General features: G+C 32.5%; 14 protein-coding genes and 1 long non-coding RNA gene across 44 annotated transcripts; 10 read left to right on the plus strand and 5 right to left on the minus strand.

Annotated features, from left to right (window-relative positions):
• Positions 1-2,690: 2,690 nt before the first annotated feature.
• LOC103488199 (la protein 1) lies at positions 2,691-8,593 on the plus strand. Its single transcript, XM_008446814.3, has 10 exons — positions 2,691-2,850; positions 2,926-3,004; positions 3,171-3,323; positions 3,997-4,139; positions 5,285-5,433; positions 6,053-6,157; positions 6,253-6,667; positions 7,058-7,205; positions 7,708-7,789; positions 8,094-8,593. The coding sequence occupies exons 1-10, from the start codon at positions 2,800-2,802 to the stop codon at positions 8,182-8,184; spliced, it is 1,416 nt and encodes a 471-aa protein (XP_008445036.1). The 5' UTR covers positions 2,691-2,799; the 3' UTR covers positions 8,185-8,593.
• A 1,771-nt stretch (positions 8,594-10,364) lies between these two features.
• Positions 10,365-19,878, plus strand: LOC103488197 (transcription factor MYB3R-1). Of its 2 annotated transcripts, none has more exons than XM_051082251.1 (12): positions 10,365-10,382; positions 11,174-11,386; positions 11,605-11,662; positions 11,803-11,860; positions 12,343-12,437; positions 12,555-12,658; positions 12,837-12,965; positions 13,184-14,921; positions 15,010-15,272; positions 15,531-15,645; positions 16,710-16,937; positions 19,542-19,878. In XM_051082251.1, exons 2-12 carry the CDS (start codon positions 11,310-11,312, stop codon positions 19,671-19,673), a joined length of 2,997 nt encoding a protein of 998 aa, XP_050938208.1. In that variant the 5' UTR covers positions 10,365-10,382; positions 11,174-11,309; the 3' UTR covers positions 19,674-19,878. The 2 variants fall into 2 exon arrangements, with proteins under 2 accessions (XP_050938208.1, XP_008445034.2); XM_008446812.3 differs by lacking the exon at positions 10,365-10,382 and adding an exon at positions 10,412-10,676.
• LOC103488198 (uncharacterized) lies at positions 13,154-23,323 on the minus strand. Of its 11 annotated transcripts, XR_007819496.1 has the most exons (6): positions 23,150-23,323; positions 22,661-22,728; positions 22,054-22,146; positions 21,159-21,260; positions 19,515-19,593; positions 13,154-15,628 (listed from the first exon to the last, which is right to left on the minus strand). It is a non-coding gene; the product is annotated as an uncharacterized LOC103488198 (long non-coding RNA). The 11 variants fall into 11 exon arrangements; XR_007819494.1 differs by lacking the exon at positions 13,154-15,628 and having other exon boundaries at positions 16,631-19,593; positions 21,159-21,257; positions 23,150-23,322; XR_007819497.1 differs by lacking the exon at positions 13,154-15,628 and having other exon boundaries at positions 16,631-19,647; positions 21,159-21,257; positions 23,150-23,322.
• Positions 23,324-24,941: 1,618 nt separating this feature from the next.
• Positions 24,942-28,805, minus strand: LOC103488196 (uncharacterized). The gene is made up of 3 exons (XM_008446811.3): positions 27,794-28,805; positions 26,208-26,288; positions 24,942-25,777 (listed from the first exon to the last, which is right to left on the minus strand). The coding sequence occupies exons 1-3, from the start codon at positions 28,170-28,172 to the stop codon at positions 25,353-25,355; spliced, it is 885 nt and encodes a 294-aa protein (XP_008445033.1). The 5' UTR covers positions 28,173-28,805; the 3' UTR covers positions 24,942-25,352.
• A 3,872-nt stretch (positions 28,806-32,677) lies between these two features.
• Positions 32,678-39,171, plus strand: LOC103488195 (TOM1-like protein 9). The gene is made up of 10 exons (XM_008446810.3): positions 32,678-33,019; positions 33,572-33,650; positions 34,846-34,944; positions 35,037-35,150; positions 35,358-35,521; positions 35,629-35,710; positions 35,844-35,929; positions 37,201-37,389; positions 37,573-38,078; positions 38,284-39,171. Exons 1-10 carry the CDS (start codon positions 32,919-32,921, stop codon positions 38,919-38,921), a joined length of 2,058 nt encoding a protein of 685 aa, XP_008445032.1. The 5' UTR covers positions 32,678-32,918; the 3' UTR covers positions 38,922-39,171.
• Positions 39,172-40,329: 1,158 nt separating this feature from the next.
• Positions 40,330-44,668, plus strand: LOC103488194 (protein PEROXIN-4). The gene is made up of 6 exons (XM_017044600.2): positions 40,330-40,566; positions 40,816-40,919; positions 42,153-42,272; positions 42,356-42,484; positions 43,357-43,486; positions 44,334-44,668. The coding sequence occupies exons 2-6, from the start codon at positions 40,914-40,916 to the stop codon at positions 44,420-44,422; spliced, it is 474 nt and encodes a 157-aa protein (XP_016900089.1). The 5' UTR covers positions 40,330-40,566; positions 40,816-40,913; the 3' UTR covers positions 44,423-44,668.
• A 4,498-nt stretch (positions 44,669-49,166) lies between these two features.
• On the plus strand, positions 49,167-56,035 carry LOC103488193 (protein EMBRYONIC FLOWER 1-like). Of its 4 annotated transcripts, none has more exons than XM_008446806.3 (6): positions 49,167-49,461; positions 49,995-50,188; positions 50,763-51,121; positions 51,569-52,980; positions 53,742-55,468; positions 55,571-56,035. In XM_008446806.3, the coding sequence occupies exons 2-5, from the start codon at positions 50,034-50,036 to the stop codon at positions 55,404-55,406; spliced, it is 3,591 nt and encodes a 1,196-aa protein (XP_008445028.2). In that variant the 5' UTR covers positions 49,167-49,461; positions 49,995-50,033; the 3' UTR covers positions 55,407-55,468; positions 55,571-56,035. The 4 variants fall into 4 exon arrangements, with proteins under 4 accessions (XP_008445028.2, XP_050938209.1, XP_050938210.1 ...); XM_051082252.1 differs by having other exon boundaries at positions 49,235-49,461; positions 50,791-51,121; XM_051082253.1 differs by lacking the exons at positions 49,167-49,461; positions 49,995-50,188 and having other exon boundaries at positions 50,973-51,121; positions 51,546-52,980.
• Positions 56,036-57,279: 1,244 nt separating this feature from the next.
• On the plus strand, positions 57,280-64,996 carry LOC103488192 (uncharacterized). Of its 2 annotated transcripts, none has more exons than XM_008446805.3 (12): positions 57,280-57,504; positions 57,970-58,097; positions 58,578-58,640; positions 59,347-59,468; positions 59,687-59,802; positions 59,901-60,708; positions 60,916-61,641; positions 62,516-62,737; positions 62,826-62,921; positions 63,049-63,243; positions 63,347-63,460; positions 64,353-64,996. In XM_008446805.3, the coding sequence occupies exons 1-12, from the start codon at positions 57,398-57,400 to the stop codon at positions 64,611-64,613; spliced, it is 2,958 nt and encodes a 985-aa protein (XP_008445027.1). In that variant the 5' UTR covers positions 57,280-57,397; the 3' UTR covers positions 64,614-64,996. The 2 variants fall into 2 exon arrangements, with proteins under 2 accessions (XP_008445027.1, XP_050938211.1); XM_051082254.1 differs by lacking the exon at positions 57,280-57,504 and adding an exon at positions 57,740-57,877.
• A 538-nt stretch (positions 64,997-65,534) lies between these two features.
• Positions 65,535-73,175, plus strand: LOC103488188 (tocopherol cyclase, chloroplastic). Its single transcript, XM_008446800.3, has 10 exons — positions 65,535-66,050; positions 67,079-67,323; positions 67,577-67,656; positions 67,868-67,944; positions 69,560-69,729; positions 70,564-70,661; positions 70,963-71,070; positions 71,651-71,767; positions 71,981-72,130; positions 72,639-73,175. The coding sequence occupies exons 1-10, from the start codon at positions 65,719-65,721 to the stop codon at positions 72,813-72,815; spliced, it is 1,554 nt and encodes a 517-aa protein (XP_008445022.1). The 5' UTR covers positions 65,535-65,718; the 3' UTR covers positions 72,816-73,175.
• Positions 73,176-73,634: 459 nt separating this feature from the next.
• On the minus strand, positions 73,635-83,549 carry LOC103488189 (protein NRT1/ PTR FAMILY 1.2-like). Of its 2 annotated transcripts, XM_051082255.1 has the most exons (5): positions 83,254-83,549; positions 82,952-83,169; positions 81,827-82,371; positions 80,750-81,585; positions 73,635-73,718 (listed from the first exon to the last, which is right to left on the minus strand). In XM_051082255.1, exons 1-5 carry the CDS (start codon positions 83,357-83,359, stop codon positions 73,678-73,680), a joined length of 1,746 nt encoding a protein of 581 aa, XP_050938212.1. In that variant the 5' UTR covers positions 83,360-83,549; the 3' UTR covers positions 73,635-73,677. The 2 variants fall into 2 exon arrangements, with proteins under 2 accessions (XP_050938212.1, XP_008445024.2); XM_008446802.3 differs by lacking the exons at positions 80,750-81,585; positions 81,827-82,371; positions 82,952-83,169; positions 83,254-83,549 and adding exons at positions 74,739-75,283; positions 75,811-76,028; positions 76,109-76,589 and having other exon boundaries at positions 73,635-74,554.
• Positions 83,550-87,106: 3,557 nt separating this feature from the next.
• Positions 87,107-90,232, minus strand: LOC103488191 (protein NRT1/ PTR FAMILY 1.2-like). The gene is made up of 4 exons (XM_017044457.2): positions 89,678-90,232; positions 89,380-89,597; positions 88,219-88,763; positions 87,107-88,030 (listed from the first exon to the last, which is right to left on the minus strand). The coding sequence occupies exons 1-4, from the start codon at positions 89,781-89,783 to the stop codon at positions 87,154-87,156; spliced, it is 1,746 nt and encodes a 581-aa protein (XP_016899946.1). The 5' UTR covers positions 89,784-90,232; the 3' UTR covers positions 87,107-87,153.
• Positions 90,233-96,549: 6,317 nt separating this feature from the next.
• On the minus strand, positions 96,550-101,572 carry LOC103488187 (exosome complex exonuclease RRP46 homolog). The gene is made up of 9 exons (XM_008446798.3): positions 101,160-101,572; positions 100,928-101,041; positions 100,617-100,717; positions 100,024-100,044; positions 99,615-99,687; positions 99,462-99,529; positions 99,091-99,223; positions 98,375-98,527; positions 96,550-97,293 (listed from the first exon to the last, which is right to left on the minus strand). The coding sequence occupies exons 1-8, from the start codon at positions 101,263-101,265 to the stop codon at positions 98,412-98,414; spliced, it is 732 nt and encodes a 243-aa protein (XP_008445020.1). The 5' UTR covers positions 101,266-101,572; the 3' UTR covers positions 96,550-97,293; positions 98,375-98,411.
• Positions 96,741-98,059, plus strand: LOC103488186 (aquaporin TIP4-1). Its single transcript, XM_008446797.3, has 3 exons — positions 96,741-96,919; positions 97,029-97,267; positions 97,525-98,059. The coding sequence occupies exons 1-3, from the start codon at positions 96,793-96,795 to the stop codon at positions 97,900-97,902; spliced, it is 744 nt and encodes a 247-aa protein (XP_008445019.1). The 5' UTR covers positions 96,741-96,792; the 3' UTR covers positions 97,903-98,059.
• Positions 101,573-103,626: 2,054 nt separating the features above from the next.
• Positions 103,627-107,608, plus strand: LOC103488185 (uncharacterized). Of its 14 annotated transcripts, none has more exons than XR_001762474.2 (6): positions 103,647-104,050; positions 104,388-104,519; positions 104,607-104,677; positions 105,480-105,666; positions 106,321-106,539; positions 106,713-106,984. XR_001762474.2 is itself a non-coding variant. In XM_017044565.2 (5 exons), exons 1-4 carry the CDS (start codon positions 103,889-103,891, stop codon positions 106,744-106,746), a joined length of 399 nt encoding a protein of 132 aa, XP_016900054.1. In that variant the 5' UTR covers positions 103,651-103,888; the 3' UTR covers positions 106,747-106,790; positions 107,136-107,189. The 14 variants fall into 14 exon arrangements, 6 of the variants coding, with proteins under 6 accessions (XP_008445018.1, XP_050938213.1, XP_016900054.1 ...); XR_007819500.1 differs by having other exon boundaries at positions 103,648-104,050; positions 105,480-106,098; XR_007819501.1 differs by having other exon boundaries at positions 103,648-104,050; positions 105,504-106,539.
• Positions 107,609-116,445: 8,837 nt separating this feature from the next.
• Positions 116,446-117,209, plus strand: LOC103488184 (ethylene-responsive transcription factor TINY-like). The gene has a single exon (NM_001319312.1). It carries the CDS (start codon positions 116,499-116,501, stop codon positions 117,186-117,188), a length of 690 nt encoding a protein of 229 aa, NP_001306241.1. The 5' UTR covers positions 116,446-116,498; the 3' UTR covers positions 117,189-117,209.
• Positions 117,210-121,896: the final 4,687 nt, after the last annotated feature.

A 121,896-nucleotide genomic window follows, 5' to 3' on the forward strand; every position in this document is an offset into this window, starting at 1 on the left:
ATATTAACATGATACAGTAACATTTTAAAAGAATTACAAATATAGCAAAACTTGGGAATGTTTATCGATAGTAATCTATCATTAATACAACATACAACATGTTAAAAATATTGATCCATCAACAATAAAATAATCATCGATGAACTTTAATATATTTTTCTCGAATATTATTCATAAAAACATAAGCTACCAATTGATTGCATCCAAAAGAATATGCACAACACATTTTTCCAAACTTTTTGAATTGGGCTTATTGTCAACGGCAATTTGGGCCAAGTACTAGGGCCGTCGTGGCCCTTTATTATTCAAGGTTTTTATCCTTCGGTCTAGAGGGTTTACAAGGGTGTATACTAATGTGAAATAAACAACAAAAAATAAATATTGTTGGACTAGATAAATAATATTGAGAAAAAAAAATCATATAAATCATTTTAAGTTAAACAAACATGATAGGTTTTAATTTTGGATATTAAAATTAAACCTCCGATTTTAACAAAATTTGTATATTTAGTTACAATTAAACTATGGTACTGTTGTATATATCAAGTATATTAGATATATTTAGATATTAAAATTTTATAGAAGGGTATTTAAGAAATATTAACATTTTTCTAGAAAATTATCATTGAGAAACTAAAAATTTTAAAACTTCGATTGAAATAATTCATTCATTGTCGATGTGCTAGAACAATATACATTTATCTTTAAAAACAATATATAACTTAAGTTGTCATAGAGTATACATTGGAAACCAAAAACAAAACAAAAAACAGAGATTTGAATCCCTCTGGGAACGAAAATAATTTCACAATCATATAAATGTCTTTTATGAATTCTTCTATTCAAAATTTTAATACAAATTATCAAATGACAGAATATCCATTAACAACAATATTCACAAAATATATAGAATCATGAAAAATCTGAAATTAAGTAATCAAAATAAATTAATCACCTAAAATCCTCGGAACATTTCCTAAAATCAAACAATTTTCTCTTCTCTATTTCCTTTTTCTCAATTGGGCCTGAATTTATGTTGGACCTCTAAGTCTTAGCTTGACCCCAGTTTTTGGCTATGCACCACAAATATTTCCAATATATATAAGTAACCTAAGTTTTTATTTATATGACTACTTAATTTTTTAAAACTCAAATAAAGTTTGACTAATAATATTGGAACTATATTATTTTGCAGGCATGTTGCAAACTGAAAATATAGTATAAAGAGAAAAAGAAACAGTTAATTACTGATATATCGGAGGAATATTCGTAAAAAAAATGTATTTACGAAATAAAGAATAAAAATTTAAATGAACTATAGAGAACTGTTAATAATTTTCAATATTTTATAATGACTATATTTCTTTTAAAACGAACAATCTTACCATAATCCTTGATTTACTATGTAATATCAATATGTAAAAATACATATATGACATTGGATCACTTCTTAGATTGATGAAATTCAAAATAATTGGTCAATTGATGACCTTCTCGCTACAATCAACCTACTCAACACCAACCTTTAATTTCATTGTCCTGTCCATCGAATGGTTTTACGAGCTAACAGCGATGGTGCTTGGTGTCTTGACTGCTAATTTCAACTCCAACTATAATTTTGTGATTCACAACTTTGGAGGCTCAACTCCAACTATGATGTTGTGATCCACAACTTTGAATGCTCCATTGTTTTTGCTTTTCGGCAAGCTTTGGATCCTCTTCAAAACCCTTCATATACAGAATTTGTCACTCTTGTCCATAGCCTCTCAATGGCTAAGAAGCTCGGATTCAAAAGCCTTGGTCATATCAAATCATATTCTTCGACAACAATTAGAGCTAATGAGTCTAAAACCGTCTCATAAATAAAATCGAAGTGTTCGTATAGATGATATGCAAACACATGTTACCAAAAGTTCTTCATATGTTTTGCCTCATATACTATGCCCCTGGAATTTGTAACACAGTAACTCACGTCACGGGTTAGTTTTGCATCACCCCAATCTCCCCCTTTTTATGGTTTGACTAATTTCCAATGGCTTTCCTCATTAGCCAATATGATATTCGTTACTCCATTCCACAATCTATTCTATAACAATAACAACAAGAAGTATTTGTTAATAAGATCGATAGCAATCCTTATTTTCTAAAATGCAAATATAGTAAAACACAAGGGGTCAACTAAAATAAAATAATTGATTTTTATTTATATTCTTTAAATAGACAAATTTACTATATTATTAGTACGACTCGTCCAACATATTAGTTCTAATTATATCCATAATACAAAACCAAATAAATAAGTATGTATATATAACAATTACATACCATGCTTTAAAAAGGACATATATCCAATGTTATGCTATATTAATGACAAACTTTATATATGAAAATATAAAGGATGTGAAATACATCACTTGATATTTTGTATACCATATCGTAGAGTAAAAAGGGTTTCATTCTCCTTTTGCTTACATTTCTTTGTAAAAATAAAAAATAAGTGTAAGCACAAGTATGTTTGACAAATTTGAAAGATCAATCATTGAACAATTCTCTAAAAGCTAAATAGCTGTTTTCAATCGTGGCGGTTTCAAGTTCAACCACATGTTGGTTGTTATGCCAACGTGGGCCGGATCATGAGGAATAAACCGAACCGGTTGTTTCTCTTAAGCGCTTAAAAATCAATAATAAAAGCTTTACATACAACAACTAAAAAAGCCACTACTCGAAACCGAAACCCTACTCTCTGCTTTCTTCTTCCAGCCCGCGTTTTTTCTCATCTCAAAAAACTTTCTTACAATCATGGAGAATACTTCTCTCGATCAAGAAAAGGCTAAGAAAGTGCTTCGTCAGGTAAAATGGATTAGTTTTGTTCTTTATTATGTTTAGTTCAATCGTTTCTAATTGTTCATCACTTTAATTTTTCAGGTCGAGTTCTACTTCAGTGATAGTAATCTTCCTAGAGATGGTTTTCTTAGGAAAAGCATCAGTGAAAGCCCTGATGGAAGTATCCTTCACATTCTGATCATACTTGTTTTTAACGATTTTCATCTTTGGTTCTGTTTAATTTGCTTTTAGTATTGATGGTCTTGTATTTCGGGGTTTGTATTGTTTTGATATCTAATTTGGATTAGGATTGTTGCCTTTTGTTAATCTTAACCGTGCAACTACAGTGGTCGATCTGTCTTTAATCTGTACGTTTACTCGGATGAAAGGCCATCTTGAATTGAAACAAGATGTGACACCAGAAGACTTTCCAGAAGATACTCTGAAGGCTGTCGCTGAAACCCTAAGAACTTCTTCATCACTTAAAGTTTCTGAAGATGGTTAGTTCTTTTGCATGCAAGTGATGTAATTCGTCATTTATCTGAATGCCAAGTAGTTGTGAAGTTTTTATTTGTCCTTATGTAGCACGAAATGCAGAGTTTAGAGTTATGGAAAAAAAATCTCATGTTCTAGCTTTTATCGCCTGTAAGACTTTAACGATTACATTGCACAACTTCATGTAAGAAGAAGAAACTTAGTTAGCAAGAGTGAAAGTTGGGGTTTCAATTTTGTGTAAAGGTTGGTCTATGTTGACATCATCTGTCTAATAAAATCATGCAAAATCAAGTGAATTCATTCTCTACCAATTAATGCATCGTTATGACTATATCTAATTGGACTACAAAATTTCATGAAAGAAGAAGAAAACTACTTAGCAGGAGTAGAAGTTAAAGTTTCAATTTTGTTGATAGGTTGGTCTAAATGTTGACATTGCCTGTCCCCGAACAAATCGTAAAAAAATAAAAATGTTAAATGTTATGAATTCTCATGTTAACTGCTTATATTGGAGATGCAGAATGATAAGAGTCCTTAAAGTTTTAAATATTAAAGCTCTTCATTTTGAGAATTTCAGATAAGCTCTTGCTCCACGATTAACTTTTGTATCTGATTCCAAATTAAGGATTGTTGTGGATTTTATTATCATTATTTTGAATTTGTGTTTGGATGGTTCAGGGAAGAAGGTTGGTAGAGCTACTGAACTCCCAAAGCCTGAGGAGTTAATTGAACAATTGGATGATAGAACTGTAGCTGCATCACCATTTGAATATGATATCAAGCTTGAAGATGTAGAAGCTTTCTTTGATCGAGTTACAAAGGTACATTTGTTTTTCATTTATCTTAATTTCTATATTTTATTCCTGATCCTTGTTGGTGTAATTCTACATGTGAATGGTTTTGTTTCATTATTGGCTTCAGAATGCCCTTAGTATTAGCTATAAGATTAACATGAAGCAGCTCAAGGAGCAGATTCTATTCTGGAATGTGCGACCTAAAGACTGCAAGTTTTTTCCCCTCTACTTCCTACCGTGGCTAAAGCTCTTTTGAATAACTTTGGAGTAGTTTCCTCGACTGAACAATTTCGTAAATAATTGTTGAAACTAACTCTTGAAATGCAATTCTTTGATTCGTTCCAAATTTTGGAAAATTTAATTTATGGAATGGAGTACTTTGATTCCTGTCTAAGTTGTTTAGGTCCCCTTTGGTAACTATGTTGTTTTTTGAAAATTATGCATATAAACACCTCTTCCACCTCTAAACATCTTGCTTTAATATCTATTTTTTACACATATTTTTTAAAACTAAGTCAACATTTGAAAACTAAAAAGTAGTTTGTATAAAGTTGTTTTTGTTTCCTGAAGTAGTCTAAAAATGCAAGTCATCGACTTAAGATCAATACAAACCATTGTTTGAATCCAGGAATGGGGCTAAAAACGAGTTAACTTTTTCATCTGAATTGGAAATGAGTGTAATTGTGCGATTTAGAAGGCTGAATGCTAAAAATATAGTTAACTGCAACTTTCAGTTCAAGAAACTGAAAAAAGAAGTTTAAAACAAAAAATACCATTGTCTGCGGCCAAGTGAAGAGGTACACACTAGAGAAGGAAATAAAGGAACTATGAAAAAAATTGTAAATTAAAATTAAAATTAATTAGGTGGCTTTTCTTTCTAGGACTATATTTACAATTTTTTGTTTCGATTTTTCGTTTCCGAATGTTTTTTTCCCTCTCACAATGCATATCACATCATATTGGTTTAATAGTTTAAACTTTTTTTTTTTTTTTTTTAATGTTTTTCCCTACATATTTTAATATCAAATTGAAACTTACTATACACTATGTTGCAATTCTCGATAAACTGGGTTTTGATTTTGATACGCCTTACATTTCCCATTGTCAAAGTATCTATTTTTTCCCCATTTATATTGTCAACAAAATTTTAGAACTTTCCTACTGAATTTCAGGTTAATAGTGTGAGGCTGCCCCGTCATGTTGCAGATAAACGGGTATTCTGTGGAACTGCCTTGATAGAATTTTCTACTGAGGAAGATGCAGAAAAAGTTTTGAAGGAAAGCTTGGTTTATGCTGGCGCCAAGTTAGAATTGAAACCAAAGTATGTATGCTTTGAAATACATCTACATTTTCTTCCAACTCTTTTGCTTCACAATCAAAGATCCTCCTGATGTATCAGTCATAAACTCATTTTAAATAAGAAGCAATAGTCAAAGCATGCATTTAAAATTGTAAGAATTATAATTGCAATTGTATAAATTGTTACAATGTTAAATCAAACTTAGAGATTCTAAGACCATTCTAAATGCTGTAACAATCATCAATCGGATTTGCATATTCTTTGACTTCTTCTTCTGACCTTTTTGAAAGGCTTATTGGTAAAACCATTATAGGCTGGCTAAATGTTAACTGCCAGATTCCCTACTATGTTTAGGATATATCAGTAAGTTTACTTCTGTAGTATGTAAAATAGTTGGTTATTCAATATTTATTCTTTCAGTCATTGTTCATGTGTGTTTGATCCTTAATACCTTCTACAAAGGTGGAAACCTAATTTTCTTTTGTGAATTGTGATGATATTTTCTTTAGAATTGCTTCTAATTGCTATCTATGCGAAAGTGTATTGGTTACGCAAGCTTCTTTGTAAGTTTTAAGCATTGATAATATATTCCCTTTGACATATCAGTCAACTGCGTTTGTAAAGATTATTTCCATTTCAGGAGGGAATTTGATGAGGAGAGAGCAAAAGAGATGGAGAAGTTTGAAAGTTCACGCTCAACCTTAGGTGCCAACCGCAGCAACAATAATAGTTCCCCTGAATCAAGGTATGTAGTAGGCTGGAAGTAATCTGTAGTATATTTAGCCATACATTTCTCCTCTTTCCACATCACATGATCAATCTTAAGGATTTTCATTGCAGCTACCCTAAAGGCTTAATTGTTGCCTTTACATTGAAAAGCACGTCATCTGGAAATTCTGCAGAGGAAAACGAATCTCATGGTGTAGCTGCTGATAAGACTGAATGCAAAACAGATGAAGGACTAGAAGACTCCTCAAAGAATGACCCTGAGAAAACTGAGCAAATAGAGGAAACAAATTTGAGTAAAGATGAAGAAATTAAGAAAAGTGCTGATGATAAGAATGGAGAGGCTGAGGAGAAAAATGATACTGGCAATGAAAGAAGTCTTGAAGTGGAAGAACAGTGTATGGACGGTACTGTAGATGAACAAGAAGAGGCTGAAGAAAAACCCACAGCTCTTAAATCTAGGAACAATATGAATGTGGTTTCGCGTGAGGATTTGAAGGCTGTTTTTCAGAAGTTTGGAAGTGTTAAGGTATCTCATAGTTTCTTCCTCGTACTATGCTCTATGGAATGTTTCAATATTATTTATTTTCAATTTTTCGTTCTCTACTTTATCTATTAGTTAATCTTCTCTTCTCTGTTTGTGCTTTACATTATGTCATGGGATCCTAGTTTTTCTTGCCATTATTATTGTTTTATTTCATTCATTCTACCCTAGAATTTTACCCTGATGATGGGGGGGGGGGGGGGGGGGGGGGGGGGTTCTTTTTTTATTATTCTTTTGTTTTTTCCTAATTATCACTTTGGCTAGATTCATTACTTTGATTTTTGCTTTTGATGTTTTTTTTCACTTTTCGCTTTGTTTATTGCTTATTCATTCTGACGTGGTTTTCCCCTCTCATCTTTGGATGGAATTGTCAAGTTCATTGATTTTAAGATTGGAGACGAGTCGGGCTATATAAGGTTTGAGGAGCCTGAAGCTGCCCAGAAAGCTCGTGCGTCTGCAGTACTAACCGAGCAAGGGGGACTGGCTGTGAAGAATTTTATAGCCACTTTAGAACCAGTGTCAGGTATCATACAAAATTTCACTGTTCTTTGAGAAATGAGTAAAGTACTGTCTATAGGTGTAGGTGTTTTTCTATTGTCGGTCTTGATTGTGCTGAAAAGATCTATTAGCAATATCAATTGGCATGGTGTCTTTTAAAATTAGTTAAAATTGTACGTAGTGATCGTAGCTCTATTTGTCTTTGTTCTCTTGGTTAATAAATTTTTGGAATTCTACCAACTCCACTCTTTAGAATTTGTTGCATCTTTTTTCCTATTTATTTTGTTTCACGATCTGCCAATAACTTTGGAAATTATTAACGCTGGTAAATGACTTTTCGTAATTCCATGTTATTCCTTGTTCTTTCCCGTAACTTTATATAATTGACTTGGGGAGAGGAAGCGTACTTGTAAAGTTACAATTTTCATCATCTTTGGCAATGTTTTTGGATGACTTCATATTTGATGAAATTGGAATTATTCTTCTGTTCTCCTTTTTACAATTTTGGTTGAAATCCTTTATTTCAGGTGAGGCTGAGAAGGAGTATTGGAGTCTACTCCGTAGCAACCAAGAGAAGCATCATCGCGACTTTAAGGGAAACCGTGGAAGGTTTGCTCACTGCATAACTAAGAATTAGCATCTATTGATAACCATTTTGTTTGTTGTATGTACCTTCCTCAAAAACACACAAAATCAGGTTTTTAAAAAAGCAAGCACAATTTTCAAAACCAATAATGGTTATCAATCACCCTATTTTTAGTTTTCAAACTTTGGTTTGATTTTAAAAGAAGCGATAAACAAAACGTAATCTAACCTAATAGTGTTATTTGTATATGTTACTATCTCACTAGATCTTTCTCTTGGTCTCTTTCATAATCTTCCTATGGTTTTCTCCTGCTTGCTATATCCATAGGGGTGGCAAATTCAATCGAGGTGGTAAGCATGGACGGTCGAGGGGGCATGACAACCATCGAGGTCGCCCTAACAAAGCTCAAAAGGTTTAAAAAGGTTTATAGCTTATATCTCCATGGCGGGCTCTGCTTCAATTTTTCCGCAATGCAATGATTTTGGAGGAGGGAAGGGGAAGCACTTCGTATCATGTTTAGTTTAGGTTGTCCTTTTTATTTTTAATTTTTACTCGTCTTATATTAATTGAACATAACAAGCTAACCAAACCATTTTAATTATCTTTCCCCACCTCACAAGTTTTCCATAAATCAATCATAAAAAATTTTGCGTGTTAGAAACAAAAAATGGATCCCACACAAGAGAGGCTGCCAAAAAGGAGTGGCGGCGTAGTGTAGTAATGACTTTTAATTTTTAGGTTTTATTAATTTATCTTTCTAAACTTTGATCCAATATATTCACAGATCTATATTTGAATTCCCAGTGAGTAATGAATGAGTTTAAAGTGACCGAGATTCAAAGGCGTATGTGAATGTGAATCTATACCTTTTTTAAATCTGGAAGCCACGTTTTTTGTTTGAGTAAAAGCCCCTATTGGGAATAAAAAGGTGAAAAAAGTCACCATAATTCTAATGGACTTCTTTTGTATTTTAAGTTTTTATACTTTAATTTTGTTATTCAAAATTTGGCAACATCTTTTTTCAAAATTTTCATGTAATTTGTTCCATGTCGTTGCACTTTTTAATTTAAAAATGTAGATATTGTTTATAAAATTTTAGTATAAACAACTATAAAATGTGGACTTTTTGACGAATGCTGACCTAAACTCAAATACTTTTTTTTTTTTAACTTTCTTTTTGGCTTTGGGTCATATGGTTCCAAAATATTCATCTTAGTCTACTTTCAACTTTAAAATAAACTATAACATATTTTAGTCGTAAGTTTTCAAATTATTCAAATTAGTTTTTTTTATTAAAAATTATTTTCAGTTTTTTTAGTTTGGTCTCTTAGTTTAAAGAAATTAACATTCCACTATTTTAATAAGTCAGTTTAATAAAAATAAAAATGAATGGATTTAAATGGTTACGAAAATAAATAGATCAAAATAAATATTTCAGAAGCAAATAATCGAAATCAACCAAAACTAGGAAATAGCAGAAAATTGAAGCATTAATTTAAGGTTTAAGTATTTAAACCCGAATCCCATAAATGCCCCCAAAATAATAGTACCCTATGTACTTTTGGTCTTTTCCTTTCTCCAAACTAAACTAAATGCTTTTCTTTTCTTTATATATACATACATACGCATACATATATACATATATATTTATAATAGTAATCGTAAATGTATGTGCAGATCATCGTCCTATATTTGTTGTGCTTATTGTTAGTAACTTCTACTAGTTTATTGAAAAAGAAAATATATTTAGTGTTGATCTGATTGCACCTATCATACAATCGATTATTTAATTAAAATTCCTGTGAAAAAATGATTTTCTTTTCGGTATGTGTCGGAAGTGTTACATGATGTTAGATGCAACATTTGACATTGTTTTAGAAGTACTCATATACGAAAGAAATTCGTTTCCACATGTTTCTATTTGGCCATCTTTTCAACCATTTTTATCCTTATGATCGTATTTTTGTTATGTTTTCTATTACTCATATATTCAAACGATCCTCGGATTTAGCCTTGATCACATTCTAGCTTTCCAAACAGCTCTTTCAAGTTTTGATAGACATTTCAAAACTTTGTAAGCTTTTTACGATGTATTGATAATCCAAATTTTCGTTCTATGTCAACGTTACATCATCCCATGTCCGAATTTCCAGCCAAATTTCATAAGTTCTCTACGTTAAAAATAAAATTGAAACACTAAGTTCTCTACCCTAAAAGTAATACTTAGACGGTTGTGAAAAAATCAAGGATAACAAGAAACTTTGAAGATATATGAAAATATATGAATAATTTCAGTAGATTAACCTAAAAAAAATAAAACAATGGGGAATGGTTATGTTTAGAAAAAAAACCACTAAATTTTATAATTTAGTTAAAATTAATTGTAAAGGAATAATGTAGTTAAAAATTTCAAATTTTAGGGCTAAATAGTCATTACAAATGAAGTTCAGGCAATAAATTTGTATTCAGTCTTAAATTAATGAGATTTTTTCTATTGTAATGAAACAGACGTTTGGACAAAATTAGAGAAGATTGAATAAAAAAGAAAATAAAGAAGATAATTGAAAATGCCCGTTGAACTTGGAACTTTTTCGAAAAGAACCGGTTGGATTTTAGGTACAAAAATGGCCATTTCTCTCTATAGGCGTTAAATCGACTAATTTCAAAAAACTTTGATTGACTTTAACCATAGGGTTTGAATCTCCCAGTCCGCCTTCTTTGTATTTGAATATGGCTTCACTCTGATCTCACTCATTTCTTCATATCTCTCTATCTCTCTCTCTCTTTCTCTCTCTCTCTCGCGCTCACTTGCATCTTCTCTCTCGGATCTGCTCTTGCTCGAGGTTTTGATCGATTTCAATAGCGAAGATTTGAACATATTCAGCCTGTTCATTTGCATTTCGCTTTTTTGTAAGTGAAGTAGGCGAATCGTTATTTTTTCAACTGAATTTTTAAGTTCGACGTGTTTCTGGTTTTGAAATCTGTTTAATCGGATTTTGTTTTAATCGGAGTTCTGAATCTACTTCTCGTTTTGGTTGAATCAATTCTGATTTGGATTCTAGTTTCGAAATGGATTTCTGGAGTATTTCATTAGGTTAATCTTTAGGTTAGCTCTAAGTCGTATCCGATAGAGCTTTATTAACGATTTGGTTCCTTTTGATTTTGAATTTGTAAGAGTAGCTTCAGTTGAGTTTGGTTTGTACTGTATTTAAATGGAAATGCGTTTTTGAAACCTAAGCCACGGTTTCTTGTGGTTCCTTCTTTATCTTTGGAATTTGAAACTCTAGATCTCTAATTGCAATGGTTTGCGACAACGATTCCGTTATAAAAGATTTTAACTATCTTCTGTTACTACAACCGAGGATTTGTGTCTGACGAATTCTCTCCTATATGTCGTGTTTCTGCAGTCCATCGGATTTTCGGATGAGAACTAATTGTTGGCTCTTCTTTGGAAGAGTAGAATGATTTTGAGGAAATATTCGGGAAAGAGTTGCAGTGGAGTTGGAGTTGGGCTATGCAGCTTTACCTGCTTGACGAAGAACTATGGAAAGTGATCCTCCGCTTTGTACTTCTTTAGATGTGTCTGGTGACAGTGGTCAGAATATTCGAGCTTTGCATAGGTAAGTTCTGTTGGAAAATCATCTGCATTCTTTTGATTCAACCTCATGTTCATCTATTTATCAACTCTCTCCCAATCTCTTCTAGTTTCATAACTTCTTCTCCAATTATAACGGTTCATCGTTTTATCAACACTCCTTGTGTTAAAATTTAGTTTGATTGAGAGATTTAGAGCCATTTTATTTATCCAACTTTGTGCTTATGATTGAACAACTTCTAGCCGAAGAACAACTGGCCCTACTAGACGTTCCACCAAAGGCCAATGGACAGCTGAAGAGGTAACTTGCTATTATGATACAGAGACAAACACACATTCACTTTGATTCTTTAAAATATTTTCTTGCTGAACAGATTTTCTTAATCGTGTTAGGTTTTCTTCATAGACTTAATCTGTATGATAAACTTCTTATTTGATTAGGATGAAATCTTGCGGAAGGCAGTCCAACGTTTCAAAGGCAAGAACTGGAAGAAAATAGGTAATGGTGATTTTTTTTTACAATTATTGTTGCCAACACTTGGAACGCTTCTCTTCGTTCTGAATCATTGGTGCATTGTGGGAGTTGGTATAGTTATTGACCTGTGTAGATCCTTCAGGAAAGTGTCACTTTACCTAATTATTTTGAATAGAGATCTCCTGTGGATTCACGATTAACAAAACTATTTGCAATAATGAGGAAGGTAAGCCTATAGTATTTTAGTCTTACGTAGGAAACCTCCTCGTTAAATTTTACTGCATGACATTGTGCGTGGAGCTTCAGCAGATTCATGTATTGAATGTCACATGCAATTGTTAGGTTATTGATATTTTAATGCTGATGATTGGTATTAATCGAAACCATACTTGCTCATGATTGTGCATAAATACTTGCTTTCTTTGCAATTCAATAGCAATTTATTGATCCTCGTGGCTCGATGTTCTATATGCCATACGCCTGATCTCATATTTGGTTGCATGTAGCGGAATGCTTCAAGGATAGAACTGATGTGCAATGTCTACATAGGTGGCAGAAGGTTTTGAATCCAGAACTTGTCAAAGGTCCATGGTCTAAAGAGGTTGTCTGTCCTTGACAGTAATTCTTCCTTACATTGATTATCACTTTATAAGCATGTCAATGGATGCACAATTTATTTTTTTAATGAACTTATGAATCATTTTGGAATTTTTTTTAGGAAGATGAAATAATTGTTGAATTGGTGGAAAAGTATGGACCAAAGAAGTGGTCCACCATAGCGCAACACTTACCTGGACGCATTGGTAAGCAGTGTAGGGAAAGGTATGATTTGAAGTTTCTTGAGATGGCGTTTTTAGTATTCGACTTCCTGAGGTTATCTGTGTTGGAATGTTCACTACAAAAGTCTAAAGGCCTTGTTTTACATATACAATAATTTATTGAGTTGTGGGAGCGTTTATTGCTCGACTTTGTCAATTAACTTGGCTTTTCAATTAATCAGGTGGCACAATCATTTAAATCCTGCCATAAACAAGGAGGCATGGACACAGGAAGAAGAGTTGGCACTTATTCGTGCTCATCAAATATATGGAAATAGATGGGCAGAGCTAACGAAGTTTTTGCCTGGCAGGTAAGCAGATGCTCAAATTTTCAGTATATTTCTTTTCCTAAAGAGCACTTCTTTTTTATAAGATAATACTCACATATTGCTTGTAATTCTCGGTGTGATTCGTCGTGTTTATTGAGGTAGTGACTTGCTTTAGTGCATTACAGAGCTTCACTATTTTGAATTTATCTTCAGTACTGCTAAGATACCCATCAGAGTGATTTATATTTTATTGTCAACAGGACAGACAATGCTATAAAGAACCACTGGAATAGTTCTGTGAAAAAGAAATTGGATTCTTACTTGGCATCCGGTTTACTCGAACAGTATCAACCCCTGCATCATGCAGCACAATCAAGCTTACCCATGCTTTCATCCTCAAGGGTGCAAAGCAGTATGGATGATAGCAGTCTCAGGGGGGCAGAAACAGAGGACATATCTGAAGTCAGTCAAACTTCAGCTATTGGTGCTTGCTCCAATACAATTCCACGCACAAAAGAGGAATGCCAATTAGCCGAAGATGCCTTTTTAAAAGACGAACCATGCTCACCACCACATTGTCCGGGGCAATATCATGCGTCTTTGGACAACATCACCTTTTCGATTCCTGAAATGCTCAGTGAATTGGGTTGCTATGTGAAACACCCTAACCACAATTTCTCTCAGGATTGCAGAACTTCATCAACTGAAGATAACCAATATAATTTGTACGAATTACCAAATATTTCTTCACTGGAGTTAGGTCAGGAGTTATCACACTTTCAAGCAAATGGATCTCAGGAAGTAGAAAATTCTCCACATCAAACTTCTGCAGGATTGAGTGCATCTACCGCCGAAAATCTGGTTACGGCTTCAGTTAAACCTGAACATATGCTGATTTCTGATTATGAATGTTGCACGGTCCTTTTCTCAGATGCAATAGTCAATGAATCTTTTCCTTCCGAAAATACAACGGATACACCGGACATGGTTGAACTGAGTGGATATGCACATCCTTTGCACCGTCATACAAGCATCGAAATGCCAGAAAGTAATAGAAACTTACCATTGCAATCGTATCACCATGAGAGATCTGATGTTCTGGATAACTCATGTTCACAACCTTTTCTAGCTCCTCTCTTGGTTTCTGCTAATGATGATACTTATGTATATACTAGTGACACAAGTCATTTATTTGAAACTCTCGAACAAGAGCTTGTAGCTAATGGACGTGATGGCTTTATCTACACCAATGAATCCACCGACTCACCTCCCAAGAACGGTTTCAAGAATGCAGAACTCCAAAAGCAGCAGGGTTCAAAGGATCCATCAAAGTTGGTTCCTGTAAATACATTTAGTTCTGAACCTAAAACTGCAGAAAGTTTGCCTTCATTTAGTGGAAGAGAGAATACACATTCAGATCAATCGGACCTTATTGGAGCTCTTTGTTATGAGCCTCCTCGATTTCCAAGTTTGGATGTTCCATTCCTTAGCTGTGATCTTGCTCCGGCCGCCAGTGATATGCAGCAGGAATATAGTCCACTTGGTATCCGTCAACTTATGATGTCTTCTATGAACTGTCTTACTCCATTTAGGCTATGGAATTCACCTACCCGTGATGAAAGTCCTGATGCTCTGTTGAAAAGTGCTGCTAAGACTTTCACTAACACTCCATCAATCTTGAAGAAACGCCATAGGGAGTTCTTATCTCCTCTATCAGATAAACGATGCGACAAGAAGCAAGAGATTGATGTTGGCATTAGTAGAACACCATCTCATACTAATCCATCACAGCATACAGTCAGTTCTAGAAGCTCTGAAGACAAGGAAAATATATGTCCTACAGAAGAAGTGAGGCAAGAGAAGCATAGCGATCTTTATAACATTTCGCATAGCAAACGGCCAGAGAAAACTTCAGATAGCTGTAGTTTCCTGGAGAACAAATTGCAAGAACTGGATAATCCCGCGACAACCGACCGTATCGATTCTATTGGCCAAATAGTGAGTCGTTTTCTTTGTCGTCTTCTCAAAATTATTTTTGATTAACTCATAAAATCATTACCCCTTCAAACCTCTTTTCATTACACAGGAGGTTCAACAGCGTTCACGCATCCTTCTTGAATGTGACACAAACGAGTCACTCTCGTATTCTACAAATCATGTTGGTGTTACTGAAATGGAGTGTAGTAGAACCTCAACAGCTCTACAAGATCAGGATTTCCCTTCAAACTTATCTGACGATCATTGTGCACTTGCAAATTGTTCTATTGCCAGTGGAACGAGCCATGGAAGAACCCTTGAGGTTGCCGGTGATAATGCTTCAAAGGAGTCCTCTCTTGAAACCATAACCATGTAAGATTTACTTTATTATTGTAAGTTACAGGAAGAATCCTTTTCACAACCCCAATTTTACTCCTTCTGCCAGAACTTTCCCACATTTTTCCACCCTTGATTTTGGCAGTAGTTCGATTTCATTATCTTTAAAAAATTTCTTCTTTACACCATAAAAGATTTATCCTTTTATCCATGCCTTTAAACCTGGGTAATTGGTTACTACTATTTTCCTCGACTTTTTCTCTCTGGCTTCTTAGTTGACGATGTTGTTTGTAGATTTGGTGGAACTCCATTCAAGAGAAGCATCGAATCTCCTTCAGCATGGAAATCGCCTTGGTTCATCAACTCTTTTCTATTTGGTTCAAGAATGGATACTGATGTACCAATGGAGGTAATTACTACAATTAGTTTTGGTTAAATTATAGATTTAGGGTGCGTTTAGGGTTGCAATCGAAGTGATTATAGAAGAATCTTAACGAATTTTTTCTTTTCGGTTTCGTAAAACAGATTGGAGTTACTTTTAAAAATATGTTGGTTTAACTTTCTTTTAAAATTGGTTTTAGAATTCTCCTAAAATATTATATCTTCAATCTCCTAAATTTGATCTTTTAAAATTAAGATTTGTTATATATATATATTTCTCACCTAGTCGGATCTATTTTCTAATTTTCAGTTGAGTGCATCCATTTTATTTATAAAAAATACCATTTTATATAAAATTGAAGCTGTTTTCCTCATTATTTGAAAATTAATCTATAACAAAAGAAATATTATTTTAGACAATTATTTAGGATAATTAGGATGGATAGTAATTTTTAGAATAATTATTAACTATGTAGCAATATTTTTAAAAAATTGCAAATATAGCAAAATCTATTAGTGATAGACTTCTATCATTGATAGACTCCTATCGTTTATCAGCGATAGACCAACATTTGCTCATGGTCTATCAGCGATAAACTCCTATCATTGATAGATTTTGACAAATTTTGCTATTTACAATTTTTTTAAAATGTTGCTATATACTTGATTATTTTAAATATAATTGCTATATCTGCAACTATCCCAACTACTAAAAATAAAATTTAATTTAAGGGTAGATATTTTGTTGATTTTTTTAATTTTTACCATTTTCCTATAAAAACTTAATATGTCTATTTTAGTATTATATTTAAAACAAGATAATTTAATATTTATTTGCCAAACACTAAAACCAACTTGGTCATTGTTAATTACAATAGTTTAACATTATTTGCCAAACACTAAACTAAAACTGTAATTGAACCATAATTTGGTAATGAATTTATACGAGGTCTTTAGCATATTCATCATTTGATAATGAATTTATTTGAGGTAAAACTAAACTAAAGCTGTAATTGAACCGTAATATGTATGTATTTATTTCTAGAGTTCTTTGTATTGTTAGATTTTGTGATGGTTGGAATGTAAGTGCAGGAAGTAGGATACTTTATGAGCCCAGGGGATAGAAGCTACGATGCAATAGGGCTGATGAAGGAGGTAAGTGAACAGACTGCGGCTGCGTGTGCGAGTGCTCAAGAGGTTCTGGGAAATGAAACTCCACAATCCTTGTTGAAAGGAAGGCGTGGCAAATATGAGAATCATCACAAGGACAAGAAGAATCATTTTACCAACTCCCGTTCCACCTTGGCTCCCGATATTTTGGTACGCTCCTCTCTCTCTCTCGCATTATTATTACTATTGTTTGGCCATTCAAATAGCACAATTCGAACCCTTTTTCAAATCCCAATCGAAAAATATAGATTTAAAACCCAACCAAGTCACGATATATTGATTCAATTCAGTTCAGTTTAAACCAATAAATTTGTTTAGTTTAGTTTTTCTTATAGAAAATCTAAAACTTTTGATTTCATTTGATTAACTAGATCGAACTGTTTTCATCCCTAATTATTATTTTCGTCTATCATTAAGGATTTTCATGGATGAAAATACCAAAATACACTATAAAATACGGCAGAGTAAAACATATTAATATAAAGTGCGTTGGAGTAAAACATATTACTATAAAATATGGGTAAAATATTTTTTTTAGTTTCTAATTTTTGATCTAGTTTTTATTTAGACATTAGGTTTCAAAATATTACCTATTTAGTTTTTAAGTTTTAAGTTTCAATTTAGTCCATAAATCTTAAATTCAATATTGAGATTCGAGTTCCGAAGAAGATTCTAAGATTCATATTTTTAATTTTCACTAAAATTCTTACTTTCTATATTCAATTCAATGTTAACGTCAATTAATTAAATATTACTATGAACTAAAACTTACTATTTTTCATTACTATTAAAACAAATTAAAAACTATTATTTTATAATTAGTTGATTAATAAATGATAATAACTTAAAGTGATTATTTTTGAAAATTCACATTGAAGATGTAAATCATGTGTTGATTTTGAAACCTATTTTTCCATAGAATGTAGTATGTTCTTTCAATTTAGTCTTTTAATTGTAGGTTAAAGTTGATTAAAACATTTTAAACGATATGAGAAAGTGAAACAAATTATTAATTTAAATTATAATACATTTATGCCTGCATGTACTAGGTTAGGCACGGTTACTTTTTCTGAATTTTAGAAAATTGGATACACTTGCATAATTGTCCAAACTAAGCAGATACACCATGACAAAATTACAAAATGGAAATTTGTCCTAACATCTTTGACAAAGCATATCTTGTGTTATTTTTGTAAAATCAAGTCATGACATTTAAATGTTCTGATCTTAATCAATTCAATTTCTGGAAACAAATCCCCGCTGAATCGACCAGTTTGTTTTTGTATTGTTTAAAACTGACGTTGGATTTCACTAAAAAAATGTTTTTAAATTATTTAGGTCGTGTTTGTTAATAAATATTCTCTCTTTTCTTTGTTTTTGAAAACAAACTTTAAAAAATAGATATTGTTGCTTCTCTTTCTTGCCCTCTAAAAAATTCTTTTCAAACCTTGGCCGTTGTTAAATTATATGTTTAAATACTCTTCAAATTTTCAAAATCTTTTCAATAGTCTCTTGTGTTATGTGTAATGTTTGTTTGTCGTTGAGAGTTTTAAAATACTTTAAATTTTAAAGACAGAATTCGTAAATTTAGATTTTCATGAAATATAGGCCTTCAAGTTTGGGGACTATAGTAAATTAAATGTACTTTCTATTTTTAAAATATTTGTTAAAATTTTGATGGGACATTTACAAAAATAGTAAAATATTAAAATTATTTATAAAATATAACAAAATTTATCTAGTACAATTAATTTTTTTTACTCATTTTGTAAGTAGTTTTAGTTTTCTTTTGCTATCCATAACCATTTTTTTGAGTTTTTTATAAATATTTTAAGAAAATAACATTTTTAAATGTAGTAGAATAAAATATAATATTTACAACATATAACAAAATTTTGAATTATATCAATGATAGACATTAATATACTTCGATTATTGTTGATCAATATAACTAATATAATCATATCAGTGTCTATCAATGTCTATTATTAATAGAATCTGAAAATTTGTTATATTTTATAAATATTTTATCAAATTTGTCACTTTTGATAATTTTTCTTTTTAAAATTTGTTCAAAAAAATGTTATATTAAATGAACAAATAATTCTTCCAAAAACTACAAATCAAATAATCCTTTCACAATATCAATTTTTTATCAATGTATGTTTGTCATTCAAAATGCTTCAAAATATAACACGTCAAAATGAATTCTTTGAAACTGCTCAATATTATTAAAAAGCTTTTAAATAAATCTACGGCTCATTTCGATAGAAATCAGAAGTGTTATAAACATTTTTTTTACTTTTATAAACACTTTAGGAAGTCTCCTAATGCACTCTACACGTATATAAGCAATTCAAAAAGTAGAATTTGAAAACTATGAAGTAATGTTTAAAAACCTGGTTTAACACTCGAGCTGAAATTTTCTTTTCCTTTCTTTCTCAAGGATATAAATTTGTGTTGATTATTACTTAGGTCCCAATTTGTGATTTTTTTTTTATTTTAGCTTATAAATATCTCTTCTACCTACAAATTTCAATGTTTTCTTTATCTATGTTTTATTAAGATTTCAGAAAAAAAAAAAAAAAAAAGGAAACTAAGAAGTAGTTTTAAAACTGTTTAAACGTGAAACCAAAATCGAAAATTTGGAATGAAACAAACATAAATTTTAAAAATAGTTATTAAATGAGCATTATTAGAACAAATAAGTAAATAACCATTACTAACCTTTGGAATAATTCCGAATTTTTGCAGACAGAACGACGGACTCTTGACTTCAGCGAATGTGGAACACCTGGCAAAGGAACTGAAAACGGAAAATCTTCTACTGCAACGACAAGGAGCTTCTCCAGCCCCTCTTCTTACTTATTGAAAGGATGCAGATAGTAAGCAAATAGCATACATAGTTTGATCCCAACTTAATTTATTCACATAATGTATGTTTATGATTTTGTTCTATATATCTCTTTTTAATTGTTTACTTTTCGGGAAAAGAAAGGACAAAACTTATGGGGGAGTGGCATTACGCTTTTTGGTGTAGCCAATGTATTCTTTATTCAACAGATAAAAGAAAAGATGTATTCACTATTAAGGCAGCGCAAATCATCCACTTTAACCATTTTTAGGTGCCTGTTTTCCTCATAGGTCTCCAGATAAAAAAGAAAGAAAGAAAAAGAAAAATAATAGAAAGTGACATTTTCAAATACCACCTAATAAAACTAATAAACTAAAATGTTTACAAAATACATCAAAAAAAAATTATTCATTTCGTTCCACAAGAATGAAATATAGATGGTCACATATTACAAAATATATGATCAAATTGAACGTTTTGGAGTCCTTAAATAAACAAATCAAAACTAAAACTAAAATTAGTTGACAACCATAAAATGTAAATCTAAAATACTCTTGCAACTTCTTTTCTCTCCCATGTTCAGAATGTCTTCCTAAAAAATATTCATTTAGATTCTTGAATTTGGAGAATGTGAACCAAAATAGATCATTTTTTCAATTTAATAAAAAAGAAAGGTTAAATTATAAAGAAATGTCTTTCAAACTTTGTAGTTTGTGTAAAAAAAGTTCCTAACTTTTCAAATTTTTAAAAAATGACTCAAAACCATCTTTATCGTCAGTTTTGGATAGAAATAGTTTTGTTCCAATTTTTCTCACCAACCTAATTTCTAAGTTAAAACATAAAATTTCAAAAAATCTCACAAAATTCTAAAATCAAATTTTTACCTAAACATACTAAAGCAATAACTAATTAAATAAAAAAATATATTTAACTATTAAAACATACTGAACTTTTGAAATTGTCTTTAAACTTTCAAAATTTTCAAAACTATTTTTAAAAACTAATTTTAAAAGTTTTTTAAACTCTTGTTGAAAGTTTTAAGAGTATTTTTTAAGGTTTATAAATATTTTTACACAAATTACAAAATTGAAGGACGTTTTTATAATTTAGCCTAAAAAGTATGGACAATTTCTTTTTTTAAAAAATGTATTTGACTATTAACACACAACTCTTAAAAATATCTTCAAACTTTCAAAAATTTTATAACTACTCTTAAACAAATCACAAAATATAGAAAAAAAATCTTAAATATGTTCTAAAAAATTTGATAGATTTTGTTATAAATAGTTTCAATATTTTTATATTTGAAAATGACCCTTTTAAAACTATAAAGACTAAAATAAACCTTGAAAAATAAACTTTCCTTAACTAAATACTTTAAATAAAAATGTCAGCTTCTAAGTTCTAACTTAGCGTTGAACTTTTAGTGCATATTTATCCTTTCATGCTTTATAATTCTATTTCAATGATTGTGTGTTTTTGTTTAAAATTGTCATAGTAGAATGTTATGCTCTTACCGGCACCGCTGTTTAATTTGCGACCATTATTGCAACAACTCCTTTTCAGCTTCATCATTTGCAGCATCTATTTTCTTCCCTTTTATTCGTGCACATTGCCTTCTACGAAGTTAGATACTTTATCCTCCAGAAAATATAATTAGCATATAGATAATCGTTAATGACTTGTTTAGTAGCTAATTTTATTTTTTGTTTTTTAAAATTAAACATATATAAACATTAATATTCATATTTATACGTTCTTGCTTTCTTACCTACATTTTATCAATGATTTTAAAACTCAAGTGAAGCTTTGAAACGATATAAATAACTTGTAACTTTGGTTGAGAATTCAACCCGGTTACTAAATAAATGGGTAGTAAATAAACTTTAGTTTTTTCAAACCTTATCTTTTAAATCAATTTCATTGATACTAAATAAAGAAGATGACATCATGTAATCAAAGGCCATTGCCCCATTTTATCTTACTCTTATTTGATCACTACTCAGTTTTTGCTCTTTCGTTTTCTAAAATTATATTTGTCTTCTCACCGTATATTTACTCATAGTTTTCAAATTTCCTACAAGTTTCTACAACTCTTTATATATATACTCACACACACATACTTTTTGTAGTTTAGTAAATTGTGCGGATTCGAAATCCTACCTTTTAGTCGATGTTGTAAATCATAACCAATGTCTCAATCAATCAAAATATGTTAAGTTCCCACAATGTAAAAAAAATATTAAAAAGAGAGCATAAACATTCAAATAATATACAAAGAATTTAGTAATTATAGGTTTTTAGCAATCTTTTCTCTTAAATACGTTTTATGGAAAATGAATAAATAATTACTCAGATAATAAAAACGAACAAATAATGTGGAAAGGAAAAGAAAGAGTCGAAGTTCACTACCTGTTAATTCTTCACATTTGTTCTCTGGACAGTCATGCCGGAGTCTAACTTTGAGTTCGTTTTTTCCTTTAAGTTGAAAGATAACAAATGTTGCTGCATCATAATAACGTTTGACAAAATCTAAAAATACATTGAAAAAAGACTTGCAAATTGCGATATAGAAATATTGCGATATCATTCAGTTTAGGCTTAATTAAAACCTTCTTTGCAAGAAGTAACGCCACCTGAATTGAAATCTGTCTATATCGATCGCCATTATTCATCTAAAATTAAAATCTATCAGATGTGATACGAACAACGTGATTAATTGTGATAAAGTCATATGATATCATTTCACAGAGTTATAAATTATGATTTCGATAGAAAAATAAGGAAAAGTGTCCAAGTTATTAATTCTAGAAGATCGAATCTCATAAACAATCTTTGATATAAGTCTCAAGTCTATTATTGCTATCGACATTGAGCAATTTTATCACAAGTTCAGAACAAATATAATTGTAGAGATACCGACATATTGCTTCTTCTTTCCATATTCGGACTTATTGAAATCAACAAAAATCAGAAGATAGAATATGGAGAGCATCCACCTGAATATACAGTAAAATACCTTTCCGTTTTTCCGCCGTTTTATCGTTGTTATCAGATGACGTAAACTCAAGCTCAATCCGATCGCATCTGAGAAAAGAACAGAGAAATAAGTCCGATAAGGATCGTGCACTGGTTTCCAACGGCTTGATAAATAAGATGATTGCGATCGATTTTTTTCCATCAATTATAAGCCAGAAGAAATCTACATAATCACTCTAGTTTTTCAATTTCTACTGATTCAAAGTTGAAAATAGAAAATAAATCAAGAATCGAGACTGAAAAAGTAAAATAAAAAAACGAATCAGGCAAGAAGAAGAAGAAAATAATGAAGAATCTAACATCCTACAGTCCTAGGCAAGGAGTTTGTTCGCGATAGAGCAGAGAAGACTTCTTTTATCAAAAATAGAGAAGGCGAACAATCGGTACCTGCATCACGAAGATGAACTCGTACGAATCACGTACGTTCAAAGAAAAAACGGAGTTCGAAATCGGAACTGCAAAGACTTACCTAAATCTGCATCCAGAGAAGTTGAGACCAACTGTATGTGAAAATATTGAACGCAGATCCTCCAGTTTTCCACCAACGCGCTATGAGTGCTCTCCGTTCTTCACACAACGATAACCCACACTCAAAGACTTGTTTGTAAAATGGAAAGCGCAATTTCATTTGAAGTCAGGAGTCAGGACACGCCTTTTATACCTTTTTTAAAATACCAATGATTATTGTTATTTAATAAATAAATCAGAATAACGCGCTTTCATTTTCTTCAACCTCTGGCGCCCATTTCAATGTTTTTAAGCGAAAATATCTCCAATAAACGGACTATCTTCTCAATCTTTGGGGGTTAATTTTTATTGTGATTTTGACTTTGTAAATATTTTACTGCAACAAACAACTTAGTATTATAATTCTAAATTATTATAATTAGGTTATAATATATAGTTTGTATTTAAAGCATAAATTGTTTTCTTTGAATTATAATAGTATTTGTTTTTTAGGTATACACTATACTAATTTGAAAAATAAATAGTAAACATTACAGTAAATAATTAAAAAAAATGATGAATATGAAATAGTACGAACCAATACTTAATTGGATTACAAATATTATATTTAGTATAATAAGGAGGTGGTTATTATAGTATTAGACAATATTTACTCCAAACATACCCATTATATTTTTAAATGAAAATTATTTAAGTACGGTCTATCCAATATTTCATCACACGTTGTCAATAGACAATTTTTCTCTATTTGTAAATGAAGTGGTGCATGGAAACGAAGCTGCACTCAAATATTACTTTTTAATAAAGTTATGAACACTTTAAGTAGTGAATAGGAGTATCCATACTCTTCTGGAGTTGTAGTACTACAATTCTTAACAAAACAGAAATTTATCATCAATAAGAAAGTAAACGTATGCTTGCTGGTATTGATGTTATTCATATGGTTTCATTCTACAGTGCATGCTAACGTTTTTTGCGCTAACATCCTTTTAGTACTCTTAATGAAAATATACGTCTTGAGCTCATGTTTGAACCTTTTTTTCCTATTACATACATTAATCATAATTTAAGTCGGGTTTATTGAAAACAGTAGTTGAATTTAAAAGTTTATATTAAAAATGTCAAAACAAGTGTTTAATCAAAATGTAGTGTGTAATAGATTTTAAACTTTGTTGTGTTTATATCTAATAATCAATAACATATGTCAAAGCAAATATTACTAACGATTAAGAGATTGATGATTTAAATACCTTATTTCTATTGTACTTAAGAAAATAATAAGCATAAACATATTATATATTTACAAGACAATTTTGAAAAGTCACATCGTGACAGACAAAAGACTGATATTTACAAATTTATTAGGCGTAAAATTAGAAGTTAAAACTTATAAGACACCCTTATAATATCTATATACTAAACAGAGTTCTAAAATACAAGAATTAAACTAGTAAATAAGAAATTTAAAAAATATAATAACAACTAAAAAGAAAGCTAAACATACACCACACCTTGATTGGATCTAGACATCAACCAATTGAATGGACCTCATCTAATTCAATTCACTTGGCTTAAAATACAAAAGGTAATAGTCAAACACAGGGGAGAGTTTGAATTGAGTTTTGAAATACAAAAAAAAAAAAAAAAAAAAAATTGTGAACATTTACAAAGTTAAACTAAACGGATACCAAAGGTGATAGAAGAGAAGAGTTATTAGAATATATCGACCTCTCCAGGTTGTTCAACCAAATAATAATAAAAGTAAGGTTAAAATGATAATCAAAATGATGAGATTAACAAAGAAAAATAGTAAGAATTTTATCTATTACTACGACAAACCAACATGTTTGTTGGACGATTTGTATTTTCTGTTCATAGTTAGAAAAGGTCCACGAGACATTGAAACAAAGCCATAAAAAGATGGTTAAAGAGAAATTTTGTTAAATAAAACCTAAAAGGAGCCAACTACTAGCTGAGTAAGTTCTATAAACTATTCACAAGTTATCAAGATTATGGTGACAAATGAAAACCCAAATCTCAACAAAAACTCCCACTACCATCCAAGCGTTGTAATCGGGTTGGTTGCATCAAATATCAGCCAATTCTCCACAAACAGCCATCTATATACTTCTGTGACTGACTACTACCGGGTCTCCAATGAACTAAAATTTACCTGTCATCACCTGAATCGAAGGAAAAATGTATCACACAATGTGGCCGTTGTTAAAGTTAGCATGGTTCATATGGGATGTTACTTCTTCATAGCTATCAGGTTCATCTTCTTCATCAGAGGATAAGAGAGAAGATCCCATCCAAGCTTTGAATCCTTCATTGACACGCCTTTCCATATCAGGAGTGATTTCCATAGGATTTGCAACCAACATTTCCAAACCAAGGTTTCTACCACCGAGGTCTCCCTCGCCGAGAATTGTAGCTGATTTTCGCCTTAAGAAAAAAGCAGTTCCTCCATAGAGAATAACTAGACCCCATGATGAAATCTCATAGCACCAAAACAGGGGCACAGAGCAGCTGCCACCCAAGGTGAGAAGACTTGAACCAAGAAATAATGCCAAGAGGCCAAAGATGATGGCAAAAACAACATTCAGGATGGTAAGACAGCGAACCCCACCTACAATTAACCGCGCAGCTTAAATTGACGTATGAAAAATTCAGCAAGACCAAACTAAGTTACTAACTATAGAGAAACAATCATACGGAACACTTTTATTATATGATATTTATTATAACTTAACAGGAAAATAATTTGCTTAGATTGCATGAGAATCAAATGGCAGGGTTGTTTGGGTCTAACTTCTAAAATAATAGTTTTGTGGTATCGTTTCCAAGAAGAGGGAAGAAAATAGAGGAACCAGGAAACTAAAAATAACTACATATACCAAATAGCTAAATAAAATTTCTTTTAGATAGTGATCCTCCAACAAAAGCAGCGAGGTGAACTCCAAAGTCCAAAACTCCAAAAGATTTTAAACTAGCATGCTTACCTTCCTTTAAAACATCCACAATTAATGATAAGAAACAGCATTTAGATAAGATTTTACCTCTTCTGGATGCACAGTAGCTATTCTCAACAACCTTCAAGCAACCATGTCTACTTGGAGCAGAATAAGCAACAACTATGCCTGCAATATAAGGTAATTGATTGAGTATTGTTCCAATTTTATCTGATGTCTCAGACGGAACTAAGTTAATTGATTGAGTAGATAGCAGAAACTAAAACACATCCAAAACAAAAACTTTCCTGATAATTGCACCCTTAAAACAATGCTTAAATAAAAAAAGAGATTAAATATTATTGTAGAATTCAAACAGAGGAAGGCCTGAAGTTTGATTGCATTTATCATGATAATAGATATGTGATCATCAAGCCATCTAAAAGTAAAGAAAACAACATTTCCTTCGCTTTATTTCTAAGGTGGGTGGTAACACAAACTAACATGCATCCCGCAGCTATAGAGGTCAATAAATCTAAATTCTCCAAAAAAAATTCCAGGAAAAATATTTGAAAAGTGACACAGAACACGAGGGGCTCGATTAAAGACAGAAAAGGAAACTAAAAACTCTTTTGTAGGTGGGGGTAAGATAAGAAGCAGAAATTAGCATGATTCCTCTTCCAGATAAATTATTCTCAAGCTTTCATTCCATTAAATGACATGAGAACTTCATCTTGTGTGTTTGATGCAGTATTCTCCCGTTAAAATAAATAGCATGGAGAAACATGCAGCAAGAGAAATTTACACATCTTCGAGTCGAGAGGCAAAAGGAAACCCAATTTTGATCACTAAGAAACCTTATTTCTTTCACTAAGAACCCCCTGGGAACGAAAGGTCATATAACACAGCACGCAAATCCAAAGAACACAGAAATCCCATTCTATTTCTTTCATTTGGACCCTGGCATGTTGTCTTATCCTTTAGCAGCAGAAGAATGCATAACAATATAATTAACAAGGAGAGAAGAGTCTAAACGGGTAAAACCATAGATAAAGCGAAAACTAGACAGACTTTTATTTACAGTACCAGTACTAAACCCTGCCACTAAAGTAATTGCGTGGTTCTCCCTTAACTTGTATTTGGTTTATCCTCAGCACGTGTAAATGAAAGCCCAAATACAACAGACTCTTATATATGATGGTTATCTCATATTGAAGTAATAGATGTAGTTAGGATGCAAGATTGGTGTAGAACTGAATAACCAATGATGTAAAAGAACAATTAATGGCAAATTAATAGTCCACACATCAGCAATCACATTTTGATGTCTAAGCTTTTCCACGACATGTTGCCTTAAATTAAATCTCTTGACCTTTCTCCCGTAAGCTTCCTCATGGGAACTGTTTAGCAAATACTATATGGTACTGATAACGAGTCATTGAATCTCTTAACTTCATTTAACTTCCCAAATCTCAATATTAACCAGTTGTAGAAACTACTGAAATAGTAAATACAAGTCGTCCCTATCTCTTCAACAAACGAGCAACAAGTCAAAATCTTTCATAATCAACGACAAATCCTCTATTGTCCAAAAAAGTCAAAATCCTATCGATTGAGCAGAACCAATGGATTCTCAATTTCGAAGATCCAAATTCTTTTGCTAATGGTTAAAATAGAGATAGACTGTCTCTTACCGGCAACAAGATAGACAGCCGATGCAAGAAATGCGACTACTGAGGGGATGAACACGAGCATCCAATAATAGTCCACGATTTCTTGATTAGTGAGGTAAAAAGCTCCAAGAAAATGATCAGATTCGCCTCCTTTCCCGTTCATCATGGGAAGAGGCTGAAGCCTCCTGTCGCTGCAGAACGGTCTATTTCCGATGTCGTCAGGGAAGACTATGTTCAAACTGATGGTAGTGCAAACAATAATTGCGAGCCCTATCAAGGCGACAAGAGCCATTACCATTGGTTTCTGAAGTTTGCCCCAAGCTTTTTCTTCTTCGCGAAGATTCTCATACTCGTGCTTCGGCATAAACGCCTGGCGAAGCGCATCTCCAATAATCGCCATTTGAACCAAAAAAAAAAAAAAAAAAATCCTCCCCGCGCAAAACCGAACTCGGAACCAATCAAGAAAAAATCTAACTGAATAGAAATCTTCTCTCAGAACCCTAATTCTTCACATGCCGCATATATACTGGATCGCACGAACCATCGATGCTTTTCCAAGAAAGAGGCAAGAAACCAAACACATGGACAGGAAGAGAAGAGAAGCACAACCAGCTTGTACAGTATCGAATTGCAACTACTTAGCTGAAAGTTTTGAATAAATGCCGACAAATCGTGGTTTCTGGAGGAGAAAATTGATCTTCGATCTTGGATCGAGGAGTTCACGACGATCTCCGATGAACCCTAGTTGAAATGGCGGTAGAGGGGAAATACTTGTTCCAGAAATTTGTTGGAAATGAGTCACGAGAAAGAGAGAGAGAGAGAGAAGTGGTGTAAACTGGCAGCGTAGCTTCGAGGTTGAATCGGCAATTTACAGTAGCCCAACAGTGTCCCAAGATCTTCGGGATTTAGCGGTTCTCTGTGCACTGACCGGCGGCTTCCGGCAATCGTATCGTTAATAGGTTTTTATTTTGGTTTGAAGTTTGTTTCGCTTAAAATTTTTGTCTTTTTAGTTTTAATAATAGATCTTAAATTTTAATTTAGCTTCCAATGCTACCGAAAATTTTCCATATTCATACATTTTGTCATTATTGTGTTAATGGGTGTTTGTCATCGTCGAGATCGTTTTTTCTTTCCCAAAATCACTTTTTCCTCCAAGTTTTACGTGGACAAATTAATTTTAGAAAAATATAAAATTTCATTAATTTTCAAAAGATTAGATGATAGGTGATTTTGTTAAGTGCTATTTGATTAAATACTCTCACAATTGTTATTTAATTTTTTTCGATATCAAACATGAATTTGATGATTAAAAAATCAATTTTACAAAATCAATTATATCTAAAATCAATATCCAACTATCGTTTACAAACAAATCCTAAATTTATAAAAAAGCATAGAAATTAAATAAACAGCAAAGAGTAGAAAATATTATTGAACTAACTTAATGGTTTGATAATCAAACCAGTATTTTAACTCTGGTTTTCTTTGTGAAAAATATTAGGTGCCTAAACCCTATTTTTGTGTATTATATATTAAGGGTGTGTTTGGGACTGATTTTGAGATGGTCACAATCAGTTTTTCTCTAGTCGAAATTTTAGAAAAATATAAAATTATTTCAATTTGATTTGAAAAACATTAATTAATGAGTGGTTTTGTTCGGTGATTCCTTGACAATCCTTCCAAAAATTGTTTCAATTTTAAATATTGGAAATACACATTGTCTATCGTTAAATTGTTAACAAAAAAAGGGATATCAAAAATATAAAAAAGGAACGAGCTATCCACATTAAAAGAAAAATCATTATATCTTGAAGATGTGTAAATAGTTATTTTATATCTATATTTACTATAGTTTTCGTAGCTATATATGTTTTGAATTTAAGGATAAAATAAATAAATATAGATCTTTACCCTGATTATTTTATTTCAAATAAAAATATAATTACTAATCGGTTAAATTTAAATTAACTTTTGAAATCAAACACAAGATAAAAAATAACTTTAAATATATGAAATCACGTTTAACAGTCGATAACAAACATAAATTAGATTTAATTATTTAAAAATTAAATTTACAAAATTATCTATACCCAAATCTCTTTTTTGTTAAAATTGATATCCCACTATCACTAAAAAAACATTCTAAATTGTTCAATCTTAACGTGTAAAATGACCAAATCTTTTAACTTTATTTTGAGTTATTCTTAATATAAATTTGTTCGACAAAATACATTTTTTCCTCGGAATTTTTGTGGCTTTTATTTGGCCCTAACTTTTCAAAGGTTTTATATATATTTTTAATAATAATAATAAAAGCCACTAGGACTTTATTAAAGGAAGAGTTTGAGTTGGAGAATTACAAGAACCCACTTGGGTTGGGGAACACAACCAGAGAGGAAAATTTTCAGTCAAAAGAAAGTGACGTTTTATTGGCTGATGCATGGCTAGCTAATGAATAAGCAACATATTCAATTTTGGGGAAGATGAAAGAACGAATGAAGAAGAAAATTGAATTTTGGAGTTTTGAATTTGAATTTGATTTTGATACAACTTTACTTTTCAAAATGTTTATTTGTTGTGAGTTTAATTTAGGGTTAAGTTTTGTTTTCTTGTTTGTAAATATTTATATACTTTTAATTTGGATTTGTTATTGCATACACCTTTTTAACTTTTTCGTGCTAATGACAAAAATTTCATAGTTCAATTGGTTTTTATTTGTGTTACTGACCACAAAAGTTTATAGTTTGGACTCCTCTTATAAAATATTAAAATTAGCACATTGTAATATTGTTTTTGTATGTGTTGGGTATGATAAAGTTAATATCAGATGAGATATTAAAACTTAGAGACGTTAGCTTTAATAAAATGCCTTTTTAAGTTGTTTTTTTAGTTTTGTGGGACACCACTCCTCCACTATTGATGGAATTTGATTGCGGGAATTTGGTGCATGTATGCCCTCAATCACAAGGAAGTGAATTTGTTTGAATTGATTGATATAGTTATGGTGAGATTGGTATTTTAGTTGAGTCGGTTCATATGGTTTGTTTCGTCTCGGAGTTCTAGTGTCCTAGACTAGCAAATGAGACTACTCATTATCTTGCTCGCGACGTTCTTTTCTAAGGTTTTTGATACATCTTTTGTGTCTTCTATTCTTGTAGATATGAAGAATAGTGCGGGGGGGTTTCTTGGTCTGCCCATGTGGTTCTCCTATGCTTTGGGAGAGGTTTGTTTTGTGGACTATGATTAATTATTGTTAATGTTATTCTTTTTTTGGAAAAGAAGTAATTTTCTACGGCAACAAATAATAAAACACTGTATTAAAAGTTTACAAGTAAGATGACATTACGTGTATTTCGAGACGAAGGCTAAAGTGGATATGCTTTACTGATTGCTGCATAGATTTCCAAACTAAGGGTTGGACATTTCGGAATATGAATTGATGCGTGGCCTCGTTATTGTCATTTTCATCAAATACAATTTTAAAGTAATCTAATCAATTAGCTCCCCAATGTATAATAGCCACTTGGAAGGCAAAATTAATGGAGAAAATTATTTGCGTAGACCACAATTTTTTTTTCTTTTTTTTTAAAATATATATATATGTGTGTGTGTATGTATGTATATATATATATGTATGTATATATGTATATGTATGTATGTATTTTTAAGAATTTCAAACATTAAAAAGCGCTAGAGAAAGTTTAAATGCTTTAAATAACTTTGATTTCTTTTTTTTGTTCAGATATGTACGTGAGTGAGAATTTCCCTCCCATTCAACTCAACGTTTATTTACGAAAAAATACTTTTTTTAAAAAAATAAAATTAAAAAAATGGTAGAAGGTGAAACATGAATAGGATAATTTAGTGAATAATTGTACGTTAATAGATAAATACGTTATTTTGTATTTCGACTATTTATCACTTTTCTAAGTTCTAAGAGGATAATTTGATTTTGATGTATAATAATTACACAAATGAGAGAATATATGAGAACTCATATGAAGGAGAAAGATAATATAATATGTTTATAATTTTGTTTCAAGATAGATTTTTTTTTTGGAAGACAATGAAACTTCAAATTAAGTTGTTTAGATATTTTTAAGTTGTAGACATTTTTAAGAATAACAAAATGTTGTAACTATTTACAAAATGTAGTAAAATTCATCGAAATGTTTTTAGTCAATTTGATTTTTGTTGATATATTTTGTAAATAGTTTCATTTTTTTTTGTTACATGTGACAATTTCCCTTCTTAAACTTTGTTTCTTTGCAAGGTTAAGAGTATCTAAAGGAAAAACAGAGCTAAGAGTATCGAGCTAATATTTTAAAAATTAGAGATAAAAAATAGCAAAATTTCAAATTTATCTTTAATAGTTTTAAATCCTTTTCTACCATAATGATATATATAAACTCTATCAGACAGAATATGATTTTTTATCATATTGTATAAATATTTTTGATGATTTTATTATAATTCTTCTATTTATATTAAAAATGTCCCCCTCGTAAACGTATATATATAATTTTCAAAGTTAAAATTTCTTTTGACATAAATATTAAATTTAGGAGTATTTTGTTTGTGTACATGCATCCCCTCCATTACACCGTCAAACCCGGATACCGAAAAACATCAATCAATGATGGGGTAGATTCATGGTCGCGCGTCGCAGCGGAAAATTTCCCGAAAAAAAGCCGACCCATATGAAGTGGGGAAACAAAGAACCGGAACCGCTTGATGGTAAAAAATAAAAAAGGTCGGTCGAGCCGATGGAACGAAAGTCTTCCACCTCAGTACTATACAACGGAAGTGGATCGTTGTTTTACACGTGGCGAAAGTTTACTGGCCTTCCGTTTTAGTTCCATCTAATGCCTATGAGAAAGCAAACTAAAATGCGGTTAGAAAAAAAAAAAAGGAAAAAAGAAAAGAAAAAGAAAAAAAAAGTATTGTTTGTTTGTCGAGAGAAAAAAGGGGGGTTACTGGCGATCTCGCGGCCGGAGAGCGATTTTGAGAGATAGAGAGAGAGAGTAGACGGAATATTCAGCTAATTAGCCGGAAAATTGTTTCCCGTCGCCGGTGGAAACTTGTACGGTTGTCGGAATAGGATTTTTTTCTTCCGATCGGGGAGTACTTTTTGCGCGGAAGAGAGATGGTGAATTCCGTGGTGGCGCGTGCTACGAGCGATATGTTGATTGGTCCAGATTGGGCGATGAACATCGAGATCTGTGATATGTTGAACCATGACCCTGGGTACGCATTGCATCCGATTGTTTGGTTCATCGTTTTTCGTTTTCAATCATTGTTTTTGTCGATTTTTTTTTTCAGTTTTGAAAAGTTGTGTTATCTGTTCTTATTGTAAGCTATTTTTAAATGATTGGGTGAAAGAAGTCTTCGAATTTGGGCGTGGTTATTTTCTGTGTTCGGTTGCTAAGAATCTGTTCGTCGCAAAAACAAATGATTACTAGAAGTCCGCTGTTGGGATTTATCATTTGGTGTATTTACAAACTGAAGATAGAAGACAGGCCAAATGGAAACTTGCTTCTTCTCTTTGTTATTTTGCATTCAAATGGAAATTATGATTTGCGACTCAGCAACTGACTGTTCATGCATCTCGATAAATAAATGAGAAATTTCAGCATGTTTTGCTACTGATTAGGTTTTCGTTTTAATTGGATTTCTTGACCCAGTAATTTAACGACGCTTAGGTTATTTATTTCAACGTTTGGTCGTGTTTGTCATTTATCTTTTCTAAGTGTCTAATCTTTAGGCTTGGAGTTCACTATTTCATTGGCAAATTTTCAGGCAAGCTAAAGATGTCGTTAAAGGTATAAAGAAACGCCTTGGAAGCAAGAACGCAAAAGTTCAACTTCTTGCCCTGACGGTAAGTCCCCTAAGATAGGCTTATGTTTAATTTATCTTGTTATTTCTATGCACTCGCTGTCATATGGGCTATATTGATTGCACAGTTTTTTTTACTACTTTGGTCATTAATATCTAAGCAGTTATTGTTAGTTTCGGAAGACAGTGTTGCTTGTTGTATTGTACAGTTGTTATCTTCTTTTTCACCAGAAAAAGAAGGAAAAAAGAACATATTCTAACTAACCTGAATCTGTTTTTCCTTGTTCTAGTGGTGCCAACTACTACGAATCTGTTTTCATCCTTGTTCTAAATGGATTATGTCTTGGTTAAATCACTTTCATTAACCAATAATTAAGTTTGGGGTTTAGATTTCTTTGATTGGATGTGCGAATCATAAATAGTTACAGAATTTTAAAAATACAAAAATGAACTCTTTTGGGAATGGTATATCCTATATTTATATGTTCATTAGCTACCGAATACTGTAAGCCATAAGGCATGCATCAACTGTTTTGCACTTGGATGTTATTGAAGGGCAGTGAATTTTTAGCCTACAGGAATCTGCTTGAGGTAAAATAGACATAGACATCCTCTTTTGCATAAAGACTGAACAAATTCTTTGATTGTGGACTACAACACATATAGATTCAAAAGTAATGGAGGTGGATAGTGTTCCGTGAAAAAGAGGAGATTATATGCAGTGTGCTTTCAAAATGGGGATAATCACATGAACAATGTGGTGCTGAAGTCCTTTGTTTAAGTTTCTAAATATATAATCCTACTCCAAATATCCTTTGTATCTGCCTTTTACCATAAAGATCATAATCAAGAAATTTGCTCATAGAAATCTTGTGTAGATATGTCTTATTTTCTGTTTTTGAATACTAGTCTCTGCTTAATAGAAAGTCTTCCTTTCTTATAAGGAAAAAGAAAGTAAGTTAGCTTAAAAAATAGGGGTGCAGTTTGTTAGTTGAAGATTGAACCGATTTCTCTTTGGTTTTGTGTGGCGGAAGGAGAATAATGAGATAAAATACTACCTCAAGCTACTACAATAATTTCTTCAGGAAGTTACTAATTTGATTTTATTAATCTTGCTTATCCACATTTTAAGCTTGCGTTACTTTGTTTCCTGCAGCAATATTCATTTCACTAAATCTTGGTATTCTGTTATAGAGGAATAAGTTAATTTCTGATTTTGTCATATCTCTACATTCTAGCTGTTGGAAACAATCATCAAGAATTGTGGGGACATTGTTCATATGCATGTGGCAGAGAAGGGTCTTCTTCATGAGTTGGTAAAAATGGTGAAGAAGAAGGTAGGATTTCATCTAGAATATTTTGTTGTTTTTTTGCTTCACCTGTCATTCTTTCATAGAATAACATCTCAGCAATTTTGGCCATAATGTAGCCTGATTTTCGCGTCAAAGAGAAGATATTGATTCTGATAGATACTTGGCAAGAAGCTTTTGGAGGACCTAGGGCAAGATATCCACAATATTATGCTGCATACCAGGAATTGTTGGTAAACGTTGAAAAGCATTCTTTTAATCCCAATTGAGATTGATTGAATTCCTTAGAAATAATTTATTCTTTGAAACTCCTGCCATTTTTTGCAAAAGTTTGTGAATTGTCTCAGTTTTTTTTTATTTATTATTTCTTTATGCGCTCACTGTTTTCTACTAGTTATCATGACATGAGTATGTGAGTATTAATTCCTTCTTTGTTTCAGCGTGCTGGAGCAGTTTTCCCCCAGAGATCTGAAAGCTCTGCACCTGTATTCACTCCGCCACAAACACAACCTTTGGCATCATATCCTCCTAATCTACGGAATCCTGATCGTAATCAGCAAGATGGTGCTGAAACCTCTGCTGAGTCCGAGTTTCCGACCTTAAGGTGCACAAACTTCTTTTATTCTCACTTTCCATCATCATAGTATCTTGTCCATTTTATGAATCTAGTTAATAGGATCTATTGAATTGATTTTGATTTCATCTTTCCAGCCTGACTGAAATTCAAAATGCTCGTGGAATTATGGACGTTCTTTCAGAAATGCTTAATGCATTAGAACCAGGGAATAAAGAGGTAATTTAATAGTTTAAAATGAAAGCAAAACCATGTTTTTTCTCATGACATACCTGGGATGTTTTTTATTCTTCTGTCGACTCACATGTGTGGATTCTCGATTCTATTCATGTTGGGATTTCTCATCTGGCAGGCTATCAGACAGGAAGTTATTGTTGACTTGGTTGACCAGTGCCGTACTTACAAGCAGAGGGTGGTTCACCTTGTTAACTCAACTGCGTAAGACCTCATACTTATAGTTGCTTTTGCATGTTATTGCTGCTATTGACACTATTGTTCTCGATTGTGCCTTCACAAATATGCTTGGTTTTTTGTTTCAAAGAGGAAACATATTTTTTCTTGGTAATTTTCGCAAAATCAACAAAAAAATATGTTTTAACAAGAAGTTAAAACAAAAAAGAAGTAGATGTTCTTTACAAAGGAACATCTATTCTTCATCTCTTGTTACAAAGGTTAGAGAAAAACCTTTGTACACCTACCTCTTGGCCTAATGTCACTATAGCTGATGGAACCTCCACTCCTGTTATAGGATTGGGAATCGTCCATCTTACTAATCAATTTCTTTGTCCTCAATTTTCAAACCCTAATTTTTCTCAGGCTCTTTGATACCATGTAAAACACTTAGGTTTGAGAGAGAATCATAACACCTTATTGCATTCAATAAAGAAAAGTCACAATTGTGACCAAATAAGGAAAGTGTAGAAAAACCCAAAAAAAAAAACACGATATTTACAATAATAGAATTGTAACAGACAAAACTTTTGAAAAAAATTACAAATATAGCATAGTATCACAATCTATATGTGATAGACTGATAGACTAATCTGTATCTATCATGATACGGATAGACATAGATAGTAGTTTATCTTGATCTATCGCTGTTCTTCGTAGATGGATTGTGATATTTTGCAATGTTTTGTAAAATATTGTAGTTCATTTTACTAAATTTGAAAACAGCCCTTCTTTCTTTCCTTATTCGTTAAGCTCATTGAATAGAGAGAGAAAGAAAGAAATCAATCATAAATGGGGAAGGTGGACATTTCTTTCTTGAGCCAAGGAACTACATAAGATTCTCAATATATAATATTATTTTAAAAACGACTTTTATTTAAGGAAAAAAGAAGAAAGAAAATACAAGGGCATACAAAAGAAAACAAGCCCACGCAAGAAGGGAACCCCTCTACATAAAGGGACTCCAGCAACTTTCAATTGATTTGTATAGAAAATAAAGTAATTACATGTAATACTGTACGGCTACTGTTTTGGTAACCTGGCCTACACTCGATGTTATTTGTGATTTTGTTGTATGAGGTGTGAGTTTGCTTAAAGTACTATAAGGTAATTTAAGTAGCAGAAGCATTGTATGTTTGCTTTCTGGTCTACTTATTATGGAACAAATAGTCTATGAAATGTTCATTAATGAATGCTAACCGGAGAATCACATTTTATATAATGGATGTTTTTAACTTTATCTCATAACCCTGGCACAGGGATGAGTCATTACTTTGCCAAGGACTTGCACTTAACGATGATCTTCAGAGGCTACTTGCTAGGCATGAATCTATTTCTTCTGGAAATCCTGTTGTTCAGAAACCAAAGTCTGAATCTGCTACAACACTCGTTGATGTAGACCGGCCCCTTATTGACACTGGAGATAACAGCAAACAGCCTGAGACAAAGTAATTACATCTTCTAGGGTCGATTACTTTTTGCAGTATGGTAACTAGTATATTGCATAGATTTGCATGTTAAGATTGATCATGCTTGTAAGGTTTCATTGAATGCTTAAAGATTTGATCCTGGTCATTTGAGTCATGAATAACCTCATGTTGGTTGTGTATTTACGTCTAATTGTTCTGCAGTGCTGCCACCTCGAATGCTGGTGAAGGTTCTCAAACCCTGAACCAGTTATTGCTTCCTGCACCAGGTGCAGCTAATGGGCCAGCTCCTCCAGGTAGAGTTGAACCCAATGTCGACCTGCTGAGTGGTGACTTCAATTCACCGAAGGCAGAGACTTCGTTGGCTCTTGTTCCTCTTGGAGAGCAACAGCAACAACCTAATCCTCCTGCATCGGATCAAAATGCTCTTGTTCTATTTGACATGTTCTCTGATAGTAACAATGCCTCTAATCCTGCAAACCCCCCTCCTATTAATCCTGGTGCGCAACCCCTGCATCCACATGGTTCTCAATTGCAGCAGCAGCAACCTAATGTTCATTCCCCTCAAGCTGGATTGTACCCAAATGGGAATGTCATGAACATGGGTTCACCTAATTACGAGCAATCGATGTACATGCAGGGTGTAGGTTCTGCCTGGAATGGTCAAACTTCTCCTCAGCAGCAACAGCAACCCCATTCACCTGGCTATGGTACTTTTATCTACACTTGGCTTGCAAAGAATTCTACATCTTTGTGTTTCCCTATTCCTGGGACTCGCAAGTTTTCTGTGTTCCTTCTGCTGTTCTGTTGCGCACATCTCTTAGTTGAATTTCACCTACCATTTGCTTGACATTTTTGTTTTGGATTTCAATGTGAACATATGCAAGACTTGCATGATATTTGATTGTGTGACAGGTTCGCAAGTTGGTTCATTACCACCTCCACCCTGGGAAGCTCAGTCATCTGATGTTGGCAGCCCAGTGGCAGGCTCTCATTACTCTCAACCAATGCAGGTTACTACTCAGGTTATTGTCTCACACGGACTTGGTGGACATCCCCAGGGACCTCAATCAATGGGGAATGAGGTTGTAGGTATAGGTATGTACATCCAGCCGATAACAAGTGGTCAGATGTCTAACATGAATAGCCATGTTAATCCAAACCATCAGTTGGGTATGCCGATGCCTCCGCAGCAGATCCCAGGCATACAAAATATGGGTATGTCAATGCCTCCACAACATCCACAAGCTAACCAGATGACACAACAATATTACCCTCAACAAATGTATGGCAACCACAACCAATACAACCCTGGCTATGGATATGGTCACGGTCAACCGCAAATGCCCCAATATCTTGAGCAGCAAATGTATGGCCTGTCCGTTAGAGATGATATGAGTTTGAGCAATTCGTCTTCTCAAGCTTCTGCTCTATCTTATGTGCCTCCCATGAAGCCAGTCAATAAACCAGAGGACAAACTGTTCGGCGACCTCGTGGACATTGCAAAATTCAAACCCGCAAAATCCACTCCCGGCAGAGCTGGTAGCATGTGAAATGATTGCCTTTTTCCTTTGTTTTTTTTATGCTTCCCTGTTTTCACATTGCATACATATAGTGTTTGCCTTTGGCCCCTCATTCTTGTTGCCTGTTTGAGTATTGGTGAAATCGTGTATATTTCTTGTAGAGGGATGGAAAAAGGAAAAGAGAAATGGAAAAAGCCTTGGGAGACCACCTACATTAAATTCGACCTTTTGTTGATTTTTTCCCTCTTTTTTTGTTTTTAATAAATTACTTTAGTGTAAAGTTCATCTCTCATTCATTTTAGTTGTTTTTCAATAAATTTTTTAACATGATCCGTAATAACCACTTGTATCTTGTACTATTTTGCTTAAGAGAGTTTATGAATTAGTTTAAATAACACTAAGCTGTTTTGTTTTCAGATTAGAATCAAAAGACAAATTGTTTTGTTGACGCATTTTTGTTATGGGAATTATAATTTTAAACCTATGAGACCTTTGATTGAGTTGTGTTGAAAAGGTAAGAGAAATCTGGTACGAAATGTAATGAAATCTCACATGCTAGTTAATAAGACAAAAATTGTGTATAAGTGAGAACATTTTTTTGTACTTCTACTGTTCGAGTGAAACTAACAATAGTAGAATCACGAGGGCATGTAACTAAAGAAGAGCCTAGTTCACAATTGTGGATGTATGACACTTCAAATCTTATTACATTGATGATATCTTATTGAAGAAATTGAAAAGTCTCAAATCTTGTTACTTCGATGATATCTTATTGAACAAATTGAAAAGTCTTAAGAGGGTGTTTGGTGGATAATAATAAGATATGTTTGTAATGTAATTTAATCTAAAACTTATGTTTAGATTAAATGTTATGAGTTTGATTTATAATGTGAACAAAAGACAGTTTTTAATATCTCATTTTTTCATTGTTTTCACATTTCATATTTGTTCTATCTTTAATTATTCAAGCTTTCCAACATTTTTCTAATTCAGGATAATCTTGATTACATTACAAATTTATACATCATCTAAAGTCACTCAAGAATTGAAAAACTAAAAGCAAATTCATGAAGATTTGTACTCTACGTTGTCGTAGAGTCGTGGTATCCCAAATTCATGAGGTCCATGGGATTCCAGAGGAGGTTGAACCTGATGTTCTCACCTTTCTTAAGAATATTTAAAATATAAAGGTGTGAAATTTGAACCAACGCCCCATATTAAACACGTTCTAGAATTAAGGGAAAAAGATCGATACGAACCTCAAAATGTCAAGGGCTAAACTTGTAAATTCATCTATTATGTTTACGACTTACGTTTGAATCCCCGAATGAATGTGAATATTTCCTGATTTAAAAAAGGAGAGATTGTTCATTCAAATTGTTATTATAAAATAAAATATTAGGTACAAGCAAATATTATTGGAGAATTGACTAATACAAAAATAAGAAAAGAAAAAAAAAAGATATAAAAATATTTCAATTCCCGAGATTCAACATCACGAGAAGCTACGAATTACGGAAGACGGCCGGTGGTTGCTGATACGAATACAAAAGACCGCAAAGTACGTTCCATAGATATCATCTCCGATTAAGTCTTTGGCGCGTTTCCCCCTTTCCAGCATCTCCGTGCTGTCTCCAGCTCGTTTCTGGACGAAAAATCGATCTTATTGTTGATTGTGAGTTGTTCTGTTTTGTATAATCTTCGATTTGTTCGAATTATTGGTTCTTCTGCTTTTAGGAATCTATAGTTGCTTTGATTTCCGTCAATTTGTGTTTTCATCGTTTCTCCGTTTAAAGGAACTCTATAGTCTATGGATTTCTCTTTCTTTCATTCCTTTCACCTCGAATTTCTTCTCTAGGGTTTGATATTATGCGTTCTACAAATCCTTATGGTTTTATTAATTATGATTTGTTCTTGTGTAGAGGCTTTTCTTTTGTACCGGTTGCAGTTTGTCGGCCGGTAATTTTGCTGGTCCGAGAATTCTAGGCTTGAAACCGCGTGTTTAATCTTGGAGAATCTATAATGCAGGTTAGCCACTATACTTAGTTGCATAAATGTGTATTTTCTTAATGGAAAGCCTGACTTTCATTGAAAAGACAAAGAATACAAAAACATACAAAAAGATCGACAATTGTAGTTGAGTGTCAACCACAAGAAGGAATGGGACCTAGTGAATAATTACAAAAGACTTAGAAATTTAGGTTCTAAAGGAAATTGAGAATCTATCAAGTGAGCAAACGTCATCGAAGTCCTCTCTCTACCCATAGAGATTATATTATTTCTCGTTCCATGACTCCCGCAAAATGTAGCGCAATTTTCAGCCTGCCACAAAAGCATTCATAACTTGCGTTTTGCTGTGAGAAGATTTGCTCATTGGATTGTGGGAGTTGAGTTCAATTTGTTTATTTACAAATGGAATGTTCTGAGTGTCTGCCAACTTATGTACAACTAACTTTTGTGATTGATCGGCATTTCCCCCGTTCACTTTGTCCTGTTGATCTCTGATTTGAACCTTTCAAACCTCCTTAGTGCCATTCGGAGCATAGTTTAAGTAGTTGTGCATTATTATCTCACCTTTATCGGTCGTAGACTAAACCTTTTCCTCTCAAATTAAATGTAACATTATCAAATCAAATATTAAAGTATCTTCCCTTGTAGTTTCATTGAAATTTATCTCTGCCATTCAAGTTTGATTTCATTCCTGCACATGTCTGAGCTTTTTCCGATGCCCTTTCTTCCTCATTGCCTTAAGAAAAGTATGTACGTCTCTGTTATGATGTGGTGATGACTGATCAGTAACAACGTGAAGTATTTGGATTTTCTTTGAAGTTCTCATATTTTTCTGGATTCATCTGCATTTTGTTTTTTCAATGTAATTGTAACTTTATATGGTTTCTCTCAGGTCAGGCTTTTGTTATCCCCCTGTATGATAGTGAATTTCTACCTGTTACTTACCCATAATTGTAGAGGACTAATTTGCTTTGGTTATGGTTATCGGGTGATTTCAATTAGCTTCACGTACCTTTGTTACTGAACAACTATTAATACTTTTACTCCCTAGGCTAAAGACACAAGTGCCAATTGATATTTTAAGTTTTATGTAATTATTATTTTCAATCATAAACATTTAGGATTTGTATGATGTTTTTAATTAAAATTGGGGGTTATGCCTCATACCTTCTCAAGGTTTATACCTTGCCTTGTGAAGAGGAAAGGTCTCAAGGTTGCCTTCATGCTTATTAAAACCTTGATTTTGTGTAGGCCTCAAGAGCAAGGTTGTTCAAGGAGTACAAAGAGGTTCAAAGAGAAAAGGTAGCAGATCCAGATATTCAGTTGGTTTGTGATGACTCCAATATTTTTAAATGGACAGCCCTGATCAAGGTAACTCTCTCAATGATTCAGTTGAAATTTTGATTTCAGAGTTGTTTTTAAATTTTAACATGATCGATATGCATCTTTTTTAGGGACCGTCAGAGACTCCTTTTGAAGGTGGTGTCTTCCAGCTTGCCTTCGCCGTACCTGAACAATACCCTTTGCAACCGCCTCAAGTGCGGTTCTTAACGAAAATTTTCCACCCGAATGTTCATTTTAAGGTAGAAGTCACCTTGATTTTCATTTTTCCAAATCCTACACTAACTATGAGCATGAGCCCTTCTGTCACAATTGTCAATTTTATTGTTTCCTATGAATTATAGTGTGCTGATATCTGCATCATATTCCCAAATGTACCTACATGAACTGATGAAGTTACACCCAAATAACCTTCAGTATACTTTGAGATCCCTCAGATCCCAAATGTCGTAACCCTAAGAAAGCCCGCCAACTCCAACTAGCTGCCAACCATGTCCAATCTATACTAAATTTGATAATTTACTACCAGCAAGATTGCTGTAAGGATTTTAAGGAGGTAATCATGGGGGAGGAAAGGACAATAATAGGGGAGGGGGTTCTATTGTCCAAGAGAGAGTAGTTATCACATACAAATCATCATGTGGATTCTAGGGAGGCACGACATAAAATTGGGTGGTTGACCCAGTCCAAGGTATTATGGTAGTTGCAGTGATGGAATCTGCCTAATTGACGAAACAATTGGTATTGAAGAATTTAAAGAGTTGTCATAAAGTGTTGCATATGGTGTGTTACAAACTTAAAAGTTGATCCACTCTATGTTGGAGTTTGAAAATGACCTCTCCGTGAGATGGGATAGGCAGTGGGAAGCTAGTTATGTTGATTTCTTATGGAATTTTGTGGACTGGTGCTTTTATATGAGTGGAATTCTTGTTGCGGAGCAATTCAGTGGTCATTCACATCTGTTGATACCTTGTGTGATTGCATTCTTATTTTATGGTGAAGCTTAATTTTAGTACACTTCATTTTTGTCATTAAACATACATGATGTAAACATAAATCGTTTCAGTTGTTGAATTGAACAACACTTTGCATTTATCTCTGTTCCTTTGTGTAGACGGGTGAGATCTGTCTAGATATATTGAAGAATGCATGGAGCCCAGCATGGACTCTGCAATCTGTTTGCAGGGCTATAATTGCTTTGATGGCTCATCCCGAACCTGATAGCCCACTAAACTGTGATTCTGGTGAGTTCACATGGATTCCTTGCGATGAATTTTTTTTTCCTGATTTACATGCTTATTTCTTTGAATCTTTGTGGTGATGGTGTGATAGTTTATAATGTAGCAAAGTAGTTTAAGAACCCGTTTGATAATGATTTTGTTTTTAGTTTTCAGTTTTTGAAATTTATGCTTGTTTTCTTCTAATTCCATTGAATTTTACCTCTCTAGAAAAAGCACTAGAGTTGTACCAGTTGATTGATTGATGTTCAATTATATATTCTTAAAATCGAATCAACTGAATATATTTTAGTGAACAAGATATTAGGGGACCTCTAAACCGGAGTAGCCAACGTAAACCGACTTTGTTTACCTAGGGCTAGATGAGATGGTCTTCTTGTAAATCCCTTGTGTTGGGGAGGGGATGCTTTTTGAGGAATGAAGTGTTTGGTTCAGGGACCACATCCACTAATCTTTGGGAAAGTTTAGCCCTTCCTAAGCCATCTTCTAGAGGGACTAGAATTAGATTACAAATAATTGAAACCTGCTTGATAGCCATATGAATTTTTGTTTTTGAAAATTATACCGTTTTCTCACGATCTTCTTTATCTCTATATTACTCGAAGGAACACTTAATCAAATTTCAAAAACAAAAACAAGTTTTTAAAACTATCTTTTCTTTTGTAAAGTTGGGGTAGATCTTTCGAGAGAAACTCCCAACATTTCGAACAATAGGGTTGCCTTTTGAGTTGAATTGACTGAAGCATGTTGCTCAGTTTCATAAACTATTTCAAGATCAGACTCTTTAACATATAAAAACAATGTATGTTTCAGAGACGAATGCCAATAACCCTGATCTTGTGGCTGTTTACAGGAAACCTTCTGCGTTCGGGGGATGTCCGAGGATATCAATCGATGGCAAGGATGTACACAAGGCTTGCTGCCATGCCCAAAAAGGGGTGATGTTCCGTTGCTCGGTTTCCTCTTTGCCAACCATTGAATTTGTCGTTCCTGCTGTCAAGAAGAAGATTGCAGAAAGTGCTATTGGTCACACCCACAAATTTGATAAAATCCAGACATCTTATGTAAAGTAGTAAAGCACATTCCATCTTATGTGTGTTCACTGTTATTTTCTGTTCACTAGATGGTCATAATATGTTCTATGTATTGATAGTTCTGTCTTCAATATAAGAAATCAATACTTATTTAGATTTCTATTTCCATTTTGATGGATCGTTTTTTTTTTAATTAAAAAAAATGACGTTCAAAATGTATTGCTAAAAGTTGTCCATCGATGAAAATTGGGTGTCTTTATACAATATTGAAATTAAGTGAATTTAGAATAAAAGTGACTAGCAAAATTATTTTAAATATTTTTTTTTTTAAAAAAGTTGTTTTTAGCTATTTTTTTCAACATGGCTTATTTTCAGAATTAAATGAGAAATAATTTTCAAAAAAAAAACTATTATTATACCATTTGAAATTATCGCTAATTTGCCTCTCGTCTTGTTAGGATAATATTATATTATTTTCACGTGACATAGTGTGTAAAATCCATATGACTTGAAAGAAAAAACAATACTAATGCTTTTATTTATTTATTTTATATACAGAAGTATTCTATAAATTAATTTGTACAGCGTAAGTTGAATAGATGGCAGAAATATTTACAAAATGAGTTCAATTTTATAAAAATATTATGATATTTCACCAATTAATACTTCATATTTTCTCTAGAAATACTCTTATTGAAAAAAAAAAAAAAAAACCGAACCAAAACACCAAATCATTTGAGCTGAGAGTCCAGAAATTTCTGAAGACAAAACGAGGAAAATGGGTGAGTGCAAATATGTTTTTTATTTAAATGATATATATATATATATATATATATATATATATATATATATATATATATGATTCCGTTTGAACTCTTTAAATCATATTTATTTAGCTCTTGTATTTAAAATTTAATAGATCTCTAAAATCTCTAAAATGTAGGTTATATATATATATATATATATCCATTTAGTCGACATATACTTTTAAAGTTTATACAAACAGTTTCGTGTTATTATTATTTTGCTCTATTTAGTTTTTCCTATTTTAATATACATAGGCTGAAATATTATAATTTACGTAGATTTATTTAATATTGCAATTAGCCTACGGTTAACATTTTTTTTTAATGAATTTTGTTTTGAGAGTCAGTGATTAAATTAACATTTGGAAAAATGAAAAACTAAAATGAGATTAATTAGTTCAATAAAAGATTTTAAATTACCATCAGTAAAACGTTAAATACTTCAAAATAAAAAATATTCACGTAAAGCTGAGCATAATTCACATAATATAGAATTTGTAATGAACCGATAAAATTAACCCTGGTAATCAAATCAAAACAAAAGCATACTTAAGAATTTGAATGATTTAAACCCAATTAAAATCCCCGAGTCTTTTTTTTTTTTTTTTAATATATGAAACATATTGCAAAAATTCATGTTTTTATTTTGTTGTTTTTTAAATTGTATTTATCATATACTTGTAACGTAACTTTTATGTATAAAAATTATAGACATTGTTGGTACGACCCCCAACCTGAATCATCGGCGGAGGTTTGGGAAAAGCGTGGCTTCCATGCATGAATACATTCTCCCACATAATTCACCAAATCACTTTTGGGGCTTCACACATGTGTCTTAATATGGATAATTATCAACCAACCCTTATTATTCGATTCCCAATTTATCGATTATTACTACTTTTAAATATAGCAAAATATCATAATCTAAATAAATCAGAAAAGATCAAGAGAAACTACCGGTTGTTTATTAGGATATCATAATGAATACAAATAGTAAACTATTCTAATCGATGTGGTCTATTACAAATAAAATTTGGTATTTAACTATTTTTTATATATTTATTTGAAATTATTTTATCATTTAAACTAATTTTTCTTTTTATTATAATCTTTTAGATGAAAAATATCCTTCTACTTCACAAAATTTAACATCGGTAACTATGTTTATCTAAAGATTTTGTTCTCAAATACTTTATAACACAGCTTAAATAACTCAACAAGTAGAGTTTAAAATTGAATGATCTTATAATATATATTTAATCATTAAGTTAATTATAATTATTTTATATTATATTAATTTTTTTTATTCATATTATATAAAGATCAACACGAAGTTAAAAAAGTTTGAATCTTCGAATCCATATTAGATCCATCGATAGTTATCACTGTAAATAAATAATAACTTTTTTAAAAGATGCTCAAATTTTTAGTATTCTTTTTATAGTACAATAAGTATCGAACTTTTGTATAACTTATACTCGCTTGAATTGTTAATGACCTAAATAATTAACTCTATTTTATTTAAGTTTATATCCAATTAACATGCATGTATAATATCAAAAAAACTTTATCTACTTTTTTTTTCTAGGTATCCATGAAAAAGTGGTGTAAGAAAATTTGATTATCTAATTTTGGAAGAGGAGAATATTACAATGTCATGAAACAATATACATATATTAAAAGAAGCCATGAAATAATATACTGACATGCAAATACAATCCCTAAACTAATTTATATATAAAAAGTTACGTCCACTAACACGTATTTACATTATTTATTACATTTGGTTAAGAAAAAAGTATGTGATTCATTCATATATCTGTTGAATTTATTGTAAGTTAAAACTATAAAAAGCTGGAATAAATTAAACTAAGTTTTGGAGTGCGATCGACCAAAAATGATCTTTTTAACCTAATTAATATGGGTTTGATTCAAATTAAATACTACCCAGCTACAGAGATCTACCACTCATTATTTTAAACTTTAAGACACTTAATTATTTTAACATTTTACTTTAAGTTTGGTTCCTGTATGATTTTCCCTTAAAACTTTTTATTATTTAATTAGTCTTTTGATCACTTTAAATTCTTTTAAGTCTTTACTATAATATAAAACATATATTTACATTAATTTGTATTATAACTATTTAACCAATTTTGAAAGACTAAAGTTAAGATTTTTTATTAGTTATAAAAACTAAAATGGAAAAATTAGACTAATAATTAGGGAGGCAAACTTTTTTCTTTAAAGAAAATCCCTTAATTTTGAAGGGAAAATTCCAAAAGCATTATAAACTATTAATCACGCAAATAATTATTAAATTTATGTTTTTTTCTCATCATTTTAATTTTTATTTATACCTTTAATAATATGTTTTGAGATTGACTAGTTAACTAAACTCGTGCCAAATCTATTTTTTCCTTTCCTAACGTAATTTTTGTTCATTATAAAACTTTATCGATATTTTGAATAAGAATTTGTATTATTTTCTGCAATTTAAAATATTAATCATAAAAAAGGTTATATGATTATATCAAAGACACCTACAGTTGGAAGTGTTAGACTGTCTCTGTGTGTGTATACACATTGAAGATGAGGGGTTAGATTGTATATTTAATATATAAATTAGTAAAAATCAATTCAGTTTAATTTTTTAACATAGAGTGGAAATCAGTAAAAGTAACAAATCCATTCATGATGTATGACAATTCTAGCATCGATAACTAAAATAATCAAACAATCTAATCCAATTCGAATGATTTGAGTTGGATTATCAATTCATTTAGCTAGGTTAAGTTGAGTTCAAATGATCGAAAGTATTAAAAATTTTACTTAAATTAGGTGGCATCAGCATAAAATAACCAAAATCAATATTAACTTATTAATGATTTTTAAAAACATACTTTTCTATCTATGATACATCTTTTATATGACAGAAATTTATACTAATTTTATTTTCTCCCTTTATTTTTCTAGATAATTCTAAAAATACTTTTTAATAGTTACTTTGAAAAGTTAAGTTTTGAATTTGAGTTACTTATAATCTTAACTCAATATACAAGATTAAATTAAATAAATAAATATAGTAATTCAGAGTGACCCAACAAAATATTTAGTGGTTAGATTTAGTTGGTTGATTATTTAACAAATAATTATTTGGATTGAAAAAATTAAACCACAGATTAATTTCAAGAAGTGATTTAACCGAACCTTATTACCTAACCCACATAACCCGTGGCTCCTCATAGATTAGGCATCAATTTTTAGATAGTTTTGTCTTAATTAATTAAATCAATTTATGATGTATAATTAATACGTTGCTTATTTCCAAACGTTTTCTTTACACAATATTTTTTAAAAAATTAAAAATGGTAATTGCTTTGAATTATGAAACAATTTTTTTTCAAATATAATAAAATGTCAAATCTTCCCTCTCATAAAGCAAATTAATATTAAAAAAAAAAATTATGTCTATTCCTTTTACCACTCGATTATTCGGCTAAAAATTGGAAAAGAAAAAAAAAAAAGCAAAAGAAAAAAAGAAAAGAAAAGAAAAATTAGGGTTTCAGCAGCGGAATTCCATAATCACTCGCCTCAACATCGCGTGTTAAACACGAACCATTTAAATTCCTCTTATGTGCCAAGGCATCATTCTTTATAGTTGATAAGACCGGAACATCTAAAAAAGAAGAACCCCCACGCTCAACAACCCGAGCGTGTTCTAACACTCTTAATTTTTAGGGTTTCTTTTTCAACTTCACATCGCTTCGTTACGTGGCGAGTTCGTATTGGATATGTACCTCTCTTCTCTCCCTCATGTAAGTGACATGGCAACCGGCATGGGCATTTTTCTTCCAGCAAAACCTTCCTTCCCCATCCAACAATAAAAGAATAATAATAAATATAAAAACTCCCACCAACATTCTCTCTCTAAAATTCCAAAAAAAAAAAAAAAAAAGAAAAAAAGAAAGAAGAAAAAGAAATTCTTTTATTTTTATTTTTCATTCTCTCTCCTTCTCCCTATGATTTTTCATTGAGCTTCGAACATGAATTTCGTTTCATCGGCGACTGTCTAATTCCCGTACAGTTCTGACGATGCTCCGACTTAACGCCGAATGACGCCGGTTGCCGATAGCTTTCAGTAACATCTTCGCCTTTTTTCTTTTTTTCACTCTTAATTTTAATTTTTCATCTGTTTCAATTTTTATTCTCATAGTTTTAGCTTCATTTTGAGCTTAGATATTTAGGAACTTCAGCTCAGTTTTCACCGTACATGTGTTTTATTATGATTTTTTTTGAAAATATATAAATTCACTTATTATCGGAATATTTTATGTATTGTTTTGGATATTTCTCTTGGAAATTTCTGCTGATTTGTTAAATGTTCTTAAATTTTTAATGTCGCAAAACCCTAGTTCTATAATTAGCATATGAATTATTTAGTTACCATTAAACCAAAAAGAAATTAATAATTTATATGTGTGTATATATATTCTTAATACAAATGTTTTAAAATTAGGGTTTTCTTTCGTGCAACAGTTTTAGAGACTGTTATTTTATGTGCCAAATCTGAGATTTAGGTCTTTTTCTTTTTGTTTTTAAATTTAATTACAGTATATATTTTTCTTTGTCATAATAATTAACTGATGAATATGATTGGACATATATATATAGGTAGTCTTACATTTCTTGAAGGGGGAATTGTATATAGCGATGCATAGAATTAACGTGATGGAAGAGAATAATCATCATGATGGGACTGATACTAGGCCTGCAAGAAAATTTGTTCAGATTGATTCTATATATATTGATCTATTTAGCTCCGATCATAAATGTGATGGCCAGAATTGTGAACTTTTCTCCATCCGGTAAGCGTGTCTTTAAGACTTATTTTGAGATGATTCAAATGGCTTAGTTACTAAGTTGTGCATTTTCAAGTTGAAAATATTTGACGAAAGAGATCAACGGTGCACTCAAACATCTTAACTAGGTTGTCACATTTTTAGCGTATCTCTCTTAGGGCACATCATTATCTGGAAACAAATTACATTTGGGGCTCGTTAATCTGTAGTTGTTTCACGAGCTAAATTGAAGCTAGATTAGAAAGGGGGAGGGGAGTAGGACACTTTAAATTTATGAGCATTTTTCTTGAGTATAACTTAACCTAGTTAAGTAATATTATAACTTAGACCAAGAAGTTAGATGTGCAAAAAGAAAAAAAGAAAAAAAGAAAAGAAAAATAAAGAAAGCAAACTACTATTAGGTGACACTTAAGTCTTTTTTTACTACTCAACATAGCTTGAAATTCAAAGTGTTGATGAATTATATAATGAGGACCTTTCGATCAAAACGTATTTATCCAAGTTAATGGGTGTAGCTATCTTTTTAGGCAAACACAAAGCGACAATAGTTTTCCTTATTGAATCGATATCCTTGTAACAGTGGTTATGTGTCTGATATGCACAAAAAGGATTGGAAGATATGTTGGCCATTTTCTGATATTATGGATAATGGCCATAAGTCGAATGAGCCTATACCCTTGGTGCCATCTGTATTTGATCCGAGTTTCGACGCATACCAAGGCAAGATTCATTGGCAAGAGACTTCTGATAAAGCTGCAGATCAAGGTTTCCTATTTGATAGCTGTCACAACCTTGGAAAAATTTCAAATTCTTCTCCAAATGCTTCAAAACAAGATGTAATCAGTGGAAGAACAATAATGGCTGATAATGTTTCTAATTCAAGTTGTGATCAGAAGGAAAAGACACTTAATGTTGCAGATAGATCAGATAACTGCACCGGTAGGTTTTTTTCCTTTTTTGCCCCCTTCTATTTTTTTTTTCTTTTGGCATATCTTTGTTGTGTATACACATCATGAGACTGACTCAAAAGCAATAAATTAACTTTTGGGTACTCTTGATATGATGATTCATAGCGACTTATATATTCATTTGCACAATGTTAAGGATTTATGGCTCTGTTTGAGACTAGCTAATGATTGTTTCATATGGATTCAGTGTATTTATAATTCTACTTTAGTAAGATTGTGGCTACTTGAATTTCCCTTTAACAAGGCTTCTGTAATCTCTCGGTATCATCTTTATGAAATTGATCACAATCTATATCTCCTCAATATATGCTGCAAAATATTTCTTCAATTTTACGTTTTGTACCTAATAATAGTACTTCTTTCCTAATCAGGCATTTGTGTTTTTCCATAATCAGATTATTTTTGGTATCTGAAACAGTTGCTCTTATATCACAAAGTGAGCCAGGTTGTGCAAGTCATGGAGTTACTGAGATTGAGCCTGTTAGTAGAAATCTCACTCTCAAAGCAACTGAGGAAAGCCTCGCAGCACTTCAGGATGGACAACAAACTCCTGCAGATTGTCTAAATGGACAGTTAACCTTGTTGGTATCAGAGAAGGACGATATGGTAGACGTAGCCCATGGGCATCATACTGTTAAAGTTCAAGGAAATGGCGATGCATCTATGGAATCAAATGACAGCACAGTTTCGTCATCTGAAAGTGCTGAGACAGTTGGAAACAGTCCTCATAATTGCCATCTAGGAAGATTACATCGTCGAAGAACTCCAAAGATTCGCCTATTGACTGATTTGTTAGGAGATAATGGAAATATGGTAGTTAAACATGTTGAAAGTTCTCTATCTGATGGGTCTCCTGAGGCATCTGAGCAGGCAGATGTGAGGTTTACTTCCAAATGTCAGGTAATTATAGAGGAAGATGCTTCACATTCTGATCATAAAAGGGAAAGAAGGTTAGCTCGGAATGGAAAATGTAGGCATCAAGAGATTCCCTCTTCTTCCAGTGTGGATAAGCAAATTCAAACATGGATGGGCGAGATAGAAAGCTCTGTTTCTTGTTTAGGAACTGAAAATGCTCTTTCCGGAATGAAAAAGACCATAAAGGGCCCATGGTGCAGCTACAAAATGGATGGAAACAGTAGTTTAAGAAGGAAGAAAAGTAGAAAGTTTCCAGTAGTCGATCCATACTCCATGTCCTTACTGCCATCTAAAGCTAAAGATCAATGTGAAATTTGGGAGAGAAACGAAAATAGAAGTGAAGTTGCAGTGGATAGTGTTGCTATCTTTGCACATCACAATGAATTTTCTTGCAGAATTCCGCACTCAATATCATCGAATGCCATAGAATCTAAACCCAGCACATCTGGAAACCCGAATTCAAGCAACGAGCCTGTGGTTTTTGAAGGGCCCACTAATGTATTTCCATGGAACAATAGAATCCTTTGGAGGGGTTCAGTTACTCAGAAAGATGTGGAAACCATGAATAGTAGGCCTGCAGCTAATCCTTCTACAAACTACAAGAAAAATGAAAGAGAATTGCATCCTTCTCTCGACAACTATTCCAGTCCACAAAAGGACCACAAAGGAATCCGTTGTCACGGGGAAAATGAGCTGTCTACTTTTGTGCCTGAGCAAGACAACACTTCCAAGATAAGTCAATTGAATGGTAACAGAACAGGTAATCATAGAGATCCAAATTACCCTCCTCAAGCTTCAGATGTTATTTGTGGAAACGGAGTGGAAACTGTGCTGAACAGTAAAATGACCAACTTGAGAATGCCTCTTCCAAGGGACCCTCAAACAGATAATAGTCGGTCGCAGCTGCAGAATAAGGTATACTCTTCAATCATTTTATGGTTGTTGCCAGAGAGAAAAAAACAAACTTTGCATAAATTATAATGAACATGCATTAGACTTTCATACAAATGTAAATATGTTAGAAGTAATTGCAAATTATCGGTAATGGGAAATTCAACCTGTCTTGACTTCTTTGATTCGGGAAATGTTGCATAATTCGAACAATTTTGAACATATATTATATATTTGTAAGTCTATAAAGCAAGTATATTATATGCAAAGTAGACCATCTTTGGAAGCTGGATTTCGTATCTGTTTGTATTAAATACATACCTGTTGATTTTGTAAAATAAATGCTTGTTGAATTAACTGTCATGAAATCTTAGCCGCAAAGCAGCACATATATGCCTCTAAGGAAGTGATAATCCAGTACTGTCCCTCCTTAGCTCTCCCCCACCTCCAAGAAGAGGAAAGTGAAACTATATTTTCTCTGGAGTCAACAAGAAGTGAAAAACTCAGTATTGAGCTGAACAAAACCAATAAAGCAAAGAAACAAATCTATTCTCCAGGCAAAAGAAGAGAGGGATTCGAAGATATGTTTCCAACTGGCAAAAGAAGAATCTACATTCATTATTTTTATTAAGTTTGTGTTGGGTATGCTATTTAATGAGCTATCACAGATACTTAATTATGCTAAACTATGAACGGTTCCCCCACTTTGTTCCCTTATTTTTCATTTTGTGTATCTGTCCGTAGTCTTCACAGACTTCCATTTCTTGTATAAAATTTATGAACAGGATTTACACACAAGAGGCAATGGCAAAAGAACTATTGAAGCTCAGGAACCTTTGACTCTAAAGAAAAGACAGATTAACCAGAGAACGGACCAGCCATCTGACCGTGGGACTTCCGATGATATCCCCATGGAAATCGTCGAACTAATGGCAAAGAATCAGTATGAAAGACGTCTTCCTGATGCTGAGAATAATTATAAACATGTTTCAGAAACAGGAAAATTCTCAAGGGCCGTTCAAGCAAATAATTATGGCTATGTATATAGAAATGGGAGAGAACTATTACAAAAGCCTGGAAATCTGAAACAAAATGCTCAAGAAAGGAATGGAGGAAATGGTTCGATTTGTGCAAGAGAAGTTGTGGAAGCCAGGACACAGACATCAGCAAATTATTTCTCAAATATTGGGGAATCTCAATTTGGTATGAACCATCTGCAGCAGAATCATATGCTCAGATGTAACGGTTCTATTCATTCTTTTGAAGAACCATCAACTGGTATGCAATATTCTTCCATTGGATCTAAAAGAAAAATTCGTTCTGAGATTAGAAAATGTAATGGAACCACAGTGGAATCGGGTCCCTACAACTCAAAAGTACAATATTCTGAAGGATTCATAGATCATTTACCTGTTTCAGAACAGAATATAGAAGCAGCTTACATATGGTCTACTTCTCCTCTGATTCCAGATCATTTGTCCAATGGATATCAGAACTTTCCAGCTCATTCGACCGACAGCAGAAAAATCTCAAGTCCGAGATCATTTCAGATGGGAAACACAAATGCACAGAATCATCGTAATCATCACCCTACCAACCTAGAAAGGCATGGCAGGCAAAAAAGTACTGAAGCATACAGCCAGAGATTTGCAGAGAGTTCATTTTGTCGCCATCCTAATGTGGTTGAGCTTCACCATAATCCTGTTGGCTCATTGGAGTTGTACTCTAACGAAGCCATATCGGCATTGCACTTGCTTAGCCTCATGGATGCCAGAATGCAATCTAATGCACCCACGACTGCAGGTGAGAAGCATAAACCATCTAAGAAACCTCCTGTTCCTCGTCCTCAAAAAGCTGAAGAATTTTCTGCGACCGACATTTGTTTCAATAAGACCATCCAGGACATAAGCCAATTTTCATCTGCTTTCCATGACGAACTTTGTAGTTCTCCTACCGATGCATCCACTAGTACCTTCCAGCATAGTAGAGGGTTTGGAAGCGGTACCAATTTTTCCAGCCAGGTTGTCTTTAGGTCTCAAAATGGAGCAAAAATGAAATGCTCAGATTCATCTTCTTGGAGCAAAGACCAAAAGCTATCGAAGTCTCGTTTCATAAGTGGTGATGATAGAACATTTCCTGTTAATGGCATAGAGAAAGGTCTGGTAAATGCATCTAATTCTGAAGCGTTTGCGTTGGCGCACCATATGAAAAGAAACTCTGAGGAATGCAAATTGGTAGCTCCTACTCAAACTCTGCAAAACGAGAAAAGCACTTCTGAGACTGAAATATGTCGTGTCAACAAAAATCCTGCTGATTTTAGCTTGCCTGAAGCAGGAAATATATACATGATTGGAGCTGAAGAATTCAATTTTGGAAGAACTTTTCTTCCTAAGAACAGATCTGGCTCTATCTGTTTCAACAATCGGTACAAACAGCAGACGTTCATCTAGCATGATACCAAAAAACTACATAGAACAAATCAACATAAATAAATCTTGTGCAATCCTTTCTGGTATTAACCTCAAACCTTTTACTATTCTCAAACCACATTGTTAGTTTTTCAGTGGTTGCAAATACCTTGGCCTCAAGCATTTTACTCTTTTATTTCTTTCAGGAGAAGTCCTTAATCATCACTCAAGGTCGATTTCCTTAATCCGATATTTTGAAGGATCACATGGAATCAAAGCTGCATACGAAAAGTCATGCTTGGCGCAAGAAAAGGTTGGTGTACAGATCTTAAAATTCTTAGTACTATGTATATGAAGTATCCATATTCCAAAGGTAATGATATAAGTTGTTGTATTCCTGATCTTTATAGCGCCATGAACAATCATTTGAAAGGCTTGCACCAACCTTTTGGTCTCTGAATATCAGTGACCAAAAAGTTAGAATTGAAGGAAGCAAAGACTATGCTAAATTATCAGTATTGAAGTGCTAGTATTTTGACAAACAAACTCTTAAGAATTTACTAATAAGCTGGTTTTTGTTGAATGCTTCAGTATGTATTGGATGAATGTCAAGCCCTGTTCTCTCTCAGCCCTCTCCTTGGCTTGATTTATAGTGAAGAATGTTTGGAAAATCTACAGTTTTTTGTTTTTTTCTCAAGATGAATAACAATTGAGAAGCCAATTTCTGCCAGTTTAGCCATCCCTATAGCATAGCAATAAGATCTGGTGTCTCCAAGGTCTACAAGTTTTCCCCCTTTTTAGGTTGCATGTATATTATACATTCAATCATAAATAATTGACGTTAATATGTTTATTTAGCCGGTATATGATCAACCATTCCTTTTCCGTTTACAAAATTAATTCTAACAAGCCAAACAATATGAATCTTTATGTAATTTTAAAAAAGTAATAATATTTACAAAATAGAGTGTCTATCGTTAAGAAAGTTTGAAATTTTGCTACATTAGGTAAATGTTTTCCAACAATTTTATGATTTACAATAGTTCTTAAAAAATGTATGTAATGTTTTAAGAATTTTTCTATATACAATTGCATTGGTACAATAATGTTTTAAGAAATTAAAAAATAGGATAACTTTTCTTTTTTATTTCATAAATCTTACTAAGATTTTAAGAAATATAAAAATCATGCTAAGAATTTGAGAAGCAGATTCAATTAAAAAAAATTCAAATAATTACCTAACAAAACATAATCTCATGGGCTATACTAGTAAGTTAAAATTAGAAACAATGCCATATTTAACAATTAGATTCAAAGAATTAACATATAAAATATTATTTTAAAAAAATTGTAAATATAGCAAAATATATAATTTGTTAAGAATAGAAGTTTATCACTAAAAATTATATTGTAAATATTGGTTTATCACCTGCAAATTTTGTTGTTAGACTTTGCTATATCAACTTTGCTTTCTTTACCATAAACTTATGTCATTTAAAGATTAAGATAAAAACCATTCGTTTTTTATCTATACAAAAATGCCGTGGATCATTTTGAATAAACTTGTAAATGCTTATGACTGCCATTGCACCTATAAATTAAAATATAAAATTTAGTTCACGATTAAAATAAAAAATCGTCCAATTTTAACTATCGAAAAGGGTGCCCTTGTATTCATAACCCACATACTCCCAATTTTGTTTTATTTTATAAAAAACTTATCATCTAACAAATGTTTTGAAAATAAATTAGGAAAAGGTTTCAAAAGTTGTTAAGAATAAAAAAAATTGATAAAATATTTACGATCCAAAGTAAAAAACTACTGAAATGTTAAGTTAAATTGTAATTTTTTTTTCAATATTTCTACTTTTCAAAGTTTTTGTAAAATAAATAAACAAACTCCATTGATAAGTTAGTGCCGGCATAAATATATCAAAAACTGGATTATTAGAATCGTCGTTCGAGCGAGCTCCCTCGTTATTCCCAGATCTCTCTCTGTCACTCACTGCGAGAAGGGCAGAGTTGAAGTCGCCATGGTTTTGGCGATCAAGCTTTCTTTTCTTCTTCTCCTTACATTATTTTCCTCATTCGCCAACTATGGATTTTCGCTTTACGAAGATCAGGTTGGACTCATGGATTGGTGAGTTTTCATTCCTCAGTTGTTATTGGTTGATGGAATTTGTAGAAATACTTGGATTGGAGAATTTCTTATCCATTCAAATACGCCTCATGCTTGAGCTGCTAGTTATAGTTTATTTAGTTGTTTCTTTATGTATTTGTGTGTATATTTATACTCAGAATACTTGGGTTTTTGGGAATTCATTCGAGCAGGGTCTTCATTTGGATTCATTTGTTGATTTATGCTTTTATTCGAATTTTCCACCAGTATGTTAACAAAATAAGGGAGGCCCAGTTTAAGATGTATATCTAGTTTACGCCTTGTGGATTCTATTTTGACTCTAATACTGCTCGTGATGAACTTGGAATGTCTTTCATCGATTTCGTATTATCAAGTAACTGCTTTGCTTTTAGTTTTTAGTTGAATTTTAATAGCTTTTAACTGGTAATCCGTTCTATTTGTAAATAACCGATCCCTCGATTGCAGGCGTCAGCAGTACTTGGGAAAAGCGAAGCACGCATTGTTCCATTCTTCGAAATCAGGGCGAAAGCGTGTAGTGGTATCCACAGAAGAGAATGTAATTGCATCACTTGATCTTCGGCATGGCGAGATTTGTGAGCTCAACATTTCTTTAGCATTTTTTTCTTACTGGGTCAACCAATAACAAAATGACTTGAAGTTAATTTGGAACTGTCTTGAAAAACTGTTTAATCCCCCCCGATAATTAGCAAAGGCTATCAATTCTGTCCAGGATTTTCCTCTTATAGCCCATAATATCTGGGAGGATCAGAGCCAATTATTTAACATCTAAGTCAAGAAGTCAAGTTTTTACATGTGAACAGTTTATGTTTTATGCGACCTACCTGTAAGAACAAGCTTGCATAAAAGAAAATTAACACAATGAAATTCTATTTATGTTACTAAGATTTGGACAATCCAGTTATTTAAAATGATTCACGGACTAACTGAGTCGTAGAAAGAGTACAATGATGCATCTGGATGTTAAATGATCAATAAATATCGATGTGGTAGTGTTGACTTTCATTTTGAAAACAGTTCATTTGAAGTCTTACTTTTTAATTGTATCTGTGCAGTTTGGAGACATGTCCTTGGCCCTAACGATCCCATTGACGGAATTGAGTTCGTTCTTGGAAAATGTAATGCCCTCACATACACATATTCTATTTGTAGAATATTTCTCCAGATCATATTTTTTTGCTGTTATGAACCTTTATTTGAATTGATTATTGTGTGCAAAGGAAATTTCACTTGGAGTTATTATTCAAAGCATGTGAAGCATGCTACACCCCCCCCCCCCCCCCCCCCCCCCTCACTTTTAATTTGCCGGCTTAGATTACTTTTATTCTGTTACTGTGTTCCAATCCTTGTGACAATCAACCCATGTAGATTTAATGCAGTTGTTTTTCCCCCTAAAAAATGATTGTTTCATGTCAGCTTATGACTTCTCGGCTAACCTGCACCTGAAGATCTTCAATCTTACTCAAGTCCTCTATACTTACCCTTGATTCCAGTGTCCTCTGCAGTTCATGAATTCTCCTTATACTGTTCTACTAAGTTCTTCCTCAAGAAGTGGAGTGTGGAAAAAAATATTAAACTTGGAACACCTTCATCACAACATGAGTATTCTTGTAAAAGAAATGTACTCTTTAATGGTTGTTGATCCATAATTGTTGCTCAATAGCAAAATTGTGAAGTTTGCTTAGCTTCTTCTATCTGTTGCCAATAGTAAATACCAATTATGCTCACATTTGGTCCTTTATGTCTGTTGAAATACCAATTAAGTATTACAATACAACTTTTAGCTTTAGTATAACTGTTGAGTGTTTAATGATGTAATTTCAGATGTTGTTTCTCTTTCATCGGAGGGGAATTTTTTAAGAGCGTGGAACCTTCCTGATGGGCAGATGGCGTGGGAGTCTTTTCTTCAGGGCACCAGTCCATCAAAGTCACTTCTATTGGTTCCAGTAAGTGGATATCACCTAAGGATTTGATTTTTTATTTGCTGCTTCTTGTTGGCATGCATTGTTTCTCTTCCTTATTGAACAAAATGTTGTATTTGCTGAATTTGGTTCTTTCATACAACTTACAAGTATCTCCAGTGGATCAACTGGTGCTAAATTAATTTCTTCTGCATTTTTTTCTCCAGTAACTATTTGGTTAATTTAAGACATAAAATTTACAGAAAAGTTTGAAAGCCAACCAGGAGACTGTGATTCTAGTTTTCAGTAGAAGCTGTCTGCATGCTGTTTCCTCCCTCGATGGTGAGGTTATTTGGAAGATTGACTTAACAGAGAACAGGTATTTCATCTGTGGGGTTGGTGCTAGATTTTATGTTCTTTTGAAAAATGAAAATCACAGTGCCACTAATAACATTATTGATTTTATCACTGTTTCAGTGTAGAAATTCAAAAGATCATTCAGCTTCATGACAGTGACATCATTTATGCTGTGGGATTTTCAAGCCCAACCCAGCTTGATCAGTTTCAAATAAATGTTAAGAGTGGAGAGTTGCTGAAGCACCAGACGGCAACATTTTCTGGTGGCTTTTCTGGAGAATTAGTATCAGTTTCTGATGATGTGCTTGTGACCGTGGACACTGCTAGGTCAAATCTTGTTATAATAAACTTTAAGAATGGGGAAATTGGGATTCTACAGTCACCTATTGCGCCTGTCATCGATGAATTTTCTGGGTTAATGGAAATAGTGCCTTCAAAGCTTTCAGGTTTACTTGCTGTTAAAGTAAATTCTCTTTTAACATTAGTTCGAGTAAAAGGTGAAGGTGAGTTGGAGGTGGTGGATAAAATTCCCGGTCAGGCAACTGTAAGTGATGCTCTCTTGGTTTCAGAGAATCAGCATGCAGCTGCTTTAGCTCATCACGAGGGAAGTCATATGCATCTAACTGTCAAGCTTATTGATAACTGGAGCACTAGTTTTATTGACGAAAATATAGTAATCGATAAGCAAAGAGGATCTGTCCAGAAGGTTTTTTTAAACTCCTACATTCGGACAGACAGATCTCATGGATTCAGGGCTCTGCTTGTCATGGAAGACCATTCGCTGTTGTTAGTACAACAAGGTGAAATTGTGTGGAGTAGGGAAGACGGTCTTGCCTCTATTGTAAATGTTGTGACATCTGAACTGCCTGTTGAAAAAAAGGGTGTTTCTATAGCAAAGGTGGAGAACAATCTTATTGAATGGTTACAGGTATGCAACCCTTTCGAAATTGTATGAATTAAATTAAAGTCATAATGTTTTTCAAAATTCTAAGTTAGTAATTTTGGTGACTGCTACTTGGTGGTTGTTACATTGAATATTTTATTATTTTTCTTGCTTTGGCTAGTTATTTAAAAACGAAATGCTGGTATCTCTTTAAATGTTTCCTCTCTGACAAGTTGTCCTTGTTTCTGAAAGGGACATTTGCTGAAACTCAAGGGAACTTTAATGATTGCAAGCCCTGAGGATGTGGTAGCCATTCAAAATATGAGGTTAAAGAGTTCTGACAAAAGCAAAATGAGTAGGGACCACAATGGATTCCGTAAACTGCTGATTGTTCTAACTAAGTCAGGAAAACTCTTTGCCTTGCACTCTGGAGATGGCCGTGTCGTATGGTCTCGATTACTGCAACCTTTCCATAAATCAAAAGATTGTGCTCCAAGATGGCTCAATATTTATCAATGGCAAGACCCCCACCATCGTGCTATGGATGAGAATCCATCTGTACTTGTTGTAGGCCGTTGTGGACAAAGTATGGATGGACCAGGTTTGCTTTCGTTTGTTGACACTTACACGGGGAAGGAGATTAGTTCATCAAGCCAGACTCACTCGATTGTAAAAGTTATTCCACTTCCATTTACTGATTCAACAGAACGACGCCTCCATATTTTAATAGATGCTGAGGGTCGTGCTCATTTGTATCCACAAACTTCTGAAGCTATTGGTATTCTGCAATCAGAATTTTCAAACATATACTGGTATTCTGTTGAGGCTGACAGTGGCATCATTAAAGGGCACGCATTAATGAGAAAGTGTGTTGATGTAGTGGACGACTACTGCTTTGAGAGCAAGGATGTATGGTTAATTATGCTTCCATCGGATTCAGAGAAAATCATTGCGAGTGCTACAAGAAAATTGAATGAGGTAAGATACTTTACTTTTGTGGGTTTGTCCCATGATATTTTTCTTTGTATGGTCTATTTACCGAACATTCATTTTGGTAATGCTGCTTAAAATTTCTACAGTTACTTCGGGTTGCGGTCTTCCATTCAAAATAATGATAAATTTTTTTATACAGATTGATTTTGATGGGGGAAAGAGTGAGAATTACAAATGTATAAAACGCCCTTTTAATTGTTTCCTGAATTTCAATGACCGTCAAATTAGATTTACTTGTCGCCTCCATGATTTCTATGGAGAATCTGTAATATATCAATTGTAACAGTTATTATTATTAGGGAAACTTGCAAAAACCATCCTGAATTTAGAGTTTGTTACTACGGTCCCACACTTAAAACTTTCCATTTTTTATCAACTGAACAAAATTGTACATACTACCAGTGAACTATTGGGTTTGGTACAAGTTTATTCTTTTTGCGTTTGCTCGTTAATTACTTTGATTGAAAGACTAGTTTCTCAGTTGACATTTTAATCACCATCATTCACCACTTACAAAATATGTGGTATAGTATAATAGTATCTGAAGATACACATACTCTAGGAGTCTAACCTTTAAATGTGAGTTCCCGAGAAACATAAACCCCTAAAAATATTAACTAGAAGAGATTAATAAATAGTTCTTCATGTCTCTTCTACTGTTTTCCTCATTTTAATGCAATATCATTAACAAGGAAACAGCCAAACTCATGCAACTCGCTTAATGGCCAAACTAACTGACATCAATACAATTGATCTTGTGTGTTGCTTGTTCTCTTGTGTTGAGAAAATCTCCTGTAATGTATTGTCACGGGTTTTTGGAAGTGTTTTAAACAAATATATATGTATTTTTATCTTCTAGGTGGTTCATACGCAAGCCAAGGTTGTAGCAGACCAAGATGTGATGTATAAATATATATCAAAAAATCTTCTCTTCTTGGCAACTGTTGCACCAAAAAGCAGTGGTGAAATTGGAACTACAACCCCAGAGGATTCCTGGTTGGTGGTATATCTTATTGATATTGTAAATGGTCGTATATTACATCGAATGATCCATCATGGTTCAACGGGTCCAGTTCATGCTGTGAGTTATCCAACCTATTTGTTCACTTCTTTCATCGTGAATCAATTAAATTTTTCTCAATTTTTTTCACATATTTAATGTTATGTAGGTATTTAGTGAGAATTGGGTAGTCTATCACTACTTCAATCTCAAAGCACACAGATACGAGATGTCAGTTGTTGAAATTTATGATCAATCTCGTGCGGTATGTGAATGTATTGATGCTCTATTACATGATTTTCAGTCCACTTATTTGACAACATGTGCACGAGTCAATTTATTTTACATGGAATCCACTGGACAATTTATTTACACGTAAATTTATTTTGCAGGACAATATTGATGTTTGGAAGCTTATTATTGGAAAGCATAACCTGACTACGCCAATTTCTTCATATTCTCGACCTGAAATTTTGGCTAAATCACAATCCTACTTTTTCACTCATTCTGTGAAAGCAATATCAGTTACCTCAACATCTAAGGGTATAACATCAAAGCAGCTACTGATTGGTACAATAAACGATCAGGTTGACGTCTGAATACTTGATTGCTTAATTTTTGATCCCCATTTAGATTACTGTATCTTTTGGAGATGTATTTTCTGGTTGTGTTAAATGTGAGTTGTTGCAGATTTTGGCTCTTGACAAACGATACTTGGATCCTCGACGATCTATCAATCCCTCACAAGCTGAGAGAGAAGAAGGCGTTATACCTCTTACTGATTCCTTGCCTATCATTCCTCAGGTATTTGTCTTATTTTGCCCCCTATAAGAATTTGCTTCTTGCGGGTTTTCCCCATATTGAACCAACATCACAAATCAATTGTAGATCTAATTTTGTTATATTGTTTTTTGGCAATAGTGTTTGTGTCGAAATCATGGGAAAGCCAAATGCTTACCAATTCAATTACTGAAAGCGTTAAGATAATGCTAAATTCACAAACTACTGTTAGAATTAGTTAATGGCATTATGATATTAGACTATATTTACCAATCCGTTATGACAATTTATACTATTGTAATGTCATTCTATTGATTGCTCAATAATGATGGTCTCAATCACAAACTTAATTGGATTGCTTTATCATGTTTACTTAGAATTACGAATTTGCAACATCTATTGTTACTGTTACCGTTATCGTTTAACTCTAACAGTAACGATAATGATAAGGGTAACGATAAATGTGACAGATTCCAAATCTTTATATTGTTACAGTAACGATAATGATAAGAGTAACGATAATGATAAGAGTAACGATAAAGGTGGTGGGTCCCACATAATAATCAAATATAATTTGATTGATAACCCTCTCCTCCACAATCGTATTACATTTTTTTATGGCGGTTTTCAAAGTGGAGGCCCACATTTCATCACGATTATATAATGCTGTTAAACAGCAAGCATAAATAAATGGGGACCGGATTACATTTGCAAGGAAGCAAACATGGTCTTAGCGTTTTACCTAGAAAGTAGAAATCCTTGAGTTAACAAAGTAGTTGGATGCTGGAAACGCCAATGTGGTATAGTCATGATATTTTGGAGAAAATCTACTTTTGGGCTGCAGGGCTTTGTTAGGGTAATTCCTCTCTTCTTTAAGCTGACACCATCATTTTTGAACTGGGTTGTTTTTGTGCAGACCTATGTGACGCACGCGCTTCAAGTTGAAGGTCTCCGAGGCATCATGACCATTCCAGCCAAATTGGAGTCGACAACCCTCGCATTTGCATATGGAGTTGATCTCTTCTTTACCAGGATTACACCCTCGAGGACATATGATTCGCTAACCGAAGATTTCAGCTACGCACTGCTTCTCATTACCATTGTTGCTCTAGTGATAGCCATCTTTGCTACATGGGTTTTATCTGAGAGGAAAGAGCTACAAGATAAATGGAAGTGATCTACAGTTCTGTTTACTTCAAGCTCTAACATATTCCTGGATTTTATCCCTTGGTCTCGAGGGACGGAGGAGGCTAGGTTAACAGAGAGATGGTCGTCAACCCTCCCTTCTCTCTTTCTCGATCTCAAAGAAACTAATTTTCATTCAGGATAGTTTACAAATCCACCATGTACTTCTTATTTTAGGCACCCCAAGCTTTAGTCATCCTTCCCAAAGTTCGTCACCGTCACTATTTTTGCTTAGATTTATGTCAATTAATTGTTCGGCTTATAGATGAACAGTGTTTTGCTAGATTCTTTACCTTCCAATCTTAAGTTTGTTTTTGTAATGACACATATATTGACTGACCGTTTCAGGTGATAAAAGTTCAATTTTTGAATTTATCCCCATCCATATAAGCCTTTACTTTTACTTTTTTGTTTCATAATACTTTCAATTAAATTTATTAATAACCGACACCTTGGCTCATTTGAATATTTTATTAGAATAATTATAATGCAGCAAAGTTTATAGACAAAAAAAACTTCTAAGGCGTATTTCCAAGTGACAAGTAATACACCAATTTGGCCACTATTCGTAATTCAAATGGTTTCTTCCACTTCTGAATTCCAAATAATTCAAAATAATAAGATTCAAGGTCATTTTTTCAATTTGCTCTCCATTTCTAAGTTCATAGTCTTCGCAGCTTCATCTATGTTAACTACCAATTAAAAGACTTCTTTGGCCTCTCTGAAGATTAATTTAAACCTCCTAATTATTTCTAACTCTTATTAATTTTGTTATATTTTTAATTTTTAAAAAATGTTTTCCTGTATAAATACTTTAAATTTAATTATTATTATTATATTTGCAGCCAATCGTTGGAAAAATGGTATAATTACTCGGTAGAAAAGTGTATTTTAGCAAATCAACTTCAAGTTGTTCTTAAAATTACTACCGTGAGAAATCATGAGGTTTACCATAGTAATGGGATATTTTTCCTAATTTGATCGGAGAATCCGAATGAAATTCAATTTCATGCAACGTCTGAGTCGAGATATAAATATATATGTGTATATAACTCGATTTCGGTCGAATTCCTCTTGCTCTATTTTGGGCAATTGAGATGGAAGCAACTGCGTGCAATCTACCCTTGTGCGGAATTCATCACTGTTCTTCCAGATTAGTGGAAGCTCAAGCTGGAAGACCCATGTTTGGAGTGGAGCTTCCTCTATCTTTGAAGTCCAGTAGCTCATTTCGTCTTCGTTGGGGAGGTTCTTCGAAGCTGGAGCTGAAATCCAGATCGACGAGTATACGAGTATTGGCTTCGAGCTCGAATTCTGTGTATGAGTCTTCTGCGTCATTGAAAATTGAGAAAGATGATGATGGAGGTCTTGTTTGCCCTCCTGGTTACCGGCCCACACCGGCTAATCGCGAGCTGCGGACTCCTCACAGCGGGTAAGTGTTGTTTAAAGTCTCCATGCAAGAAGGTTCATATCTAGCAATTGCATGGTCGCGGCGGCTTTCATTGAATGTATCTGTGAAACCCCGCCCCCCCCGTTTTGTATCCATGCACTGTTATCATCTGCAATTTAAACACCCGATGATCGACTACAGCAATCAGGCTCCATTTCATGAACTGTTTGTTTATCCTCTGTTTTGGCCGTAAACAGATACCTTTTTTAAGCATGAAATATTCAATTATTAAGCCCGGTAATTATTGGGCGTTCTTGATTTGGTAGATCAACATTTTGAGCTGGTTGAGTAAGATTTATAGGGAGTCTTTAGTCCACTGATTTCATAAGTGAGTTTGCACATTAATCGAGGAATGACCTCACATTGACTGTTTATTGTTTATCAACCGACTCCTTTTACCCCTTTTCTTTCTTTTGCACATTTGTTGAGGGATTCCATCTTACAACTCTATTCCAAAAGAAAACACCCCCTCAGCTAATTGCCTGATTGCTATTCTTTTGGGGTAAAAGAAACAATATCTTATTCATTGTTGAAGAATGAACTCACAAAGAAAGACCGAAGATTAGCTTCCAACTGCCCATAAAGTCAAGCAAGGTTGTAAAAATAAAGATTTTAACCAATGTTATTCATATGGAAGAAAAAAAGGAGATTGTTCAGATATGCTTTAGGAGTTCTTTTCCATCCACCTTTCTGTGCTATAGGACTTGAAATTAAAAGGATGACAATCATTTATTTTCTTTTCATCCCTCCTCCTTACAAATGACCTCACATTTATTGTTCATCAGTAATTGAACAAGTTTGAATGTTCCTTTGTTTAAAGGTAGAAGCCATTTTTGCATCTCTAGCATGAATATTGCATTCAACGTTTGACTTGACCAGTTACAATTTCTAGACGAGCATTTGCACTCTTTGTAACCTTGATTTTGTTATGTGATTTGAGCTCAATAATGATTCTCATTTAGAACTTAGCTGCATCAAGCAATTGGTTGACCTCATATAACATGAATCAGGTATCACTTTGATGGGAGTACTAGGAAATTTTTTGAAGGTTGGTACTTCAAGGTATCAATTCCACAGAAGAGGCAGAGTTTCTGCTTCATGTATTCTGTTGAGAACCCCGCATTTCCTAAGAAATTAACAGCAGTAGACATCGCACAACATGGACCTAGATTTACAGGAGTTGGAGCACAGATTCTTGGTGCTTATGACAAATACATATGCCAATACTCTGAAGAGTCTCAAAACTTTTGGGGAAGTAAGTTTTGACACCAAATGTATCTTCTTTTCTCAGTTTCCTTTACAATGCTTCCTTAGTGAGATTTGTGTATATATATTTTTTTAAAACATAAGATCTCATTTCATGAACTTGTATTTAGGCTTGTTCATCATGCCTTGATTCTCAGAATTCTTTTTTAAAAGACTCGTCAACCTCTTTATAGGCTACGGTATAAAGATATCTTATTTATTTTAAAAGAAAATGGGACTAATGCTGGGTGTTTAATGCATAGGTAGGCATGAACTGAGTCTGGGCAACAGTTTTGCAACTAAAGGAGGGTTTAAGCCTCCAAACAAGGAAGTCGATCCAGAGGTTGACATGCTTTTTTAGATTGTATTGCTTCATTTTATCTGGAGAGTTGTTCTTTTCTTTCTCTCTTATACAAGTTCTATTGATGCATGTATTTCTGTTCTATTTCGAAAAGAAATTGGTCAGATTGGAAGCTCTCCTTGCTTCAACTATTGTTGTTTCTGGCAGAGATTGTAAACGGTTTCTATTGACTTATGGGCAACCCTTTTTCCAGGAGTTCAATAAAAAGGTAGTGGAAGGTTTTCAAGTGACTCCACTTTGGCATCAAGGATTTATTCGTGATGATGGCAGGTGTGCTCTCTCTCTCTTGTACACTTATGAAGTGTATGATACCGTGTTGAGGATTTTTTGTTTTCTTACTTTTTGAGAAACAAAAGATATCATTCAAACAGCACCACTTTTTGGGGTTTTTCTGGCTTCTTTAGATTGAATACAAACTCAAAATACAGTTCAAGAAGGCCTAGAAACTTGAATGGAAAGCAGCCACTCTTGAGGAGTTTTGGGCTCTTGAAAAGAATGAGATGTGAGCTCTTACCATCGTGCCTTACGAGAAGCATAGAGTTGGATGTTGATGAATTTTTTCACCCAACCACACCAAATTATAGTACAAAGCGGTTCAAAGTTCGTCTTATAGTTGATTCACCTAGGCTTATGGATTAAAATAGTTACCTCTGGCTTGGTTTGAAAATTTTACAAATGTATTGAAGCAAGATTACTATACTCAATGTCAAATTGACACCCTAGTCATCAAGTAAGATTATTGTGTTAATAAGATATTTTGGTATTATTTTTACAAGAAACATGCCGGAGGAAACTATCCAGTTCACCAACATGGGCTCAACTCAACTAGCACCAGTATATACCTTAGGATAAGAGGTCCTGGGTTCAAATCCCCCCACCCCCAAGTTGAATTACAATACCTTTAAAATAAAATAAAATTATCCAGTTCAAGCAAGAGCAACTTCTTTCAAAGAAATTTGTAATGGTATATCTAGAGCTCTTGGATGAAGATATGCAGGTTACTTCCTCTGCGTGGAGAGTTTTACACCATATTTTTTCTAACACACTATACTTTCTCATTAATTCAGAAAGTAGGTCCTTTCTTGTCGGACCCCTCTGATAGAACACTAATATGTGTTTGTATATATTGATATAATTCTCAGGAAATTACAGAAGATAATTGATACTTCAATGCTTAATATCCAGACAAGAACAGTTGAACAATTCTATGAAAATAAGAACAAAATGAAATACCGTAAGAACCCTCTGCCTCCTTTCTCTCAAGAATCTTGGCAGCCTAAACCTCACAAAATGAATTCCCCCTTCTTCCCTCATCAACTTCTAATTTATAACTATGTAACTGCTAAATATCTAATTACCCCTATATCCCTATCCTATACTAATATAGGTATCTAACATTTGATAAGACCCCGCATCCCTACACCTTTAGGTTGTGTTCATTTATTTTTGGTTGGATATATGATGCTCTAAGTTTCCCATAAAACTTTAATACACATACATACTATATATATAAATATCTTCGTGTTTCTGCATTAATACGATGGAATCTGATGCCAAAGTACCTTTATTCATGAAAGTGTTCTCCCTTCAGGTTAATCTATGAACTCTATGCTAAAAGAACTCGTCGACTTTTCAAAAATTATCTTATTTTTAGATGTCATGTGTTACGGTATTACCGATCTTTGAATCTTCTTCCTGCTTATATGGAATGGAAGAAGAGCTTTTGAGTTATTCAGTCAAAAGGAGCTTGGGCTTCTGTGACTTTATTGGGAATTGCACGACTTGCTTTTCAAGCAGTTGAGATAAATGTTTTTTGGCACTAAAATAATTGTAACTTGGATTCCATCTTATTATTGGGACACTGTTTGACAGCATTCAATGACAGGACAAACTATTTGGAAACTGTAAAAACTGCTCGTTGGGAATACAGTAGTCGCCCAGTTTATGGCTGGGGAAATGTTGGATCTAAGCAGAAGTCAACAGCTGGCTGGCTTGCAGCCTTTCCAGTATTTGAACCTCATTGGCAAATATGCATGGCAGGCGGGCTATCTACAGGCATGTTCAAACCTATAATCACTTTACCTTGGAAATTTGTGTTTAAACTTCAAGTGTGGCACAATATATAAATATATATTTAGAACACAAAATTTTCTCTCCTATCACGGTGCTATATATACATATATTTATAGCACAGTGATAGAGGAGATTTTTCTCTAGGAGGGTAGGTGGTTGGGAGATAGATCCCTCCACGCTTTTTCTCTCATTTGGATCATATATTGTTGGCGAGGAACCACTTGGTGGCAGATGTGTTGTCCATTTCTCAGACCTATTCTTCATCCATGTCAGGGTTCCAATGTTCTTTGTTTGATAGGAAAACATTGGATATTTTTGCCCTTATCTTGTCGATTAAGGAATTCTATTGTAGTCTCAGGAGAAGGATGTTCGTATTTGGATCTTTTGTCCTTAGATGGCTTCTCTTGCAATTCTTTGTTTTGCTCTCTGATCAATCCCTCTCTCTCTAGTGGTATCCTTGCCTCATTGTGGAAGTTGAAAATTTCAAAGTAAAGTTTTTTGTGTGGCAGGTTTAAAACCCTTTTCCTAAATTGTTTTAGTTCTGTTTGTGTCTGGGTTACGGCTTCCGTCTCTTCTATTTGTATGTTTCATTTTTTTCTTTTTTTCTCCTTGTAGCTCTGCTCATCTCCTAAGAAGTACCAGTTGGTGGATTTGTTACTATACATCGTGCTAAAATCTTTCATTTGAATGTATAAAGTAATAAATAATGAAAATATTTTCTCATATCGCGCATCTTTCGCTCTAATTATGTATTTTTTTGGAAAAAATTTAAAGTGAGTTTCACATGTTTTCTGAACTTTTCAATATGAATTGCAGGTTGGATTGAGTGGGAGGATGAAAGGTTCGAGTTCGTAAATGCCCCTTCATACTCTGAGAAGAATTGGGGTGGAGGATTTCCCAGAAAATGGTTTTGGGTAAATATTTTGCTTTGTAAAAGTTCACCACCCCTTCCCCGATTGCAGTACTTGAATTTGGACAAGAAACCTAGGAGAGGTGAATTTTAATGTTAGAGATTCATAAAAGGAGGTCAATAAATTGAACTTTTAGAGATTGAGTTCGTTTGTACTCTCAAAAAGTAAATCAAACACCATCTGTATATTTAATGGGAAGCAGTGCACGATATTTTCATCTATACTTCTGTAGTATATTGCAGCACTTTGTTGCTCTCCTGACTCGAATATTATTGAACCTTAGCTGCTTTTTTAAATGCTGCAGGTTCAGTGTAATGTTTTTGAAGGTGCTCGTGGAGAAGTAGCTCTTACTGCTGGGGGAGGGTTGAGACAACTTCCCGGATTAACAGAAACCTTTGAAAATGCTGCATTGGTACTATCCTGGGGCTCTACATTGCAGTTTCACTCTTTTTATACTCTTTCTCTGACACACGGAGTATTCTTGTTATGGAATCAACTATAAAAGATAAAGATAAACCATAAATAGTAGAGGAACAATAATAAGATTTATGTGTTTCACTGACAATATATTAACTATGTTCACGGGTAGTAAGAGAATAGTTTATTATTAGAGAGAAAATATCAAATTAAAGATTTAGAGGTATCTAGGATTAAAGAGTTTATATAGTGAACTCCTCTAAACCTTAAAGCCTGAAGTTGAAATTGTAAATAATGTGAATAGTATTTATACAACTTAAAGAGGATCTGGACCTCGACTCGTAGATGACAGATTTAAGGTTCTGACAATTGTTGTGTAGGGAATGGTCTCCCCAAACACCCCTTATGTTTTAACTCTACAATTGTGATCTCCCCTCTCTTTATTCTTAGGCAAATAGAGAAAGAGAGCAGGGTCGTGGATTTATGGAATTATGCTTGAAAAGGTAGGAAATGTGGGGTTGGATGGCCATTTTAACCGACTAATAACGATATTTGTGATATTTTAATTGTTGTAGGTTGGAGTTCACTATGATGGAATTTTTTATGAATTCGTGCCATGGAATGGGACTGTTAACTGGGAAATAAGTACTTGGGGCTATTGGTATATTGCTGCTGAAAATGAAACCCACAAGGTAAATTATGCATCTTTTAGTTCCAGTCTTGGCCCTTCTTTGTGAAATTATATAATTCTCTATTCGTGTTCAAGTACAAACTCTTTTAGCGAGTAAGCAACAATGTTGCAAATCAAGTAATTAAAAGACCCTTTGAAGACTTTCTTTTGGAAGTCAGAAAATTATGCAGAAAGTAAAGATCCTTTCCAAGTACTTGAGCTCGTCTTTGCACAGGTTGAATTAGAAGGAAAAACAGATGTGCCTGGTTCGCCCTTGCGTGCTCCTACATCAGAGTGTGGCCTTGACACAGCTTGCAAGGATACGTGTTTTGGTACATTGAAATTGCAAATATGGGAACGGAGGTTTGATGGCAGCAAGGGCAAGGTGACAGTCTTTTTTAGTCTTATGTGCTTTAACTGTTTCCATTACTCTTTTCTTTCAGTTGGCTTGCATTTTCACATTGTATACAATTCAAACCCCACCGCAATCGTAGAGAAGTTATCTAAATTACAAAATAATATCTTGTTCCTAAGACACTGCAAAGAAGAATTAATTTATACTCTTGAAAAAAAAACTTTAGAGTGACAAAATGAGCTTGACTCAGTGGTATTGGCATGCGCTCTATTCCTAGAGGTTAGGGTTCAATTCCCCATCCTACACTTACTATACTAAAAATAAAACCCAAAAGTATAAGACTTATCTTCAAAACCCTCCTTTTTTTTTTTTTTCATACCATTACTATAAACGTTTCCATGCAGACATGTTATATGTGTACAAGCATAGAGAAATTACTAAGATAGCATCCTTCATGGAGTTCTTTCACTGGTTATAAATCCTGAAGGGGGTTAAAATCTCGTTTTAATAGTCAGTAAGTACAATTCTTGTTATCCAGATTGTACTGGATGTCACAAGCAACATGGCAGCACTGGAAGTTGGAGGAGGACCTTGGTTTAACACATGGAAGGGAGAAACTACAACCCCAGAAATTCTTAAGCGTGCTCTTACAACACCTATAGATGTGGATCGAGCTTTTAACTTGCTTCCACTATTCAAACCCCCGGGCTTGTAGCTGATGCATATCCATGCCTTGTGAATTCACTATCGATTTCGTGTGAGTTCGAGCAACCTTCGTGACATACAGACTAGTCCCTTGAACCTCCCCAAACGCCTTGCAAAGCACTGCTACTCGTCTATGAAAGGGTTCAGCTCATTTTGAGTTAAGAACATGTGAAAATATTTTGGGTACCGACCTTAACATTGAATAGTATATATAGTCATCAATTCTTGTGGAGCTTAGGACTAGGAGAACTAATTTGCTGAATATAGCAAAATGAATCCAAATATTTACCAAATATAGTAAACTAAAAAATACATATCGATTTTTATCCGTGTCTATCAATTATTTAATCATTTACAATAATTTCTCTAATTTTCTTGGTTAGACTGTTAACTTTTATAATTATTAAATCACATCTTCTCTTTGTGATTTTAATTTTATTGCTTAAATATAATTATCAACCCTTATACTTATTAGCAACGTGTGTAACTATAAACTTGGCTCATAAATTGACACAATGTCAAGTATTTAAATTTGCATCCTCGATTTGTTGTATTAGAAAGATTAGATATTTACGAAATCAATTATTTTCGATTCAATAATTGTGAAATTGAAGATCATACAGCAATTTGCTGAGGGTTTCAGATCTTATTTATTCATTAATCCTGAGATCTTATCTATCAGCTGGTTTAGTCTCTTCTTCATTTTTCATAAAGTACAAACATCAAGAAATACATAAACTCAAATCCTAATTATTTATTTTCCACTCCACAATCTAAATACGCTTTTTTTAGGAAAAAAATTCATACTTCAGTATAGATATCTGAGTAATAACTGATAAGCCTCATTTATTTATAAAAGAAGAAAAAAAAAACTAATTTACAGCATTGTTATAATCTTCAGCAGTAGATCTACCTCCTGATTCTTCCTTGGAAGGACCATAAGACTTGCTACAAGCCAGAAAATACAACAAGTTAGCAAACAGCAAACCAAAAAGCAACCAATAATAATAGTCACTGTGACCATCATTAATATTACTTGAAACCCAACTCTTTCCTCCTACTGCTTTACTGAAATTATCAACGGTAGTCATTATAAAACTTGCAGCCAAGTTTCCTACAGACGAATTCAGCCCCAAAAGAGAGGTTGCTACACTAGACATGGCTTTTGGAAGCTCATTGTAGAAGAACTCAATTTGCCCAATCGCATTAAAAGCCTCTGCCATACCAAACAAGATGTAACGTGGTAGCGTCCAAAATGCAGACATGCTTACCACTGCATTTGGATCGTCGGAGAACCCTTCCCTTATGGCTAAGGCACGACGATAACCCTCGACGACTGCTGATACTGCAAGACTTAAGGTGCAGCAAAGAATCCCCAATCCCATTCTGGTTTTCGCACTTAGACGGGTTGGTTTTCCTCTGCATTTGGATGCTAGAGGGAGTATTAAGCGATCATATAATGTAATCCATATTATTAGAGAAACTACTAACATCGCACCGAATGAGCCTGCGGGAACTTCAAAACTTGAAGTAAGGTGTCGATCCATAGATGCAAGTTGAAGAACATAGAATGATTGATTCAAAGATGCAGAAACAAGGATCCCAGTAGACCATAACGGTATTATCTTGATGAGGGCTTTCAAGTTTTCAACTTGTTCTACGGTGCATAAGCTCCAAGGATTTGAAGCTTTCCCATCTGAAGTTAGCTCTTCCTCAGAATTTCTAATGATGCATGCTTTGTTCAAAAACCTGAGAGTCAAACAAGGTAAAGTTCTCTTCAAAATTTAATTAAAGATTTTCTGTCAATTTGCATGATATCTGAATGGATATGATTAATTTAATGTTAATTATTAGCATTAATAAAGAAAAGTCGATGCATCCTTAATCTAAAGTAAGAAGCACTATTAATGACAAAAGGGCATGCACTTTGTACCTTAACTTGTCGCTTGGTAAGGCGCACAGTGACCCATTTTCGTGATGGTACATTTCAGATGTGCCTACAAATGCTATCTGCATGTGTCTCTTCTTATAAGCGGCAAAGACAACTTGCACAAGCCCAGCACACCAACTTTTGCTTGGCATCGACTTCAAATATAAGGATGAGGCCGAGAGAAAAGTTATTGTAGCTAATAACATGAGTACAACCGGGACTCCAAAGCCCATCCCCCAACCCATCCGATCTTGAATATACACAATGCATGACATTCCTACAAGTGTTCCAAGTGCTGCTGAAATATAACATATGTTGAAATAATTGTCCAAAATGCCTGATTTGGATTTGTTTTTCCTGTACAACTGGTCTGCACCAAAGGCAAGGTAGGATGCTTGAAGGCATCCAGATCCAATGGACATTATGGCATAAGATGAATATAAAAGCAACAGTTGAGGTATTGATGGGGCATTGCAATGGCCATTAATTTCGTCACATAAAGGCCTTGCTTGTGGAATCATCACAGTTAACCATAAAACAAACATTCCCTGTTACAAAAGTAAGAAATAAAGAAAAGAAAACAAAAACAAAAACAAAAAAGCGTTGTAGCATTGCCAAACCAACACCAAAAAGAGAAAAATACGAGTAGAAAAACAAATGAATAGAACATATGATGGTTAAAATTACTTTTTATCATTTTTAAAAATCACTGAGAGCATGATTTTATTAATTCAAAACCAGATTTTTTCATATGAAAATTGCATTGAAGTTTAAATTAAATATGAAATCAATTTTGGATGACTAATTACGTGTTCTCAGGTGAATTTCACCCAAAATGGAACATATTTTACTGTTTTCCATTTATACATCTTTGATTGTGATCTCATGGGGGTTATAATATATGAACAGTTCTCAAATCATAGTCTGAATTGCTAGTCTCGTGAAAGAAATAATCATAGCAACTCTTTCTTCTGTGCATACAAAATTTTCTCCACATCGCAGAAAATGGAGAAATCATTGTAAAATTAGGGTAATTATATAAATTATATATGAATAAAAGACAATAAGAGATTACCAAAAAGCTGAAGATAGAGCCAGCCGCGACCATCGGAAACCGACCGAAATAAGAATCAGCGAGAAAAGCACAGATGATCGGAGTAAAATTTGAGGCGGCAGACCAAAGAAAGATGACATTAGAAGCCTGAGCAGATTTCATTCCATAAACCTGCGTCAAATAGAGTATCATACTCGGCGATAAACCTTGACTCGCCAGCTTCTCAAGTGCACCATTAGCTGATGAGGACGAAGAACAATCAGCTAATTTAACAAACAAACACAAGAACGTAAAAGTCAGTACTACAAAAATTGATTACCGATGATGAAAGGTAGAGTTCTTACGCCTCCTTTGCCATCATCGGTGTCGCTCAACAGTGGCTCTTCCATGCCTCTGTTTTCATCGACAACCAATGGATCTTCCATTACAAAAACAGAGAGAAAATGGAGAAATTGGATGAACAGTTGGTTAAATTCCGAAATCAAATGGAAAAACAAGATATATGCGTGGATTTGAATCTCCAATTCGGGCCGGCCATAATCGCTTCGAAATTGTCTCACTCACATAACTGATATCACAAATGAGGACAATAGAATCAATAGATTTGACCGTAATTTCAAATTCATTGAAGTCGTTAAAGTAGGCCTTTCAGTGTTGTTTGAGCTCGAGTGTGGATACTCGAATTTTGGTGTCAATGGCTCCAAAATTTCATGACGTCCATGACAAGAGTGGTTGAGATTCAAGAATTCCTTTACACTTTAGTTAGATCCTTCACCGTATCTTATGGAAGAAAGATCAATCATCTCGCATTATTATATACCATAACGCAGATCCTTTCAATTTCACCTATTGATTTGTTTCAATTGAATTTTAGAATCTTAATTTTGTATAGTTTGTTAATTATTTTAATTTATGTTCATGACTTATATGAAATTAAAAGGTTGGATTTTTTTACTCTACATCTAATATTTATGTTTGATCACAAATAACAAAACTAAAATTTTAGACTCTATCTTATCATTTTATCATTAAAACTTCATCTTTTATTATATTAAAAAATGGTGTTTAATTCATATTCCTAATATATTATTTTATGGAATATACATAAAACACAAAATATTATTATCTATTTAATTTCAATAACAATATGAGTACCAGTAATAGGATTTAGAACTTAGTTCACAAGTAAAAATAATTTAATTATTAATTTAAATTAAGTGTGTATCGATTTCTTTTAAAGTTTTCTCAAGAATAATAAAGAATACAGTTATTTACATTCTGTGACAAAAATATTACCGAACAAAAATTCATTGTACTATTTTGTCATAAAGTATAAATAGTGGGTCCTTTTTGTTATTTTTTACTATTTACCTCTTCTTTTGTTTACCAAAAAAATCTATCAACCATCACTAATTCTTGCCAATATATGTGTAAAATTTTAAGGCTAGATTTTTTGGATATCTTAATTTTGGGTAATGAGCAACATTTTTCTAAAGATTCGTTTTTTGTTGACACAATATTTGGTAAAAAATTTTAACTTTGAATTATCAACTCACGTGTATCACGTGGGGGTGGGGGTCTACTTTATTTTATCATTTATCTTAATATATTATTGTTTAATTGGAGGAAAATTTTTTAATGATTCCAAATTTCAAATTTTGGCCGTACTAACAAATTATATGGTCTAAAAATAGATTGACATGGAAAATTATTAATAATAATGTCGATTTGCAAAATTTGTAGCTCATATCTTCGTGACAATGAAATCGATTTTAATTGTCTTATAAAAAAGTCTTAATTTATTTAAAAAAATTTAATATAAATGACTTAAAGTACATTTCAAAAGATATTTTGAGTAGTCATCGAACGTTTTAACTTTTTCAAAATGATTTATTTTAAATAAACATTGCATCATACTTACTGTGACATGTAAGCATGCTAAGTTCGTTAAGTGGTTAGAGAGAGGTCCAACTCGATTCTTAATATTTAATGTCACATGTAAGAACAATGGTTAAGTGGTTAGAGAGGGGGTTCAACTCGATTCTTATTCCTTTTACTAAATGGGAATTTTGATAAACTCCTAACTTGACCGGTCGACGAAAAACTTTCTTTTTATGTTAATGAGGACTTGGAATATCATCTTAGATCCGGTCATTCAGTTGAGCATAGGTCTTAAGTGAGATTTAAGGCCATAACCATTATGAGCATTGCACCAATATTTGTGTAGCATATCAAATAAAGTTACATTTATAACATTAGAAAGATATTTTGAGTGCGACTTCACTTGTTGAAACATGCATAAATCGAAATGTTAGAAGCACTTTTTTAACTTGGAACCAAACATTAAATATATTTCTCATATTTGTTTAGATTGACTAAAGATTTTTTTTCTCCAAAATTTAAGTATTTTGACAGAACATTTTAAATACATTCTTAAAATATTTTTAAAACTATATTTTAAATAGCTGTGAAAACCGCTTCTACATTTTAATTTAGTTTTGAAGTTAAACACTTAGCACCAGTTAAATTAAATACACACTTAATTTAGTTGAAGAATCGTTTTTGAAAACAAATGAATAGATTAATTGAAATAATTGTTTAATTGCTATAAAACTATTTTTTTTTTTTTAAAGCCCAACTGGGTTTGAAAACAGCAATTAACCATTAAAATGGGGAAAAAGAAGAAGAGAAAATTGATATTAATGAAAAGGAAAATAACCTAATTTGTTATGCCACGTTTACTAAACTAAAAATTAACGTGTCACCGTCTCTCCAGCCGAACCCACTGATCATTAGTATTTGTGTTCTGTATTTTGCTGATAATAACATTTAGACGAAAAAGAAGCGCCACTTGTCGGGTTGAAGGGAGGCGAGTGTGGGGTGGATGCCACGTCACTAGAAAAAGAAATTAAACAAGTATTTTTATTTGTAATTTGTGATAACAAATATTAAACCCTAAATATTCAATATTTGTAAATTTATTAATTTAAATTTCAGATTCATATTTGAATTATTAGTATATTAATTTAAAATTTTTCCTATATATTAATTTAAACCATTTGTGATGTTTTTGTTAGATATAATAATTATAAAAATTTAATGTTTAAATACGTCCTATAACTTTTAGTTTAGAGTTTAAATTTCATACTTTACAAGTTCCGTGAGTATAAATCTATCACTAATTTGTGAACTTGCAAATCTACTTACGATTCTTTTAGAAATATTATTGGAATAATATTTTTTTCTCTTTCATATTGTAAATACTTTCGTATGATGCCAAATGAGTTATTGGAGTGTTATTTTAATGTTTCCGTGACGACATGATTATTAACTATAGCATTTTAGGATTGATATTTGTAAAAAAAATTATGTTAATAAATTTCTTTTGGCCAAATCACCTATTTAGTTATTGAATGGAATTCTTAAAACTTGTTTTTTTTTTATTTAAAATTTGACAAAAAATTTAAGTGATTATTTATAAATAAATGAAAAACCATAATTAATTAACACATTTGGATGAAATAAACATATTTATAAAAAAGAACAATAATAAATAATAAGATGAGGGTTTCGAAACATTTGCCTTTAGCGTTTATTTCACACAAATTGTTATGGATTCAATTCCCCCATCCCACACTTACCCAAAAGTATAACATTATATTCAAAACCCTCCTTTTTTCTAATACCATCACAGTAGACGTTTCCATGCAGCCATGTTATATGTATACAAACACAGAGAAATTACTATGTCGTAATCTTAGCATCATTGATGGAGTTTTTTTTACTGGTTATAGATCCTGATAGTGGCTAAAGTCTCGTTGTCAGTTCTGAGTGGTATATGAAAATTACTCAAGTTAGAGATATATATTTTTTGATATCAACTGCGCTTCATATTTCCTAGTAATTAGTTTAGTGCAACTCTTTGGATGTCACAAGTAACATGGCAGCATTGGAAGTTGGAGGAGGAGCTTGGTTTAACAGATGGAAGGGAGAAACTATAACCCCAGAAATTCTTAAGCATGCTCTTATAACTGTGGATCAAAGCTTTTAACATGCTCATCACATGCCTTACCATACGGTGAATTGAATCATCGATTTCGTTTGAGTTCCAGCAACCTTCGTGACATACAGTCTAGTCCCTTGAACCTCCCCAAACGCCATGTAGGGTACATCTACTTGTCTATTTAACGGTTCAGCTCATTTTGAATTAAAAACATGTGAAAGCATTTTGGGTACAGACCTTAATATTGCATAGTGTATATAGTCATTAATTTCGGCGGAACTTCAATAGTGAGAATCTAATTTATCCAATATAACAAAATAAATCTAAATATTTACAAAATATAGTAAACTAAAAGATGCCGATCAATCTATCAATCATGAACTCTAATATAGACGTCTATGAATGTTTAAAAGTTTACAATAATTTCTCTAATTTTCTTGGTTAAACTATTAAGCTTTATAATTATTAAATCACACCATCTCTTCTGTGATTTTAATTTTATTGCTTAAATTATCAACCCTTGTAATTATAAATTATCAACTTGGGTAATTGTAAAATTGGCTCATAAATTGACACATGGTCAAGAATTTAAATTTGTACAAAAAGTCAGATATTTACAAAATCTATTATTTTTAATTCAAATAATTGTGAGATTGAAGATCGAAAGTCTAAGATCTTATTTATTCATTAATCGTGAGATCTTATTTATCCATTAGTCCTAAAAGTAGTTTCGTCTCCTCTTTTTTGATAAGTACAAACTCTAATTAATACGCAAACTCAAATCTTAATTATTTATTTTCCTCTACACAGCCTAAATATACTTCTTTTTCTTTTAAAAAAAGTTCATACTTCAGTATAGATATCTGAGTAATAACTAATAAGCCCTTATTTATTTAAAAAAACAAAGAAAAAAAAACTAACTTACAATATTCTTATAATCTTCAGCGCTAGATCTACCTGCTGATTCTTCCTTGGAAGGACCATAAGACTTGCTACATGCCAGAAAATACAAAAAGTTAGCAAACAGCAAACCAAAAAGCAACCAATAATAATAGTCACTGTGACCCTCGTTGATATTACTTGAAACCCAACTCCTTCCTCCTACTGCTTCACTGAGATTATCAACGGTAGTCATTATAAAACTAGCAGCCAAGTTCCCTACAGATGAATTCAGCCCCAAAAGAGAGGTTGCCACACTGGACATGGCTTTTGGAAGCTCATTGTAGAAGAACTCGACTTGTGCGATCACGCTAAAACCCTCTTCAATACCTAACAAAATGTAACGTGGTAGCGTCCAAAATGCAGACATGCTTACCACTGCATTTGGATTATCGGAGAACCCTTCTTTTATGGCTAAGGCACGACGATCACTCTCGACGATTGCTGATACTGCAAGACTTAAGGTGCAGCAAAGAATCCCTATTCCTATTCTGGTTTTCGCACTTAGACGGGTTGGTTTTCCTCTGCATTTGGATGCTAGAGGGAGTATTAAGCGGTCATACAGTGTAATCCAAATTATTAGAAAAACTAATACCATCATACTGAACGAGCCTGCGGGAACTTCAAAACTCGAAGTAAGGTGTCGATCCATAGATGCAACCTGAAGAACATAGAATGATTGATTTAAAGATGCAGAAACAAGGATCCCAGTAGACCATAATGGTATTATCCTCATGAGGGCTTTCAAGTTTTCAACTTGTTCCACGGTGGATAAGCTCCAAGGATTTGAAGCCTTCCCATCTGGAGTCAGCTCTTCCTCCGAATTTCTAATGATGCATGCTTTATTAAAAAACCTGAGAGTCCAACAAGGTAAAATAGATCTCATCAAAATCTAATTAAAGTTTTTCTGTCAATTTGAACACCATCTGAATGGATATCACTGGTTTAACAAAGTTAGTTTCGGAAACAAACGCATAAAGGTAAACAAACACTTTAATTTTGAATAGAATTTGGCATTAATAAAGCAAAGTTGATGCATCCTTAATCTAAAGTAAGAATCGTTATGACTATGACAAAAAGGCATGCACTTTGTACCTTAACTTGTCGCTCGGCAAGGCACACGATGACCCGTTTTCCTGATGGTATATTTCAGATGTACCTACAAATGGTATCTGCATATGTCTCTTCTTATAAGCGGCAAAGACAACTTGCACAAGCCCAGCACACCAACTTTCGCTTGGCATCGACTTCAAATATAAGGGTGAGGCCAAGAAAAAAGTTATTGTAGCTAATAACATGAGTGCAACCGGGACTCCAAAGCCCATCCCCCAACCCATGCGATCTTGAATATACACAATGCATGACATTCCTACAAGTGCTCCAAGTGCAGCTGAAATATAACATGTGTTGAAATAACTGTCCAAAATGCCTGAATTGGATTTGTTTTTCCTGTACAACTGATCTGCACCAAAGGCAATGTAGGATGCTTGAACGCAACCAGATCCAATAGATATTATAGCATAAGATGAATATAAAAGCAACAGTTGAGGTGTTGATGGGGCATCGCAATAGCCACTAATTTCATCACAAAAAGGCCGTGCTTGTGGAATCATTGCAGTTAGCCATAAAACAATCGTTCCCTGTTACAGAAATAAGAAACAAAAAGAAAAATAAGTGAACGTTATAGCATTGCCAAACCAACACCAAAAAGAGAAAAATAAACGAATCTTTTGTTTCTTTCTCCTTTCTCATCCACATAAAAACCTTTTTGGGAAAGTTAGAAGTTCAGTCAAACATTTTCTTTAATAGACAGTTTAGACATAGAACATAACATGGTTCTCAAATGATTAAAATTACTCTTTATCATTTTTAAAAATCACTTCAGAACATGTTTTTATTAATTCAAAACCAGATTTTATCATATGAAAATTACATTTAAGTTTAAAATTAAATATGATATCAATTTCACTCAAAACAAAACATGTACTGTTGTTTTCCATTTATACATCTTTGAATGTGATCTCATGGGGGTTATAATATATGAACAATTCTCAAATCAGAGTCTGAATTGCTTCTCTCCTGAAAGAAATAATCATAGGAAAGAATAATCATACAACTTTTTCTTCTGTGCATACAAAATCTTCTCCACATCGCAGAAAATGGAGAAATCATTGTAAGATTAGGGTAATTATATAGGAATAAAAGACAATAAGAGATTACCAAAAAGCTGAAGATAGAGCCAGCCGCGACCATCGGAAACCGACCGAAATAAGAATCAGCCAGAAAAGCACAGACGATCGGAGTAAAATTTGTGGCGGCAGACCAAAGAAAGATGACATTAGAAGCCTGAGCAGATTTCATTCCATAAACCTCTGTCAGATAGAGTATCATACTCGGCATTAAACCTTGACTCGCCACTTTCTCAATTGTACCATTAGCTGATGAGGACGAAGAACAATCAGCTATCTAATTTAACAAACAAACTCAAGAACGCAAAAATCAGTTCTACAAAAATCGATTACCGATAATGAAAGGCAAAGTTCTTAAGCCTCCTTTGCCATCATCGGTGTCGCTCAACAGTGGCTCCTCCATGCCTCTGTTTTCATCGACAACCAATTGATATTCCATTACAAAAACGGAGAGAAAATGGAGAAATTGGAAGAACAGTTGGTTAATATTCCGAAATCAAATGAAGAAACAGGAGATATTCGTTTATTTGAATCTCCAATTCGGGCGGGCCACAATGGCTTCGAAATTGTCTCACTCACATAACTGATATCAGAAATGAAGACAATAGAATCAAGAAATTTGACCGTAATTAATTCGTTGAAGTCGTTAAAGTCGAATTTTGTTGTCAATGAGTACAAAATTTCATGACGTCATGACAAGAGTTGTTGAGATTCAATAACACCTTTACTGCTTAGTTAGATCCTTCACCTTATCTCCTTCACCTTATCTTTTGGAAGAAAGGTCAACCACCTCATATTTGGATTCTCTTACTCTACATCCTATAAAAGATATCCTAAGAATAACATTTATGTATTGTTCTTTAATCCATATTCCTAATATATATATTCTTTAAGGAATACAAGTAAAACATAAACATATTATTATCTATTTAATTTCAATAACAATTTGAATACTAATAATAGGATTTATAATTAACTTAGTTCATAACTAAAAATAATTGAATTATTAATTTAAATTAAGTTTGTATCCATCTCTTTCATTTACAAAAGAAATCTATCGACCATTTCTATTCTTATTATCAACATTATTCTAAACCATCACTCTTTGTTAACACGATGTTTGATAAGATTTTTTAACACAATGATTCCAAATTTTAACGTTTGGTAGTACGAACAAATTTTATGAAATCTAAAAATCGAATCATTTCTCAGTCCACGTTGAAAAAAATATTAATAATGATGTTAATTTGTGAATTCTGAAACTTATATCTTTCCGACAATAAACTTAACACGATTGACTTAACACGATTGACTTAGAAAAAAGTGTCAGTAAAAGAACTATTATTTTATTTAAAAAATTTTATAAAATAATCCAGCATTAACTTTTTCAAAATCATTTTATTTTTTTTAAATAAACACTGCATCACACTTTCCTTTTATTAAAAGGGAACCTTGATAAGCTCCTAACTTAGACCTATCAAAGAAAAGGTTTCTTTCTTTTTTAAGTTAACGTGGAGTTGGAAGATGAGCTTAGATCTAGTCTTCATGTTGGGCCCAGGTGTTTGGTGAGATTTGAGGCCATAACAATTCACAACATTGCTAGGGTAATTACCATTTTTAGAATAATTATTAAATATTTAGTAATTTAAATTACAAGTATAGCAAAATCTATTTCTATCGTTGATAGACTCTTATGGTTTATTAGTGATAGACTAACATTTACTGCATAGTCTATCAATGATAAACTCCAATCAATCATTGATAGATTTGGACAAATTTTGTTCTATTTGCAATTTTTTTAAAATGTTGCTATATACTTAATTATTTTGAATATAATTGCTACATTTGCAACTATCTCGAAACAAAACATTAGATATATTTCTCGTATCGTTTAGATTGATCAGAGATTTTTTTATAAAAAAATCATTTTTATTTTAACTATTTTGACAAAATATTTTAAATACACTCTTAAAATGTATATCTTTTTTCTTAAAAAATAACTTAATTTTGAAATTAAATACTACTTGCACCAAGCTAAATTAAATACACACTTACTTTAGTTAATAAATGGTTTTGAAAACAAATGAATAGATTAGGTGAAATAATTGTTTAATTGCTATAAAACTATTTTTTTAAAGCTCAACTGAGTTTGAAAACAGCAATTAACCATAAAAGAAAATTTGATATTAATGAAAAGGAAAATAACCAATTTATTTAGAAAAATTGTATCATAGGTTAAAAAAAATTAGAAAAAACCCACACATACCACCTCTCATACCGTAAATATAATAAATACAACAAATAATTAAATATACAAACAACTGTCAAAAAACTATTTATTTTTAAATTTGTTAGTTTTACAATATAAAAATTTCATAATTTTTCCTTTAGATTCTTACAAAGGCTGCAACTCTTTATGCCACATTTACTAAATAGTAAACAAGAAACTAACGTGTCAGTGTGTCACCAGCCAACCGATCATTAGTAAATGTATTTTGTATTTTTGTGGGAACAATATCTATACGAAATAAAATACGTTACGTGTCGGATTGAAGGGAGAAGAGAGAAACGAGCATGGTGGAATGGATGCCACGTCACTATAAAAACATTAAACAACTATCCGTATTTGTTTCTTATGATAACAAAAATTAAACTCTAAATATTTAATTTTTATAAATGTGTTAATTTAAATTTCAAATTAATATTTTAATCAATATAAACAATAATTTGTACGAGTAAATCAATTTAAATCTTGAATCAATTTTGATAGATTTTCTTAAATATGATATTAAAATTTAAGGTTTAAATAGACACAATTTTTAATTATATAAGTGAACTTAAAAATTCATTTATAATTTCTTTAGAAATATTATTGGAACGATATTTCTTTCTCGTATTTTTACTACTTCCTATCGTGTCAAATAAGTTATTAAGGTGTTATTTTAATGGTTACCAACGTGATTATTAACTTTACTATTTTTAGATTGATATTTGTTCACAAAAATTAAGTTAATAATTCTTTTTTTCCAAATCACCTATTTAACTAAGCACGGTTGCAAATATAATATTCATGCTCAAAATACTTACCTACTTAATAAAATGTAAAAAATTACAAGTATAACAAAATTTATATTAGATCTTTAAAATCTATTCATATTGCTAATAAGAGTATCGCTAATAAACTCATAGAAAATAGAGAAGAAAACAAATAAACAAGTTGTTTACAAGTTTAACATTGTTTTAAAAAATCAAAATTTTATTGGATGAAATTCTTAAAACTTCTTTTTTTCTTTTTCTTTTACAATTCGACAAATAATCATGATTATTTAAAAATAAATGAAAAACCATAAATCTAAAAAAAGTCGAATATACTTTATAAAAAAATAATAATAAGATAAGAGTTTTGGTAACATTTTACCTTTAGATCTTATTTGTTTCACAAAAATTGTTATGAGTTCAATTCTCTATCCCACATTTATTATACTAAAAAAGATTCACAAGTACAAGACTCACCTTTAAAACCCTTCTTTTTTTAGACGTTTTTATGCAAACACGTTACATGTGTATAGACATAGAGAAACTACTATCATGTAATCTTAGCATTCTCCCTGGAAATTTTTCACTGGTTATAAATCCTTAAGGTGGTTAAAGCCTCGTTGTCAATTCTTAGTGGTATGTAAAAATTAGTCACTGCTCTTCATATTTAATAGTTAGTTTAGTACAATTGTTGCTATGCAGATTGTATTGGATGTCACAAGTAACATGGCAGCATTGGAAGTTGGAGGAGGAGCGTGGTTTAACACATGGAAGGGAGAAACTACAACCCCAGAAATTCTTAATAATACTCTTATAGATGTGGATTAAGCTTTTAACTTGCTTCCACTGTTCAAACCCTGATATGCTCGTCACATGCCTTGCGGTGAATTGAATCATCAATTTTGTTTGAGTTGGAGCAACCTTCGTGACAATCAGTCTAACTAGTCCTTGAACCTCCTCAAACGTCTTTGAAAAATACAGCTACTCGTCCATTTAAGGATTCAATTTATTTTAAGTTGAAAACATGTGAAAACATTTTAGGTGCATACCTTGAAACGTTCTAATTTATTTAACTCAAATATTTATAAAATATAGTAAACTAATAAATACTAAATTATAATAAAAAAAAAATTCATACTTAGTATAAATATGAGTATTAACTGATAAGCCTCATTTATTTATAAAAGAAAAAAAAAACTAATTTACAGTATTGTTATAATCTTCAGCAGTAGATCTACCTGCTGATTCTTCCTTGGAAGGACCATAAGACTTGCTACATGCCAGAAAATACAAAAAGTTAGCAAACAGCAAACCAAAAAGCAACCAATAATAATAGTCACTGTGACCATCGTTAATATTACTTGAAACCCAACTCTTTCCTCCTACTGCTTTACTGAAATTATCAACGGTAGTCATTATAAAACTTGCAGCCAAGTTTCCTACAGACGAATTCAGCCCCAAAAGAGAGGTTGCTACACTGGACATGGCTTTTGGAAGCTCGTTGTAGAAGAACTCGATTTGCCCAATCGCATTAAAAGCCTCTGCCATACCAAACAAGATGTAACGTGGTAGCGTCCAAAATGCAGACATGCTTACCACTGCATTTGGGTCGTTGGAGAACCCTTCCTTTATGGCTAAGGCACGACGATCACCCTCGACGATTGCTGATACTGCAAGACTTAAGGTGCAACAAAGGATCCCCAATCCCATTCTGGTTTTCCCACTTAGATGGGTTGGTTTTCCTCTGCATTTGGATGCTAGAGGAAGTATTAAACAATTGTATAGTATAATCCATATTATTACAAAAACTACTATCAATACACTGAATGAGCCTGCGGGAACTTCAAAACTCGAAGTAAGGTGTCGATCCATAGATGCAACCTGAAGAACATAGAATGATTGACTCAAAGATACAGAGAAAAGGATCCCAGTAGACCATAATGGTATTATCCTGATGAGGGCTTTCAAGTTTTCAACTTGTTCCACGGTGCATAAGCTCCAAGGATTTGAAGCCTTCCCATCTGAAGTTAGCTCTTCCTCAAAATTTCTAATGATGCATGCTTTGTTCAAAAACCTTGAGAATCAAACAAGGTAAAGTAGATATCTTCAAAATTTAATTAAAGGTATTCTGTCAATTTGAACGATAAAGTTTTGAGAACAAAAGCATAAAGGTAAAAATTAGGCAGTAATAAAGAAAAGCCGATGCATCCTTAATAAAAAGTAAGAAGCATTACTAATGACAAAAGGGCATGCGCTTTGTACCTTAACTTGTTGCTTGGCAAAGCACACAGTGACCCAGTTTCATGATGGTACATTTCAAATGTGCCTACAAATGGTATTTGCATGTGTCTCTTCTTATAAGTGGCAAAGACAACTTGTACAAGCCCATCACACCAACTTTTGCTTGGCATCGACTTCAAATATAAGGATGAGGCCGAGAGAAAAGTTATTGTAGCTAATAACATGAGTGCAACCGAGACTCCAAAGCCTATCCCCCAACCCATGCGATCTTGAATATACACAATGCATGACATTCCTATAAGTGTTCCAACTGCAATTGAAATATAACATATGTTGAAATAACTGTTCAAAATGCCTGAATTGGATTTGCTTTCCTTGTACAACTGATCTGCACCAAAGGCAAGGTGGGATGCTTGAAGGCAACCAGATCCAATGGACATTATGGCATAAGATGAATATAAAAGCAATAGTTGAGGTGTTGATGGGGCATCGCAATAGCCATTAATTTTATCACAGAAAGGCCTTACTTGTGGAATAATCGCAGTTAACCATAAAACAAACATTCCCTATTACAAAAGATAGAAACAAAAACAAGTAAACGTTACAGCAATTGCCAAACCAACACCAAAAAGAGAAGAGTAAATGAATCTTTTGCCAAAAAGAGAAGAGTAAATGAATCTTTTGTTCCTTTCTTCTTTCTCATCCACGTAAAAGGCTTTTTTGGAAAAGTTAGAACTTCAGTCAAACGTGCTTTTTAATTGGCAGTTTACACATAGAACATAAGATAGTTCCATAATGATTAAAATTATTTTTTTATCATTTTTAAAAATCACTCCTTTTATTCATTCAAAACCAGAAAATTGCATATAAGTTTTAAATTAAAAATGAAATCAATTTTGGATGATTAAATATGTGTTCTTAGGTGAATTTCACCCAAAACTAAACGTGTACTATATATTGTTTTCCATTTATACAGCTTTGATTGTGATCTCATGGGGGTCATAATATATGAACAATGCTCAAATCAGAGTCTGAATTGCTTGTCTAGTGAAAGAGATAATCATAGGAAAGAATAATCATACAACTTTGTCTTCTGTGCATACAAAATCTTCTCCACATCGCAGAAAATGGAAAAATCATTGTAAGATTTGGGTAATCATATAAAAGACAATAAGAGATTACCAAAAAACTGAAGATAGAGCCAGCCGCGATCATTGAAAACCGACCGAAATAAGAATCAGCAAGAAAAGCACAGATGATCGGAGTAAAATTTGTGGCGGCAGACCAAAGAAAGATGACATTAGAAGCATGAGCAGATTTCATTCCATAAACCTCCGTCAGATAGAGTATCATACTCGGCGATAAACCATGACTCGCCACTTTCTCAAATGTACCATTAGCTGATGAGGACGAAGAACAATCAGCTAATTTAACAAACAAACACAAGAACGCAAAAATCAGTTCTACAAAAATTGATTACCGATAATGAAAGGCAAAGTTCTTAAGCCTCCTTTGCCATCATCGGTGTCGCTCAACAGTGGCTCTTCCATGCCTCTGTTTTCATCGACAACCAATTGATCTTCCATTTCAAAAACAGAGAGAAAATGGAGAAATTGGATGAACAGTTGTGTGGTTGAGATAATTCCTTGATTCTATTGTCTTCATCTGTGATATCAGTTATGTGGTTGAGACAACTCCGAAATCAAATAAAGAGACAAGAGATATTGTATCACAAATGAAGACAATAGAATCAAGAAATTTGACAATAATTTCAAATTCATTGAAGTCGTTAAATTGGGCTTTTCGGTGTTGTTTGAGCTCGAGTGTGGATACTCGCATTGTGGTGTCGATGGCTCCAAAATTTCATGACGTCCATTACAAGATTAGTTGAGATTCAAGAATTCCTTTACACTTCAGTTATATCCTTCTTTAACATGATCTTATGGAAGAAAAAGATCAACCACCTCACATTATATACCATAACTTGGATCCTTTCATTTTCACCTATTGATTTGTTTCAATTGAATTTTGGAATCTTTATAGTTTGTTAACTATTGTAATTTGTGTTCATGAATTATATGAAATAAACGAGTTTGATTTTCTTACTCTACCTCCAATAATATTTACGTTCGTACAAACATAAATAAATTACTGTTATAAATATAAAAAAGTTCCAAATTTTATCAATGAGAAATACGAAAACATAATTTCTAGCAATGTTTTTCATTTTCATTTTAACTATTAACCATTAAAATGGGAAAAAAAGAAGAAAATTTTGATATTAATGAAAAGGAAAAGAACCAAATTCTATATGCCACGTGTCACCAGCCAACTTATCATTATTAAATGTATTTTGTATTTTTTTGAGAACAATTTAGACACGAGTCAAGAGGCGCCACGTATCGTGTTGAAGGGAGACGAGGGAAACGAGCATGGGCATGGATGCCACGTCAATAGAAAAAAATTAAACAAGTATTTGTATTTGTATTTGTATTTTGTGACAACAAATAGTAAACCCTAAATATTTAATTTTTATAACTGTGTTAATTTAAATTTCAAATTAATATTTTAATCAATATACACAATAGAATATATTAATTGAAACCATTTGTGATGTTTTTTTTGTTTGCAAGTATAATTCATCAACGATTAATGAACGTGTAGATCCATTTACAATTCTTTTAGAAATATTGTCAGGATGCTATTTCTTTCTCTATTTCAAATACTTTGAATACAATGTAATTATTAACTGTGCCATTTTTGGATTGATACTTGTCCAAAAAAAATTAATATCATTTTATATTGTATTCTAATTTAAATTTTAAAAATAAAAATAAAATATATTTTATAATTTTATGTAAATATGAAAGAAAAGAAAGTCATGGAAAGGAAGGGATTTTATTTTTTTCTTTTAGACGATTTGGTTCGTTTCAGAAATAAAATAAACTAATGAATGAAAAACCCATAAAATTAGGGAAGAAATAAAATTAAGCCATTAATAAATAAACGAACTAACCGTTATTAGAATATAGACAGGTGTTCGACGGTCAAAGTCAAAGGTTTTCAAAGAGTTACCGTCGTCGGCGCCGGTTGTTTCTGGGTTTGCACTTAGATGATATTCCCCACTCACCCTCTCCATCAACGCCGACCATTCTCTTCTTCCCTTTTGCAGTTTCCTCTTTTTTGTTCTCTTCCGATTTGGGGTTTCGTTTGAGAAAATCAGATTTTAATAAAAGTTTGCTCTTTCACCATCTCGCTAAATATCCTCAAATATTCAAATGTATGTATTGGAAGAAGAAGAGGACGGGCGATCTCTTATGCGATTGATATTGACTCCGGTGTCGGAGGGGATAAACGAAGCAACTGGTCTCGATGAAGTCATTGATTGGGAAAAAGAAAAACCGACGTGATTTCAATCCCAACACAGTGAGTTCGTGTAACGCTTCGAGATTAGGAGCAAAATATGAACGGATATCACATTCGAACGAGAGATTTTGAGAACATAAAACCAACATAAGTGAACCTTTCTTCCCTTTTTGATGGTTGAATCATAGTAACTCCAAAGTGCTTACCTTGAAGCAATTTTATGCTCGGTGACTTTCTGAGTAAGATGCATACGATTGAGGATAAAATGCAGCATTTAGAAGCAAGGACGATGTCGTCGGGTTGCAGGGAGAACACAAAGAAATGCCGAATCTGCTTTCCATATCCTGGGTCTGGGCCATGATAGTTCGATTTAAGTTTTAAGATTTATTATTCGAACCTGAATTTAAGGGTTGAAACAGTTTATGTCTGGTTAAACTTTTGAAACCTTGCGGGAGATTTAGTGCTTTTATTAGGCTTTCTTACCCTCCAATACTTTTGGACAACATAGTGGATGCCATTAAATATACTCATTTATGCACTCTGTTCCCTTTACATGCTCATCTCTTTAAACCCTTTTTGTTTGTACATTTCCCCCCAATTTTCTTGTTACGGCTTAATGAAGTTACTGATGTGTTTTCTCTTACATTTTGAAAAACCATTTGTCTTTAAATAATTTGGGACAATGGTTTATGGTTTTTTATTTCGGGTTAAGATTTAGGACGACAGAAGATGATGGGCGAATGTCACAGGGTGAACTAAAAATGGTTGATCTTAGAATCGAACACTAAGATGATCTTGTATGGTAGCTTTAGCATCTAAACTCTGTTTCTTGGAGCAGGCAGCATTTGATTACAAAGGTCTTTTGATTTTGATGAGATTTTATTACTTTTCAGTATTTGTTTGTCTTTCGAAATTAGTATCTACTCACCCTCGCATACATAGATGTGCTATCTAACAAGGTGACACCTCACCCCAAGGTCTTCCAACCCCTCTAAAAATCTTAGCATAAAATAGTTTATTCTTCATCCCCTTGTGCCAAGCCAAAGTAAAATGCCTAGAAGAAGCTGCTCCACACTGATCTAGCAAACTCACAAGGCCATTGTAGATGATCTGGAACCTTGTCATCCCCAAAATAATACACAACATTTGGTCCCAATCAAAGAGATGATTTCCTCTTAACACAGTAAAAAAAGATAACCTTGTCCTGGAGGAACTACCAAATAGAAAATGTGACCTTTAGCAGATTTTATCTAACGAGTTATTGTTGTTCCTTGAATTGGAGTTATTGTGGTGGAGTTATCAATTGAAATCCACATCAAAACCACATAAAAGAATCTTGGGGTAAAAGAATGAGATGGGATGCAAATTTTTGTTATACAGCTCGAGTTAATGACTGATGTACTGAGAAATGAAGTTCATTTTTGAGATAGTAAGATTAGCAAAATGGATGAACGTGTTAAGATAATGGGACGATGCCTTCATTATTGGAAGGAGAAGATAACAGAAGAGATTATACAATTATTAATAGACATATATATTATGGTGGATGGAGAGAATACGCTCTTGTAGAGATTTTGTTTGGATAAAATAAGGTGACTATCTTTAAGCTTTTATATCAAGGTGGTCAGTAAGAGTTTCGGTTATTTGGATTGGAGGTTATGATTTGACTAGTAAAAACAAACCGTTTGTGGGGCAATGAGGACAAAGAGTTGTACAGCTTAACAAAGTGGAATTGCACTTTTTTAGGTACTCTAACAAATTTTTGTCTCGAGAGATTCAATGAGAAAATGACATTACTTAAAATGTTACCAAATAGAGCCCAAGGTAAAATGGTTATTATGTATCATCAACACATTATTCCATAAGTTGTATGATTTTTATGACAAACTTATTGTTTCTGAGAACTTACTTATTTGATAGAATTATTTTGGTAAACAAATAACGTTCTTCCTGACTTTAGGTAATCATAGATCAAAACAAACCCAAAAGATTTTCCACCAAACTTGAAAACAAAGACATTTGGTGAAGGTTGTAATATCAATATCTTTCCTGGAAAGCTTTTGGAATAATATTCACATTAATATGTTGAACATGATGGATTTAATCTGCAAACATTTGAGTAGGGATGTTAGAAATTTGGCGGCTTGACACTCTTTGAACCTGTGGAAAGCTTTGGATTGTTATTCTGCTCATTCAAATAATTGTCAAACAAGGTCCCACCTTTGTTTTGGTGAGTTTTAGCTAGCCTTCTCAAACTTGTGAATGTTGTAACTCTCGAGAACTCACTAGTCTGTTGTTGTAGAACACTCTAAATAAGGTGTCGAGCTGAACTTTTTAGTGTAATCTTATTTCTGTTGCTTCATTTCAGTTTGTGTATACATATGACTTATAACTTGTTGTGTGATAAAATTGTTGTATATTGTTGGGGAAGCTTATGTCTGCTGTATGATATAATATAATTGTATGAAAAGAAAGCATACCATTTATGCTGTGAGCGTGCTATGGTTTCTTGGCACGAAGCATATAGTTTAGAAAGCATAATGCAATTCATAGATTTTAGTAAGCCCATGTGTTGCATGGCACAGCGTGCATTGGGTTTTCTTGCAAAGCATGATACATAGTTCATGTCTAGAGTTATTTTGCGGAGCATACTGCTTAATTGTAAATCTCAATGTGTTGGGGAAAAGGTAGAATAGTAAAGGATACGACACTTTATATGCTTTTTGGACATTTTCTATAGATTGTTGGTAAATTTTGTTATATTTGTAACTGAATTTAAATTTATTTGTACGAAGATCTTTAATGTAATAGTTTGAGTTGTGTAATAGTTTGCTGTAATACATAGAAATGATTGAGTTTGCTCTCAAAGGTCTAAAAAGAACTATGTGTAGGTTGAGTTCTAAGATGTAAAAATGTAGTTAGGAGAATTTTAAGCTAGTAAGGAAGAGGAAGAAAATGGTTCTCAACCTTTTCATATAAAAATAAATAAAATTGCCTTTTGATTTATTTGTCTTTCTTTGATTACTCTTAGATTCTAAGTTTATTTATTTTCTCCCATTTTTCCTTGTAAAGAGATGGGAAGATTTAAAAACCATGGATTTCTTAGTTGACATATGTTGCATGCTAAGTGAGCTATGCTTGTTTTTGATGACATATACGTTTATGTTTAATACGAACTACAGATTTTATTGAGATAATAGATTGAGTCATCTATCAACATGTTATATTCAAATTTGTGAAAAGTATTTAAATTGAGAGTGACAGATCATCTGTGAAGCACTCAATTGGTCAACACCCTACAGGAGAAAATTAAAATGGAAAAAGGAAATGAATGAAAAGCAAGAAAGGAAAGATTAAGAGTGGACTCTAATCTTCCACCGTTTCTTGAGACATACTCATTGGATATTGATATCTCATTTTTCCCATCAACTTTAATACCCACCATAGCAATTTTTGTTACTTTTTAAACACAATACAATTTTAAAAATACTGCTTAAAAGACACATCTGCTATGTATTTTGCTGACTTATATTTGTATGAATTAAATTTTTAAACTTTAATTTCGTAAATGAATCAATTTAAACTTAATCGTCAGAATTTTCTTAAAAAATTGTTCGTAAATCGATCCTAATTGTTCATTCGTTAAAATTAACATTTAAGAAGTCTATACACGTGTTCTCTAATATGAAAGCTATACCTTTATGTTAATATCTTAGATTTCAAATTATATAAGCCAATAGTTGTGTTCATGTATTGTGGCTCATCTCTTTTTAAGACAAAAAAATCAAGTTGAAACATGATCACATGGGATCCTATCATTTAGAGATTTGGAAACTAGAATAGAGTAGGGAGATGAAAACAAAATTTGAATTTGAAAAGGAAAAAGAAAAAAAGTTACTTTTAGAGACTAACTCTGTTTTCTCTCCGACCTATTCACCAACTCAAATGTTAATACATCAATAATTACTGTGTTTTTTTTTTTTTTTTTGAGGTCTCGTAACGGTTGTTGTAGTAAAAGTAATTATCTTTTTCCCTTACTCAATCTAAATTCATCAAACTTGTCAAATAATTTTTAACACAACATCAACTAGTCAAAATCGGTTTTCCTATCAAACTGATACTATTGTTGGTAATGTCTAAACTGACCTCAACCATGAAGGAGTAAAAAACTACAGTTGGTCCGTCCATCGGTTTAAGTATTTGAAATATTTTAAAAATGTTATCGATTTGAATTTATAACCAACACTAAACACTTGTCGAACCTCTCCTTATCCCTAACCAATCATCTTCAGTTTGGTTGGTTTTGATTGATTAACTTGGTTGTTCGATCTATTATGCACACTTCTGCATGTAAGATAAGAAAGTGGCAAATTTGTCGTTTTCATCCTTTTCTTTTTGTTCATCTTTTGAAAAAGAGCCGAGTACTTATGGACAGGTTGGTACTTGGTTGGGGTTATGTCGAAGCTAAAGTCCAACATCATGTGCAGTTCAATAATTCGTGAGTAATGGTGATTCATTCTTATACTCTTTAAGGAATTTTAGTTATTTATTTGGTCAACTATCATTTACAACTAAATCTGATGTATTTTTTTTTAAACTTGAAACTATTTATAAACTACAACAAAACCATTAAATTTATTGTAGCTCATTTAAGGTTTTTTTCTATATATTGTAAATAGTTTAAAATTTTGACTATTTACGATAATTTCTCTTTAGTCAGTCAACATATTTCTAATAAATTCAATTTAGCCTACTACGAGATAAATGCATTTTAAAAATTTATTGTTAAAATAAGAATAATTAGATAATAAAAAGCCTTTAAAAAATCAACAATAACTAGGAAGTAAAACTAAATTTGAACATCTAAAAGTATAGTATTGACTCACATCTACGATACAAATCATGACTACCAAATTTTAGCGTTTATTTAAGTATTTAATTTTTAAGAAAATAATTGCAATGTCATTCAATATAGTAGCTCAAAAATTCAAAGGCCATTTCTTTCCCCTTTATTTGCTTCAATAATTGGATGGCACAACCCGTAAATATAGTTCAAGTCAACGAACACAAATGTAATTTACTTACGTGGCACAATAATATGTCATCATACTTACCATTTGCCCACATGATGAATTGCTTATAAAACCGCACTTAGTTTTATTCAGAAAATTGCCAACCAAACTCCTTTCCAAGTTTCTTGTAGTTCAGTCCTTGAACTCGCCAGAACCAATGGCCAAAATTGCAATTGGAAGCATCGGCGAGGCCTACCAGCCCGATTGCATCCGAGCCCTCATCGTCGAGTTCATTGTCACTTTCCTTTTCGTCTTTGCTGGTGTCGGATCAGCCATGGCTGCCAGTAAGTTTCTCTGCTGATCTAGTTTTTCTTTTTTCCTCTTTATTCTTGATACAGCTAGATTGTATATTGGGATTGACATATTTATTGCTTTTCTTTCTACGTGATTTAGATGCGTTATTGGCAAACGCACTTGTCGGTTTATTCGCCGTTGCAGTTGCTCATGCCTTTGTTGTGGCTGTGATGATCTCTACTGGCCACATTTCTGGTGGCCACCTCAACCCTGCTGTTACTCTTGGTCTACTTTTCGGTGGCCACATCACAGTCGTTCGATCCGCTCTATATTGGATTGTTCAGTTGCTAGCAGCTTCAGCTGCCAGCTTCTTGTTAACGTACCTCACCGGAGGCTTGGTGAGTATATTCTTTTCTCTATCAAACTATAGAAGCCATTATTCACAGAAAGCCCCACAATAGCTAGCAGTTTTTCAGGGTTGGATGCATGTGAGAAATCCTTAAATTTACATTAGCGTTACTAGAGAGCATACAGATTTTTCAATCTACATCTAAAGGGGTTAGTGTGAAGCAACCACATTTTATGGTTGAACGAACAATATAGTTTGGAGTAAAATGTTTCCCTTCAATGTATTTTTTTCTGTTTGCTTTTGCAGGTCACTCCAATTCATACGTTAGCAAGTGGGGTTGGGTATCTTCAGGGAGTGATATGGGAGATTATTCTGACATTCTCCTTGCTTTTCACTGTGTATGGTACAATTGTTGACCCAAAAAAGGGGGCTCTTGATGGGCTGGGTCCATTGCTGACTGGGTTTGTGGTGGGGGCCAACATCTTGGCTGGTGGAGCTTTTTCAGGAGCTTCAATGAACCCAGCAAGATCATTTGGGCCTGCTTTGGTGGCTGGAGACTGGACTGACCATTGGGTTTACTGGGTTGGGCCTCTTATTGGTGGTGGGCTTGCTGGATTCATCTATGAAAACTTCCTCATTCAAAGATCTCATGTCCCTCTACCTAGGGAGGAAGATGGCTATTAGATTTCATTTTTAAGTCTGTTAAGTTTAAGCTTCAGCTGATGCAGTTTGTGTTTATGAATTAGAACTTTTGGTTGGATGTAGTGGAAGAGTGGGGGTGGGTTGTTAAGTGTAATTTTGTTCTTAACTAATAAAAAGTTTGTTAATAGTTTATGAGCGAGGGGAAAGTCTTAGAGAGTTTGTTCCATTGGAATTCATTGTAAAATGCTTAAAAGCATGTTTACAATGATTTCCTAGTGTTTTCTTCTGCCTATGAAAATGCCAACCATTTTAAACATGCTAAAAAAGGAGCATGCTTACACAAACCATTCCACAATTTCTAAATGCTAAAGAGCATGTTTATAAACGTACAATGCACCAACCAAATCCACTTTGAACGATGCTCTGTTACAGCTCTGGCATACAGAAAGCCATGAAAGACTCAACTAGCATGGATTTGGTGTTGCAAAAACATAAATCATACAATAAACGGTACCTTCCCAGCCTGATTTTGTTGTAGAACTTGAATCCAATCAACCAGCTTTTGAGGAATCCATTGAGAGTTGGGGCTGCAAACTTCTCCTCAGAAAAGCAGACATTTTTGTAGTAGCAGCACGCCCCCGTTCCAGGCAGTGAATATAATCATCCACTATAAACATTAAACAACAACAAACTTAGATCGCAACTCTTATTTTTCCATCCAACATTCACATTTTTTCAGCTTCCATAAGCAATCAGAGGATAATAACTGTAATAAGAGGAGAATAACTGTACTAGTTTTGACCTTTGATGCTATAACAAGATCCCAATCCATTTTCAAACACAACACAACGTTACAAAGAAAAACATGGCATGATGAGAGTAGTGTGCCGTAACCATAGAGAATTAATACTCTATTATGTCCGTTTAAGGAATGTGCTACAGTGTCGAGAGTGAAAATATATCTAGAATCAAAGAAAATAGGAAAAGTAATTTGTCCAAATGTGTTGGTGACTCGAGCATATAGTATAGAGCACTTTAACCATAGTGATATGCTTAATCTTACTATAATAGCATGTGATTATTGACATGATATGATATAGAAATGAATATTCAGTTTAAGCTTGTTGAGTCACAGAAATTCTAAAATGAAAAATCTATTAAACTCAGAACAGACATGTAAGTTTTCAATTACGAAGAGAGGAAAATAGCTATGTTTTGTGCACAAAATACCTGACATTGCACCCTGAGTTACAGATGTGATCATTCCATGCTCCAGTGGTTCACCTACACCTTGTGTAGATCCTTCGGGAACTACTGAGACAGGCGTGTTTGGGAAGACCAAATGCACAGATGCCTTCATTTTCTGCAATTTCAAATTCATTTTTCTTCAAAACTCACTTGCTTAGTAATTAAATTCAACCATTTTCACTCTTCCCCAGTTTCTTTGATAAATTTAATAATCCAGAACTACTTACCTAAGCCCTGCTAAGACCAGTATACTATTTCTATGCTTTTCTATCATGCATAAAAGTGTAAACAGTAAAATTGGACAAGTACTGCCACAGACGGTATTATTTATTAAACAAAAGCGAATTACTGACCTCCTCCTCTATCTTGGTTGGATCCAAAATAACATATCCATTCTCAGACAAACAACAGGAAATCGCAACTGTATATGCAGAGCAGAGCAGTCAGTGCCAACCTTTCCTTTATCAGGTGAAGACATATATAATAAAACCATAAAACTTAATTACCAGCAAGATGCTTTAAAGGAATTCCAGCATCTACAAGGGCAGCACATGATGCATTAATAGCACAAGGAAGAAGCTATTCAAGAAATCTGTCAAAGAAGTTCTTGAAGATGTTTTAAGAAGGGTGCAAAGCATTCCAAATTTATAAGAAAAATGTGTGTAATATATTGGTAAGTAAGCTCTAGTCCATCCCTTTTCCTTGGCCGAACAGTACATTCCCATGGTTATATTAATATGAACCATTTCTTATATAGTATGGTAGGTTCAGCAACCCTGATGTAAGTGCGAGGATTTGGACAGAATAGAATCATAATGAAATGAATTACATGTGTCGTAAGTAACATACTTATGTTTTCTCCTAACATTATCTTCAGTAATCTACAAAAAAAAGGTATAAAATTACAAGGGATACAGCTCCATCATCATGAATAACCTGCAATTATGGGGGGAAACATCAATGTATTTGAGATAAGAAACTAGTCTGTAGCGTAAGTAATGAAAAGGCGTTAAATGTAATGTATTCCAAAGTTGTCAGTCCAAAACATTTTTTATGATAATATAATGTGGGAAGGAACAAATGTTGGACCAATTTCCATCAGCGTACAATTTTAAAATTAGGTCTTCTTAAAGGTTTAAGAACATTTCCACTTTCCATAAACATAGACTCAATAACAGAAGAGCATGCTGCGGCTAATTATTTCCTAATTTGTTTGAAGTTTCAGATGAAAGATAAAATGATCAACATGCCCTGGCGCTATGTAAATGCCCATGTCAGGAGTAGTATAGCAAAAATCATAAAACTTGGGTTGGAATATGTTGTTAAAATGATTAACATCCACAACATTTTGATCTGCCTATTGGATGTATGTTAAAAGGCGCTTTAAAAAATAACCATGGAACAAGCACTAGAGTTTTTAGAACAGGAACAAAAGAAGATGAGAACATGTAGCATATCACGAAATCAAATGCATTTGGCATCAAAAACGGGAAAAAGGTAAGACTCACCTGAACAATAATAGATGTGGTGGTATTGGGATTAGTAGTTAATATGCAAATACTCTGCAATGTCCGCTTTAATATCATCTCACACTCCCTTTCCAGTTTTCCTAACACATCATAAAATGTGAAATGAAAAACAAATAGGAAATGGATCAAGAACAATCAAAGAATATCGCCACCTCTTTTCAATACAACTGTAACACAAAATAGTAAACTGCATACAAAGAGAACTCGATTATCAATGCCATTAAGAAGTAAGCTCAGGGGATGGAAATTTTATCATATGAATCAGAGATGGAGAAAGAAAAGAAGCTTACCAATTTGCCCTGTCTTGGGTTTCCATATAACCTCAATTGAAGCCTTCTCAGGATTTTCATTCTTCTTCGTTCCCGCTTTAGGTCCATAGACTGCAGCAAGAACCTTCGTATCACCTACAAAGTCCAAGATAAACAAACTCACTCAGTGAAAATAACATAACTTCCCAAAATTAAACCAGCTCATAAACTAATAAAGCAAGAAGTAAGAAAAGTTGCTGGAAGATGGAGAGACCTTGGGACCAACTGGCGGAGCCATGAGCACGATTAAGAACGTTGCAAGAACAAGCAAGTGGTCTCAACTGGTTAGGAGTACGACCATCATCTCTGTCTATCTCCATGGCCTTTTTTCCGGTGGTCTCGAAAGATTATAAAGGAAAAGAAGAAGTTGAGATGAATTCAAACTCAGTCGGGTTTAAGTTTCTTGGCGATGGAGCGAGGAAGCCGCTGAAGTTATGTAAAGAGCGGGTGAAAGAGAGAAGAAACGAAATACTAGAGGGAGATAGAGAGACGGCGGAGAAGAGAAACTAGAGAGACGGAGAGATTTAGGGGGCGCTGCCGCCGAGTCTGTGGATAATCGGAGAAGGAGAAGAAGAGACAAGGGTAAAACTGTCTTCTCACTTCATTAATTAGGTCTAGTTGAAAAAGAAAAACGAACATTACGCTACATGAGTAATTTAAGTCTGGATTAAAAATTAAGAACAAAAATATCTTAAAAGCATTTTCAAAAATACCACAATATTAAAACTAAATTTCATCCAACTTTTCAAATTTTATTATATTTTATAAATAGATTCATTTTTTACTATTTTTAACTATTTTTCATATAAAAATTATAATCATCGTCCTTAATATTCCTCTAAATTTTAGAAAAACTTAAATTTAAATTTTTCTTCTCAACTGCTACACTATAAAAACATTAAATATCAACTTTTAAGTCGAAAAAAATAGTATTTAAGGATTAATTTATTCATAATTTATACGATACTTAAATTTACTAAAACACTTCCACAAATCATCTAACTTTTATTAGCGTAACGGGTGGTGACAACCACCACCCTCTAAGTAATAGGTGGTGACAACTGCCCCAACTAATTTTATGTTAAATTATCAGTTCACGTTGTTTTATCATAATATGTTATGGTAATTTTGTATCATTGAAAAAATTAGCATGTAACAAACAAATAATGTGAGAACACTTTTTATAAACAAAGAAAATGCTTAGATGAAAATATCACCTCAAACAAATCCTTTTCTTAATGTTAAAATTGTTTGATAGTCTTTCATTTCAAGGACTAAAGGGTGGAAGTGCTTAATAAACTAATGAAAAGCTTTAAAAGTTGAGAGTGTTTATAAAATTAATGAGATTTAAGGACCAACTCATGAAAGTCTTAAATAGGTTGGGATAGTTTGAGACAATTTTCTTCCTCCAAATCTTTAAAATTATAATGAAATATTTGGTTATAAAAAATGAAAGCCATTATAAAAAATTGAGATAAAATACTTATAAACTGATAATAACCAAAATTAAGCGATATTTAAACTAATTAAGAATCTAATAAGTTTATAATCAAAATCAAATCGGATATAGTTTTTTTCTTAATTAAATGCTTAGTGCAGAATCTTATGTTTGAATTATCTAGGAAAAAATGTTTTTTTAAAAATACATTTTCTTATAAACACTCTATTTAAAATGAATTTAAAATTTAAACATTTACATATTTGGCTATATTTTTTTTATAAATTTCAATATACATACTTCTGTTTAAAAATCTATTTTCTCAAAAAGTTGATTTTGAATGTTTTTCATTTTGAAAAGTTATCGAATAGTTCACTTTTTTAAATTGTTTTTTTTCAAATTTAAACATTTTAAAAAGCAATCCAAACATACCCTTAATAGCTCAACATAACTAATATCATCTTATTCTCTAGAGATTTGGTATAAAATCTATCATTTATTTGGAGAAAAATAATATTAGAGCTAAATCTAATTTTATCATTTTTTTTTATTGAAGATCAAACTTCTAAGGTAAAAGACCAAACAATTTACCATTAAACTGACCCTCCTTCAAAACTTTTAGTCAAAATTAATTCAATACGACATAATACAACATATAGTTTGGTTATAATATATAAGTTTACTTTCAAATATAAAAAAACGAATCAAAATGTTTATAAAATATAATAAAATATCACAGTCTATCGTAATAGATCACAACATATCAAAGTAAACTATTATTTGTATATACCATGATAGGAGATACAAATAGTACTATATGTTTGATTTATCATGGTCCATCATATTATACTATAATGTTTTGTCTATTTGCAAATACGTTTTTACAGAAATTTTCTCATTAAAATAATCTCTCAAATATATGTATATATAATATATAGTTTACGAAACTAAAGGAAGAAAATGAAAGTTAATAAATACGAGTAAGAGAACACAAGCGATGAACATAAAAAAGAGAGGACGCTGCCACGTGGCAGCCACCTGTAACGTGAAAGTTAGTGCTGGCAGTTTTCCGTTATATTTTCAGACAAGCTTCCTCGTATCCTGAGAGAAAAAAAAAAGTTAGTTGACGCCGTAACGAAAAGTAAATGCTAGGCGTTGCTTTATCACGAGGTCAGAACAGTCTTTTTACATCCTCTAATCAGACTCCCCAAGTCCGAAGAAAAAAAAGTGATTTGTGCTCATCGTCTGCTAAATTGCAGTTAAAAAACGAGAAAAACCATTTTTAATTAGCGAAATATTGATTGATGCTTTTCGTTTTCGGTTTCTTCTACCGTTATTTTTATTTTTATTTTCTATTATTATTGTTATCCTATTCACAAGCAATTCGAAGAATAGAGATTAGATTACCTTCTGTGTAGGAAGAAAGGAAGACGAGAGGAAGAAGAAGAAGATTGATTCTTCTGATAAATCCTCTAAATTAATAAACAGAAAAAGAAAAACCCATTATGGTTTCAGACCCCAAGTCCACTCTTTCGAAGCTCAAACCTGATGGCGGCTCCAGGTTAAAGCTTGAATCATCTGATCATAAGAAGAAGATTGACAGCTCCATCAAGAACTCAATTCCCTCTTCCAAGCACAAATCCGTCTCTCTTGTCACCAAATCTGAGGTACCCATTTGTAAATTTTGAGGTTTATTTTCGATTCAGATTTAGCTGCCGCGAATTGGGGTTTTCTTGTTTTTGTCTGAATTGTTTTGATGTTTTGAAAGCCATCTGAAATTGGTAAAGAGTAACGGATTATTGGGGTCATTATGAGGGTTCTTTCAGTTACTTCTGATGTTCCAAGTTCGTATTTGATTGGGGTTTTATTGAAATTTGGATTCTCCTGATTGGACTGTTGTTGTTCTTGGTGGCTTTGAATTGTTTGTGATTGTGACCGTGAAGTCCTTCCATGCTCTGATTGCTGATTTGTTAATTTGGGTTGAATTGTTTTTCTATTTGGAAGGTAAAATCAAAGACAATTTCGAGTTCTTCAAAGACGACAACAAAGACTACAACAACTACTACTGCTACTGCTAAAGTGAGAGAAAAGAAAATCTTTAATTTGCCTGGTCAGAAATATGATCCACCTGAAGAGGTTTGTGCTTTCCTCCTACTTGGTAGTTTGTGTAGTTTATATGATTGATGAACTCATCATTCTTGCTCTTTTGTATGTTGTGAACAGAGAGAGCCGCTTCGGATCTTCTACGAGTCCTTGTCGAAACAAATACCAGCAAGTGAAATGGCAGAGTTTTGGTGCGGTTTGTTTTCTGATATTCTTTTCAGCATTCACTGTCTATTTAATCCTTTGAGAATGTTTCGAGAAAAAAAATCCTTTGGGAACTTCATTATTAGGAATATGGAACTGAGGTTGCTTTGGACTTCATATGTTTTTTTTTTATCTTGTTTCGTACATGACCCCTTGACCGATGATAATCTGCGCGAGTTTCCCATAGGTAGACCAATTCCTGATGGTATTAGTGAAGCTGGATGATTTTTATCTTCCACTTAATCTACTACTTACTACTATAGGTTCTAAATTTGAATTATAGGTTACAAAATGCTACCGATGTCATATGCAGGAGACTGCCTTTTAGGGGCAGATAAGTTCTGTGAAGTGGTTCCTTTGTGTTTGGGTCATTCCAATTTTCATGTGACAGCTCAATATTTTGGTTACTCATACAAGATGAACCATTAGGTTCAGACTCAAACTTTTCATGTCTTATTCGAGCATTAATGCTAGGAATGATAGATTGAACAAGTGGCTAGTTTTTTATGTGAGAACAAATCCAACTCATGCAGATGTCTTCTACTAGGAACTATTGTTTCTTTGCTTAAGTGTCAGAATTGAATATAATAGCTTGCATCTGATTCTAATTTCTTTTACTGTCTGAATTTGTTCATTTTGTAACTTAAGTTTATGGATATCTTATAAAGTGTGCACATGAATTGTTTACGTATACAACTGAGTTGTAGAGAGCGTATTGAACTAATAGCACGGGTTTGTTTTTGAAGTTAAAGTTGTATATTTTTTGTTGCAATCATGTTGTCATATAAGCTCCTCAAGGGGTGGTCTTGGCAGTGAGGGGTTAAGGATGTTTGAGGAAGTTTCTCTACGAAGCTCTTGGATTCAAGCCCTCCAAGTGAAGAACTTATTTAATGAAAACCTTTGAGCACTCTATGAGCTAGCATTTGGGCGGGTGAAGTCCCTCCATGGAGTAATCGGGAAGGAACGAATTCCACAGGTATCACAATAATTAATGAATATATTGGGGATTGGCTGTAATGAACTCAAGGAACCATGATTAAGTGGAAGAGTATCTTTTTTCCACCAGCAGGAAGATTGCAGTTCGAAGGCAAATTATCTTGTTTTAGGACCGTTATGTTACATATCATGGAGTGAGTCATTTGTTTAATGAAAATTCTTTCACTGGCAGAGGGTCTGGTGTGATTTGTTAGCTTTTCGGAACGATGCACCAAAAATTGGAGTCTCCTGATGGATTACTGGTTGATATTAAGGAATAAGGAGCTTTAACATTAAAATCGAGGTTGTACTAAGGAGGGTTAAGAACAAGATTTTTCTTTTTGAATTTGAAATCACAGCTACCCACTCACTTGAAGAAGATTTCCGAATTTATAATATATAAGACAGGACATAAGACCTTCGGTAGCAAGAGGTAATTAGTTCTATAATAGTTAACATCAGAGCAAAGTTCTGTTGATTCATGAAATATAAACATGAAGGTCTGCATTAGTGGAATTCAATCAATGGCTTTACGTCTCTAAGACAGAATTAGGGCGGTCAAAATTCTAGTAAAATAAAATAAAAGGCAGTAACAATCGTTTTCCATTTCTATGGAGAAAACTACAATCATCAAGTTCTTTTGTAATATTCACAGGGCACCAAATAGATATTCAACCACTTCAAGTTGAAGCAAGTTTCCCGAATTCCAGAAGAATCTTGTAGGTTGATATAGCAAGACTTAACTAGATAGAGATCAAACATGGAGTTTTCTTGTGCCTGCTGTTATAATCTCCCAAAAAGTTAAAGCGATCACAATGTACACTAAATGTTAAAGGCTCGGCTGCAGATGGAGCATGGATGAAGCAGGAATACGGTTTAAGTTTTTGAGCACTTCTAGCCAATTCCTTTCTCTTTCTCTCTCTTGTCCCTGTCATTTCAAGAATTCGATATGCATATAAATTTTTGTTTTATAGTAAAAGTTGCTTAATTAGATACTCGATCAGAATTGTTTTATAAGTTTAATATAATGTTGGTAAATCATTGTAGGATACTTAAAGGATCAAGTCTTCAGATCTGTTAATATGAACTGCTGATGCACTTTTCCATAGATCGTGCCTTCCGGTGGTACTCAAACGTCCCCTGATGAAAAATATCCAATATTTCTTGTATTGTGAAAACTACCTTGACCTGAGGTCCTGATTGTGCTTTTGAAAGCATGCCATCATGTTTATTGATATATTCATTGTTAACATGAGATTGCTAGCCCCTTGTTATCTCAGCTCAAATATTCAAATCATCCCGTTGTCTTTTTCGCTCGATTTGTTCTGTTAAAATGAGATTGCTGGCCCCCCGTATTGTCTTAGGTTGAGGAATGCATCTCTTTTTTGACAATTTTTTTTATGGTTTGTGTAAAACCTTGCATTACTCTTTATTGAGAAGCCAGAAGGGATAACCTGTCTAAATTTCTAGGATGATGGAGCATGGCATGTTATCTCCCGAAAAGGCTAAAAAGGCATATGAGAAGAAACTGAGAAGACAAAAGGAACAGAGAACGGGGACTCCGATTAAATCAGCATCAGCAAAACCCCTGAGCAGACCAGAGAGTTCCCAGAGGCCACAACCGCCATCCAAGAATGGTGATATAAAAGCAAAGAAAAAGATCATGAACGATAGTGACGATGACGACGACTTCATTTTAAGCCCCAAAAGAAGAAAAATGTAGGAAAAAGCACGCCGACGACCTTTTTCTTTTCTTTTCTTTTCTTTATTAGCATACTTTACAGTGAATTACTTGATTAAATTTCTTTAGAGTTTAACTGAAAACTACAGAGATGATCATAACCCAACAGTATTTACCAGGACATTCTTTTATGCTCAACAACCTGTGTATGAACAATAATTTAAGGAGAGACAAGTTTATGGTTCAAATCCTTTTCATATAATGCTTAATTTCCCTCCGTTTCCATTCTGATAGATTCTACAGTATTTCCTCCAGTGGAGTATGACACCTTAATCAATAAGTGGGCCCATTTGATATTCAAGCTTAATCTGCTTCTCAGCCTTGAAAAACAAACAAAACAGCATGGCTTGTCCATATTTCTTCCTCACTTATCAAGTCATTATTCCATTTCCTTCACAACAATTCATCATGGGAAAAGAAAACCAACAGGATAGAGAGATTTATATTCCCATCTGCTTCATTTCAACAGTGGAAAAATGGAAAACCACACCTGTATTATCCGCCCATTGTTTTAAAACAGTTTCAAATGTCTCTCACAAACTGCAGAGGTGCATGTTAAAACCACTTTGAAGGACTCAATCCGTATTTATCCATTTTAAACGATTACATAGAGCGAGATGAGACGGATTTCAGTTTGCAGTAACCAACTACCACAGTCCTGACTGATGCAGACCTCGATTCAAAAGGCTTATCCAGCTGCAGGATCTTGAGTTTAACAACAAGTAGGAGTGAAGGGAATTCCAAGCTCTGACCTCTTAGTCAACTGCATGTTTGATAACCTGGTGGATAAGTTCTTTTTGGGAAAAAATACATAGAGATACATTATCAAACGCACCTATACAAATCTAAACATTTTATAAGAGTGGAGGGATTCAAAACTTTGACCTACATTATCAAATGCACTTATACAAATCTAAACATTTTATAAGAGTGGAGGGATTCAAAACTTTGACCTCTTAGCCGAAGACATATGTCTTACCCCATTGGTAAAAGATACATAGATGTGGATCCATTCTGTTTTTGTTACTTGTTTGAAAGATTTTTTCTGTGCAGAGATTGAATGATAATGAGAAAGTCAATTCAGGGAGATAGAAAAGAAATTATGGGAACTGTACGTTGTTTGAAGAAGGCTATAGGAATTCCTTTTTTTTTTTTTTTTTTGACCGAAAGAAGGGACCAATTTTCCGAGAGGTAACCATCACATACACATGTCTGACAACATGTTTCATGGAGTTTGTCACCTGTCTGTCTTTAATACACAAACAGCGACACGTTCTCGTAAGCTACTGCATTCAAAACAAAAACCCTTCATTGGAGTTTTACTTCCTCCATTCCCTTCCATTCATCATCAACTGCTTGGATTATGGAGGATCCATGGCCATTCTTCTTAGTTTTACAGAAAAAAACAGAACATTACAAAACAGAACCCACTTGGATTTTATTTAGCCATTTTATTTATTCAATTTTTAGTTGATTCAGCTGGAAAAAGCAAACAAAAAACTTGTTGAAAAGAGGCCATGCATGTGACGCGAGGGCGTATCTTCAGTTCAGTCCCATCTGCATCTTAAGATCTTGAGGGAAAAGAAAAAAAGAAAAACAAGTGGCTTCAAACTACTGGAATGCAAAGATGAAATATCTTGCATGTGTTATGTATTTCTTTGTGTGGAAAAAAAGAGAAGGAGAAACCTTTAATCTCTTTTAGGTTATTAAATGCACATCCAAGACTTGGAGAATTTAGGAATCTTGCAGTCTATGAGAGGGAGGTGTGTTGTACCTAACCATATAGGAATTGATTGTGGTTTGCCCCAGAAATTTGTTTGAGACGGTTCTAGATTTGTGTTGATGTTATACTGGGAATCTTAATAACTTGATTTAGATACTCCATCCCCACCCCCATTGATCTTGCTCAAATCTTCATATGAACACCATTTGAAGAGGATCGAAAGCTCTCGAATCCCCTTATTCAACTCAAGGTCTAACCCATTTCACAACTGTTGTAATCTGTTTTTTCTGTTATACTTGGACAGACTTCGAGTCTCGTTATCCAAGTCAACATTTACCCTGTTCCACAATCGGTATACTCTCTTTTTTAATGAAACAAGATATTAATATAATTTGAAAACTTTGATAGGACTCGAAATCCCGTTATCCAAATCAACATCCAACCCGTTTTCACATTCCCATATAGTGGGTGTTTGAACTTTCAATCTGATGGAAAACTTATGGTCCTTAAGATAGCACCACTACAAAAATCTTGTGTAGATTTTGAATCTAACTATCCAAGTCAACTTCCACCCCGTTCACAATTCACATGATTCTTTGGTGTTTTCCCCCTCAAACTTGATATTAGTACAAGTTGAAAACTTGGGTAGGACTAAATTCCAAATCAACATCCACTCTATTTCACATTTCCATGGTGTGGGGATTTGAACCTTTGGCTATGTTCCTTAAGAAAGCACCGTTGGCTATGTTCCTTAAGATAGCACCATTAAAAGATTTGATACGTTTCGGATCTCATTGTCTAAATCAACATCCATCCCACTCCTTTTGTTTCCCTCCCTCAAACTCGATATTAATACCATTTGAAAACTTGGGTAGGATTTGAAATCGCGTTATCCCAAATCAACATCCAATAGATATTATAAACGTTTTCTCGCTTATTGTGTATATCTCCAAGAAACTCAAACTCCGAAGGGAAGGAACTGTTTTATTTGCATAAATCTCTAAGAAACTCAAACTCCGACCTCGAATTCAGAACAGCAAGTCAATATGATTTAGCAGACTGAGACAGGAGAAATGTTAAAAAAGTTCTTCAAGCTGAAAACATAAAGGAAAAAAAAGGCACATGTGGGGAGTTTGTTTTCTTTCTCAAGAAAATGAATGACGGGAGCTTTCTGAAAGCAAAACGACGAAAGAAAAAAACACAAAAGAGATAAGGAAATGAGTTGCATAAAATCCTTAAATAACCAATGAATAAACAATCAATTTGGTCTAAAAACTCAAGAATTTGGTCTCATTCTCACATGGGATTGTGGGAAATATGTCATCTTTTTTTGCCCAAATTCATCAACAGAGAGCTTGAGTTGTTGCTGTTTGGGCAACTGAAGTGAGCTTGTGATTGTGGAATTTTGATGGAATCTAATGGGGAAAAAAAAAGTTCAATATTATTCTTCCAAGAAATTCTGTGTGTGGTTGCTGATGCTCATTACAGTCGATGTACTTGTTATTCCAAAAGTAGTAACCTTTTTTTTCTTAGTGGCAGCTTTTGGATATCTCTATCTCTATGTTGGGACTGATGAGAGGAGAATATTTATCGATTAAATTGCAAGTTCAATCTTTGAACTTCTACAGCCACGTTTAGTACGTTTTGTTTCTAAGCTTTAAAAAATGTCAAATAAGTTCATTAAACTACAAAACTACTTCAAATGTATAATTATATTCCATCTAAAGATTCAATGTTTAACCTTGTGAATGTTTCAAAACTATCACTGAGTTAGAAGTCCGTTTTGAAACTTTAAACATATGTAGCAGTAATTTGGATCGATATAACAGCATTAGGATCTCAATTTCCATTCCAAGTCACTGCCAACTTTAATTTAAACACGTTTATGAAAAGTCAAAGAGTAATATTATAACTTTTGGAATAATCATAATATTCACAAGACACTTCTAAGATCGAGAGATTTATTAGACACAAGATCAAAGTGAGTTCAAGATATTCTAAACACAACTCTACACAAATCCAACTACAAGACTCGTAATTTTTTAATAACGAGTAATGTTCCATTTTTTCTATTATTTGAATTAATAGGAAAAAAAAACTTTATTATCTTATGTAACTCTGACATTGTAATTTTATTTTATCTTACCTCTGCCATGTACTACTGTTTTTTTAGTACTGAGTGACTCTTTTTTTCTCCTTGGTTTTCGTTTTTACTTTTTCAAAAATTTATCACATGAATTTACATTCTATATTCTCCCTTCCCCTTGACATCTAATAGTTCCAAATTTCAATAATATGATATAGAAACACTGAAAATAAAATGGACCCTACAATATGACCCAATTAATAATGAGTTGCAATATATATATATATGTGTGTGTGTGTATGTATGGGTTAAAATCATTATGAATTTTTTTTACGATTCTTTTTTCAATAGTCTATAGATTGTAATCCTATAAAAACATTTTCAAAATTAGTAAAATATTTATAAAACATAAAAAAATTCAATAAACCCTTTAAGATTTATTTGAATTTTTTGTTATATTTCGTAAATAGTCTCAATTTTTTTTGTGTTATTCGTAACAATTCGCACTGTACATAAAAATATATCAACATATCGATAAATATTTTAAATTTTATATGTGTCAACGTTCAATGATATATTTTAAACCGTTGAAAATAAAATGGGCTCTACAAAACGACCATAACATTAAGCTAAAGAAAAGGTATTTTTTATTTTTGTGGGTTAGAATGATAAGAGCAATACAAAGTCGACCCAAGATGTCACACTATTACAACCACATAAAAAAAACACGTACAAACATACGTAGAGGAATGATTTCAACATGATCGATCACAAAATTCTCGTATATAATTTGGTTTTGTTTTTAAAAAATCATCTTATTATTTCATTTGATTTTGATTAAATACTAATAAAAGTACATGAAGAAGAAATTAATTTAAATATATATATAAAAAAGTTATTTAGAAGAATTTGATTTTGTTAAATTTGTACTTATAAACAGCTCACCTTATTTAATACATTTCTAACTTCTCTTGCAAGTACAATTTTTTTTATTTCCAACAAACAACATTAAACTTCACATTCATCCCGATGAGATATAAATTAATGCATTTACTGTTCCTATTCAATTCTTACGTAATAAGTTGATTAATTATAGGTTCAAATTTTCAATTTTAATTTCTCTATGATGTGAATGATAATTAATTAATTTTATAAAGTTATATTATTTAAATTAAGTGTAAGAGAGAGGGGAGGAGGGTAGGGGTCCCTATGGTTTGATTTTTGGCATGAGAGAGAATATGAACAACGTTCTTAAGTTCGTAGGGTTCGTTCATTTTCTCAAATTTCAAAATAGGGTCGGGAATGGGGACGGAGAAGAAAAGAATTTATTTGTTCTATTATTGAAGAAATGAAAAATAATCAAATATAATGTAAAATTCTCAAAAGAGAGAAGAGATGGTGAGGAGGACTAACAACAACGTTACGACGAAAACGAAGAGGACGATGACATCTCTCTACTTCCTCTCTAGCACTACACCCTACCACATTGCCCATCTTGAGTACTCAAAACACCACAAAAAATAAAGTATGAATAAAAATTAGAAAGATTGATATGCATATAAAATCAATGGGGACCCAAAGTGAGTTATGAATAATGTTTGGTAAGGCTGAAAAACTTTGGTCTTGAATCCAACTACTACCATATACCCCATTATTTAGATCTTCAAAACACATGTCAATGTCTATATCTCAATGCCTCCCTTTGTATATATTGATTTTTGCTTAGACTTTATTCTAATGATTTCTTCGTTTTTATTTATATAGTCGATGACAAGTCTCCTCTACATTTAGTAGTAATACATGTCGGTCTATGTCTCTATTAGCTCTAAATTTGTGTATTCTTTTCATCTAAATCAAATCCTTTCTTTTAGCCAAAATTAGAGTATGCAATATTTAGCTATATATACACATGCTTAAAGACACACGGTCTATAGATATATACTTTTACCTTTATTTACAAACTCATCATAATCGACCTATCGACATTAATTAGTTATATCCATAATTAAAATGGTCCAATGTGAGTTGTCATAAATCCTCCAGCTTTTCTGGAGACAAAAGATATAGAATAAATTCTCAAATCCATGGTAAAAACTAAATATTCTATCATATCACATGAAATAAGTCATTTTTCCACCCAGAAAATCATCTTTTCCAACATGTAATAGACAGCCAGAAGTTAATACGAACTTCCTTATTGTCCATATGACATTGGGAGTTACTGTTTCCCGATGCTTACTTGACCAACGTTGGGATCTCATTTGAACTCCTGACGGTTCTTTGACGACTTAGGGGAGTTTCTTTCACGTCATTTGTCATCCAAAATGGTATAGCATTTCCCAACACCGTCATTAGGAGTTCTATAATTTTTTTAAAAAGATATTTTAGTTATTATTTTTTTTTCTTGTTTTTTAACCTAGAATTTAGATCCAAAATCCAAAACGACCAAATTTCTTCCACACATTCAAATAGAGAACAAAGTTGTTGACAATATTCTTACAACATAGATAAAAGCATAATCAACAAGCATCAAAACCTCCACAAAAAGCATATATCGAAACCTCAAGCAATATGACCGTAACTAATTCGACTAGTTAGGCCTATGCTTTCATTCGAATTAAAAGATCAAATATCTAAATTCCAAATTTTAAGATTCATGTATTGATATATATATATATATATATATATATATATATATATATATATATATATATATATATATATATATATATTTATTTATTTATTACATGTGAGACAGGGATGTGACAAACGAAACCTATCTGTAATACTAGTAGAAATGCATCAATACCAAACTCAAAAGATGTAATGTGCATGACTGCATGGTAACAAAATAACATATATAAAACTATGCTTTAAACTAAATTCTTTTATATTATATATATATATTGTCTAATATTACATAATTTTAGTTAACAATATGAGAATGGATCTTAAAAATTGTAATCTAGGTATATCATGATACGTTGCAAAACATTATTTTTAATTGATAAAAAATGACGAGTATTTTCAAATATAGCATAATAAATCAAAATAAAGCAAAATTTCATATTATGTATATCAATGATAAACTTATATCTATGCACCGATAGAAACAATATCTATCATTATTGATAGAATATGAAATTTTGTAAATATTTTCAAAAATTTTATTATTTACAATCATTTTTCTATGAATTAAATATCTTTTACATTTGCTTGAGCTATGTATTTTTCTTTTTAAAAAAAGAAAGTCATAGACTTGTCAATTCTTAATTGTCCACATTATGATCTATATAAGATTACAATCTAGACTTTTTATATATAAGGAAGTAAAAATGTAACTTATTTTAGCAATATATAGAAATTGATAAGCAAATAACTAATAATGTAGAAAAGTTGAGTACTTTTCTTTTAGGTATATGTTCCTTCCTCAATTGAGGAGACCAAACTGAAGAAGGCCAAGTTAGTTCACTTGTCTTTTATCAATAAGCCTAATACATAACTCTAGATAATAAAAATTTAAATATATATACATACATACATACATATATATATATATATATATATATATATATATATATATAGAAAAATGGAAAAGAAAATAATAATATGATAAAATATTATTAAAGAAGGGAAAAAATTCATTAAAAAAATTATGAAAAGTAGTTTGGTAGGTATCATGAATATGAGGACAATTATGTATGTTGAACAAAAATAATGAAATAATTGGTCAATGCTACTTTGCAAAGCTATAGTATCCCTACCACATCAATTTGAAAGCCTTAATTTTACTTCTATTATCCTTCTAATAATATTCATATTTTCTTTAATAAAAAAAATTAAATCCAACGTATACTCAAGAAAGTGAACGAGAGTGTTTATATTAAAGATAGAATTCTAAATTTTGATCGACATGTCGAAAAGTAATTAGATTAATAAGAAATTTAAAGATATTTTTATAGAAAAGGTGAATCCTTGTTTTTGAATCAATATATATATTTTTTTCTATACATTTGTTTCATCTTGATTATCTATTGATGTTTTTATCAATATTTATGTTGTATCTTATAGAAAGTTGAAACTTCGTCGTTTCAATCAACGATCGAAAACTTTGATTAAAGTTGTATTCCCAAATATAGGCACATAAATGCCTTAAAAGAAAGAAGAAAAAGATGAAGGGAGGAGGAGGAGGAGAGAGAGGGGGAGATGTCTCTTTTAGAGAGTAGCAATGGAAGGGGAGAGAGAGGAGATGACAACCAAAAAAAGGTGAAGAAAAATAGGAGAAATGAACAGTTGAAATAGGTAAAAATAAATAAATAAATAAATATGGAGACCATTTGATTTTTGTCTTTTTGGTTTTTTTTGTTTTTGTTTTTTAACTTATAAAAATTATTTTTATTTATCGGTTCCTATGCTTTGTTGTTGTCTATATTTTTTATATTGTTTGAAAAATCCAAATCAAAATTTGGAAAACTAACAAATATAATATAACTCAATTTTTGTTTTTATATTTCAAAAGTTTTGAAAGAAATATTAAGAATAGAAAATATACACAAATTTTTTTTTTTCAAAAATAGAACTATAAATAATGAATTCAAAGAAGCCTCAAAATGTTGTAAAGCATTTCATGTTCATATCCCGGCATTATGGAAAGTAAACATTCATATTTTCAAAGAAAAAAAAACACCCATCTTTCTAAAACCTACCCGATTGTCGAACTGCACTTTGCCACGTGAAAAACTATTCTTTTTCTTTTTGTTTTATTTCAATTAATTCTTTTTAATATACTATTAGAGCGAATGGAAAAAAAATGAGTACATCCAAAATCCTACCTTTACCTCATTTTGATTTCACAATTAATCGGATAAGTTATTACGAGAGATCTACGGTATTTAAATTAAGATGTCATTTTAATCCTTTGTTTTTAGTTATATGTCCAATTTTAATTGTTGTATTCTAGAAAAATGACTCAAATTTAATCTCTACACTTATTAATTAGTGTTAAAGTTACGTACCCAAAAACCGATTAAACTTAGATGATCAAAATGATATTTTAATTTATTTTTCTATATTTTATTTTAAAATGTTTGGGGACCCCATTTTGGAATACAAACAGAAACTTTTAATAATTTTATTTATTTTAGAAATTTATAATGAAAAGAAAAAGAACACCCAATCTCTCACAAATTTTCTCTCTATAAGTGTGAATTGTAAAGCAACAAAACCAAACAAAAACCCCAAAATCCAAAATCCCCTGTTTTCTCTCCTCTAAAATCACCAATAATGAGTAGTAGTAAAGAACAGAGCCCTTCTCCGGAAACAGAGTCCTCTTCTTCATCTTCTTCCGATTCAAACAAAAAACCCAAAAGAATTAATTCCAATTCCAGTTCCAATTCAAAACACGCAGTTTACAGAGGAGTTCGAATGAGAAATTGGGGGAAATGGGTATCAGAAATTCGAGAACCAAGAAAGAAATCCCGCATTTGGTTAGGGACTTTCCCCAGCCCTGAAATGGCTGCTCGAGCTCATGATGTTGCTGCCCTAAGCATCAAAGGAAATTCCGCCATTCTTAATTTCCCTGATCTTGTTCATCTTCTTCCTCGTCCTGTTTCTCTTGCTCCTCGTGATGTTCAAGCTGCTGCTGCTAAAGCTGCTCATATGCATAATCTTTCATCTAATGCTAATACTAACAACCATAATACTAATTCTAATTCCTCCTCTGCCTTTTCCGATGAACTTAGTGAGATTGTTGAGTTGCCGGCTCTGGGAACGAGTTACGACGGCGGAGTTGGTGTTGGTGGGGAGTTTGTGTTTGTTGAGTCGGAATTGGAATCAGCGGCTTGGCTTTACCAGCCACCGTGGGTGCAGAGCTTGCAGGAGGATTATGATGATATAGATGGAGATGGAGATTGTGGTAAGTTGGGAATGGGATTTGTTTCCAATGGATTTAAAGGGTTTCTGTTTGATTATTGAAAAAAAAATATTTTGTATTTATTTTTCTTCCTGTTCTGTTCTGTTCATCAACTTCTTCTTCTTCTTCTTCTTCTTCTTCATCATCATCATCATCATCATCACCATCATCATCAGTTGTTAAGAACTTAGGTTAATTTTTCTCAAAATGTTGTTTTTGTTTTTTGTTTTTGCTTTTGAGTCCTTTTGGTTTTTTCTTTTAAAGGGCTTGAAAAACTCTGTTTTTCTCTTTTTGGCCTTATTTTTCTCTCTTCAATGCATACAACTGTACAGTGTTGACTGTTGAAATGATATGAAATCAATTTCCTCTTTTTCTTTCTTTTTTTTTTCCCTTGTATATTAATATATTTATAATTGAACTCGAGTTTATTCCTAGTCTAATTATGTTCGTTTTCATATATACTAAACGAATTGAAATTTTGAAATTGCTACTTAAACTTTATTGATGGATTGAGATAGGTTTTTCGTTTGTAAATTGTTTAATTTTAGCTTCGATACTAAATTAGTATTCTTAATTAATATTTTATTAAAATACGATTCTTTTCGTATATACTATGGGAGTATCTTTAACAAATTTATACTCTAGAGATTCATTAACATTAAATTAGTAGTATGGTCTACGTTTACTATTTTTTTAGGTACAAATTAATATTTGATGAACTAAAATTTAACCACTTTCAAAGTACACGAATCAAAATGGAATTTTAACAAATTTTGAAGTACAACAAGTAGAATATGAAAATTTGAACATCCGCTTAAATAGAGATAGTAAAGGACAATTATTATCAAAGAAACTTTCTTGCTTATAAAAGTTAAAAGAAACGACATAAATTTGCAAATGCAAACACTCACGCGCCTTTATATGAGTTGGTCGTCCTTTTCTAAACACGATTAACTATTTTATACAAATTACGTTGATAATAAATAGTACGACATTCATATTTTATCTAATTTTTTATACAACATTAATTAATTTTATATTTAAAATCACTCTAAAGCATGGTTTTCTTGTTAAACCCTAATTTTATGGTTTGAAGTTAATATGTGATGGTGAATGATACATAAATAAAATGAAATGAGATTTATGGTAAGAGATTCTAATTTCCTCATATGGCTAAAATGGTACTTGAGGATACTTAAAATCCTTTTATTCACCTTTGTTTGCATTCAATAAATGAAAAGAGAGTGACTCAACCCAAATACCCCAATTTCTAATAACTCACCACCTCTAGTTTTCTCCCTAATTTTGGATTTTTCTACTTTTTTTTATATATATAAAAAAACATGCGTAAAACAATCGAGATTTTCAAACATTTTCTTCGATGTATCGATGTTTTTATTAATATTTTTATATTTCTATGATTTTTATATAGATACGACGGATGAATAATTAATATTTTTATTATATTATACGAAAGCCCACAAAGTACACAAAATAATAGATATGTTTATTTATTTAAAAAAGAGAAATTATTTATTTGCTAAATAAATTTTTAAACATAATTTAACTACAACGGGAGAGTTACATTTTGGTCGTTAATCCATTCATATGCTAATTGAGATAAATGAATCGTATTTATTTTATATATTTATTTAGAAAAGAAAAAACAATTCATATTTTCATTATTGTTATTATTATTATGTGATAGTTGGAGGACAGAAAAGATAGGACACGTGGCTTGTCTTAGAGACATACATTATAATTTATAATTTATAATTAAAATCGAAAAGAGAAAAGAAAGAAATACAATTTATTTTTCTAGAAGGGTTAAGTAATTGATGATGATTAGTTCCACTAATAAACTAGTTTTGATTTTCAATCATTTAATTAATGTTAACAAAGTTAATTTCATGACTTTTTAATCATGTTCTTTTGTAGTGGATCTCATTATTGTTCAATTTCTAGTTTAATAACTTAAATGCTATAAAAATAAATAAAGCTTAACTAAATAAAAGTATTAAGTGTTGAATATACTTCCATATTAATTCCTTTTCCCTTGATTTGATTGGAATCAAAATCTAATGCAATATATTTCGAATTATTTTCTTAACTTAAAAATTAAATTTAGTTAGATTTAAATTTCAATTGTTAAATTTAATTTAAAATCATACTTCAAATTCAATAGAATTCATTTTATATTTAAAAATTGTGAGATTAAATCAAGATTTTAATTAATTATCCATGTCGATGAAAAAAATTTAATTATCGATTAAGACGTCGATACTAATGTATCTTTGAAAAGTTATAAGTATAAAGTCTAAAAAAACATTTAAAACAATCAACGAGTATTTTTACTCATTTAAGTTGAGATTTATTATAGTTATTATTGAAGATGCATTAGTATTATAGTTTCGTTATATCCAATCATTTGATGATAAAGAAAAATGATATGTCTTCTCCATAATCGATATTAAACTCATAGACATTAAAATATACAAATACTAACATGAACATATGCTTAGAATTGAATTAGGTGGATTGACTTTTTGAAAGATAAAATATTTTTCAATAAGAATAAATTACTAAATTAGTATTTGGATGTTTGAAACCAATTGCCAAAATAATTTGTGACATTTGTTTGAGAAATAATTGTGCTTGTTTTCATTAGTTTTATACATTAAGATAGTGTAATTATAAACTACGTCATTTTTTTATTCTCCTTTTCCAAAACGAGAAATAATTTCTATATTCTTTTAACATAAAGATCTTGAGGTTATAAAATTATTCAATAAGATCGTTCATTGTTAATTATCATTATGCAATATGGATCAGATAATTTGTGTATCTTAGTAATTACTTGGTACGATTTTAGAATATTTTTATTATTTATCTCTGATGCGGTAATAACCTTGAATAATTTATCTTTATTTGAAACATCATTATTCAAATTCAAACATATAAGATTTTATATAATTAATTATCAAAATATTTGTTAAGAAAAGATCTTGAAAATAGCCATGTGACACAATACCTAATTTTGATTTAAGGCTATTAATATTAAGCCAAGTTGAGGCTAAGTGAGAGAGGAAAAGAAATATATAATTCTCAATATTTTTAACGTATACCATTTTTAAATATGTATTTGTCCAAAGCATCTAATTAATACAATCTTTGGTCTCACAAAAGGCTAAAATATTAATTATATTTCATCTAAATTAATGGGTCATATTGGTTGACATTTTACTATATATATATTACATGCATTATAATTAAAATATATAATATGCTTTCCCTTAAAAGAAATAAATGGTTAGGGTGAGCTGCAAAATCTCATGATTTGAAAGCCTAATACATTTTAAAACTATATGGCTAACAAATAATTGAATAATACAAGTGTAATATTTTTTTCTTCTTCTTTTGGAAATGGAATTAATTTGATGAGTCATACTTATAATATAGTAATAATTATTTTAGTCTCACTTTTTTTATAAAAAAAGTCTACGTTAGGTGAGAAATGTTAAAACATCATAGGTCTAATTTCTATCTTTACGATAAGTTTGAGGGTTTAATTTTTATAATTATATAACTTTGAAGATTCAATTTTTGCCATTGAAAGTTTGAGAATGTAAGTGAAACTACAAAGATGGTTTTGTAATTTATCCATTTTTTTTTTGTTTGCTTCTTGTCTCGCTATTGAACAAGACATATTTTAACCTTCGTTATCTTTGTAATGATTCCGAAACTATTATAATAACTTAGAAGTAGGGGTATATTTTGTATCGACTCAAACAACAAATATATATTTTAGTTGTGTCAATTAGCTCAAACGTAAGTGACCGACGAACGAGAGTTTGATTGACCACGAAGTCTTCAAATTGAACTAATGTATATATCGACTATTATTCTCCCAACAAATTAAATTAAAGTGAAATTTTTTATCTATACTATAAACATTTTTTTGTTGTGTTACTTAAAAATTCAAACTAATAATAGCATTTGTAGAAATTCTATATTTTTTTAAATTGAATTTTAAGACCTTTAGTTAGGGTCTTTTAAGAAAAAAATTAATGCACGACTTTTAGAATGTATAGAAAAATTAATAACAAGATTTTTTTTTTTTAAAAAAAGTATCTAATAAGTTTTTTAATATTTAATTAATTATGTGTTTCTTAAGATTATAGATTATTTATATTAAAAAAAAATACAAACGAATTTATAAGTTTAAATAGACGAAAGATTCATAAGAAATACAAAATTAAAATTTAAGCAATCTATTAAATATTGAAGGACACGTAATTGAATATGTTACATGTTATTCTTTTTATTTCAATCGTTTGTTTGTATTTCCATTTGAATTTATGTTTATAATTTAAAAGTTCACACAAATTTAAAAGAAAAATCAAACTAAAATTTTAATTTGTTACTGACAAAAATCAAACAACTTAAAAAGATGAATTTATGTAATTAAATTTTTCTAAAGTTAAGAACTATAATTAAATGCGAGGAAAAAGAATAACGAAAAGGATATGTAATGAAACCACGATTTTGCAAGATTTGGTTGGCCATACCCAATATTCTCTTCATCCAAAAATCACAACTTAAAGTCAAAATCAATTTCCCTACGCCTGTCCCCAGTAAATAAATGAATATATATATATATATATATATATATATATATATATATATATATATATATATATATATATATATATAAACATACATAAGTAAAATATCATTCATTTATCTATGATGAATTGTAATAAATTAATA

The sequence above is a fragment of the Cucumis melo genome, chromosome 3, assembly GCF_025177605.1.
Source record: "Cucumis melo cultivar AY chromosome 3, USDA_Cmelo_AY_1.0, whole genome shotgun sequence".
NCBI lineage: Eukaryota > Viridiplantae > Streptophyta > Magnoliopsida > Cucurbitales > Cucurbitaceae > Cucumis > Cucumis melo.

What these genes read in the sequence shown, in the direction of transcription:
- LOC103488185 (XM_008446796.3), top strand. Translation starts at nt 103,889, where the DNA reads ATGGTTTCAGACCCCAAGTCCACTCTTTCGAAGCTCAAACCTGATGGC. An exon ending in CTCTTGTCACCAAATCTGAG is followed by an intron (nt 104,051 to 104,387) that starts GTACCCATTTGT and finishes TCTATTTGGAAG; the next exon opens with GTAAAATCAAAGACAATTTC. An exon ending in AATATGATCCACCTGAAGAG is followed by an intron (nt 104,520 to 104,606) that starts GTTTGTGCTTTC and finishes TGTTGTGAACAG; the next exon opens with AGAGAGCCGCTTCGGATCTT.
- LOC103488196 (XM_008446811.3), bottom strand. Translation starts at nt 28,172, where the DNA reads ATGGCGATTATTGGAGATGCGCTTCGCCAGGCGTTTATGCCGAAGCAC. An exon ending in GGCTGTCTATCTTGTTGCCG is followed by an intron (nt 26,289 to 27,793) that starts GTAAGAGACAGT and finishes CTTATATTGCAG; the next exon opens with GCATAGTTGTTGCTTATTCT. An exon ending in CTACTGTGCATCCAGAAGAG is followed by an intron (nt 25,778 to 26,207) that starts GTAAAATCTTAT and finishes GGTTAATTGTAG; the next exon opens with GTGGGGTTCGCTGTCTTACC.
- LOC103488195 (XM_008446810.3), top strand. Translation starts at nt 32,919, where the DNA reads ATGGTGAATTCCGTGGTGGCGCGTGCTACGAGCGATATGTTGATTGGT. An exon ending in TTCAACTTCTTGCCCTGACG is followed by an intron (nt 33,651 to 34,845) that starts GTAAGTCCCCTA and finishes TCTACATTCTAG; the next exon opens with CTGTTGGAAACAATCATCAA. An exon ending in CACCTTGTTAACTCAACTGC is followed by an intron (nt 35,930 to 37,200) that starts GTAAGACCTCAT and finishes ACCCTGGCACAG; the next exon opens with GGATGAGTCATTACTTTGCC.
- LOC103488192 (XM_008446805.3), top strand. Translation starts at nt 57,398, where the DNA reads ATGGTTTTGGCGATCAAGCTTTCTTTTCTTCTTCTCCTTACATTATTT. An exon ending in CAGGTTGGACTCATGGATTG is followed by an intron (nt 57,505 to 57,969) that starts GTGAGTTTTCAT and finishes CCTCGATTGCAG; the next exon opens with GCGTCAGCAGTACTTGGGAA. An exon ending in CCTTGCCTATCATTCCTCAG is followed by an intron (nt 63,461 to 64,352) that starts GTATTTGTCTTA and finishes GTTTTTGTGCAG; the next exon opens with ACCTATGTGACGCACGCGCT.
- LOC103488186 (XM_008446797.3), top strand. Translation starts at nt 96,793, where the DNA reads ATGGCCAAAATTGCAATTGGAAGCATCGGCGAGGCCTACCAGCCCGAT. An exon ending in CGGATCAGCCATGGCTGCCA is followed by an intron (nt 96,920 to 97,028) that starts GTAAGTTTCTCT and finishes TACGTGATTTAG; the next exon opens with ATGCGTTATTGGCAAACGCA. An exon ending in CGTACCTCACCGGAGGCTTG is followed by an intron (nt 97,268 to 97,524) that starts GTGAGTATATTC and finishes TTGCTTTTGCAG; the next exon opens with GTCACTCCAATTCATACGTT.
- LOC103488188 (XM_008446800.3), top strand. Translation starts at nt 65,719, where the DNA reads ATGGAAGCAACTGCGTGCAATCTACCCTTGTGCGGAATTCATCACTGT. An exon ending in CCTTTGAAAATGCTGCATTG is followed by an intron (nt 71,071 to 71,650) that starts GTACTATCCTGG and finishes TAATTGTTGTAG; the next exon opens with GTTGGAGTTCACTATGATGG. An exon ending in CTGAAAATGAAACCCACAAG is followed by an intron (nt 71,768 to 71,980) that starts GTAAATTATGCA and finishes GTCTTTGCACAG; the next exon opens with GTTGAATTAGAAGGAAAAAC.
- LOC103488197 (XM_051082251.1), top strand. Translation starts at nt 11,310, where the DNA reads ATGGAAAGTGATCCTCCGCTTTGTACTTCTTTAGATGTGTCTGGTGAC. An exon ending in GCCAATGGACAGCTGAAGAG is followed by an intron (nt 11,663 to 11,802) that starts GTAACTTGCTAT and finishes TTATTTGATTAG; the next exon opens with GATGAAATCTTGCGGAAGGC. An exon ending in TCTCTTGAAACCATAACCAT is followed by an intron (nt 15,273 to 15,530) that starts GTAAGATTTACT and finishes TGTTGTTTGTAG; the next exon opens with ATTTGGTGGAACTCCATTCA.
- LOC103488191 (XM_017044457.2), bottom strand. Translation starts at nt 89,783, where the DNA reads ATGGAAGATCAATTGGTTGTCGATGAAAACAGAGGCATGGAAGAGCCA. An exon ending in GCTCTATCTTCAGTTTTTTG is followed by an intron (nt 88,764 to 89,379) that starts GTAATCTCTTAT and finishes CTTTTGTAATAG; the next exon opens with GGAATGTTTGTTTTATGGTT. An exon ending in TTGCCAAGCAACAAGTTAAG is followed by an intron (nt 88,031 to 88,218) that starts GTACAAAGCGCA and finishes TTGATTCTCAAG; the next exon opens with GTTTTTGAACAAAGCATGCA.
- LOC103488199 (XM_008446814.3), top strand. Translation starts at nt 2,800, where the DNA reads ATGGAGAATACTTCTCTCGATCAAGAAAAGGCTAAGAAAGTGCTTCGT. An exon ending in AAGTTAGAATTGAAACCAAA is followed by an intron (nt 5,434 to 6,052) that starts GTATGTATGCTT and finishes TTTCCATTTCAG; the next exon opens with GAGGGAATTTGATGAGGAGA. An exon ending in AATAGTTCCCCTGAATCAAG is followed by an intron (nt 6,158 to 6,252) that starts GTATGTAGTAGG and finishes TTTTCATTGCAG; the next exon opens with CTACCCTAAAGGCTTAATTG.
- LOC103488194 (XM_017044600.2), top strand. An exon ending in ACCCGAATGTTCATTTTAAG is followed by an intron (nt 42,485 to 43,356) that starts GTAGAAGTCACC and finishes TCCTTTGTGTAG; the next exon opens with ACGGGTGAGATCTGTCTAGA. An exon ending in CCCACTAAACTGTGATTCTG is followed by an intron (nt 43,487 to 44,333) that starts GTGAGTTCACAT and finishes GGCTGTTTACAG; the next exon opens with GAAACCTTCTGCGTTCGGGG.
- LOC103488187 (XM_008446798.3), bottom strand. Translation starts at nt 101,265, where the DNA reads ATGGAGATAGACAGAGATGATGGTCGTACTCCTAACCAGTTGAGACCA. An exon ending in CCACATCTATTATTGTTCAG is followed by an intron (nt 100,045 to 100,616) that starts GTGAGTCTTACC and finishes CCATAATTGCAG; the next exon opens with GTTATTCATGATGATGGAGC. An exon ending in TTATTCATGATGATGGAGCT is followed by an intron (nt 99,688 to 100,023) that starts GTATCCCTTGTA and finishes TTTCTTGAATAG; the next exon opens with CTTCTTCCTTGTGCTATTAA.
- LOC103488184 (NM_001319312.1), top strand. Translation starts at nt 116,499, where the DNA reads ATGAGTAGTAGTAAAGAACAGAGCCCTTCTCCGGAAACAGAGTCCTCT.
- LOC103488193 (XM_008446806.3), top strand. Translation starts at nt 50,034, where the DNA reads ATGCATAGAATTAACGTGATGGAAGAGAATAATCATCATGATGGGACT. An exon ending in TGTGAACTTTTCTCCATCCG is followed by an intron (nt 50,189 to 50,762) that starts GTAAGCGTGTCT and finishes TCCTTGTAACAG; the next exon opens with TGGTTATGTGTCTGATATGC. An exon ending in TAGATCAGATAACTGCACCG is followed by an intron (nt 51,122 to 51,568) that starts GTAGGTTTTTTT and finishes TATCTGAAACAG; the next exon opens with TTGCTCTTATATCACAAAGT.
- LOC103488189 (XM_051082255.1), bottom strand. Translation starts at nt 83,359, where the DNA reads ATGGAATATCAATTGGTTGTCGATGAAAACAGAGGCATGGAGGAGCCA. An exon ending in AACTTTGCCTTTCATTATCG is followed by an intron (nt 83,170 to 83,253) that starts GTAATCGATTTT and finishes CGTCCTCATCAG; the next exon opens with CTAATGGTACAATTGAGAAA. An exon ending in TTCCAAGGAAGAATCAGCAG is followed by an intron (nt 73,719 to 80,749) that starts GTAGATCTAGCG and finishes AAGAATCAGGAG; the next exon opens with GTAGATCTACTGCTGAAGAT.